The sequence below is a fragment of the Rhipicephalus microplus genome, chromosome 10 (assembly GCF_043290135.1).
Source record: "Rhipicephalus microplus isolate Deutch F79 chromosome 10, USDA_Rmic, whole genome shotgun sequence".
NCBI classification, from domain to species: Eukaryota; Metazoa; Arthropoda; class Arachnida; order Ixodida; family Ixodidae; genus Rhipicephalus; species Rhipicephalus microplus.
The window spans coordinates 59135165-59253376 of NC_134709.1; the positions used below are offsets into that span (position 1 = coordinate 59135165).

Here is a 118212-nt window from a genome sequence, read left to right on the forward strand (position 1 = left end):
TCGTAAAGACGCTCTCAAAAGAAGGTCGCTAAGATTGTCGTCTTCTTCACTCGCCTGCGCTGCGCCTCTCGAGCAAATCCACGTTCTTCGCTGTCATCGCTATCTCGCCACTAAATGCAGCTGTGCAGGGGGAATTACCTTCCCGCCAGAGTGAACGTCGTCTCGATGCTCAACAGGTAGAGATGCGGCCAGCGGGTGTTTCATCACTGAGAGTGGTAAAGTTTTATGCGGACCACGTGCACTGTCTCACGCAGATGCTGGCGACGTTTCGAACCGGAGGAGGCGTCGGGCACGACTTCGTACGTCACGTCGCTAAGACGGCACAAAACCTTGTAGGGTCCGAAGTATCGGCGTAGGAGTTTCTCTGAGAGGCCTCGCCGTCGTACAGGAAACCAAACCCAGACTCTATCTCCTGGTTGATAAATGTCGAGTCGATGGCGAAGGTTGTACCGTTGGGCGTCAAGTTGCTGCTGGTTCATTATTCTGACGCGGGCAAGCTGCCTTGCTTCCCCGGCGCACTCACTGAAGTCTGCGGCGTCTGTCTCTGAATCATTGCAATCGTAAGGCAGCATAGCGTCAAGCATTGTAGTAACTTCTCTGCCATGAATTAGTGCGAACGGCGCCATTTTTGTTGTTTCCTGACACGCCGTATTATACACGAATGTGATGTACGGCAATATTCGGTCCCTATTCTTGTTTTCCACGTCGACGTACATGCACAGCATGTCAGCGATTGTCCTGATGAGTCGTTCTGTAAGCCCATTTGTTTGTGGGTGGTTAGCTGTCGTCTAACTATGCGCTGTGCCACTGAGCATTAGCACAGTGCGCAAAAGCTCGGCTGTAAACGCCGTACCTTTGTCTGTTATGACGACAGCTGGAGGACCATGTCTGAGGACGATGTTCTCAATGAAGAACTGGGCCGCTTCAGCTGCAGTGCCACTCGCGATTGCCTTGGTCTCCACGTATCGGGTGAGGCAGTCCGTCGCCACTATAACCCATTTGTTGCCGCTGTCCGATGTTGGGAATGGGCCCAGCAGATCCATTCCGATTTCTGAAAATGAAGTTAATGGGCCCAGCAGATCCATTCCGATTTGTGAAAATGAAGTTTCGGGCACGGGCACAGGATGTAAAAGACCAGCGGGTTTGACAGGTGGTACTTTGCGCCACTGACAGTCAATGCATGTTCGGACGTAATGTTTCACCTGTGCTGCAATAATATTGCCAGTAATATTTTTCTTTGACGCGTGTCAGTGTTCTTGTGAAACCAAGTTGGCCTGCAGTGACTTCGTCATGACAAGCTTGTAAAATTTCGCTGCGCAGAGCTTCATGAACTACCAGCAGATAGCTGCTACCTGTTGATGAGAAATTCTTTTTGTACAGAATTCGGTCCCGTAAACAGAATGACGACAAGTTCTTCGCCAATCACTCTTGGTGCATTGGCGACTCGTCCGTTCAAGAATTCTATAAGCGAGTTGTGCTCCCGATCATCTTGTTGTTGCCGAGAAATGATAGCTGCATCAACAACTCCTTAAAAACCTGTGAATTCATCATCCTCTGTAGCCGGTGATTCAATCGGTGACTTTGACAAACAGTCGGCGTCTAAGTGTTGCCTTCCGGACTTGTAAACTACGGCCATGTCGTACTCTTGGAGCCGTAAGCTCCATCGTGCTAAACGTCCAGATGGGTATTTCATGTTGCTCAACCAACAAAGAAAGTGATGATCGCTTACGAATTGGAAAGCGCGGCCTGATAAGTACGGGCGGAACTTCACAACTGCCCAAACGACAGCCAGACGCTCCTTCTCTGTTGTTGAGTAGTTGGACTCGGTGCGTGTCAACGTTCTGCTTGCGTAGGCAACTACTCTCTCCACACCATCTTGGCATTGGACAAGAACAGCGCCTAGAATCTAGAATCACATTGGTGGTGTTTGTATGGATGGCTGTTGGTGCATTCTCGCTGTCGCTGTCGCTATCGCTGTCGCAGCTCGTTTAATATATATATATATATATATATATATATATATATATATATATATATATATATATATATATATATATATATATATATATATATATATATGTATATATATATATATATATATATATATATATATATATATATATATATATATATATATATATATATATATATATATATATATATATATATATATTAGTAATATAAAAAGTGTATCTGTGTGTTCCAAAAATGAGACCTTTTCGACCAAATTTAGTCTTTTTTTCTGCAATAATGTTAGTTTGTGTTAGTTTGTATATATATATATATATATATATATATAAATATATATACATAATAAACCTTTGCGTCGGTTTTCAGTGATTCACTGTTACGCAGACGATGGGCAGACGTTCTAAAATGCAGACGACAATCGCATGAAATCATCAATTGAAGAATTGAAGATACGTTTTAATTCGTGCTAGAATACCCTAATGCTGGTTCTTTATGATTCGAAGGAATTCCTTGACGTAAAGCTGACGCAGACGACAGTGTGTCGCAGCTGTTTTCAAAGAGTCTGTTTCACGCAGACGACGGGAAGACGTGGTGCGATGTGAGCGACAAGCCAGCGTAGTTTCAAGTTTCTGCCTGTGTTATCGTTAGGTGAGCGCTTTTGCAGGCCTTGGAATAAGTGAAAGTTTGCGCTTTGACCACTGATGCTATGGAAGACCGAGACTCTCGGCGCCCCGAAAGGCCACGGAAGGCACTTGATGAACCGAAGAAAAAGTACGCTCGCGTTTCCCCTGTAGATAGTTGCCGGATAATAGATAATCACAGGTGCGGAGGTGATTTAAAAGTGCTCTTCGAAACACTAAAAATCAATATAAAGACCTTGCGTTCTATTGCCGCTAGTGACCGTGACACAGCAAAAACACGTGTGGTTCGTCGGAAACTTGGACCAGACGTGATGGACGCCCTACAACGAATCGTACAGAAAAATCTATCCTTCGCGCTGGAACAAATAAAGAGGGCTCTTAAGGATGAGATGCCTTACATTGAAGTGGGCACGTCGACGATTAATCGGCTTCTCGATGGCCATGGTTATTCCGTGAAGCTGCTGACCCCGGGCCCAGTAGATGGAAATCGCGCCGACGTGCAACAGCTGCGGGGCCGATATGCCAAGTGGTTTCAGAGCGAGGGAACTACGCTAACACGATACTTCATCTACGATACCAACTTCAACGCATGGTGCTCGCGCAGTTTCGGAAGGGCGAAACGAGGTGCTTCAGCATGCCTTTTCTCTACTACTGCGAAGGGGGTGAATGTAAATGTTATAGCCTGCGTGTCAGCGTATGGCTTTCTCCATTTGACAATTGCGGACAAGGTCCACTGGACTCTCTTCAACGACTTTCTCGCAGAAGTGTCGAGTAAAGTTTCACAGCAGGAACCAGGAATACAGGCAGTGTTCCTGTTTGACAACGCACCAGCGCACCGCCGCGCCGAACAGGCTGTCCTCGCGGCAAGCACCACACAGTCAAGCGGCTACCGCCACGCAGCCCATTCGTCAATCCGATCAATGAGCTCTTCTCAAAGTTCAAGGCAGGTGTAAAGGGCTTCCTTAGCGAGCGGAGGGATCATCTCCTCACGACACCGGGATGGATCTCCAAGAAAAAACATCGCCGTGCTCTGCTGGTTGAGGCCGCGGGGCGCTCTATGCAGCACATCCAGCGTGTGGACTGCTCCGCTTATGATAGGCACAATTACACTTTTGTAGAACACAGCTCAGCAGCACAACTATGGGTGCGTGTTCATGAAAACTGCTTTGCCTGTATAATAATAAATTTTGTTTTTCGCGGACTTGCCCCGGTTCTCTTTCATCGCCCATTTCATAACCGATTTAATAAGCTCGACGTTACTAGAACAACAATTTTTTCTTGAGGTACGGTGGATGTTTTAACCAGGCATCATCTTTGCTTCGGCATTGCGAAAACATGTCAGGTAGGTCGTAACTATAGAGGCCGGCTCTATATGCACTAAAAACCAGGATTTAGGTGCCAGAAATAGGCGGCCAAAACACTGTTTTGGGCTCCCAAATTTGTGAATATAGGCACAATAAACTTTGACAAAACTCAAATTTTACAATAAAAAGGTGCGGGATCTGTCTCTACGACGCGAAAGCAAGAAAAATGCTTTAGATTATAATGGTACAAACGTGTAATGATTTAGCATAGAGATGCGTTTTTCCGCGGGGTTCGCAGAATACGGTCTCTCCATTTCTAGTTCAGCATGGTCAGTTAAGTGTGCGCCGTCGAATAAACATGCTTCTGGGTCTTTTTCTGTGGGGCATAGCTGAGAAGGGCTACACATGCGCAAATAGCCAGAGCACAAAGCGCCAGACGGTTTTTGTTTGCAGCGCTATAAATTGGTCTAACCACATAGGCTCAATTTTTCTTCCGTCTGTCATTACACAAATTTAAACGAAAAATGTTACACAAAAACACAAAAGGGTCGTTACACAAATTTAAGAGTTTTGAGAAGCGAAAAGGAAAGCATGCAGTGGGCGCTCAAGATCTCAATTACCCAGATTTGCAGTACTACGCGCGTCATAAAGAGGTGATAAGCCAAACTGAACACGGCTTGACCTTCATCTCATGAGCGTGCGCCCCAACATGGTGAAGGTGATAGAGTGGTCCTGCATATGTCAAAGTTGTACGTGACACTGCGAGAACTATTTGTGACAACGTGTGTAATTTGTGCAAACGGTTGCCTAAATAGAAGCATGAAGGTTCACAAAAATGTTAGAACACACAGACGAAATCTATTCGCCTTATTTATTTCATTTCGAGAGAGATGCGAGACTAAGGTGCCTCCATTTTGTTTGCCTTGGTTCTCTCGCAATTCTCGCATCGTGTCGGTGCCAGCATTCACAACGCTGGGCGTGGTTTTGGTGCATCGTCCCTAACAGAAGTTGCAGTGGTGTGACGCTGTGTATCGGGGTAAGGATACGTTATCCAAGCCAGCCTCTCCAAACGTGCACGCAGATAGGGATCTATCCCACAAAGACTCGCAGTTCAATAAAAAAAACAACGAGACGGCAGAACACCACTTGCGCGCACGGGCTGACATGGGCATCTCATGCGAGAGTAGTTTACACGCCCATGACGTGCTCATGCATGTCGTGTGATGCTCCAGGTCCGAGGGACTCTGATACCAATAGCGGGGAAGGAATCAGGCTTGCGAAGTCAACATAGAGTGAGTGGTGAAGGTTTCAAGCTCACCTCCTGAGATCATGTTTCGCAGCTTCTAATGATCAAATTTTAAAAAAAATGTAGTGATGCAAAGCTTTTCATTGGGCACGCAACATTTTCCACTAAGTAAAAATTCTCAGGTGACCTAGTGAAGGACCACATGTAATTGACAAATAAAACAAAAACTACATAGATATTGCTTCTATCTGCACTTTACTTCCCCTGATGACTCTCCAATGTTTCGCATTGATTCTTCATCTTCCTGCCGCTGCACAGAAGCACCCCTGCTCCCTTCGCATGCGAGCAGACGCTGGAGAGAGGCTGAGCAGACGACGCGACATGGATGGTATACATGTGTAGAGGCTAATCGACCTTCCTTTTGGCTAAAATGCCTTCTAGGCTTGACAGTTAAAAAACAACTTGTGAAATAAAGTGTAGTTTGCACCCCACAGTGTCCCGAAATCTGAAGTTTGCCGAGTAACATGAATACCGGGCTCCAGCGGTACTTGAAAGCGACATTTGAGGTTAAATAGCGTTTGTATAGGCATCGATATTGAAAACAGGCATTTACAGGCACTTATACGAATTGAGGCAGAAACGTCCGAAATAGTCATATATAGGCACTATAAAAGCAGTACAAAAGCTCTCCTTGCCCTCTAATTCGTGTTCATGTGTCAAAATGAAACAATAGGAACGCAAGAAACGAAACAGGCATTTGCATATAACCCCACCTCTATTCATAACAATGTATATCCGTAATCAAGCATAAGACGCACGGTCTGCCTGCTCCAAAACTCGCTACAAAAAGATTTGTCAACCACTCCTTCGGCTCAACTAATATTTCATCTGGTTATCCTGTGAAGCGAATCCGTTGTATTAGAGGGCAGTCCCCATACTTGAGATACATACTATTGTTATTTGCAAGTGACCATTTGCTGATGCGCCATGGACTGCTGTGCCTGACTTGTGCTTTTCTTTCTACATTTTACGCAACGCCGTTTCTTATACGTTAGTGTGCTTAGAATAAGCGTGCACGTTTGGTGTAGAATGCCTGTCCGTTCACAGCAGTGCGGCCTGGCTGCCGGCAATTTCAAGGTATACTTCGAAACACGAGAAGCAACAAAAAAGCCGCCTACATCTTCCCACATGACGAGCTGGAGTAAATGCGTCGCAGAGTGGTCAGGGTATCGGTTAAATGTTGCGTAATTGAGTATAGTTTCGAAAATGCTTAATTCTCACTTCACCTTTATTATATATATTTATTGAATGAAGCAGAAGCGTTGCCCTCTACGAGTGGTGGGACGCTGATGTTGGGTTGTACCCCACTGCTGCTTGAAGGCACTGTTGCTTCTATCGCATCTACTCGAGTCAAGAAAAGCGCAAAGTCAAGCGAAAGCCATGTAAATACGCCTTTGACTGAATTCAAAACGCGCGATCTGGCGCCTACATATACCAGTTAGCCGGTAAACGGTTGTGCAGCGCGAGCAGTCAGATGTTTACTAGCAGAAGCTGCCTGCAACGGTCCTCAAGTTATTGTTCTCTCAATGACGTTTCGTTTGATATTCATGAAGGCACATTAGATAGTGCTTGCGTGAGTGTTAGTCATGATGACGTCACGTAACTCACTAGTGATCAAGTCTGTTGGCCGGGTCATAAGTATGACGTTATTGCTCTCTCACAGATGTTCCGTTTGATATGCATGAAGACAGGTTAGAACAGCGCGTGCGTGTGTGATAGGCGTGATGACGTCACATGAGTCCCTAGTAATCACGTCGCTGGGCCTAGTGAGAGCATTCGAGTTGTTACTCCCTCAAAGACGTTTCGTTTGATATGCATGAAGGTAGGTTACAGAGTGCTTTCGCGGGTGTCAGGCGTGATGACGTCAGGCTAGTCACTGGTGATCGCGTCACTAGGCCGAGTGACAGCTTTCAGGTTATTACCTTCTCAAAGATGTTTTGTTTGATATGCATGAAGGCAGGTTACAGAGTGCTTGCGTGGGTGTCAGACGAGATGACGTCACGCAAGTCACTAGTGATCACGTCAGTAGGCCGGGTGACAGCGTTCGAGTTATTACTCTCTCAAAGACGTTTCGTGTGATATGCATGAAGACAGGTTTGTACACCGCGTGCGTGTGTGATAGGCGTGATCAGGTCACGTGAGTCACTAGTGGTGACGTCACTAGGCCCAATGGCAGCATTCAAGTTATTACCCTCTCAAAAACGTTATGTTTGATATGCATGAAGGCACATTAGAGAGTGCTTACGTGCGTCTTAGGCGAGATGACGTCACGCTAGTCACTAGTGATGGCATCACTGGGCCTAGTGACAGCGTTCAAGTTATTACCCTCTCAAAGACGGTTTGTTTGATTAGCATGAAGGCACATTCAAGAGTGCTTCCCTTAGATTTAGGCCAGATGACGTCACTAGAGTCACTAGTGAAGACGTCACTGAGACTAGTGATAGCGTTCAAGTTATTACTCTCTCATCAAGACGTTTCCTTCGATATATATGAAGTCAGGTTAGACCCTGCGTGCGTGGGTGTCCAGGCGCAATGACGTAACACGAGTCACAAGTGATGGCGTCACTAGGTCGATTAACAGCGTTCAAGTTATTACCCTCGCAACGACGTTTCGTTTGGTATACATGATGGCAGGTTAGACATTGCGTGCGTGGGTGATAGGCGTAATGACGTCACCTGAGTCACTAGTGATCAAGTCAGTTGGCCGAGTCATAGGTATCACGTTGTTTCTCTCTCAAAGAGGTTTTGTTAGTTATGCATGTCGGCAGGTGAGTAAATTACGTGCGCGGGTGATATGGGTGACGGCGTCTCCGGAGTCACTGGTGATCCGGTGGCTTGGCCAAGTTTCAGGTATCAAGCTCCTGCCCTTTCAAAGACATTTCATTTGATATTCATGATTGGAGGTTACAACAGTGCGTGCGTGGGTGATATGCGTGAGGACGGCACCTGAGTCTCTCGTGATGAGATCATTGGCCTGGTTAAAAAGTATCAAGTCATTACTGTGTGGATGCGGGCGGCGTTTCCTTTGATATACATGTCGAAGGTTTGAATGGTACTTACGCGTGTGATAGGCGTGATGTAGTCGCGCGAGTCACAGTGTTTCACTGGTGACTCATTCATGGTTTTCCCTCTTAAATTCACTCCAAAGCTATTCACTCTGCGCATTCTTGAAAATTCTGGGTCGTTTTGAAGTTACGATGTCATCAGGATTAAATTCACTGACGTCTGGATTAAATCGGCTGGTGGTTTGAATAAATTCAGTGGCACTTGGATTAAAATGAATGGCACCTGGACTAATTGAGTGGCGGCTAGATTAAGTTGACTCGCGCCTAGATTAATTTGGCTGGCGCTTGGGTTAAATTGAGTGGGAAAACCTGTAGTTCGCCGCCGATCACTGCCATTATCATTTGCCGTTCTCGAGTTCCATTCATGGGCCTCTGTGATGTATATCACCAATTAATCGCCCGAGCCAATAAAAAAATGACTTTGTGACGCCGGAAAACCCTCGGCACAGCCGAGCCGCTGGCGTCATCTTCAATATTCGACACCATGGACGACCCCACTGTAATGGCCACCCTTGAGACATAAACTCCTCGGCCACTACCGCAATCGTTCACACCAGCTATAGCCAGCGACCTTACGACGACACAACTAGACCAACTTCTTCGCTTGCTCGTTGATTTCTCTTCCTGTTTAGACTGCCAAGCAAGGGCGCTCGGCCGCTCAATGACTCTTTCGCATGCATACTATGGACACCGGAAGCCATGCGCCCATTCGACAGCGTCCTTACGGAATATCGGCGAGTAAGGGGCGCCTTATCGATGACCAGGTGAATGACATGCTTAAACGCGGTGTCATCCAACCTTCCAACAGTCCTTGGGCATCACCTGTCGTCTTTGTTAGGAAGTAAGATGGCACAATACAATTTTGCGTCGATTATCGGCGGCCTAACAAGATTACCTGAAAGGATGTGTACCCGTTGCCACGAATTGATGACGCACTCGACTGCTTGCAAAGAGCGGAGTTCCTTCTTCCTTGGATCTCCACTCTGGCTACTGGCAAATTATTGTGAGGAAGAAGATGGACACACGCGGAAGCGTATTGCCATCGGGTTTTTTGGTAGTTTTAATTTAAGCTACTTTTTCAGATTGGCTTCATTTTCAGTTTAGTTTCATTTAAGTATCCTGCCGCCCGGTTCTTGGCCCATCCCCGTTTGTGAGTAAGCGCCATCCATCAGAGGTCATCAGCATCAGCATCAGCATCAGCCTGGCTTGCTCGGCTGTTCGCTCCCAGACTACCCTTTGCCTGCTGCTGCTACCTCCATAAAGCCTTAGTAGCTATACTTTTCACATCTAGTGAGAGTGGCTTAGAAGACGAAAAAAGCCAAGAGTTGAAATTGTGCATCGGACATGAAATCCAAAGTTTGTGAGTTGGGATCCAATTAACGGAGAGGGTGATTTTTTCTCAAGAATATTTGTTCACTTTAGAGAGAATGATTACCACACCGCTAAAAATCAGAAATATTGTCCGCGGCGCCCTCTTTGACCAACTTTACCGCTTTCACTAGTTCCCGAGAGAATACATAGCAACAGAAGGTGACAAAAGCTCTCTTGAAATTCCTACGCGACACGGACTTCAACAAGCGGCTGTAAGAGCAATGTCACAAGCCGCGAAAGACAAGACTGGACTATGACTGAGTGTGAGTGCGTGTGCTACCGAATGTGCTGTGTTTATCTCTCTTCCCTCTCTGCTCTCTATCTTTCATCTCCCCCATGCCCCTTTCATGCGCAGGGTAGCAAACCGACTGCCTATAGGCTGGTTAACCTCCCTGCCACTCTTTTTCTCCTATTTTGCTTCCTTCTTTCAATACTTCTGTATGATATAGAGAACGAGCCACTTTCGACAATCCCAATACTTTCTTACATACATTTTTATGGCTTGTACATCACAGCCTATTAACAATTTCAATAACCTGCGAGTATGCATAGGTTCACAAGCGTCGTTTCAGCTCGAGGTATCCCCACGTTAGTCTGGGGAAGTGGGACCACTGTAATAGTTTATTGCCTTGAGGTATGTTGTTGTTTTTTATCGTGAAAATCATGGGTTGCGAGAATCGTGTATCGGTGCTGTCTGTCGGGCAAAGCAGGTGTCAGGTGACAACGAGACAATTGCCATCATATGCGTCGCTGAAAAGAAATCTCCAGAAAACAAGGCCGTTTTTCGCAAGTCGGTCTTTATGTTCGAATGACCGTTTAGCTCGAGATATAAAAGAGGATGTGAGAACAGTGCTTTCTGTGTAATTTCCATTGTCCTTGCCACGCCACAATCTGTAAGTACGCGGTGCGTGCGACACGCCCAGTGGACAACCGCTAGTTGATTTGTTTACAGATCGTCATTCTCAAATACACGTCTCAATAAACTCCTATTCTGGGGCACCCTAAAATAGAGATTCCCTCTAGTATGCACAATAGTGTAGACAATCTCTACTGTCGTGTTGATACGTGAGTTGTATGGACAAAAATGTTTTAGTCGTGCAGAAGACAAAGACGAGAGTATAATAAAGAATATGCATGGCCCACCTGGTCAGTCAGTGGAAAAAAATTCAAAGTTTAGCTATGGCGAGAACAATGTTCAAAACAGTGCACTTAGGATAGGAGAGACTATAGCTTTTGACGTTGCGATTTTCAGAATAAGAATGGTAGGCAGAAGTTTTATTCTTAGGACAGTTAGAAAAGACCTGTCTATATACTCGAATCTTGAAATAAGTGTTATATTTGTGAGGTTATCTATGGCATAGCAAGAGATAAAAAGTATGATAGCGTGGAAAAAAAAGTAATTTAAAAGCCAGGGCGAAACGTGCTCAATGGTTCTGATTACTGGCTTTCCTCAACAAAAAAAAAACATCACAAAACATGCATGTTTTGCCGCCTATACGGCTGGCATTGTCATTAAACACATTGCATCCGATGAAAGAGTGCATGTTACTCATTTCTTGCCATAAGCATCTGGCAGGGGCAAGTCATATTTTCCCAACTGTAGATGACGTCATAATTTTGCTGAGATTCTTCTTGGAGCAAAGATATTTCACTTTTGCTGCAACTGTACATTACCCATTAGGTGTCCCGATGAACAATCCTGTGTCTCTAATTGTGACAGATCCGTTAATTCAACACGTTAAGCTGCATTCCTGCCAATCTTCCCCTTCCCTGACAAAATGTACTGAAGTAGATGAGACTTTCGTCATTGTACAAAGGACTAATCTGCATGCGACGCACGCGGCTCTAAACAGTGTTCATCTTGTCATCCCAAATTCAGTTGTGAACTGGAGGATGGTAGTACTTTAGCCTTCCAAGATGTACTGGCACGTCGGAAAGATGCATTAGTGATAGCAGTACAACGCGCAATCTTGCGATGGCATCATTGTAAAGAGTTTCGACGTTCACCATCCTGCAGAACACTTGTGCGCCGTTTTGCGTACACTTCTGTCACGCTGCGAGGCGCTGTCGGCGACGCCGGTCCTGATGAAGCATAAAGAAATTGATGTTTCCACTGTTTTGAATAAGCGGAATAAGCGGTTTGTCAACGTTAAATGACACCTCAGGCAACGACCTTGTCAGGTAAGCAGTAAGCGCACATCTTATTTTGTGTGCATTCCGTATGTTCGCATTGAGCCTTGAGGCGTTTCGGCGATTGAACTGTGTTTAAACCCATGCCCGCTCTCACGAATGCGTTCCCGAAACCTAAATAACACACCTCTTCGGAATGAACGAAGTGGTGGGGTGTATAAGGGCGATTGCATGGGTTCTGATGCCGGTTACATCAGCCAGACGGCGGTGACATTGCACTCGTTTCAAGGAGCACTTAAGAGACCTTGCAAAAGCCACACGCGCAACGCGTGCTAGGAGAGAATTAGTTGACCACTCTGACAAAGAACGTGTTTCATTTCCATATATTGTGATGACATGAACCTTTCCAGAAATTGGCGCAAGCCCCCTACAGCGGCTGCAAAGCAGTATGGGACGGTGGAGCACCGGAGGAGTGTTGTCTGCTTGCGGAAGCATTGGCTCACCTCGTTTCCTGCCGCGCGGCAGCGTACGAACTCATCGTTGTGGCGATATCACGTGAAATAACCCTGCTTCAATCTGCACTCACAGAAGAGGCACCACAAATAGCATTATGGAACCAGAAACACTAGTATCCTTGACCTATTATAGACCCGGGAAAAATGCTCACGGCCGCCTCAGCATTGTTGGTACCGACCACCAGGGATACTAAGAAAATGGAACGCTCGCTGAACACGGTGACACGCTGAAGTGTCAGTGCCCTTTTTGGCACGTTTTAAAAGAACGCTTCCTGGGGGATTACATAATCAGCCATGACCACCTTGTTGACAACTAAAAAACAAAATGATATGCACGTGAGAGAGTTCGGTTGTGCTGCGTCTACTCACTAGGCTGTGTGTTCTGGCGCTACCATCTGACATCGTAAACTGCATTGCCGGGTGCCTATTCTTCATATAGAAGCACCGCCATCCAGCGGATATTCCAAGGACTGAACGAGAGGAGGCACACGCACACTTTCTTACGGCTTGCTCTTCGTGTATACTTCCCACCTTTAACCACCTCGAGTTCATGGTATAGTTAACGGTATTCATAGCACTGCGGCCCAACGCTCGCTAAACCTTTCTAAAACCAAAGAGGTTACGCGCAGCGAGTATAACGTAGCAACCCTTTTTTGTCAGGTAGTGCTCAATGGACATGCCAATGGCTGCTAAAGGGGAATGAGAGACAGGAGAATTCGGCTTTTAGTTAACGCGCACGCTGCGAATTTTTTATTGTTCAACAACGCAGAGAAAAAATCTCCCACCGGCTACACCTTGGAGGTCAAAATGTAAGACTGGTTACGCACAATTACTAGGACTATGAGGAACGAACGGGTGCTGCTATGAAGAGCTTCACCCCCAATATAACGTGAGGGCCGGCACCTGTTCGGCCTACTTCTCATCTAAGATGATTTCCTTTGGTATGAAGCAGCAGGCCATCCTACCGCTCTGGCGTAGCTCCTGGGTGTGTCCAAGTGCTTGGCATTCAGTGCATCTTAAATCCCTGCAGTCACATCGTATATGGCCCATGTGTTTGCAGCGAAGGCTCAGTGGTGCTCAACCTGGCGCAACAGTAAGTGCTCTACCGCTGTCCGGACAATACCTTATGCAGTATGTCGTCCAGTGATACTCCTTCTTTTAAAAACGGCTTCAAAAATTTTTCAGGAACCGAGCACCTCCAAGGCCTCCACTTTCCACCTGTCAATAGCCACTTCTTTGACATTACCGTATTCACTAGAAGTCCTGCGAATGCTATTGTTAGTAACATCCAAAGTTACCCATTCTAACTTCAGACGCACTTCTTGCCTGTTAAGGACAATAACTATGCACAGCCAGTCCTTGACAGCCAAGTGTCCAGCTTCCACAATCTTCTTCTTGGCCTTATCGGTGCACAGGTTGACAAGCTAGACATTTCACATCTGGTAGGCACCAATAACAGCCACATCCTTGATGACAGCCGCGTCTTGCAAGGACTTTAGAAAATCCTTGATACGATGCATACTTCCTATAATATAGCAGCACAGTTGCACAGAACGCTCACAGCATCAAGCAGAAGAATCCTGTAGCCCTTAGCTACGGTAAAAGACGCCGTACCAAGGCCGCAGGAGACCAATGTCGCCGCTATTAGGGAGTCAGATATCCTGCGTCTGCACGCGTCGGGGATCAAAGGCAACATGAGCGTCACTGAGCGCACGCTGTAGACATTGCTCACGGCAAGCTATTAAAGACGATAGTCTTTCTTGAGGACCTTCGACGCAAAAATTGTGATCTGTCTGTTTGTCCGCCATAACAATACCCCAAACAGCACCAAACCATACCCTTAACGGACAACCCCATCTACATCGCCCACCAATATTGCTCAAGTTTCAGCGTTCATGCTTGTGCGATTGTTAATTAAAAAAACAATTATCATGCATATTTGAGGCATTATTACAACACTTCTATATACTGTATGTGTGTCTTTATAGTAGAATAGGCACACATAAGTAATTCTAAGGACCGTAGCGTTTATCATGCAGCGCTGACAATGCAACGCTTGAACAAAAAGGCAAGTGTTTCCAACGCTTTGCTAAGAAGAAACGGTAGTGGCATCTACACGTCGCCTTGTGTTCTACACCTTATCGCCTCCTAGACAAGTGCGCACGCCGCGTGCTTTGTTTTTCAAGATAACTGCCAGATAGCGCTCATGTCTGACGTGCGCCATGTCTCGATGTGCTTGTTCGCCTCCGCTGCACGCATCGAGGCACTCTAATGCAGCGCTTCCAGAATACCATTCACCAATTTTCTTGCGAAGAACATCACATAAACATTTTGTTCACTCTCTGCAGACTTTTGACGACATTTGCTGTGTGACATGAAGATATGGGGCCATTTTTTTTTACACACCGCATAACGTATGGTAGTCCTCAGAGGTCCGCAACTACAGCGTGCTTCCATAATGAGTAACAAGATTTCTTGCAAGGCTCGCGGTGGGTCAAGCGTTAGGCGAGCTCTAAAGGTCGTCTCGTTTCGATGAGCGCCGCCTCCCGGAGCATGGTCTCTCCTGCGTGCGCTCTTAACAGGCACGCGATTCCAGAGAGCACGAAGGTCACTTCGCTCACTGCCATGTTCACATTTACAAAAGGAGCAGGCTGTTCACGCTAGAAGAGGTAAAAAGAAATCATAGCATATCCACGGAGTGAAATATAGATGTTTATTGTGGCGAAGCGTCCATGCGTCCGTCCGTCCGCTCCTATAACACTATAAAGTACGCATCGAAGGGATGCTTCGCCCCACTCATCGTCACTCACTCCATGAATATTCGTGAATTTTTTTTATTATAGTAGCACCATCTAGACTTTTTAACCGTCAACCGTGCGAAAACCACTAACGGCGTCCAGTGACAATACTTCTGAGGACGTTTACACACAACTTCATCTAGAGAGGAATTCTTTAAACTATATAAAAGTGGTTGCTACAACATATTAAGAGAGGAATGCTTAAAACTAACTAAAAGTGGTTGCTTCAACATATTGCGAGGTAACCACCCACACCCTGAGAGATTCGCCCCTAAGATTGTCAGAGTTGTTCGCACTTGTTCTTTCTGGTTGAGCAGCGCGCTCTAAGTTTCAATCTGTGGCAGTTTTTAGTCGGCGTTTGTTCAGCGTATTTTCATCACGTGCGTGCTTTCTGTTTGAGGTGCTCCTTGGAGCTGCTTGCCGTTCTCCACGTTATTTTGCACTTTGTTTGGGTAGCACTCATTCCTCCGCCTTTGTGGCGAAACAATGTACAATAAACGCTCAATGACCTCTGTGAAGACACGTTTCACTTTTGTGTTATGCAGATTCCCAGAAAAAGGTTTAAGCCAAGTTTTTTTCTTTCGCGCAAAAACTTTTAGCAGAATTCTACAATGTTTTTTTGTTTGCACAGTGGGTAAAGTTACGGCACCTATTCACTCCTACAACGCTCTCGTCTTGCCGAAAACACTTTGCTTTACTTACCTCATCAGTGGTGATTTTTCGCGAATAAAACCTCGTGACACACTCCGGATAACAAGCTGTTTATTCTTATTGGAACATCATTCACGGCTCGCACATATAGTAAAGCTTGTCATTCTGCTGGATCCGTTTTGCACATACTATCTTGCTGCCCGGGTCCAAATAATCACTAACGAAGGCCCGCCTGAATGTTGGTTCACCTGTAATTAATTTGAGGTTTGAAACTGCGTAAATAGAGAACGCGCTCCCTCTCTCTCTCTCACTCACTCACTCACTCACACACACACACACACACACACACACACACACACACACACACACACACACACACACACACACACACACAAGCTCACCCGCGGATGTCGAATAGAGCCACATTTTGGCGGAATTTACGCTATACCAACAAGCTTGCTTCATCCCACGCCCAAACAAAGAACACTCCGACTGTGTTGCGTTTGCAGAGCATTAGCACAATACTACGCGAACATTAATCAAAACCAATCCAGAAAACAAATTGGCAGATCTGACATACAGTGGGAATCGGTTATATATATAGCACAAATTAGGAAGGTTGATATGTCACTTTAAAAGGAGCACACCGTTACGAGGCGGATGTAAACTGTGCTGTGTGAGACACGCATGTCGTGATTATCATGTTTGAACGTGTCATTTACCTTTGTCGTCTATTCACGTCACGTGATACCAAAGTTGGTATATGTCTACCTAAGGGGACGGCCACGAGTCCATCATGAGCGTGACATGTAGTCATGACTTACATGACATGCATGTCATAATTACCACGTTAGGTTCTGTTTCTTGGGTTCGCCAGTTAGTGGTGTTATACCATGCAAGTTTTGCATTGTCAAGAGATAGGAACCTCCGAACGAGCAGTAAGACCATGAAATGTAAATCGCAATATTCATGACATACCTCTTACGGTTTTCATGTTACGACTGGTCACTTATGCTCGTCATGCACTCTTACTACGTCATACCAATTTTCCTACGGATACCATTATCGAAACGGGCAGGAGAGCTAAATGTCGTAGGCGGCTATAGATAGAATGAGTGAATGAGTTTAGGTAAGTGAAAAGTGCACGTGTTCGGTAGGAGTGTGAGGAGTATCGTTGTGTTTAGGCAAAATATCAGTGCGTTACGTGTGAGGAGTAGGACTCACTTTATTTTGTCGTCCAAGGTATTGAAAACTCGATCAAAAAGAGGAACAAGCAGTCATCAGCCGCTACAAACTTGTTAGCATTAAGCCTTTCGGCAAAAAACCCAAAAAGATCCTACTGAGCGTCCTTCAAGATGAATGTATTTCGCTTCGGGTAAAACTCGGATCAGACGCACCAAAATTTTCCTCGGGCAGAATTGCTGAGGCTTTCACTCGCCAAAACTTTCCTTCAACGAATCCTCTCGAACACAGATGGACGAAAATTTTCTGGGGCAGAGTTATTTCAGCTCAGGCATATAGAAACTTTCGTCGAGCAGATTCACTCGTGCTTATATTATACTTCATAAGTTTCCCTCAAACCGACTCACAGAGGATTTTGCGAGTTTCTGTCAACCGAATTTCCTCGAATTCACGCGGACAATTATTTTAATCCACCAGAATTGCTCTGGTTCAACTACTGCAAAACGTTTTCAGCTGCAGTCGCTCGCACTCATACTCCTGAAAGTTTTCCTCAGGTGAACTGACCTTGACTCAGACTAAGCGAAAATTTCATAAAGCAGTCTCACTCAGACTGTGTCTGGCGAGTCAACTCATGACTGACCTTGACAACCTGCATCGTGACCAGACTAGAAGGGCGGACAAGCGTTCAGGAGCTCTAGCACACTTTTCCAGTTCTACCATGTATGCGCTCACCCTGTCAGTATGCCTTGAAAAAAGAGAGAGAGAGAAAGAATATAAGAAATATTAGAAGGTAAGGAGATTACGCCCTGTTTGCAACCCTCCCCGTCGGGAGAGATAAGTAGAAGATTACAAGAGCGAGAGAGAAGGAGATACACTTGCAGATATTGTGCTTCAAGCCTATGCATCGGAAATCTTAGTAAAGGGACGACCATCCAGTCTGCTCATGGCACAGTAGAGAGTCTGAAAATCTTGCTCAAAGTTGGGACCGTGGCACAAGACTGCTACTATGGCCAGGTATTGTTACGTGGCAACGACATGGTCAAGTACAAGCGACAGTGCAGACAGTCATCTTCTGCAACTTCCTACTATGAGCCTTTTTGGGCATTCACCTTTATGCACTGATAATGTCAGCGAAACCCAGACAACACACACCCTGGTGGCAAACGTGCTGACCCGGCGCGTCTGTGGCCCCGCCGCGGTAATCTAGTGGCTAAGGTACTCGGCTGCTGACCCGCAGAGCGCGGGTTCGAATCCCGGCTGCGGCGGCTGCATTTCCGATGGAGGCGGAAATGTCGTAGGCCCGTGTGCTCAGATTTGGGTGCACGTTAAAGAACCCCAGGTGGTCTAAATTTCCGGAGCCCTCCACTACGGCGTCTATCATAATCATATAGTAATTTTGGGACGTTAAACCCCACATATCAATCAATCCGGCGCGTCTGTGGGGCCACATTAGAAGGCGGCAATAGCACTTGAGCCTTGATTAGCGAACAACGTCACGAGATAACAGAGGCGAAGAGTTTGTGGGATGATTAGGGACAGTTTTGTACGTAACGCCTGTTACTTTTCAATAAACGTGGTTATGGGCCCGTGAAGCGAGGAAGTAGCCTCTCTGAAGGGCCGAATCGTCGCGATAGAGACCAGATAATAACGTGAGAAACCACTGGGAATGTTTATTTGCTATGACGGTCAGCGTAAAGGTGCTTCTGTGTTTGTTGAGAAGCCATCAATCTGTGGCGGGCAAGCTGACGAGCGTGGTCAGCGCAAGCATTAACATCACGAGTGTATTCGGGGGGCGGCCCTGCCAAAGCCAGAAGGCATGTATTCAGTGGTAACGCTGGTTCACGTCCAAATAAAAGGTAAAACGGTGAGTACCCAGCAGTGTCGTGGCGGGAGGATTTGTACGCGAACGTGAGGTATGGTAATGTATGGTCCCAATCACGGTTATTGGTCCACACGTATTTCGAAAGCGTGCCTGCATGGGTTCGGTTTAAACGCTTTGTAAGCCTGTTCGTCGGAGGATGGTACGAGGTCGTTGAGCTTACGGTGAGTGGAGCACGAACGTAGAATATCGTCAATCACTTGAGTCAGCAGTTGGAATGGGGCACCGTGAACTTGAATAAGTTTTCGAAGCGAAAAATTGGCGACCTCTGTTGCACACCTGTTGGGTAAGGCTCGTGTGACTGCGTAGTGGGTGGCACGATCTGTACCAACGGCAATCCACTTGTTGCCCGAAGTATAAGTTGGAAAGGGCTCAGAATAAATGCTTTGGTAAGATGTCGATAGGCTCAAGGTCACCTGCAGAACGTCCCAGTGTTTTTTTGAGGCGCTGCCAAACTTCGAAGACGTTGAGTTAACGCCGTACAGAACGTCCGAAGCTAGGCCAGTAGAAGCGGTGGCGCACTTTGTCATACGTGCGACAATCGCGAAAGTGACCAGCGGTTGGTGCGTCATGAAGTTCGCGGAGGACAGTGGAGCGCCGGTGTTTGTGTTGAAATCCAATGTCACATCCAGATGAAGTTTTTATGCTCTGAGCAGAGCAATCGTAATCCAACGGCAGTTTGGAGCGCGAATTGTGTGTTCCAATGGCAGATTGATAGCGACCGCAGATCACGGATGGCTTTTTAGAGCAAGCGTTCTTGCTCCATCGAAATCGACCTATTTGACCGGAAGTTCAAGTGATGTATTCCGTGCGCCCGCTTTTCATCTAATCACCGATGGATGTCCGGAAAATGCTTTTCACTCCCTTGCACCCTCTTGTGCTCCCTCGCTATATTTCCGCTCACCGACAGCTCCTGTCGAGACGGGTGCGTTCCAATCGCAGATTTGGCTAGAGAAATCCCGCTCGGATCTGCGCGCTCCATTCGCAATCCGGCCCAGCGCTCGCGATCTGCCATTGAATTGAAACATTAGGTACGACACGCCGTATATCGGGACCAGTGGGTGACCGTTTATGCTAATATAAGGTGTTATCTTTAAGAGCAAACATGCGTAAAGAGGTTTTGCGCGGTGGATTGCATTCACTGTATTATTTGGCTTGGGTGCGGGTACCCACGCTGGTCGTCGTGAAGGTGAAATAGCTGACAAACGGATAATATGCCCTTGATGGAGGGCTACTCGTAGAGTTCCAGCCAGCCGCAAGGTAGCGTAACAAGCAGTCCGCTTCCTTGAGTGGTCTGTCGCTGTTGTACACTACCGTGTAGCTATACTCTTGCAGGTGGAGTGCCCAGAGAGGGAGACGACCTGTGGGATTTTTAAAAGAGGCAAGCCAACAAAGGGCATCATGGTCCTTTAGCACTGTGAAAGTTCGGCCGTATAAGTAAAGGCGAAATTTCGCAACTGTCCTCACCAGAGCGAGGCATTCACGCTCCGTGATGGAATAATTGTACCCCGAGGAAAACAGCAGTATTCTGTCATGAGCGATCACACGATTTTGCCCACAATGTCACTGGGCCAGGACAGCGTCGATTCCGTGACCAATGGCGTCAGTGCGAACTTCCGGTGGTGCTGAAAGGTCGAAGTGGGCCAGAACAGGGGAAGACGTGCGCTGTCTGACGAGCTTGGAGAAAGCTGGTGCTGGGGAAAAGCCCCAATTAAATGGGGTATCCTGTTTGAGCGGGTCAGTGAGTGGTCAAGCAAACTCGCCGATGCCTTTGATAACCCGCCAAAAGTAGGAGGCAGACGCCCACAAATCTGTGGACGGCCTTGGTGGTGTTGGCGCAAAGAAATCCTCCAGAGCTAAAATCTTTTCTGGGACACGCTGCATGGCAGAAACCTCTAGAATTTGCCCAAGGATCATATTGCAGTGTGGGCCGAACCAGCATTTGGACGAATTCACCTGAAGCCCGGAAGGTAGAACACGTCAAGAATAGCTGTCAGTCTCTCAAGTTCAGTTTCAAATGGGGGAAAAATACAATGATGTAGTCTAGACAACATTGACACGAACACCACTTAAATACTGTGAAGCAGAGAGTCCACCATTCGTGCCTGGGACGTTACAGAGGCCGAAAGGTATGACCTAGAACAGAAAGAAGCCATCAAGCGTTAAAAATACCATCTTCTCTCAGTCCATATGGTCCACAGCAATCTGCCCATGTTCGGAATGAAGATCGATGTAAGAGACTTACGCGGCACCATGCAGACAATCAAGGGCATCGTTAATATGCGGTGTAGGGTAGGCGTCTTTTCTTGTGATGTTAAGGTGCTGATAGTTCACACAAAAGTGCCACAATCCTTTCTTTTTAACGAACACTACCGGAGACACCCAGGGGCTGGTGACGGCTGTATAGTGCCCTTCACGAGCATCTTGTTTACTTCCTGCTAAATGACGCCCGCTCCGACGCAGACACCCTGCATTGGCGGTGGTGAACAGTGTCGACATCCCTAGTGTGTTGCATGCGACACTGGACAACGGACGTCTGGCCTAAAGGTCGATCACTGAAATCGAATATGCTCTGGTATGGCCCGAAAGCACTCCAGAGGGCTTCAACATGTTCAGGTGAAGGGTCTGTAGCGATCATGCCTAAAATTTTACCGGCTGCTACTATTTGTTTTCGATGGTGCGTGGTGCACAAAAACCCTGGAATTGAGAGCGAAAGCTTAGGCCTGTGAATCCAGCAGCGAACGCAGTTCGGCTACGGACATGCCTTATAGGAGCACTTGACTTCTGTGAAGCCGAAATCAGGGATGGGTAGCCAGTTTCAATTAGCTGTGATGCTGAGAACCGTAAAGGTAACAACAAAATGCTTGAGCAGCAAGTCACGAAGGGGTGCAGCGTAGTATTCGCCAACTGGCACGACTGGTAGCATAACACGTCGGCGAGCGTAGGTTTTCGGAGCTATATGAATAAAGTCTCTGCTGTTTACTTGCACGAAGTTTGGCATGAGGGGACACTGTGTTGTGGAAGGTCAAGGCAATTAATAAGCGCTGAATTGGTGGTTAGAAAACATAGTCCACGTATTATTTGGATAGTGAGGGCATGTGGCAAGAAAACTGAACAACACGATCTCCTGGTGACTCGCAACTGTGGGTTGTGCAGTACACATTCCTACGACAGTCCCTGTGCCTCCATCAGCGAATCGTACCACATTGGTTAAGGGTGGCATGAGGATATTTTTCATGCTGTGATGAAACTGTGCGTTCGTAACAGAAACGTGAGCGCCCGTGTCGAATAAAGGTTGGACAGGAAGGTCATCAACACGAACTTCAAGGGTGTTTCGGGATAGACGTAAGGGCAAAAGAATATTTTCAGGTAAGGTTGACCGTGCAGCTTCACCTAGAAGCTACAGATCAAAGTTTTGCGGGGACCTGCGGTGGTTAAAGGACGGCGAGTGCAAGCGGCCACGTGTTGGGGAACAAGACAGATGGCTTAAAGGTGTGGCGACGGGAAAGTGTGGCCACAGTCTTCAGGAGCGGTGAACGCTCAAGACTCAGTGCGGAACGGATAAAAGTTTAACATTGGGCACAAAAGAACGTTGTAGGTGAAATACGGGTTAAAAGGTCTGGAAAACTACTGGCTGCGGCAGTAACGAGCAATGCGGCCTGCACAACCGCATCGGAAGCAGATCGGCTTATCGTCTGCTGTACACCATTTGAATGGCTTTCTGGGACGAGGGTGGTATTTACGAAGGGGTTGACTCCCCAGAGCCATTGGAGGCATCATTATTGTTCATGACACAAACAGTGAAAAACAGACCCATATTAGCACACTCGTGGCTGGCGGCAGCCTGTATTAGGGAGACAGTGAGCACCGGTGTCTCGGTGAATGTGGTTTTGTTGGCAGCTGGGCGCATGGCCTCGAGTTCGCGTCGGACGATGCGCATCTCATCTTCAGGTGTGGATGACTGACCAGGGCTTCACCCGCTAGAGCACGTAGCAGCGGTGTTGGGGAGACGATGAACCTGTGACGGAACACGCCGATGCTTCGCTTGCTCGAGGCAGCTACAATCCTGAATTACGAGGACGATGCTGGTTACGTTCGTAAAGACGAGCAGGTTAAGCGCATCAATGGCGACCCCTTTTGAAATGTGCCAGATCTTGTCAGCCTTGCATATGTTGTGGTAGAACTTTTGGCACAAGACTAGCACGTCTTGAATATATGTCCAATAAAGTTCAGTTTACGTCTGAGTGCGTACGATCAATAGTTTCTGGACAGCAAACTGTTGCCCATATGGGTAGCAGAAAAGGTCGCGGAACTTCTCTACAAACATGTACCAGGTCGTAACCTCGCGTTCGTGCGTCTCATACCAGACACGAGGAGTTTTTTCGATGTAGAATATGACGTTTCCCAACATTACGGATAGGCCCCAGTCGTATTATTTTTAAAATGCTCATACATGCTAACCACTTATCGACTTTGATATCACTCTCTCCATAAAATGTACCAAATCACGGGCTGGCGTTATGGCGACGTACCGAGAGGTCATCGGAGATGTTTTTGACTTTGGTTGGCGAAGACTCGTATCCACCTGGCGCCATGGTATAGTAGATAGCAAGGTGCGTGCACTGTGGAGCTCCGTCGAAAAGAAAAATACACTGCAGCTCGACACGAAATGTTACGTGATAATAACACTGTCAGTCACAAGCCACAGTACAGCACAGTGAACGTCTTCAATTTCCTACTATAGACGCCTTTCAGGGTATGTTCCAATATAATGTCAGTAATATCCACGTAAATATATAACAGGCTGTTCACTGCTGATGCTGATAATGTATGTGTCTAAATATTGGCTCACGTAGTGCCTATCGTGTATTCCGCTGAACATGTGCTCTTATTAGTAAAAAAAACGAACACTTACCGTTCAATATGCGTTGAGCGGTGAAGCAATTCGCTCTTTCCTGAATCAATTGGTAGTGCCCATTCCACTGCGGCCAGTCTTTTGGCTCCACTTGCATGGTTTCAAAACATAAGGCACCAATTAGGCTATCACAAAGTTTTCATCGTTTGAGACAATATGTTGTTTGTAGAAAGTACTCACAGGACATCTCTGGAAGTTGCGCTAATAGCTTAGCACGATAAGCTTGTGGGTTGTGCACTGTGTTTTATTCGCTACAAAATTAGTTTTTACCCTAAATGAACACTAAAGGTAAAAACAATCTGCGTCAGAATACAACATAAATGCTTGAGAATGTCTAAAAGAGGCAATATTATCAACAACAGTGGAATAGACACGTTGAGCATAAATGTACGAAGTCAATGAGCCATGCATGAGTGGGACATTTAGGAATTATCCCGTCGACATCAAAAGTGTCAAGTACAGTTATTCATTAGTAATAAAACTATTCCTAATAAAAAAGAACCTGCTGTGGACTAGAAGACGTATTAACATGCTGCTTGTTCATTTGTTTGATTCACGGAAAGAATAACCGCTTGGCGCTGTCATGTGGCACGGCGCGAGTGGTTAAAACGTTCTGTTTTCACCGAAGTATGCTCCCATCATGCAGTCCTGTCTAAGTAGTAGTTTCGGTATCGCGCACTGCTTCATGTACTCTACGCACTCATGAAAGACAATTAATGTGAAAGTTCGACCATTTGCCGCGTGCATGTGACGTGGCCGGACTGCAGAAAGGTGTACGTCGCGTGAGCTGCGGGATAAAAATTAGGTGCTTGATTGTCTGGCGCGGGCCGCAGAATGGACTTCTATGCTTTTAGGGTTCTTCGAAATTTCCAGAGCCCTCCACTACGGCGTCTCTCATAATCACATGGTGGTTTTGGGACGTTAAACCCCACATATCAATCAATTATTGAAGTGGCTGAGCGGCGTGCCTCAGCGCCAGTGTGAAAAAAACAGCAAAAAAATCACACCATTCCCCCGCTTTAAGGGAAACGTGTGGTTGCGAAGCATCGGAAAGATGGTGAACGGCATCCACAGAAACTCGTCTACATCGTCAGGAAAGAAGGAAGGAAAATAGGGGTAAAAAAACGGCATGGAGGTTAACCAGCCTATAGGCAGCCGGTTCGCTACCCTGTGCATGAGATAGGGATGGGGGAGGTGAAAGATAGTGAGCAGAGAGGGAAGAGAGAAACAGAGCACATTCGGCAGCACATGCGCGCACACTCAGTCATAGTCCAGTCTTGTCTTTCGCGGTGTGTGACATAGCTATTACAGTCGCTTGTTCAAGTCCGTGTCGCATACGAATTTCAACAGAGCTTTCGTCGCCTTCTGTTGCATTGTCTTTTCTCGGGCACTTGACAGAATAGTGTCCAGAGACATTTGGCTGTTGTGCATGCGCGCAAAAGCAGACGCCACTGACTGTCTCTTGATTTCATACAACGCACAGTCACGCAGAATGTGGTGTAGCGTCTCTTCGCAATGACAGGCATCACAGAGAGCGTTGTCGGCCATTCCTATGACAAAAAAATAAGATTTTGTAAATGCCACTCCTAGCCATAAGCGAGGAAGAAGGGTGGCTTCTCTTCGGTCGAGTCCAGTGGGCATGCGGAGAGCCATCAAAGAGGACAGGTGGTGTTGACGATTCGTATCGATGCTTGGTGGGCACCATAGTAAAAACGTGATTTCACGCGCAAGTCGTCGAAAATTACTGGCAGCATCGGTCCGCGAAAGTGGTATGGCTTCTTCTCGTGTTCCTTCGAGGGCTGCCCGCGCGGCAGTATCGGCATGTTCGTTCCCTATGATGCCGCAGTGACTTGGCAGCCATTGAAGCGTCACATGATGCCCTTTCTCGTGTGAAGTGTGGAGAAGGCATCGAATTTCAAAAAGAAGCTGTTCGTATGGCCTGCGACGCAGTGCTGAGAGCACAGATTGTAGGGCATCCCTCGAGTCGCTGAAAATCGACCATTGTTGCGGTGGTTCCCGATTGACCACACAGAGTGCAGCGCGCAAAGCAGCTAGTTCCGCTGCTGTAGATGCCGTGGGGTGGTCAGTGTTAAAGCTGATGGTAACACCTCTTGCTGGGACAACTACTGCCCCTGACGAACACTGGCGGTTCGAGGAACCATCGGTGTATACATGTATGCTGTCTGAATATTTCTCGTGCAAAAGAAGAAGAGACAGTTGTTTCAGCACGGGCGACGAAAGCTCAGATTTCCTCCGAATCCCTGGTAAACTAAGATGCACTGTGGGTCGAATAAGTCACCAAGGTGGTATGGATGATTTAGATGCAGGAGTGAAGCCCAAGGGAAGTTTATCGTTGTATTTCACAATCATTTCGGCGAACGATGCTTGGCGCCTCTCTGAAGGCAACAGTGCAAGGTGATGACAAGGAGCACGTGGGAAGTGTCTGATGTGCGTTCTCAGGACTTCTATAACAATGTCAGTTTGTATCGGATAGTCACCATCAATCGCAATTGTGGCTTCCGTTAACGTACATCTATCAAATGGTGGTTTTGGAACGTTAAACCCCACAAATCAATCAATCAATCGTTGACGTACATCTGGGCAGACCGAGGCACACTCTCAGCGCTTGGGCTTGTACTGCCTGTAGAACACGAACATTGGTATTGCAGGTATTGCTAAGCATGGGCAAGCTATATCTGAGGAAACCGAGAAACACAGCTCTGTAGGGCTCCGTCATTGCGTCTACTGACATTCCCCACTTCTTTCCTGCCAGGAACTTGAACAAATGGGAAATAACGGTCAGGCGCTTCTTCATATAGGTCACATGCGGACTCCAACAGAGGTGCCTATCAATAATGATGCCCAGAAACCGGTGGGTTTCGGCGTGAGAAATCGGTCGCCCGCAGATTGAGATGACATAAGGGGTCATTGCTTTGCGAGTGAAGGCCACCAGCGCACATTTTTCTGTTGATTTGCTGAGACCTTGTTTTAACAAGTAGTTGGAAATCATAGTTGCTGCTTTTTGAAGCCGGCAACGTATCTGAGGACGTGTGACTGCCGAAGTCCAGACACAGATGTCATCTGCGTATATTGAGATTTTAATGGTGCTTGGCAAGTATTCAGCAAGGCCAATTAGTGCAAGATTGAATAGCGTCGGGCTAAGAACTCCGCCTTGAGGAACACCCCTGGAAGTATAGCGTCGCGTAGTTGGGCCATCTTCTGTTAACACAAAGAATGATCTTGCAGCCAGGTAACTCGAAATCCACCGAAATACTCGACCACCAAGGCCAACCACCGCAAAAGCACCCAAAATGGCTTCATGTAGTACATTATCATAAGCGCCTTGCACATCTAGAAACAAAGCTGCAGATAGTCGCTTACGGGATCTTTCGTGCTGAACGTACGAAACCAGATCAACGACATTGTCAATAGAAGAGTGGTCGCGTCGGAAACCAGCCATTGAATTCCGATAAATCTTGTAGTATTCAAGATACCACTCCAGGCGGCCTAGTATCATCCGTTCCATTATCTTCCCTACGCAGCTGGCCAGTGCTATTGGGCGATATGAGGTGAGTTCGAGTGGGGATTTGCCCTGCTTCAAGATGGGTAACAAGCGGCTTACTTTCCAGTCATCAGGAACATTGGCATCCTGCCACGTGATGTTGTAGAGGCTCAACAGTTCTCTCCTTGCACCTTCCCCAAGGTTGCACAAGGCTCGGTACGGAATACCATCTGGGCCTGGAGAAGTTGAACGCCTGCAAAGAGCTAGTTCCACCTCGAGCTCTTCCATTGAAAAAGGGAGATCCATGTGGTAGTCACGGGAACGGGGGACGTCACCTCTCACTGGAGAATCTGGACGAGAGGCTTGGTTGGCAATCTGCGCACAGAAATCTTCTGCGACATCGATGTCTTGCCTCCCTTGAAATAGCGCGAGCGCTTTGAATGGAAAGCGCTGTTCCGTAGGGTGACGCAGACCTTGCACCATTTTCCAAATGTGTGAGAGTGGCTTGCGAGGGTCTAGTGACTGGCAAAACGTTGTCCATCGTTCCGACGCTAATCTATCCACGCGACGCCGAATCTTTTTTTGCATCTTCCTGGCTGCCCTAAGATTGTGAATTGATTTCGTACGCCGATACCGACGCTCCGCCCGGCGTCGCCGTGCTCGGAGTCGCTCCAACTCTATATCAAAGTCGTTTCGTGTGGAAGATATCGTCACCGTGCGAGTGGCGTTTTGCATTGTTCTCTTAATTGTTTGCTCTAACCCAGATCGTAGGCCATCGCTACAAGCATCTTCCATGTCAGATTTGATGTTGGTCCATTGGACTGCTCGATTGGTCGGCCATGGACCATAAGTAAACAAGACTTTGATGTTAAGGTAGATTGGAATGTGATCACTTCCTCGTGTCTCAACATCTGGAAACCACTTGACATATTTGGTGAGGGAGTTGGAGACAAAGGCAAGGTCGAGGCAGCTGCCGTATGTCACCCCTCGAAGAAAAGTGGGGCTGCCGTCGTTCACGAGAGTAAGGCCATGGTTGTAGGCGATGTTTGCTAACCTGCGTCCTCTTGCATTTGTCCGCGTACTTCCCCAAGCGTGATTGTGCGCATTGAAATCACCTATGATGACCCATGGTGCAGGACACACTCTCAGAATATCCGCTAATCTCTTGGAATCGAGATTATTCGTCGGCGATATATAAACGCCTATAAGAGTAAACATGAGTTTGTTCTTTTTCACAGTGATGCAGACATACTGATTGTCATCGTGAGGTGCAATTGGTTGCACAACATACGTCAGTTCACGACGAACAAAGACGATGATTTTGCTGCACGCACCATTCGTTGAAGACATGACAGCATCGTACCCCAACAGTCTTATTGGTTTCGACAAATTGGGTTCACAAACGACGATGATTGGAAACACGTTGGTAAACACAAACTGACGAAAATCTGAAAGGCTTCATTTTAGTCCTCTGGCATTCCATTGGATAATGGATGCAGCCTTGACTTCTTTACGAAATGATGAGGTGTTAGTAGCCATCTTCCTAGTTAGGAAATTCAAGCACTGGGCTTAGGGCGTCCAATAGTCCAAGTGCGCTTCGAGCAGATGGTGTCTTCATGTCGACTAATATTGCTCGGATGACTTCTATGAGGGAACGGAGTACCGAGATCACTTGACGATCAGTTTTAGGCAAATCTTCCATGGCAGCAGACGGCTCTGGTGTGGCCACAACCTGCAGAGGTTCCTTGACAGAAGAGCGCGTCGGGAGCGTGGGCCATTCCTCTAGAGGCTTCTCTCTTTCTTTCGTACAAGTGGTGGGCCCTTTCGCGGCGCTACTGGATGGAACCACTCAAGAGTGGGAAGTAGCGTCTCGGGAACGTGCCTTCTTTGAAGACTTTCGATGATGCCGACGCCGACGCTGACGCCGGACTACTTCGGCTGCCTCCCTGTGTGTCGAGTTCTCTCGGCCCATTTGTCTGAGAACCGCGCGCCAACCACATCGGGGTCCCTTATTCTAGCACGAGCTGCCACCACCCTGCGCGCACGACGCTCAGCAGCTGGTTCATCCGTCTACCCTGTAAACGTGCGCCCCAAACCAGCACCTATTTTACTATAGAGCGCCATCTGGCGTACGGCACCACCGAAGAACACGTGATCGCAGTCGCACGGTCATCTCCCTCTTTTTCTTTTTCTGTACGTGTGACGTAAATCGTGTTTTCATAAAACTCACCTTTTAATATTATCTTTTCTACAAGTAACGCCCTACAGTGTCGGACCACTTGCATTATTCAGCGTGTATGCATTCGTTATGTAGTACAAGTAGCGCCCTCTATGGCCGGTTAGAGAACTAAGGAGAGGTGGTTACTACAAAGTATGATGGGGTAACATGCGTGAAACGTCCATGGCGGTTGTAGTGTTGGCTACAAAATTTTATAAACATTAGATATGTACCCCTACGACACTGACATCACGCCGGGTTAACGTCATTTGTAGTTAGGCGCCTAGCGTTGAAGTTCCTTTATGTAGCAGTATCGATGGTCACCATCTCTTCGAGCGCTTCCATATCACCTCCCCATTTTTAGTATTTCTAATATCCATGTTGTTGTTGGTACCGTTTCGCAACTGTAAACAACTGGTTATAAAAAATATACGGGGCTGCTTAACGTATGCCAGTACCATGTGTACATATCTTTAGCCACACTTTGGAACGTTTTGATCAATGAAAAATTGGTAGATCCCAAGGACAGTGGGAATCAATGACATGCGAAGCACGCGTGACGAAGGTTGAATCCTTACGCTAAAATCAGCACAACGTTATGAAGCGGACGTAAACTCCTAAACTATGTCGGTCATGAATTCCAAGTCATAATCATCATGATCGCACCTGGAATTTGTGCTCAGTCGTCCATTCACGTCATGTAGTACCAAATAAGGTATATGTGAAACTAGCGAAACGTCCGCAAGCGCACTATGAGCGTAGCATGTTGTCATATTTTACATGTCACGCATCTCATTATTATTATGTTTGACCAGTCATGTACCTTCATCATTCATTCACCTCCCGTTATACCAAGTTTGGTGTATCTCTAGGTAGCGAAACGGCCACGAATGCATCATTAGCATGACATGTAGTCATGTTCTTACATCACACGCGTGTCATAATTATCATATTTGCTCCAGTCATATACCTTTATTATTCATTCACGTCACGTAATATCTCATTTGGTGTATGTGAAGCTAGCGTAACAACCACGAGTGCATCATGAGTGTGGCAGTTAGTCATGTTCTTACATAACCCGCATGTCATGATTTCCACGCCAGGTCTTGTCACTTATGTTCGCCATGCAGTCATTTCATACCAAACCAGTTTTGCGATATGTCATGCGAACGAAACCACCGCACAAGCAGTGAGACCATGACTTATAAGTAATGGCATTTATGACATACAAACTTTAGTTTTCATTTTATGTCTTGTCACTTATGCTCATCGTACGTTCATGTTATGCCACACCAATTTTGCTATATATCCCATTATTCAAACGGCCAGGAGAGCTAAAAGTCGTAGGTGGCTGGCTAGATAGATAGATAGATAGATAGATAGATAGATAGATAGATAGATAGATAGATAGATAGATAGATAGATAGATAGATAGATAGATAGATAGATAGATAGATAGATAGATAGATAGATAGATAGATAGATAGATAGATAGATAGATAGATAGATAGATAGATAGATAGATAGATAGATAGATAGATAGATAGATAGATAGATAGATAGATAGATAGATAGATAGACGGGTGGGTGGACGGGCGGGTGAACGGACTGATGGACGGACGGACTGATGGACGGACGGATGGACGGACGGATGGAAGGACGGACGGTTGGACGGACGGACGGACGGATGGACGGACGGATGGATGGATGGATGGATGGATGGATGGATGGATGGATGGATGGATGGATGGATGGATGGATGGATGGATGGATGGATGGATGCGGTCAAACATGGCGAGATTTGCTATGACATGCTTCGCATTTAAAAATATTACAACTCATTCACCTTCCATCGAGATGCTTCGCATAACATCGATTGGCAAGGTAAATTGGGCCTGCTGAATTTAGTTTTTTTGCTGTGTTCAGCTTTCTCAGTCAATCTAGTAGCTGAAAACAGATCTTTATATAGCAAACAACTATTTTGCAATCAACGTAACAAACAAAAACAAAAAATACCACTAGGCACGGAAAAAAAAAAAAAACGACGGAAACATTCCCGTGTCTTAGTTTGTAGACTCACCGCCCCTCTTGATGAAATCAAAGGTTCCATTGGGATATAATCCGAAAATGATCAAATCTGAATTTCTCCTGTTAGAAAAGAAGAAAAAAACGCCAGTTATTTCTATTCTAAAAGTCCACTGGAAATCACGCTTTATTTGTCTTCAAGAAATTAGGCTTCAGAGAAAATTACAGTAGCGGACTTCAAATATGTAAATATTTCTGGATTATATGTAGTATGTTAGGTGTTCATATTTTTACATTAGGTGGTCAATGAATTGAGTGAAAATAAAACATGAATTTTGCTTTCGAGTTTTGTGAATGCACAAAACACCGGGCAAATTTCGCCTCGTAGAGATGTTTATTATGGGGGGAATTAATAGCCTCTAAAGTTGACCCAACGCCATATTCACTGCCTTTCGATTGTTTCAGCACTTTGAAATTTAGTTTTTTTAACTGGATTATTGCTACTTGAATAGACTCTGGCTGGGTTGGAGGAGAATAAAAAATTGATGCTTAGTCTCGCAGTTCCCTGCATTTGTCACATTTTAGCATTTTTGTCATGTTAATGGTATCCCGTCAAAGTCGTTTTAACGTGACGGCGTCAAAAAGGTTGTTTCACGAAAATTCCGGTGTCTGTGTCGATGGCGTCGGCAGCGGTGTCGTTATTGTGAGCGAAAAGTCAGCGGCGTACGAGAACAAAAAGCCGAGGTAGGAAAAGGAGAAGGAAAGAAAGGTGAGGAAGTTCAACCAGAAGCGCGTCCGGTTTGATATCCTACGCCAGGGGAACGGGATTAACGGATGAAAAGAGGGGGTTAAAAAGAAGCTAACATATAGGAAAAGCTACACGTGAACTAAACTGCTTCGGGTAAAAATACACTTTATTTTTACGGGAAGTATTTATTTATGGGCCGTCAGTCAGGAATCAGGATCACAGTGAGATGACTCTGCACAGAAAACACAGCACACAAGTCAACCCACACTCAGCCCCCCCCCCCCCCCCCAACAACGTTGTCGCTTTCGTCGATTTTGCGCCATTTCAGGAGTCCTGCCAGAGCGGTATTCCTTTGCCAGTGCCATTAACCCGGCCTATAAAGCATCATCTCGGTACCTGCTATGTCTGAAAGGGTGTTTCATGGTTATAGGTGTTCAGGCGTGATACATCCATTATGGTCAGTACTGGGTGCAGCAGTCTATGAATTGGCTGAGTTTGTAATCAGGGAACCCTTATTAAAGCCCCTAGATGTTGGAAAGTAGCGACGCTCCTTTATCCACGCCGGCACTCTCTCGGCGCGCCGGCAACCTCCTCTTTTTTCACCCCCTCTTTCGCGGAGCCCGCGCATCCCAAGCGCTGAATGGCTGCGGCGGGCGATACCGCCCAGTCAGATGACCCTGACGTCACGAAAAGCGCGCGCAAGCAAACTTCGCGCGCTTTTCGTCAATCACGCACGCCATGAACCCTCCAGGCGCCACGCCTAAAGCCCGCTCTGAACGTGTGTTTTTTTTTTTTTTTGCGTAGAATCGTGAGCTTCGTTTTTCGTGGCAATGCCTGGCTGTTGCGCGTATCAGTGCAGCAGCAGGTCAGAGAAAGGAGTAAGATTATTTTATATCCCCCGAGGAGATAGGAATAGGAATGCCGTGCGCAGAAAGCAGTGGATCCACAACATCGGGAGAAAGGACTTCGCCCCTTCTAAACACGTCGTTCTTTGCGAGGTTAGTGTTACCGATTTCGTTAAATCTCTAGATAAAGTCGTACGAAGATTTTAATGCTCTTTGCATCGCTGGACTCTCCGTTCAGTTTAATAGCGAGCACATAAAAATATGGATATAGCTGGGTCTGAATGAGTCGCTGAGCTTTTTTTGTAATTCTCTGTGCCCTGAGATAGTTTTCTTGTGTTTTAGCGCGTGCGTTAGTTTTCTTAATGTGTGTAATTTCCGCGTTTGATGAGGCAGCTAAGGCTTTCGTCTTAATAAGTCAATTAACAACCGCTCAATGATATCTTGGCAGCAACCGTAAAGTAAATAGCCATACGCACGGAAGCAAAGTTACATATCTGGTATATGTATGTATTATGCGTGTATGCTCATATAAAGAAAGAGCCACGTACGCGCGTTTCGTAATGGCTCTCTTCTGATAAACTTTACATCCTGAATTCTGTGAGGTAATTATAGCGTAACATAGTCTTAGAAGCTTCCATCTGAGCGGTGGGTTTTGCTTTTTTTCTAACAGACTGAGGTAAGTCCCAAAGTTAATGGAATGCAATATCTCGTCGTTTCATCGTGACGGAAGCCAGGCACGCACGGTGACTTCTATGCTTGCTTTTCGCCACCACAACATGAATTTTACAAAGCGACACTGCAGCACTTATCAAGTTCTCGTCTATACAATGTGCTGCCTACATTACATGCGCTTAATACACATCCGCGTTACAGACAGCCGAGGCGGCGACGGAGAGGTAAACCGCTAAGCCGCCAGCTGGTATGCTCATTTTTTCGAAGCGCTTCCGCTCGTATTTATCGAATCGTCTTAAAAAATATGTCTGCCATAATGTTCTGTGGGAAGCCTACTTTCGTCACGGCTCTTTCTTAAGGGACATATTCTCGTATAATGCTTCAAGGAGCCGAATAAACAAGCGCGCGCATTGAATCTAATGCGGCTGCAGCGAGCCAGTGGAGGGTTCAGCGTGCCGTGCGCACCGCGCCGGCCGGGAGAGGGGAGAAATCCGAGAAGAATTGAGGAGGAAAACGCGCGCGCGGAGGAGAGTGTCGCTACTTTCTAGATCTAGGGGCTTTAACCCTTATTGGTGAGAAGTACCACCTGGCGTTGTACTCGGTAGGCCCGACGTATCGTAGTAGGAGCTTTTCACTGAGGCCTGCATGGCGAAATGGGAGTACCAGTAAACCAAGAGAACCCGGAAAAATTCAGCATCCCTGTGTCGAGTATTATTCAGGCACTTTTGTGTAGTCTGGGAGAGTAAAAGTGGATTGCGGGCTACTCTGCGTGCGATGAGAGCTCAGGTATGAGCTCTCATCTTTGGGGTATGAAGTGACGTTCAGTCCAATGGAAGCAAGGTATCGGAAACTATCGGAAGATTACTGCCAAAAAAAAAAAAAAGAAATCACAGCATATTCACAGAGTGAATGATGATGAGTGGGGCGAAGCGTCCGTCAGTTCGTCAGCACTTCTGTCCATCCGTTCGTCCATGCGTCCGCGCGTCTGTCTGTGCGTCCATCCGTCCGTTCGGCTGTGCGTCCGACCATTCATCCACGCGTCCATTCGTCCATCCGTCTGCTTGTCTGTCTGTCCATCCGTGCATTCGTGCATCCGTCCATCTAGTGAACATTCCAAGTAACGCTATCTCGCATCTTTTCATCTCTCTCTCCTTCCCCTGTGGTACATATCCGTCTATCTCTTAAGGCACATACCCACTCTTTCGGGTATGGGCCACCGGTGGTTAGGCACAATGACAACGGGGGGCGCGCAAGCCACGACATTGGGAGCTTCGCCCCTAAAATAACACGGTAAATATCCGGCAGTTTCGTGGCGCGATGAGTTATAGTTAAAGGTGACGAAACGGAGGGTAATGTCCCAATTGGTGTGGTCTTTGGAAACACACATATAAAGCATATCTATTTGTGTGAGCACATTGGTACAAGGTTAGAAGTGCTCATGCTGTGAGGAGTAGCGCCAGGTGACAGTGGGTTGTCGATCACCCGATAGAGAAAGCAGTGACCACGGTCTGTCAGTATATGAAAAGGAGCGCCAAGCCGGCGAACATTTATAGGAGGAAATCAGCAACGTCAGTCACCCAGCTGTTCAGAAACGCTCGAGTGGTCGCGTACTCAGTGACATAACCTGTGGCTACCGTGAACAATTTATTTTCAGTTGTCGAAGTTGGAAAAAAAAGCAAGCAAGCCCAATCCCATTCTATAAAAGGGCTAGGCTCTCATTTTGATAGGCGGAATGTGATCGTCGGGGGGAGTCGTACGTTTCTTTCTTTGCTGGCAGACGTCTCACGCCGCAACGTAGCGGCGAAAGGAACAATAAAGACTTTTCCAGAAATACCGTCGTTGGACATAGTCGTCCATTCGGAACACACATAAACGTCCGGAAGCTGGAGTGTGGTGAAGCACTTGAAAGACGTCCTTGCACAGGTGATGTTGGATGACGAGTAAAAGTAGTGCGCCCTCAAGGTGTAAATTGCGTTTGTACAAAACATTGTCTTATTGTCTTGCAGCGAGAAAATGCTGAGGGAAGGCTCGGAATTGCCGCCTTAAATGCGGTCAATAATGAGGAGTACCGATAGGTCTCGCCGTTGTTAATCCACCCCGTACATAATATCAATGATGGCGAAAATGAGGGCGTAGGCTTCCAGCTGAGCAGAGACGGGTGGTTTAACAAGGGGGCGGAATAAACAGTCAGTATCGCCATGCAACTTTCCACATTTGTAAACCACCATTAATGTATACTCCTGCCGCTGTCGTGACCAGTGGTCGAGTCTTAAGTACGGTTACTCAGTGTTGACAGTCACAACAGTGCATGATTGTCTGTGAAAACTGTGAATATGTGTTTATGCACAAACGGACCAAGTTTAGCGATGGCTGAAACGGGAGCTAGACATTCCCGCGCGATAATAAAATATTTCTTTTTACGACTGTGACAGAAGGCAGCAGGCACATATTGTCCCGCAGCTTGTGATACTCTGTACCAATGCGAATATAGCTCAGGTACAGAGTGTCACAGAGTGTCAGTATAGCTGCAATGCCATAGCCACTTGCACCAGTGCAAAGCTCTGTTCGGCTGGCTGGGTCAAAATGGGTCAAATTTTGCTAGTGGCATAAGAGCGCAAATTATTGAGACAAAGCAATGTTCTTGGTTCGCACCCCAGTAAAAAATTGGCCCCGTATCTGCATGTTAATCTGCAAATGTCATCGAAAGACGATATTCTTGCGTGTGGAGAGAGTGAACAAAACATTTATTTGATGTTCTGCGCAAGAAATCGGTGAATGATATTCTGAAGGCGCTGCGTTAAAGTGCCTCGAGCGTGCAGCGGAGGTGAACGAGCGCATCGAGTCACGTCACACGTGAGACGTGAGCGCTATGTGGCAGTTTTCTTGAAAAACGAAGCGCGTGGCTCTGAGACGAGCGTGCGCGCCCGTCTCAGAGGTGATAAGGTGTTGAACGCAAGGCAGCAGGTAGGTGCCACCGCCGTGTCGTCTTAGCAAAGCGTTGGAAACACTCGCCTTTCGGGCAAGCGGTGCATAGTCAACGCAGCGTGATAATTGCTATGGTCTTTACAGTTGCTTATGTATGCTTTTGCAAGCGAAATACGCGCATATGGAATATATACGTGTTTTTATGGTGCCTCAGATATGCGCAATAATTGCTTTTTAATTGACAATCACACAAGTATGAACGCTGAAGTGTGAGTAACAATGGTGGGCGCTGCGGATAGGGTCGGCCGTTTAGGTTATCTGCTGGTGCCGTTCAGAGTACCTAGTACCGTTAAAAGCGTGTGTCTGCTCTTCCATAGTAGAGCACCTCATACTCTGAATCGTTGAAAACTTTTTCCAAACAAACATTTGGGCGTGCGAGGAAAACGCTTCTTCTCAGGTACGTCTTACTGCTCTCCCATAGTTGAGTACCAAGTACTAAACATCGTTAAACACTTTATAAACACAACAAATAAACAGACAGACAGACCAAACTTTTTGCGTCAAGGTCCTCAAGAAAGACTATCACCTTAAAAGCCACGTCTTTTATAAGATATCCGTGAGGTGTCGAGCTGTATCTGCGAATACGTTGACAAAGTGGCAGGAGTATGAGCAGTTCCTTAGAAACCTGCGGATCTCTTCAGGGGAATGTCGAACGGTGAAGTCAGTAAGAGTGGGTACTTTGCCGGGCTCGGGTGCGACTCTAGTAGACTCTACAAGGGGGCGAAATAGCTTAATTAGACGGTGCCCGAAAGTGCAGTTTTACGAATAGAGCAGGAGGTGATCTCGGCGCAAGACTTCACGAATTACTGACAGATGAGGGCCATGGCTCTGAAAGGTGGGCGAGAAACGATGACATCGTTCAGATAGCAAAGGCAGGTGGACCATTTAAAACCACGTAGAACAGAGTCCATCAGGCGCTCAAAAATCGCGGGAGCGTTGCACAACCCAAAAGGCTTGCCTTTAACATGGTACAGCCTTTCGGGTGTGATGAATCTCTCTTCTCCCGCTCGCGCTCGTGGTCATCTACAGAAATATTCCGGTATTCAAATCGAGGATCGGGCGATGATAAATATTTGGCACCATGGAGGCACTCGAATGGGTCTTTGACTCGAACTAGAGGATAGACGTCATCTTTTTTTGTCGAAAGTCTGCCCCTCGGCATGTTAATTTTTCAAAAACACACATTCAAATTTTGTTTATGTCTGGAGTCTAATAGAGAACAGTGGTGTGGTTCACGAAGCCAGTGATCAAAGTCGGGTGGTTGACCAGGCCTGAGACCTGTTGCACAGAGGTGACGGCGACGACTTATTTGTAGAACAGTGCCGGTCCACAGTGAGTGTGAGGCAGTAACATCTTGAATCGGGGCGTCACAAAACGGGCATGACTTGCCATACGGGCCTCGGTACTTTTGCGCCCAAATTGTGGTCACGGATTGGTTAAGCGCAACCACAACACGAAGCCTCCGCAACGTAACCTCCTCTCAGCGGGTTAAGCACCAGTGAGGTCTGATTCAAACAGAGGTATGAGAGCTCGTGTGGCACGTAGGAGGCTCTTTTTTTTTCTCGAAGCATCTGTCCTTGAGCGTCCTCAGGAAAATGCGGTATCTGGTATGGTGTAATTTGACGGTCGATTGCCAAATCAGCTTTTACAAGGTCCGGCAAAGCGGCCCGTAAGACCCACTTAACACGTATTCGCAAAGATGCAGATGAAGTAAGAACGTGAATAGTGCCGAGAGTGACATAGAGCGATACACTCGTCGCATATCGTGAATAGCTTGCGTCGAGTCCGTACGAATGATAAGCTGAGGCCATCTGCCTGGTTGTAGAAGAGGCAGCAGCGCTGCCAATTCATCACGTATGGCAGCCAGCTCAGCAAGGTGAGCCGGTGGTGCAGGATCCGCAAAATATGAGCAGGTCTGGCTAGCGCCTGGTATTAATGGACATACAAGAGCGGTATCAACGGTGGTGCCACTCACACTGGCATTCGTATGAGCGGCGACAATAGCGGCATCTAGGTTATCTGTACGAAGCAGGCGGGATACTTGGGCATTCGCCTGGCGTGGAACCGGGCTGTAAAGACGACCAAGGGTTTTGTTTTCAGTCAGTTGCATTTTGTTCCACAGGGCAACAGTGGGCATCTCTGAAGGTGTGTGGTGAACTTCTTTGCCCATGTACAGTGCCAATGCAGCAACCGAACACAACGTTGATGGCTTGAGGTTTCGCGCAGAGCGACAATGATGCACTATTTCATCAATTGCGTTTAGTTGGGACTCCTCTTGAAGTACTGTCAGTGGAGTGATGCGTGGCAGTCCAGTTATGGCGTGCATAACTTCTTTGTTGATCGCCTCTAGACGTGCCCACTCTGCCAGCCCGAGGTGACGAAACTGAGCGCGGTAAACGAGCCTTGGCTGCAATATCGCACGGACAAGCAGGCGACCATGTTGGAAGGAGAACTACTAGATTTCTTCGCTATTCTTCGTAAGAGGTGTGTTGATTATTTTTCACGTTCTGGGCTGGGACAAAGAAACGAGAAGGAGGAAGAGCGCGAGCGAGGGACACGGGGACGCTCAAGTGACAGCAGAGCGCTTCCGAACGCAGTTAAATAAACAAGTTTTTTTTGCCTTATACCTGAAAGACGGAGTTGAGTCAGATCGCAGTGTCTGGAACGCCATTGTCTAAACATTGGTGCCGAAGAACCGGGATTGAAAACCAGGACCCTACGGACGGCTACCAGTCAACTGCAGCGGCATGGAGCGACTGAAGTCGAAGCGGACGTCGCGGCGAGCACAGAACACGAGGATTATAAACGGGGCAAGTGAGCTCCTCACTAACGACTCTGCCTCCTATGACCAGCTCAACTCCATATATGAGAGGCTGAAGGCTAATAACGAAGAGCTTAAAAACCTGAACAACGAGATTGAGCCGCATATACCTGACGAGGAGTTCGAGGTCGAATATAACGCTGTCTTACAATACGAGGACATTGCTACGCGCATTCTCGCTGAGATTCTCAGCAAGAAATATCGCATGCTAAGGACATCGACCGGAACTCATGAAACAGTTGCCCAGACAGTCGTAGCACCATCAGACGGAACTGGAGTTAAATTGCCTAAACTGACAATAGCTCCTTTTTTTTGGAGACCTATGCAAGTGGACCGAATTTTGGGAACAATTTTACCAAACTGTTCATAGTAACAATTGCATCACTGCCACAGAGAAGTTCTATTACCTGCGACTGTATCTTAAAGGAGACGCTGCATCAGTAATTGCGGGCCTTCCGACGACAGAAACTTGCTACAGTGACGCCATCAAAATGCTACAGAAGCGATTTGGGGACAAGACGCACCTGGAGCAAGAATATTTTGCCAAGCTACGGATGTTAAGCCCTGTACGTTCAACGACTGACACCAAAGCGCTACGCAGCTTGTACGACCAAGTTCTCCTGAATATCCGAGGCTTAGAGACTTTGGGTGTGCACAAGTCGTCATTCTCGTCAATGCTCTGCGACATCCTACTGCATGCTCTTCCACGGGAGATAGTCGTGCAGTATCATCGATCATGCGCCGTCCAGTTGGCATATGACTCGAGAGCTGAAGCTACACCCGTGGGACTGGACCGTGTGCTCAACTTCCTGTATATCGAGTTGGAAAGCCTGGAGAAGAGTGATTTTAAGGATGCCAAAGGACGAGAACATGGAACACTCCCCGTGGCCAGTCAGTCTACGTACTCTCGGCGTGGAAAACCGACGTCATCTGTGCTTCACAGCAACTCGGTACGAGAAAAAAAGGACAACTGCGTATTCTGCTCGTCCAGCCATCACGGATCGGAAGCCTGCACAGCTGACTTGTCACTGACGCAGAAGAAGGAACTGCTTTCCAACGACAAAAGGTGTTTCCGCTGCACCACCAAAGGACATCGGGCACGGGACTGCAAAAAGAGGATTTCCTGCTCCAGATGCCAAGCTCGACACGCTACAAGCATGTGCGATCCCGATAGGTGTTCGCGGAAGTCAGACTATGCTAACAAGAACCACGAAAAAACTACGACAGTCTGCGCATCGCTTGGAAGAAGACCCGTCAAGGAAGACTCTACCACTTGCGTTTTTCTTCAGACTTTCAGAGCATGGGCCATCAATGACGACACCTGCCGCTACATACGAGGCGTTTTCGATGGTGGCAGTCAGAGGACTTTCGTAACTGAAGATCTGTCCAAGCACCTCAAGCTGAAAAGCGTGGGAGCAACTCGAATAGCCTTCAATACTTTAGCAAATACATCGGACCAAGAGGCTAAGAGGCGTCGCATAGTAGAACTACGACAGCGAAGCCAGTTTTCCGACGCGGAAATAGTCTTAACTGCAATAGAGATCCCAAGCATCTGCCAACACATCGCAGAGACTGCAATGGACGTAGCATTTGTTGCGTCTTTCAAGAAGCTGGGAAACGATGTTGCCGATGAGCTCCAACATCCATCTATCATAACTAAGAGTGGCATCGGCGTACTTATCGGGTCCGATCAGATGTGGAAAGTGTTGACCGGCGAAGTTTCACGGTGCGAAGGCAACGAATCATTGATCGCACTGAACTCCAAGCTTGGATGGACCTTCCAGGGAAGCACATCGCACTTGGTGTCCCACCCAACTACTTCACAAATGATAGTGTGCGTGCTAAAAGCCCAAGCTACTGATTCCGACGAGATATTGCGCTCCTTTTGGGAACTTGAAAACATAGGAATTACGGACACGATAAACAAGCCACCTGAAATGAGCAACACCATGAGGCATTTTGAGCAAACGATTAGTTTTATAAACGGAAGATATGAAGTTACCCTCCCTTGGAAGGATAATTTCGAGCTTGCAAACAACAGGCAAGTAGCCGTTACTCGACTGGACAAGCTTGTCAACCGTCTCAACTCCAGAAAAGGACTGCTCGAAACGTATGATCGTACCATAAGGGAGTACTTGAGGGCAGGACACGCCGAAGTAGTCAGTGACGTACCTGCAGAGGTGACGAAATTATATTACATGCCGCACAAGGAAGTCATGCGTGAACAAACACTGACGACGAAAATGAGAGTGGTGTTTGACGCTTTGTCACATGCCAAAGGATGCAAGTCCCTTAATGACTGCCTTCAAAAGGGTGACAACTTATACCAAGACCTCGTGCAAATTCTGCTACGCTTCAGAACGCACCCGGTGGCAGTTATCGCTGACATAGAAAAGGCATTCCTTCAGATTGCGATTCGGGAGGACGACAGAGACGCTTTCCGCTTTCTCTGGTTTGCAGAAGGAGATTTATCCAAGGACAAGCTGCAAGAGTGGAGGATGACACGAGTGCCTTTTGGAGCTACATGTAGTCCATTTTTGCTCACAGCTACTATTCTCTACCACGTGAAAAGAGCGCCGGCTGTCATGGCACAAACAACGCAAACTCTTGCCGAGTCATTTTACGTGGATGACTTAGTCACCTGTGCCGACAAGAAGAGGAAGCCGCTAAACTGTGCCGAGAAGCGCGCACAATAATGAAATCGGCCTGCATGACATTGCGAAAATGGACAACAAATTCAGCAAATTTGATGCGCACGCTTGAAAATCAAGTGGAATCTACTAGTCATGAGATGGTCGTTCTTCACGAAACGTCAGTCAAGGTCCTGGGTTTGGTTTGGAATCCTGCAAAGGATGAATTCAACTTTTCGGTTGAAAATCTACTCCGGTTTTTGACAGCACAGACGGGTACAAAACGGTTTGTCTTGCAGTCAGCATCAAGAATATTTGACCCGTTGGGATTTGTAGGACCATATACTATTGCCATACGAATATTGTTTCAGAAACTGTGGATACGAGGAATTGGCTGGGATGAAGTCCTACCCAATGACCTGCAAAAAGAATGGAATGATTGGGTCATCCAGCTGCCGCAACTGCAAGACGTCGTCATTCCTCGCTATCTGGGCGGTGGAGCAAGGAAGACCAATGTGCTTCAAGTACATGTTTTCTGCGATGCCAGTCCAGCGGCATACGGAACAGCGATATACGTCGTATCAAGTCTTGAGGAGCCGATACTGTTGATTGCGAAGTCCCGTGTAGCACCCATTAAGGAGACAACGCTGCCGCGATTGGAGCTGCTGGCTGCCTTCATCGGCTCAAGAATGTTGGCATACGTGAAAAGGGCTTTGAGGAATGTTCAAGTTGACTACACGATGTGGACAGATTCCGCCATTGTGTTGTCATGAATAAAAGGTGACGTAAAAAAGTGGAAACAGTTCATAGCCATCAGAGTCAATGAAATTAGGTGCACTACAGATCCATCAAAGTGGAGATACTGTCCTGGAACGGACAACCCGGCTGACCTACTCACACGTGGCGCGACGCTTGAAAGACTGCTGTGCAGCTCAAAATGGTGGCATGGTCCCGAGTGGCTAACTAAACCGATGTCTGAATGGCCCAAACAGTTCTGTGAACTAAACATAGCGGAAGCCACCCAAGGTGAAGTTACAACAGTCCACGTCGCACTAATGACACGCTTCTCAGTTCCGATAATTGATATTCAACGGTACAGCAGGCTTCAACAGCTACTCAGAGTCACTGCGTGGATTTTCAGATTTACTGACCGATGCAGAAAAAGAAGTAATCATACAGGACATCTCGTGGCAACAGAAATCCTGAACGCTGAACAGTATTGGATAAGATGTACACAAGAGCAAGGCTTTCTTGAAGAACTCACCACTTTGACCAACGGCCAACCAGTCGAGTCTACATCTCGAATCGCTGAACTACGCCCTTACATAGACAAAGACGGAATTCTTCGGGTTGGAGGCCGTTTATCCCTCATGCATTCCACACAAGATGTCAAGCACCCAATCAAAATGCCGTCAAGCCACCACTTTTCGACACTTTTGGCAAACAAAGCCCATCTTCAAGTCTTACATGGAGGAGTTAGAGATACACTTACGCAGCTTCGGGAACGCTACTGGATTTGTCGAGCTCGCTCTTTGGTAAAAAGAGTGCTGCATGGCTGCAATATATGCAAGCGTTTCAGTGCGGGCCCAGGAACTGCTGAGACTGCTCCGTTAACAAGTCATCGAGTGACACCAACGAACCCGTTCGAAGTTGTAGGAGTCGACTTCGCGGGCCCTCTGTATGCACGCACGGAGAAAGGGGACACGAAGTGCTACGTTGCACTTTTTACGTGCGCCGTATCTAGAGCCGTGCATCTCGAGCTTGTGTCGGAAATGACATCCGAGGCTTTCCTGCTGTGCCTACGACGATTTGCAGCTCGGAGAGGATTACCTAGGGTGATCTATTCTGACAACGCACGAAGATTTCACAAGACATCGGCAGACATAAAGCGGCTAAACCGAATGTTCTCTGAAGAGCACGTCGCTGGTCACCTCAGCACCAACGGCATTTCGTGGAAGTTTACAGCACCAAATGCTCCTTGGTCGGGTGGATGGTGGGAGCGCCTTGTACGATCAGTGAAGCTTCCGCTGCGAAAAATTATCGGCAAAGCTCGTCTGAACTACGAAGAAATATCGACAGTTCTGGCGGAGGTCGTAGCAGTCGTAAACTCTAGGCCTCTGACTTTCATCGAGACAGATGCAGGAGAACCTTGCACTTTGACGCCAGCCGAACTTCTCCTTGAACGAAGATTGACTTCCATACCGTATGCGACCGCTGACGAAGTCAACAGTAATTCCAAACGACCAGACGCCATACGCAAACACAACTACAGGAAGCTGCTGGTTGAAAGTTTTTGGAAGCGTTGGCAAAAAGAATACCTGTTGCAATTACGATCTGCACACTTTGCCGACACGCAATCAAATACAGCATTGAAGCAAGGGGACATCGTTCTCGTGCATGCGGACAACACGCCACGCCAGCTATGGAAGCTTGCAAGGGTCACAGAAGTGTACCGCAGTGCAGACGGTCTCATTCGTTCTTGCAAGATCAAGTTGCAAGGCGGTCACCTTGCGATCAGGCCGATACAAAGACTGTATCCACTTGAACTATGTGTTTAACTTTGCGAGGCCGGGAATGTTGATTATTTTTCACGTTCTGGGCTGGGACAAAAATACGAGAAAGAAGAAGAGCGCGAGCGAGGGACGCGGGGACGCTCAAGTGACAGCAGAGCGCTTCCGAACGCAGTTAAATAAACAAGTTTTTTTTGCCTTATACCCTAAAGACGGAGTTGAGTCTGATCGCAGTGTCTGGAACGCCATCGTCTACACAAGGTGTATTGTTTCTGACGCCTGCTGCTTGGCACTCTTGACCCAAGGTTCTGCAGATCCGGTGGCGTGAATTTTCAGGCCAAGTACTCGGAGATCTGAGGCTTCGAGTAGTGTCTGCTGATCCATAATTAACTGCAGAGGCCGGACTTCCAGTTTACGAAGTCCATACTTGTTCGCAATCGACGTAAACTTCGTTTTTTAGGAGATTTCGAGATCAATCAGGGTGCACCAGTTGTGGGTTATGTTGAGTGCCTCTTGCAATGATTGTTCTTGACAGCTGATTTCTGTGTGCACAGTCCAAACAGTGGTGTCGTCTGCATACATTATGTATTTTACATGGCGTATTACTGCCAGCTTCCATGCCAGTGGGAGAAGGCCCACGTTAAAAAGATCTCCATCTTCGTGATTCGATTGAGATGAAGATAATCCACGCAAAAGTACCAGCATTTGTCCTTTTTTTATCACCATAGGCAATGCCCAATGATTGTATGGATGCTGTATGATGTATTTCTTGAGTAATTTCTCCACCCCTTTTTCAATAACCTGGCATTCGGCATGCGCCTCACGGTAAGAGCGTTTGCAAAGAAGGCTGGCGTCAGCGGTGACGATACGCAGGGCTATGATGCATGTGAGGCCCAGTGGACAATCGTTGATGTTAAAATATCAATGTAAGAACATAGAGCACTGCGTAGCACTTCAACTTAGGAATGTAGGAGGTCACAAGACATCCATTTGTCCAAGAATGTCTTATTCCATGTGGCTACGACATGACCTACTCATGTCGTCAAAAAGCGTACGTAGTAAACCTACTGGCTGCCGTCCTTGCAACGAATCTCATTGCAAAGTCTGCCAGCATTTATCGCTAACAGCACCACATCTAACTTCAGCGTGAAAATAAATGGTGACTATAACTGCGGCACGCGTAATGTAGTTTACCTCCTGGAATGCTTGATCTGTGGAATGCAGTACTTAGGCGAAACCGAAACAGCCTTCCGATATCGGTTTAACAATCACAAGGCTCATATCTTTTCACTTCCTCACCTTCCAATATCAAAGCATGCTAACGCAATGGGCCACTCATTTGAAAACATTAGAGCCACGATTCTGGAGTCTGGCTTCCGAACGCATCAAGACAGAGAATTGCGCGAATAATTTCTCATCTTTAAGTTCTATACAATCGCAGTGGTTTAAATGAGAGTACGGGAAAACTCAGCGTCTTGCATCGGTGACTGCTGCAGATGTTATTGCTTGTACCAGCTGTAAGCCTTGTACACGTGTCGTGACTTGTGATTTGATTTCTTCTAAGTAGGTTGTGATACGGGGCCCCCATATATCATGTCTGATTGTTGTACTTGTTTTTATGATATTTGCACTCACGTGATTATTCCAAGCGAAACGTATGCGCTTATATTCTGTTGCACCACTGTTACATCTGTTATTCTGACGAAGGCCGGTCCCACGGCCGAAACGTAAAGAAACCTTTCTGTTTTTCGACGTGTGTCTTCTTTTTATTCATACTATTTACCGGCGTCCAAGAATTTATTCCCTGCTTTTATATATATATATATATATATATATATATATATATATATATATATATATATATATATATATATATATATATATATATCTTTTAACTTTTTTTCTACATTTAAAATACAATTCGGCCTAATAACTTCCCCTATACTTTCTTTGGCATTACTGTCAGATCTCCGTAATATTGTGTCAAGACACCTAGAACGAGCCCTTATATATACACTTCTTTCCCTTATTCATTAACGAGGGTCTCGTACTGGCAGACTTGGTGCCTAAGGTTGTATACGAGGAACTATTGGTCAGCTGCCAGCTCGTAATAAGTTCACGTGCTACGTAACGCCACACAGGCTCATAAAAAGTGTGCCACGCTCACCGCCATGGGTATACTGGTGTCGCTGACTGACACTCCCACGTTGAAATTCGCATATATACCCAATGAAGTGGCTTGGAGGATAGCCACCGTGGTAGCTCAGTGGTAGGGCATCGAACACGTTATTTGAAGTTCGAAGGTTGGGTTCCTGCCTGTGGCAAGTTATCTTTTCACCCACTTTTCTTTCTTCCTATTTACATTACAATTTGGTCTAATTTCTTTCCCTATACTTTTCTTGGCTTTACTGTCTATTAGATCTCTTTAATAATGTGTCAAAATATGTAAAATGAGTACCTAATTATACAATTATTTCCCTTAAATATATATATGTATATTTATATATATATATATATATATATATATATATATATATATATATATATATAGAGAGAGAGAGAGAGAGAGAGAGAGCCTGTGTACAAACGATGACGATGATGATGACACAGAGAGGCGATGAGGACAAGAGAAGCGGATGATAGTGATCATGATCATGCAGGTTGGAGGACGATGTAAATGACAAGCTCCCACATTAATCCCCCACTTGGAAGCGGAAAGTGGACATCCTGCTCAACGTAATTCAAAGTGACGAGGAACGTCACGTGAAAGGTTTCATGCGAGAATCGCGGACAGTCTCGGTGCTGGTGTAACGGCGGTTTGTTGGGGCGACAAGTGGTGTCACACGATAATTGACCGGCGAAGTCAGTTCCAAAAATTCGTACGGCCTGATGAAGCGTGGTTGGAATTTGTCACAGATACCAGGAGTGTGCATAGGCGTTAAAAGGAGCACCTCGTCACCAGGTCGGAAAGATAAAACATGATGGGATGCGTCAGAAATGATCTTTCGTTAGTGCTGTTTAACTTCAGTATTGATTCGAGCGTGAGGGCGAGACTGGACCAGGCGAGAAATGTATTCTTCGCTAGAAGACTGACATGAATTATCATGACATGAGACGTCGAGAATTGTAGTAGGGGGACGTCCGTACACGAGGTAAAACGGTGAGTAGCCAGTTTTTTGCTGAGCGGCGGTGTTGTAGGCGAAGGTGAGGAATGGTAGAAAAGAATCCCACTTTTTTGCGTCGGGTTGGACGTAAATGGCTGCCATGTCAGCAATGGTTCGATGAAATCTTTCTGTGAGACCGTTGGTCTGAGGGTGGTAGCTTGAAGCTGTCTTGTGAGTAGTTGCGGAAGCGCGCAGTACTTCATTTACCATTTGTAGAAGCAACACTTTGCCATGTGCACTAAGCAGTACACGAGGAGCCCCATGGTACAGGTTTATGGCGTGAAGAATAAAGTCAGCAGCTTTCGCAACTGAGCATGTAATGACAGAGGACGTCTCAGCGCAGCGTGTCAGGTGGTCCACAGCGGTCCCTACCTATCGTTTGCCAGCTGAGGTGACGGGGACAGGCCCGTAAAGGTCAATACCTACAACCTCGAATGGCACTGAAAGACACGGAATTGGCTGTAGCGGTCTAGCAGGTGCAGATGTCAGGAGTTTACGACACCGGCATGGGGAGCAGGAACCGACGTACCACGCTACGCTAGAAGAAAGGCCAGGCCAGTAATAACAACATCGAATGCATTCAAGAGTTTTTTTTTGAAAACCAAGATTGCCAGCAGTCAAGTCATCGTGAAAAGCTTCGAGCCCCTGAAGGTGAAGAGAGTGTGGCAGCACAGGAACCCAGCGCTGACCATCAGGTTGGTAAATGTGGCGGTAGAGATCCCCATTTTCCAGCCTAAAGTGCAGGAGTTGACGATTAAGTCGCGCGTTAGGTGGACGAGAAACTCCCCAAAGGAGGTCCATATTGCGTTTGCAGTATGAATCGGACTATTGGCGTGAGCTAAATGTTGGCCCGTTGACGAAAAACGGTTGTCCTATTGAGGCGAGCGTATGAACTACGGTAGATGTGGTGGTTGAGCTCTCGCCAACGCTGATATGGGGAGTAGGAAGCGGACAACGAGGTAAAGCATCGACGTTTTGATGTTTTCTGCTAGACTTTTAAAGAAAGTCAAAATCTTACTCCTGCAAGCGTAGTATCCACCAACCCAATCGTCCGGAGAAGTTATTCAGTGTAGACAGCCAGCATACGGCGTGGTGGTCCGTAACGATTGCGAAGTGACGGCCGTGGAGATAGGGATGGAACGACCGCACCGACCAAACTACAGCCAAACACTCTTGCTCAGCTATCGTGTAGCTGTTCTTGGCAATGTTGAGCACGCGGCTGACATATGCAACAACTTTCTTTGGGGAAGACTTGCCGCGTTGTAGAAGAACGGCTCCTATACCATGGCTGCAAGAATCGGTATGGAGAATAGTTGGTGCGGCTTCGTCAAAATGGCAAAAAAACAGGTTTAGATGTGAAGGCACCCTTTAAAAGGTCAAATGCTGTTTGACATTATTGAGACCAGAGAAATGGTACGTTGGAAGCAAGTAGCTGGTGTTATGAAGCAGCTATGGAGGCGAAGTTCTGAATAAGCCGGCGAAAATAGGAAGCGAGGCCAAGGAAACAGTGCACCTCCTTCGGTATTCCAGGACGCGAAAAGTGAAGGACCGCAGCAATCTTTTCAGGGTCCGGCCGAACTCAATCTTTGCTAACGGCGTGTACTAAGTGATAGATTTGCTATCGAAAAAGCATTTTTTAGTGTTTACTTGGAGACCGGTTCCAGGAAGGCACGTCAGAACTTGATCCAATCGCTCTAGGTGCTGAGGAAACGTTGACGACAAGATAACAATGTCGTCTAGGTAGCAAAGGCAAGTTTTCCATTTCAGGCCACGCAGCACGGTGTCTATCATGCACTCAAAAGTCGCGGGCATGTTGCAAAGTCCGAAGGGCATCTTGTTGAATTCGTATATCCTATCGGGGGTTTCGAACGCTGTTTTCTTCTTATCGCCTTCATGCATGGGAATCTGCCAGTATCCAGAACGCAAGTCGAGGCTTGAAAAGAATTCCGCGCCTTGTAGGGAGTCAAGGGCGACGTCAATTCGCTGCATGGGGTACATGTCCTTGCGTGTGCTCCTATTGAGCGCGCGCTAGTCCACGCAAAAATGCACAGAGCCATCCTTTTTACGAACCGAAACAACAAGAAACGACCAAGGGCTAGATGTTGAATGGATGACTCCTCGTTTAAGCATATCGGCAACGTTTTTTTCCGTAACTTTTCTCTCAACTAGAGATATGTTGTAGGATCCGCGGTGTACGTACAATAGATGTTCCAACTATTTTGATTCGATGTGCTGTAGTAGTAGTGCGGCCCAGGGTATACGAGCGAAAATCAAATGAATTTGAATGTTTATGTAACAATGCCAGCAGCTGCTGCGTCTGTGAGTTGTCGTCACTACTGATGGTGGTGGTAAAGGCGGAGGAAGAAGCATGCTCCGTGAGTGAAGGGTCTTTGAATGCGTTGGCCTGAAGTGGTGTGACAAATGCAGGCTTGTATTCGGCAACAAAGGCCACAGTGGTGCTCTGTGGCAGTAGGATCTTCTCCGGTGTAGAGTATGAGGCCGTGACGAGTGCAGAGTCATTGCGAAAACAAACTACACCGGACGGAAGAACTATGCATTCACGAACGCAAAGTCGGGATGGGGAGATTATTACATCGCCGTGGTAGATGTCGTTGGACGTAATGCTGACAATTTGCTCTTGTAGTGGTGGCAATTCGATATCTTTTGCAGCGACCTGACGAAGCGGCTTCTGATTGTCATCGTCAATCATGCAGTCGGTGTCAGTGAAGTGAACGACGCGTGGTCCACAGCAAATAGCCGTGGATGCAGATGATAGGAAATGCTGCTCTAAAATGAGTTGGTAAGGTCAGTGGGACAGGACAGCAAACTGGACTTGATGGTGGATGCCGTCAATGGAAGCACGTACAGGACAAAACGCGGATGGACGAATGATGTTCCCCTGTGCAGCAACTAACCTGGGACTATCGTAAGGCGTCATTACTTTCTTTAGATGCTCACACAGGTCAGCACGTATAACAGACAATGTTGCACCAATGTTCACCAAAGCATCGACACGCACACTTTCCACTTACACAGACACCATGTTACACGGGCCTGATGGAGGAATTTCAGTTCTAATTTCGAATGCAGTCTTTCCTCCACAAACTGCATTATTTAGTTTTCCGAATGACTACTAGAGGAGAATGAGGCGGGCCGAAGCGGAGAAGAGGAACGGCGGAAGAGCGAAGGCGAGCAGCGTCTCGTGTTTCGGCTGTTCCGCGGTGCAATTGATGCTGGTGATAGAGACCGGTGCGCAGGAGACTAATAACGCTGACCTTGATAAGAGGCCCCAGTGTACCAATCCTGTTTACGCACGTCGTAATGCCGACGCTACTCTTGCTGGTGCTTTCGGTAGGAACGAGATATCAATCAATCAATCAATCAATGAAGCTTTATTTTCATAAATAGATATATGCAATTACAGGGATTATTTGGACCGATAGCCTAAAGTGGCTAGTGGACGGTCCAATACAATGTGCAACATAAAAAAGTGTACAGGTCAGCTCTGAGGTAACAACATAAAAAAAACAATCATGTGATACAGATAACACAGTAATACATTTTTTCTTGCAGATATGCATACTTATTAGCTTGCAGCTAGTTTCTATACATAGGCACTTATTAAAAAAATACAATGAAAATCGAATCACACACACATGCTTACATGTCTTGACTCCACAGAAAAAATGATTTACATGCCATGCTGAAATTACGTGCCGTTTTAATCTCTAGGGGGACCGTGTTCCATATTTTTGTTCCACTAAACTGTATCAGTCTTTCTCCGTAAACATTAAAACATTTGGGCAGATTGAAATTACCATTCGAAGCATGTCGCGTATTGCGTTTAGGAATTGAAAAAAGATCAGCGATATGTGGCCGCGAAAGCCGCAGTAATAGCAGACAGGGCGGGACGAGCGCAAGGGCGGGGAGTTGAAGGCCTCAGGGGCACCTGGAGATAGCGCGGTCAGGTGGAACGAACAAGGGTCAGGTGGCATCAAAGGGAAGTTGACCGGAAGAGCGGCAGCAACCAACGCGTAGGATAGTTGCGGCAATGTCACGTGTACGTTGCTCGGAGGCACGGTAGCGACTTGAACGTAAGTTCATATGGGGCGAGAAACAGGTGGCTGTACAAGGTCAGGGCCAATTGAGGATGTAAGTTCGTCCTTGATGAGGTCACGCAAAGGAACTCCCGAAGACTATGTTGAACACGGTTAAGGAGGTGTGAAGCCCATAGAACGCAATTGCTCACGTAAAATGTCCCGGAGGAGGTCCCGCAGATGGTCACGAGATGTGGAGTGGTGGTCACCAATGTACGGTTGTAGACGAACAGAGTTCAGCGCATAAAGACGCTGGCATGTCACGACGACGTCAGCGATGGTAGCTGGATTTCGCGCAGAGAGGGCATTAAAGGCAACAAATCCAATGCCTTTCAAAATGTGGCGTACTTTTTCCGATTCCATCATAGATCAATTGGCACGCTGCCACATTCAAAGGACATCCTCAATGTAGGAAGTGTGATTCACCGGGATGTTGTCGGCGAGTATCGAGTGTACTCTTCACGACGGCGGAACGAATGGCCGGTGTCCAAAAAACAAGTCAGAGTCGGTGGTGGGCGGTCGCTCAGTGCGGTAAGTCAATGACGTCGTTTAAAGACCATGTCTTCGCGACTCCGGTTAGATAGTAAGGAACGTAACGCAGTTTGACGGCCTTGTCCCACCAATTGGCGATAATTATTCGGTCATAGTCATCAAGCCAGTCTTCTACGTCTTCTCCACGAAGACCAGCAAAAAGCAGAGGTTCACGCTGCTGTCCGCTTATAAAAACAGGAGGGGCGGCTTGCAGTGGTGCATGGCTGATGACATCAGTGCCGGCAGGCTCGTTCTGCGACATGCTGCCGGACAGTGGGCGCAAGCGGTGGCCTGAACGAAGCTCCTGGGGGTAGAGTGGGCTGCAAGAGGAGGGAGGACTGAAAATGCACCTCCACCACGTATGACGTTTTGGTTGCGACAGCATTTATTCGAGGGAAGAGCTCGCGAAATGAACGGGCTGAGCTTGTACCCAAATGACGACGACGATGATGATGACACACAGAGGCAATGAAGACGAGAAAAGCGGATTATGGTGATTATGATCATGCAGAGATGAGGACGATCTAAATAACAAACGCCCACTATATATATATTGTTATGGCGTTTATTAGCCGGCACACAGAGAGTATACACAATGGCGACAGTAACGTCCAAGCACGGATTCTCCGCGCGAGCGGCGTTCTTTGTAGGTAGACCCACTAGAAAGCACTTGAGAGTTCGACCCATTTCAGTGTTCAGCGGCTTCTCTACAAGTACCCCGGGGTCGAAGAGGGAGCCGCCTGGCGACCTAACAGCTTGTCACTACGAGCGGGTCATAGTAAGCCTTCAGGCGCTCCACGTTGACTGTGTCACGCCCATGCCGGCGCATGTCCGAAGATTGTTCAATTGGCTCGATAAGATAGTTGACTGGAGATGTGCGCTCGATCACATGGTAGGGACCTTCATATTTTGGGAGTAGTTTGGAAGAAAGGCCAGCTACAGAGGTCGGGATTTAGAGCCATACAAGGTAACCAGGAAGGAACGTGGGCTCAGAAGTGGCAGAGCCATCACAAATACTCTTCTGCCGCTCTTGCTCATGCGTCGTAAAAGTCTTCGCAAGCTCGCGACACTCTTCAGCAAGCCTGGCGGTCTCGGAAATCGATGTACACTCTGATTCATCCGGCGTGTACGGGAGTATCGTGTCGATGGTGTGTGACGGGTGCCTTCCGTACAGCAAGAAGAAAGGTGAAAAACTGGTTGTGCTCTGAGGGGCGGTGTTGTAGGCGTAGGTGACGAAGGGCAGTATAGTATCCCAATTCATGTGGTTGGCGGCGACGTACATCGACAGCATGTCGCCGAGGGTGTGGTTAAAGCGTTCGGTCAGACCATTCGTCTGGGGGTGGCAAGCAGTAGTTTTGCGGTGGAGAGAATGGCACTCAGTGAGAATGGCGTCGACGACTTCTGACAAGAAGACACGGCCTCGATCGCTGAGAAGCTCCTGGGGTGTACCGTGGCGCAGTATGAATTGATGCAGTAGAAAGAACGCAACATCACGCGCAGTAGCCGCAGGGAGAGCGGCGGTTTTGGCGTATCGCGTTAAATGATCTACGGCGACGATGGCCCACCGGTTGCCAGTGTACGTTAGAGGGAGTGGTCCATACAAATCGATACCTATGCGCCCAAACGGACGGTCAGGGCAAGGTAATGGTTGCAGACCGGCTCGTGACATGTGTGTGGACGGTTTGCGGCGTAGGCAAGCGAGACAGGAGCGAACGAACTGTTGGACGTAGCGGTACATCCCGCGCCAGAAATAGCGCTGTCTAATGCGATGGTAGATTTTGAATACCCCAGAGTGTGCGTTCTGGATCACAATGGAAGGATTCACATATCTCCGACCGCAGACTGCGGGGTATCACGAGTAGCCACTGCCGGCCATCGGCGTCGTAATTGCGTCGGTGTAGGAGGCCGTCACGAATGGCGAAATGGTGAGCTCGACGACGCAAGGCACGCGTGGATGGCGTTGCGGACGTATCAGAGAGCAAGTTGATCAGTCGGGCGATCCAATTATCCTTTCGCTGTTCGGTAGCGATGATGTCAACATCAATGGCAGAGACAGCAACCGAGGATACTGAGCAGAGCACGTCAGCTTCAGGCAGAGGGGAGCGCGAGAGGGTGTCAGCGTCAGCATGCTGGCGTCCATTGCGGTAGAGCACGCGGATGTCGTAGTCTTGTAAGCGAAGAGCCCAACGGGCGAGGCGGCCTGAGGGATGCTTCAATGATGACAGCCAGCATAGTACATGATGGTCGGTGACGACATCAAATGGGCGAACATACAAATAAGGTCGAAACTTTGTAAGGACCTAGACGATTGCAAGGCACTCTTTTTCCGTGAGGGTGTAGTTTGTCTCGGCTCTCGTGAGCGTACGACTTGCATATGCCACGACATAATCAGGGAACCCGGGTTTGCGCTGCGCCAGGACAGCGCCGAGGCCTACACCACTGGCGTCTGTGTGCACCTCCGTTGGGGCCGTAGGGTCGTAATGGCAGAGAATGGAAGGAGACGTCAACAAATGGTGGAGCTTCAAGAACGCGTCGTCGCACTCTGACGACCACGAATTGAGGGGCCTGTTACTTCCAAGGAGCTTCGTCAGCGGTGATATAATCGTGGTAAAGTTTCGTATGAAGCGTCGGACGTATGAGCACAGGCCCACGAAACTACGCAGTTCTTTGACGGACGCAGGTTTTGGGAATTCAGCCACGGCCCGAAGCTTGGCTGGGTCAGGAATAATGCCATCCTTGGACACGACGTACCCTAGGATGGTGAGTAGGCGGGTACAAAGCGGCACTTCTTCAGATTTAGTTGCAAGCCGGCATTGCTCACACGTGCGAAAACTTGTTTTAGACGTTGGAGATGCGTGAAGAAATCTGGAGTGAATACAACAACGTCATCGAGGTGACACAAGCACGTGTGCCATTTCAAGTTGCGCAGAACGGTGTCCATCATGCGCTAAAATGTCGCAGGAGCATTGCACAGACCAAACGGCATGACGTTGAATTCGTACAAGCAGTCGGGTGTGATGAAGGCAGTCTTCGGTCGAGCGTCATCAGCCAGGGGTACATGCCAGTACCCCGAGCGCAGATCGAGAGAAGAAAAAAATTGGGCTCCGTGAAGGCTGTCAATTGCGTCGTAGATGCGCGGCAGTGGGTAGACATCCTTGCGAGTGATGTTACTGAGCCGCTTGTAGTCCACACAAAACCGCACAGAACCATCTTTCTTCGCAACAAGAACAACAGGAGACACCCACGGACTGTCCGAGGGCCGAATGACGTCGCGTCGGAGCATATCGTCAACCTGCTCGTTCATTTCCCGGCGTTCAGCAGGTGACACGCGATATGAACGTTGCCGTAATGGTGGATGGGCACCAGTGTCGATACGATGCTTAACAGTGGACGCGCGACCGAGAGAACTTCGCCCGACATCGAAAAAAAACGGTATTCTTGCAACAGATCTAGAAGCTGGGAACGCTGTACTGAAATATGGTTGTCATCAATGTATGGGCTAAATACATCAGGAGATGATGGGTCAGAAGTAGAAACAGCACTGATGGTACGCGAATCAGGACAACGCGAGTCTTCGGGTACGTCCAGAACTTGTGCGTCGTCGACTGGTTCCACTCTGCCGAGACATCCCCTCGAACCAAGGTAACAGTGTACGGGGATGGGTTGGTCACGAAAATAGCGGTGTTGCCCTAGGTGATTTGCACGGTCGCGAAAGGTACTAGCAACCCTTTCCTTCTGGAAGCACGGTCGGATGGCGAAACGAGTGCAATTGTGTCGGAGAGACCGGTGCAGTAGACCGATACACCCATCGTCGAGCTTGGAGGCACTATAGTATCGTCTTTCACGAGAATCTTGCTCAGTGTCGAGGGACAGTCTTCTGGCGTCAAATGCGATAAGGGCGACAATTCAATTTCGGCGGCGGCGCAATGAATGACGGCGTTGTTTCGGGAGAGAAAATGCCATCCCAGGATGACATCATGAGAGCATGCAGGAATGATGATGAATTGGGCGACATACAGAACGTCCTGAACGACAACGCGAGCTGTGCAGCCTGCTGTAAGATCAATACGATGTGAGCTAGCGGTACGAAGGGACAACCCAGAAATTGGCATCGTCACTTTTCGAAGCAAGCGGCAAAGGTTTTCGTTCATAACTGATACCGCAGCTCCAGTGTTGATAAGAGCAGATGCATGAACACCGTCCACAAGCACGTCAATGACATTAGGTGGGCGGTTCTGAGGGCTTTCACAATGCGATAGCGTCGCAATCCTTGCCTCTGGGACTGCGATGACTAGTTTTCCCGCTCATGAGCAGCTGAACTTGGCCGCATGGGGGACAGAGACCGACGTCGTGGAGACGGTGACATTCGAGAAGACGGACCTGAGCGAGACGACAGTGGCACAGACGGCAGTTCGTCGTTATACGCACGGCTAAGGTGGCCAGCGACAGGAGAAGAAATGAGAGCTGGCTGTAGTCGAGAGCAATAACGGGCTACGTGACCGGCGTAACCGCAAGCAAAGCAGATGGGCCGGTTGTCGGGTGTGCGCCATCGGTTTGCCGGGGTGAGTCTCGCCCGAAACGGTGGCGGGAAAGGCTGCATGGTGGGCTGAAAATGAGGCTGAGGGGTTGCGCCAACATACGCAGCCGCCATACCCGCTGCAAAGAACGGAGGTCAGTGGTGCAGGCGCTTGAACGACTGGAGGCGGCCTGGCGACCACTTGGTCGTAACTTGGGGGCGCAAGGGCCGGAAGTTGTTGTAAATGGTACGCAGGCATGACCTCCGCTATTTCCTGCTCAATCACTCGGCGGATGGGTGCAAGAATGGTAGTTGCCGATTTTTGAACAGCCGGTGGGTGGGCAAAGGGAAGGAGAGAGAACTGGCGCATGATTTCCTCACGTATGAAGGACTTGAGGTCTGCCAGCAGCGCCACATGAACACATCTCGCCTCCAAGCCAGCAAATCCTGCATCTCGTGGTGTGGAGCGACGGGTCATCGAACGCTGCCGGCGGAGCTCCTCGTAGCCCTGGCACAGCGTGATGACCTCAGCTACTGTGCCTGGGTTTTTGGCAAGCAGCATCGTGAAGGCATCATCGTCAATGCCTTTCATGACGTTCCGGATCTTGTCTGATTCAGACATGCTGTTGTTGGATTTGTTGCACAAGTTCAGGACATCTGCAATGTAACTGGTGAATGATTCACCGGCCTGCTGAGCGCGCTCGCGTAAGCGCTGCTCGGCTTGCAGCTTACGAACGGCAGGGCGGCCAAAACGTTGGAGATGGCGGTCTTGAAATCAGACCAGGTTGTGAAATCGGACGCGTGGTTGGTGTACCACAAACTTGCAACGCCCGCAAGGTAGAACACCAAGTTTGTCAACTTGCCGTTTTCGTCCTATTTGTTGGGGATGCTCACGTGCTCGTAAATGGCGAGCCAGTCCCGGGGACACCGGGACAAAGGGGTGGCAAGGGATGAGGCGTTTGCTGAGAGGCGTCGTGGGGCATGGTAGATTTCAGGGTACGTGAGCGTAGTTCCAAGGGCATCGAAGGGGATCGTAGCACTCTCCACCAATTTGTTATGGCGTTTATTAGCCGGCACACAGCGAGTATACACAATGGAGACAGTAACGGCCAAGCACGGACTCTCCGCGCGAGCGGCATTCTTTGTGGGTAGACCCACTAGAAAGCACTTGAGAGTTCGACCCATTTCAGTGTTCGGCGGCTTCTCTACGATATATATATATATATATATATATATATATATATATGTATATATATATATATATATATATACATATATATATATATATATATATATATATATATATATATATATATATATATATATATATATATATGTGTACATATATATATATATATATATATATATATATATTGAGCATTATTTATGCGTCCCATCTTTTCATCTGTACATACTCATCATCACCAGTCAAGTTTAGGTTGTGGGGCACATACTCGAGTCAATAAAGGAGAGTCTTGAGTGTACTCGACGCCATCTTAGAAGTAATGGAGAGTGCAGCCCGGTTTCTGCGTCCTCTCGCGTTCTCAGACACCCCAGCGTCTTCTAGAACACATCTCTGGAGCTCCGTTCAGGCCGCCGCTTAAACGACCTGGGTCCGGTAATGTCGCAAGCCGCCCATTCCAGCGTGCCAGCTTCGCCATCGCTCCCACCACCAAGAAACCCTTCTCACCTGGTCACCAGCCCTCAAAAGGATCCTCCGCTGTTCGCTGGGCTTCCGGGTGAAGACGTTGAAGACTGGCTCGAGTAGTATGACCACGTGAGTGTTATCAACAACTGGAATGAGCCTGCGAAACTTACCCACGTTGCATTCTACTTGAGCGGCGTCGCAAAAACGTGGTTTTTCAACCATGCCACAGATTTTCCGACGTGGCCCGCTTTTACACGTCAGCTCCGCCAGATTCTTGCGAACCCGTCAGTGCGCTCGGATATCGCCAAAAAGAGGCTTGGTGCACGTGTTCAACGCCCTGGCGAGTCTTAGATTTCTTACATCGAAGATGTTCTCGCCCTTTGCCGCCGCATCGACAACCATATGGCGGAAAACGACCGTGTGTGCCACCTGCTAAAAGGAATCGCGACTGTCGCTTTTAATGCGCTTGTGGTGCAAAATCCCCAAACCGTTGCCGATGTTGTCACTACCTGTCAGCGCCTTGAGGAGCTTCAGACCACTCGGGTACAACCTGATATGTCTGATCTGAGCTCAAGTCATGATACAACAGGGCTGCGTGCATTGATCCGCTCTATCATCCGCGAGGAACTTCATGCACAGGCTTCACCTCGCCACCTCGATATCCGAACGACGCCACCGGCTACTAGTTTACACGACGTCGTGAGGGAGGAACTGACGTTGATGACTGGTACACCAGCTCCGAGTTCACATCCCATGCCCAGTTATGCTCACCTTGCTGCAACGACACCTACGCCCCACCAAAGCCTGGCCTCGATGACTGTCACTCCTGTCCCGAGCTCATATCCTGTGGCCATGCCAACGTATGCTGAGGTTGCTGCTAGGACACCTGCACCACAGCAAAGCCCAATGCAGCTACCAGCGCCCGAAGTGCATGGTTCGCTCAACTCACTGGCACCGCGACCATCTTTCTAGCCTTACAACGCCTGGCGCAGTTGGCGGCCGACTTGCTTCTATTGCGGCATCCGTGGTCACATTTCAACGTTTTGCCGACGCCGTCAGCAAGACGAACGACGAAGCTACGATAACCTTGAACGGGACGCCTTCTACGCCACTGGACCACCCTATCGTCAGCTGTACCTCAACAGCACACGTCGGTCGCCGTCTCCGCAGAACTTTGACCCAGTTGGCAGTTCCCGGTTCTCACGTCGTCGCTCACCTTCACCGATGCGGCGTTCCTCTTCTCCTCTCCGACCTTCTACTTAAATTCCCGACCGCCAACTGGAAAACTGAACAGTGCAGCTTCGGGAGGGAAAGCTGCATCTTTCGAACTGCGTCAAACTCCTCCGGACCGCCCATCTAATGTTTTATTGATGTATGTTGAAGGTATACAGACAGAGGCACTGGTGGACACAGGCGCATCACTTTCCGTAATTCGTGCAGACCTTTGTACCCGCTTGAAAAAAGTTAAGACGCCCTACGATGGTCCTCCCCTTCGTTGCGCAGATGGAGTCCCTATTCAGCCTTCAAGTGTTTGCACAGTCCACGTTTTCATAGATGGCATCCCTGCCGGAGTTACACAAGCTTCTGACGTCTGGAACGGATTTCACGAGGACAAACGAGTGCGAGTGTGCTTTCCAAGCCCTTGAGCGTGTTTTGACATCAGACCCCGTCCTGCGTCACTTCGATGAGAGTGCACCCACTTTCCTGCACACAGATGCCAGCGGCCACAGAATCGGTGCTGTCCTCCTCCAGTGCGACGACACTTCACGTGACAGAGTAGTTGCGTATGCCAGCCGCGCACTAACACCTGCGGAGCAGAACTACTCGATAACAGAGCAGGAATGTCTCGCTGTCGTTTGGGCCATCCAGAAATTTCGACCTTATCTGTATGGACGCCACTTCACTGTGGTTACCGATTTCCATGCCCTATGCTGGTTGTCCTCGCTGAAGAGTTTGTCTGGGCGCCTCGGTCGCTGGATACCGCGTTTGCAAGAGTACACTATTGACGTTGTGTACAGGTCTGGCAAACAGCATCAGGATGCTGACGCTCTCTCTCGCTGCCCTCTGCCACTATGTTCTCCAACCATGCATCCTCAATGCCCCTCAGGGGATCAAGCGGCTTCCTCTTCACTCACGTTATCACCCCTGGCAGTTGCTGGGTCACTACCTTTAGACAGCAGCGCCCAGTTTGCCATTTAAGAACGTGACGACCGCTACTGTAACTGCATCATCGGATACTTGAATGGCTCGCCTTCTCCACCTAATGCCAGACTACGTCGTCAGCTACGGCTGTTCAAGCTAGAGAATAATGTCCTGCAGCACTATACTTACAATGCGGATGGGCATCGGTGGGTGCCAGTACTTCCCCGTTCGCTGCGAAAACAAGTTCTCGAAGCATTGCACGACGACCCATCAGCTGGACCCTTAGGATTTAAAAAGACCTACAACCGCGTAAGAAGCCAATTCTTCTGGCCTGGTCTTTGTACCTTTGTGGCTAATTATGTCGCTTCTTGCGCACTTTGTCAACGCCGAAAACGACCAACTTCAGCTCCTGCTGGCTTATTACAACCCATTCCATGTCCCGACACACCTTTTGTCATTGTCGGAATAGACCTCGTCGGGCCACTTCCCGTAACGCCAGTGGGCCACCGCTGGATCGTCACAGCCGTCGAAAACCTCACACGATACGCGGAGACCGCTCCTCTACGTACTAGCTCTGCCTCAGACGTTGCCGCCTTTTTTTAGAAGCCATTGTGTTGCGTCATGGTGCACCTCGCGCGTTGTTGAGTGACCGAGGCAAGGCCTTCCTGTCAACAGTTCTCGACGAAACCCTAAAAACTTGTGGCACAGTTCATAAGACCACATCCGCTTACCACCCGCAGACAAATGGGCTGACAGAGCGATTCCACCGGACTCTAATCGACATGATATCCATGTACATCAGACCGAACCACGATAATTTGGGGCAAAATCTTGCCGTTCGTAACATTTGCACACAACACCGCTGTTCAACGAACGACCGGGTATTTACCTTTCTTCCTCGTCTATGGCCGTGTGCCGACATTCACTATTGACGCCTTTTTCTTCAATGTAATGACAAAAACGTCCACGACTACGCCAGAACATTTCGTCTCCAGGCTTGCTGAGGCATGGCAACGTGCTCAAGTCAACACGGAGGCCAGTCAACGGGACCGCAAGCAACGCTATGACAGCTTTCGTCGAGACGTCACCTTCTGTCCTGGAGATGAAGTACTGCTTTGGACATTTGTTCGTACACCCGGATTGTGTGAAAAGTTTCAGTCACGCTTTCTAGGACCTTACGGTGTTTGTGAACGAACATCTCCTATCAATTACCTTGTCACTCCCGTCGAGGGTTCCTCGGACCGTCGTTACTGTGCCTCGGAGATAGTCCACGTTTCACGTCTTAAACCCTTTGTGCGCCGTACCTTTCCCGCCTAAGTCGCGGCCGGGCCGGCTGCTCAAGTGCGCGGGGAAAGTAAGTGTGAGCAATATTTATAAGTCCCATCTTTTCATCTGTACATACTCATCATCACCAGTCAAGTTTAGGTTGTGGGGCACATACTCGAGTCAATAAAGGAGAGTCTTGAGTGTACTCGACGCCATCTTACAATATATATATATATATATTGTCACAGGTAATATATGAGCCATCAACTGTAGGGGTATCCCTTGAAAGTGAAGAAAAAAGAGGGCTTTTGCGTCCTGGTCTGAGGGCAAGCAAGACGTCGTTTCGTCGCTCTCTGTTATTACGTTCGTGGCACTGGTGGAGGTGCTGGGTAAATGCGCCTCGGCTGCAGATTTTCAGCCGACACACCGAGCTACTTGGAGACAGCTACAGCTCCCACGGCACGAAGCACTCGCCGCCTGCGAGGACTATCTCCCGAGTACGGTCCCCTCTTTCAAAACGAGATGGCAACTTCAACTAACAACCAGGCGAGTCAAACCAACGTCGCCTATTCTTTTCTCCCGCATGTTTTTCATGCGCCGCAAACACCACGCTCATTTCATGGAGACATTTATGAAGATGTTGACGACTGGCTTGACCACTTCAATCGAGTTGCCAACATCAACGAGTGGGATAAAGCTCGCAAGCTGCGGAGAGTTTACTTTGCGTTAGAAGACTCTGCCAAAACGTGGTACTAGAATCACAAGGGTTCTTTTGCGACGTGGCATGAGTTCAGCCGACAGTTTCGTGATGCGTACCGCAGCACTGAAAGGAAGAGAGAGCGGAGCAGGCTATCTCGTCTCGGAACCAACGACCCAACGAGAGAGTTTCAATGTTTGTCGAGGACATGCTTCGACTCTTCAAGCGTGCTGACCCTGCAATGTCCGAGGAAAGAAGGTGCGGCATTTAATGCGTGGGGTAAAAGAGCACCTCTTCGCCGGACTCGTGTGCAATCCACCGACGACTGTGGCAGAGTTCATAAATGAGGCAACCACAATGGAGCATACTCTCCAGTATAGGTCATTACAGTATGAACGCCACGACCTGACCCCTGCTGCATGCTTCATCGGGGCTAACAGCGAAAGGCATGCCCTCGCTGAGTTCATAAGAAGCGTCGTGCGGGACAAGCTGCGCCAACTCCAAGCAGCGGGACCCCAACCACCCGTAAGTGATCTCGCAGACTTAATCCGAAATGAGATCCGACACGTGGTCACCCCACTCGCGCCAACAAGGCCTGAGGCCCCTGTGCTGACCTACGTGGCGGCTCTGCGATCTCCTGCACCACATGGCCCTGATCCCACCATGGGGAGAGTGGACCAGACTAGCCATCAATTCCAGGGCACCTCTTCGACTCCGCAACCCGTTTCAAGGTTTCAGAGTGCACCAACTTATCGTCCGTCTGGATCGCGGCAGAACGCCACAAAGGCCAGCGTGTGGCGTACGTCCGATAACCGTCCACTCTGCTACCACTGTGGCGAAGCGGGTCACGTCTACCGTAACTGCCAGTACCGCCAACTTGGTCTCCGTGGCTTTCACCCAGATGCTCGGTGCCCGCGTTACGGTGAGTGTCCCCGCGACATCGAAGCGTACCTTACGGGCCAGCAAGCTCCTCGCCTTGGTCCACACCCCCAATCACGATCTCTATCACCTCGCCGCCCCACGTCACCTAGCATTCCCTCGTCATCCTATGCTCCTTTCAGAGGCCGGTCACCGAGTCCCCACAGGGGAAACTAGAAACCGCGGCTCCTGGGGGTGAAGCCGCGTCCCAACGAACTGTCAAAGAGCCTCCTTCGACGCAAAGACCCGAGGAAAGCCGTTCTGACTTTCCAGTCTTTTCCGAAAGTCACAAGACTGTTTCCGCCGACATCGCCGTACACGTCGATAATCACGTCGTCACTGCCCTTGTCGACACCGGCGCCGATTATTCGGTTCTGAGCAGCGCCCTAGCATCCCAACTGAGGAAGGTAACTACGCCTTGGCAAGGACCGCCGTTGCGCACGGCAGGGGCCACCTCGTCACGCCAACTGGAATGTGCACAGCCCGTGTTCGAGTCCGTGCTTCGATGTTCACAGGGTCTTTCCTCGTATTACCTGTGTGCTCCCGTCCACTCATCCTGGGGCTGGACTTTCTTCGCGAACACGGAGCAATTATTGACTTACGAGACTTGCAGGTGTCGTTCGAGGACCCGTTTCATCCTGATCCGGAAAACGCCCGCTCATCGAAGGCTGCCCTACGTGTATCCTCCGAATCTGTTACTCTGCCTCCCCGCAGCAGCCTTTTTATCAACGTTGATTGTGACCAAGACGTCCCCGATGCTGTAATTTCAGAAGGAAATTTGTCCCTACTTTTTGCACAACAAATCTGCGTTGCCCGAGGTATTGTTCAGCCCAGTAGAAAACAGGCTTGCCTATTAGTCACGAATTTCAGCGACGAGTATCGCCATCTTACCAAACACACTGCGATCGCATACCTTGAGGATATTGCCGACGTCCCTGGTCCCTCAACATTATCTGCTCTTTCGTCGTGCGACGATTCTGCCATGACATTTGCAAGCACTCTCGACGTAAACCAGGCTATACCGTCTGCACAACGGGAACGTCTTTTGAAGCTACTCGGCTCATTTCGGGACTGCTTCGCTATGACTTCGAAAGTTAACCAAACACCGCTTGCCAAGTATAGTATCATCACCGAGCCTACCGAAAGACTCATTCGACAGCATGCCTACAGAGTCTCGCAAAAAGAACAAGACGTTATACGCCAACAGGTCCAGCAGATGCTCAAGGACGATGTCATCCAGCCATTGACCAGTCCCTGGGCATCCCCTGTTGTGTTAGTAAAGAAACAAAATGGTACTCTCCGATTTTGCGTCGACTACCGAAAGTTGAATAAGATCACGAAGAAAGACGTGTATCCTTTACCACGAATTGACGACTCGCTGGACCACATTCGCAATGCTCGTTACTTTTCTTCCATGGATCTACGCAGCGGCTATTGGCAAATATCTGTTGATGAGCGCGACCGCGAAAAGACCGCCTTCATTACTCCTGACGGACTCTACGAGTTTAAGGTCCTTCCATTCGGCTTGTGCTCGGCACCAGCTACTTTTCAAAGAATGATGGACACGGTTCTTTCTGGGCTAAAATGGCAATCGTGTCTTGTCTACCTTGACGATGTGGTCGTCTTCTAGGACACGTTTGAGCAGAACGTCCAGCGCTTACAGGCAGTTCTTCAGGCGATTCGAACAGCTGGACTTTCTCTCAAACCTGAGAAATGCCACTTTGCATTCGAGGAACTGAAATTTCTTGGTCACGTCGTCAGCCACGCCGGTATACACCCAGACCCTGAGAAAACTAAAGCCGTTGCCGCATTTCCTGTCCCAACGAACAAGCGCGACCTCCGCCAATTTCTGGGACTCTGCGCATATTACAGACGCTTCGTCAAAGGCTTTTCTAAAATCGCTGAACCGCTAAATGAACTTACGAAAGACGGCGTACCATTTGTTTGGGGCCATGATCAGCATCACGCCTTTGACACGCTACGAAACCATCTCCAAGCCCCACCTGTACTCGGTCACTTTGACGACAACGCTGCCACAGAGCTACACACAGATGCCAGCAACGTCGGACTTGGAGCTGTACTGGTTCAATGGCAAAATGGCATAGACCGCGTGATTGCCTATGCAAGTCGAACACTATCATCTGCAGAGAAAAACTACTCTGCAACAGAAAAAGAATGCTTAGCCGTTGTTTGGGCTATAACAAAGTTTCGCCCTTATTTGTACGGTCGACCATTCAGGGTAGTCAGCGACCACCATTCTTTATGCTGGCTTGCCAACCTCAAAGACCCTTCCGGTCGTCTAGAACGCTGGAGCCTTCGGCTGCAAGAATTTGACGTTACAGTCATTCACAAGTCAGGACGCAAACACACTGATGCGGACTGTCTCTCACGTGCACCAATTGGAAGTACGAACGCGGACGTTGAAGAGGACGATACCTTCCTTTCCTCTGTGTCAGCAACCGACTTGGCTCAACAACAACGCAACGACATGGAGCTAAGCCCGCTGATTAACTACCTCGAACGCCGAAAACGCAGCCTTCCTCGAAACTTCGCACGTTCGCTGGCCTCGTTCTGCATCAGGGATGGAGTCCTCTATAAGAAAAATTTCGACCATACCCAGGCTACTTACCTACTGATTGCGCCGACCTCGCTTCGGGACGATATTTTAAATGCTTGTCACGACGAACCATTATCCGGACATCTTGGCTACACGCGCACATTGGAAAGAATTCGCCGCTCATACTACTGGCCCCGCCTCGCGAAGACAGTCAAGCAGTACGTCCGCACATGCCGCGACTGCCAACGCCGTAAGGCTCCACCTGTCCGACCAGCAGGACTACTACAGCCTATCGCCACGCCGAAGACACCATTCCATCAAATTGGCATTGACTTGCTCGGCTCATTTCCCACCTCTTCGTCTGGAAACCGGTGGATTGTGGTTGCCACCGATTATTTAACGCGTTACAGCGAAACAAGGGCCCTGCCCAAAGCTACCGCAGCCGAAATCGCACAGTTTTTTTGTCACCAGCATCGTACTTCGTCACGGAGCGTCAGCTGTGATAATTACTGACCGCGGTACAGCTTTCACCGCAGAGATGCTTCAAAAAGTGCTGAGACTAAGTGGTAGAGAACATCGGAAAACCACGGGTTATCACCCCCAAACAAATGGACTCACTGAACGGTTGAACAAGACAATTGCAGATATGCTGTCAATGTATGTGGCCGTTGATCACAAGAACTGGGATGATATACTCCCTTACGTAACTTTTGCTTACAATACAGCAGTCCAAGCGAGTACAGGTTTCACCCCATTTCGCTTAGTTCATGGTCGAGAGGTCACTACAATGTTCGACGCAATGCTCCTTCCCAACAACTTGAGCATGTTCAACATGGACGCTGCATTGTTCACTCAACGCGCCGAGGAGGCCCGTCAACTCGCCCGATGCCGTATTCAGGCTCGCCAAACTGCCGACGCACACCGCTACAACCTTACACACTGAGAGGGTACCTTCCAACCAGGCGATGAAGTTTGGGTGTGGACTCCCATCCGACAGCGTGGTCACTCTGAGAAGTTGCTTCGGCGCTACTTCGGCCCTTACAAAGTTCTGCGCCGACTCAGTAACGTTACGTATGAAGTTCTCCCTGAGGGCACCTCAAGACGTTCCCGTCGGTTTCCACAAAGTGATGTGGTGCACGTGTCAAGACTCAAGCCATATTTCTTGCGTCATCCATCGAACGTGGACTAACTTACCATGCAATGACTATTTTTTTTTTGCCACCTTGGTTTTTTTTATAGTCTTGTGCACTTACTCCTTTCTTTATTGAGTTCTTCTACGACGCCACCCCATTTTTTTCTCTTACGATGGAGTTGTTGGGTTCCATGGTAGCATCTTTTCTTTCGCATTTTTTTCTCAACGCTCATTACCAGCATCGAGCCGATGCTTTTCGAGGAGAGGGAGCAATGTCACAGGTAATGGGTATGAGCCATCAACTGTAGGTGGAATCCCTTGGAAGTGAAGAAAGAAGAGGGCTTTTGCGTCCTGGTCTGAGGGCAAGCAAGACGTCGTTTCGTCGCTCTCTGTTATTACGTTCGTGGCAATATATATATATATATATATATATATATATATATATATATATATATATATATATATATATATATATATATATATAAAGAAAGTGATGAAATAGCAGCCGCAGCATGCGAATGCGATACGAGAACGCAGGCAGCATTCGACGCAGCGCCGGCATATTTTGTTTTTTTCGGGCTGACGATAAACATGATGGAGGGGGAAGATGTTGACAAGTTTATCATCAGCCAGTCACCATGGGTGGCCGCCGTGGTGATGTTGTGGCTAAGGCGTTCGGCTGCTGACCCTTAGGCAACTTGACGAAATACCGGCCACGGTGGTCGCATTTTTGATGGATACGAAAGTGCTGGAAGCCCGTGTGCTTAGATATAGGTCACGTTAAAGCACTCTAGGTGGTCGAAATTTTCGGAGCCTTTCACTGCGGAGCCTCTCATGATCATGCAGTGTGTTTTGGGACCTCAAGGCCTTAATAAAATGTTATATTATTTTGCTACGTTTCTCCCACTGAAATTTCTGAAACATCTAAGAGATTTGTCACTTACTTCACATTTCGGACGTAAATGTCCTGACGGTAAAAATGCCAGAAATATCCATTATCCAGGTCACACTGCAGGCAGCCCATCCAGAAATAACTTTCGCATATTCCCTTGTCCAATGGATCAGTTGATGCCACCGAGAAAAAGTTTGGGTAGTTTGGCAACATCTGCGTACACGCACAAACAATTTGTATTGCACTGCTGTGTGTACGTGGGATTAGCCAGTCACGCGTAGAATTTATGTGCGTAGAAGTCTACTTTGAACATATAAAAACGGGATTTGTCCTCTTGGTTGAGCTGACGTGCGTTGGGCCGATATTAACGTAAACAGCCTACTCGACGCTGTAAAAAGCCTCGTACAGCAAAGTTGTACGCATGCGAGTGGTTCAGGGCTAATTATGAAACTCTCTCATTGTTCTGAATAAACGAATCGCTAATTTCTTTCAGGGTATTTTGTGCCAAAATTCATCCTCGTGATAATCATCACTATGAGTTCGTTTCATTAATTTACACCTGGGGATGTGACGTGCATGACTGGAATTACTACTACTGTTATGCTGCTACTACTACTACTACTACTACTACTACTACTACTACTACTACTACTACTACTACTACTACTACAGCTGCTGGTGCTATTTCGTTTGCTGGTGATACTTTTACTACTACCACTACTTCTACAACTATTTTTACTGCTGCTACTACTGCTGCTATCAATATACTGCGCTCTAAAAAAAAAGAGTATACCTAACTCTTTTCGAATGGTTCTGGCTTGTAACGTATACGATTCTCTTTAGAGAGGCAGTGCCACTCTATTGGTGAAACAGAGTCGGCGCGCTCCAGGACAGTCACCTGACCCTCTTAAGAAGAGTGAAAACACTCTTTTGCGAAGTATCACACTCTTAGGAAGTCAGACGACTCTTGCCGGTGACTCTCCTGTGTGGGTAAAGCGACTCTATGGTTACTTTAGCTACTCAATTGACCCATGCTCTACATTGCTCGACTACTGTTGGAAATAGTGAAGTATTTTTGAGCAACAACAATATTACTTACCGCTGTGCCCAGTAACTGCAAAAAAATAGTTCAGACATAGCATTGTTTTAATAACACTTGCCAAAATGAAGATTTTCAACAATGTAATACAATAAGCTTAATAAGATGGTCTGCGAAAACCAATAAGGTTGTTCTCATTTACATGTTTCCATAAGTATAGCCAAGCAAAATATGTGTGATGTACATAGTGCCAAGTAGCGCAAAAATAGGCTGCAGATATCAGAATAATGTTTCAATATTTATTCCTTATGTATATGAATAAATCAAATGGTCTTGACGCAGGAGGAATCGAACTTATGGCTTGGTACGTTGTCGCCCCTGTTCAGCCTGAGAAGTCATAAAAAAGAGAACCTGCTGTCCATCCGTGGTGGTCTAGTGGATAAGGTACTCGGCTGCATGCTCTCAAGTCGTGGTATTGAATCCCGGCAGCGCCCTTCATTGCACCACTCATTGTATGAGTGGTGCAATCGCTAACATAAAACCGCGTATAGCTCTGTTAACTCGTTGAGTGACAGTTTTGATTGGACATCTGCAACATACCCGCGAACGCATGCTACTGCTGGAAATGGCTGGCAGCCTACTTCTGCAGGGTAACTGCAGACGACCAGCTAGAGCTGTGCAATCACTCACCGTTAGCTGGTGCACGTTCTCCGTGACTGCAGCTCCACGCTTATTCCTTAATCCAAGCGTCACTTCGAGCAGGGAGCTATGCGTCACCACCACCGAAGATGCGTATATTCGTTCGAACTCAAAGCTACCAAGACATGCGGCCAGCGCAATTTGAAAGCAACAACGCATTAAATAGACGGAAGACACACAGAGAGAGAGAAGACAGAGGAAGCGCAGCTTAGGCACTGTCGGTGCACCGCGCCGGCGGCAACACGAGACAACAAGTCGCCTGGGTGAGAGAACACCTGCCACAACTAAAGCCACAACGACACTGAACAGCAAACGCGTGATATGTATGGCGTGTAAGGCAGCACCTTCGACACGGAAGGCAATCGAAACTCTCTTTGCGATGCTTCTGCGATTCCCTTGTATATGGCAACTCTCTTTCTCAGCGTCTACCTTTCAAAAAGGGTCAAGTGAGTACCCGAAGAGCATTAGCGTGTTAAAATTCTGTTTTCACTCTTCTTAATTAGAATGTGCTACTATTACTAGCACTGCTGCTACAACTACTGCTGCTACTGATACTACTGCTGCAGCAGCAGCTGCCGCCGCTGCTGCTGCTGCTGCTGCTGCTACTGCCTCTACTACTGCTGCTGCTACTGCTATTACCACTACTAGGATGATGACGATGGCGCAGAGCAGAATAGGAAAGCTTTGCTTTAAAAGAAAATTGTGGCAAGATGGCAAGTTGGGCCAGTTGTATTAGGTTAATAATTGAAAAGTTTGTTGAAGTGCACTAAGAACAGACGGACAGAAGAGGCTGACAAGAGCTGTTCTTGTCAGCCTCTTCTGTCCGTCTGTTTTTCTTTTTAGTGTGATTCAACAAAATTTTCAAATTTAGAAGAATAATTCAGCTTAGTAGTGTATTAGGATAAGTTAATTCTATGAGGGCTAGCCTTGACACGCGGGCACTCGAAAGTCTTTCAAGCACGTCGTATGCTTAACAGAAAGCTGGTTGTACTCGGGTATTAGGAGCGGCTAGATAGTCATCATCATCATCATCAGCCTGACTACGTCCATTGCAGGAAAAAGGCCTGTCCCATGTTCCGCCAGTCAACTCGGTCCTGAGCTTGCTGCTGCCAAATTATATCCGCAAACTTTTTAATATCATCCGCCCACATAACCTTTTGTCTCCTCCTAACCCAATTGCCTTCTCTTGAAATCCAGTTAGTTACCCTTAATGACCAGCGGTTATCCTGTCTACGTGCTACATGCCCGGCCCATGTCCATTTCCTCTTCTTGATTTCATCTATGATATCCTTAACACCGGTTTGTTCTCTAATCCTATCTGCTCTCTTCTTGTCTCTTAGGGTTATACCTACCATTTTTCTTTCCATTGCTCGCGGCGTCGTTTTCAATTTAAGCTGAACCCTCTTTGTAAGTCTCCAGGTTTCTGCTCCATAGCCAAGTATTGGCAAGACACAGCTGTTATATACCTTCCTCTTGAGGGATAGTGGCAATCTACCTGTCATAATTTGAAAGTACCTGCCAAATTAGCTCCACCCCATTCTTATTCTAGTTACTTCCATCTCCTGGACGAGATAGTACCTCCTGTCTATATAATGCCCTGTAGATTCAGAAATCATTTGGTTGGTGGTGTAGCAAATATTTACCCCAGGAAAGCAAAAATATCAGCGCGTAGTTCCAAATTTCGGACGTGCCAATGATGTTGCGAAAGTCGCCTTGTTGGAACATTTCACATTTCGCTGCTCTAAGTGAGTGAACCGTTTGTGCCACCACCGGAAAATTGTGGTGTTTTTTTTTCAACAGCGTTGTACCGGTGACTGTGAATGCTTCAACGCGATAGCGTTACAGAGCTCGTGTCGCAGAAATTTTGGTGTCGACGTCGTGAGCAAAAAACGGTCGTCTTTGCATGACCGAAATATCAAAAATACAAATAAAATAAATCATAAATTACGAGTATGAGTGGAAATCGAACCCGGGTCGTAAGCGGGTGTTCTACCACACAGCCACGCTTATGCTTGGGCCTGCAAAGTAACTTTCAAGCTTAACAATCGCACGCGTCCGGTGTACATGTTTCAGAATACAATACGGAATACTGCCGTAGTAATGACTGGGAGAAGCGTGCATTGTAATCGGGCTTCAGAACATGGAATTATCATTACTTCATATGTTGAAGCCAGTCACTCATTACAAAATGCACACACGCTATTGCACCCTCAAGGCCACGTACTGGGTGCATAGCAAGTTTGAAAAGATTTCATGCCCTCAGTGTTGGAAGTATACGCAATAGAAACAAAATTTAGCTATCGCGTTAAACTTTTGAAGGCGTAGCTTAAGGGTACCCCAATTTTGGTGCCATATATTATGAAATCAACACAGAATACTAATTTTTGGATAAATAGAGAAATTATTCAGCTACAACCTGAAGCGAAATGATTGAAAAAGTGGACTCATTTATCTCCCCCTACTGCTGACAAAAAGAACCTTTCACTCTTATGTGCGCAAGTAAAACACTGCATTGGGAATAACAAAGGACTGTTATTTCAGCGTCAAGTTATGGGCCACCGGAAAAATTCTATTTCGCACTGGGCACCTAAAAAGAAACAACTCATAAATTATCTCTAAATGGCTAGACCATGACGACATAGTCAGCAACCACATCAGCCTTTGACAGTTTTTTCTATTTTACAAATTATGAGTGCAGAATACCTTCCTTATCCCAGTATATAAAAGCGAGCCAAGTGATCACGTTTTCGTATCCGAGAAGGGAGTTTTTTTGTTTTTGCTAAACATCTACAACAAAAAATGCCCAGGTACAGCCGGCATAACCGATGCCTTCCTCGTCAGGTATGTTGAACAGTGCAGTAAGTACTTGTGCATAATGATTCATCTGTCACTATCTAAAGCAGAGATTTCTGTTGATTGGCAAAGCAGAAAAATTTAGCCGATTTCTAAAGCAGAAGATTCATCATTTGTTTCGTCTTACAGGTCCATATCATTGCTCTGTGTACGTTTTGAGGACCTCAAGCACATTGTGTTCAATCACATCTCGACGTATATCGAACATAACAATACCATCGATGAGAGGCAACACGGATTCAAAAAATGTTTTTCAACCTTGACGGCACTCGTGGGGCTAATTTATGACTTCTCAGCAATTGTTGATCAACAAAGCCAAATCAATGTTATTTGTTTTGACTTTTAAAGAGTCTTTGATCGCTTCTGGCACCCTAAACGTTTCTCAAAACTGATACCATTGTTGAATAATAAATTACTACTCACATAAATTAAAATATTTAGTAGTAACATGGTAACATAGATAATACATGTTACTACTCACACGGATAATACATGTTACTACTCACATAGTATCAGGATTGACGATATGGGCTCAGATCCGATACCTGTCAAGCAAGGCACTTCAGAATTGTCCCTGTTGAGACTCTTGTTGTTGTTGATAGTTATTATTGATATAGTTCACTATGTACCCGATAAAATTAAGCTCTATGCTGATGAGTGTATAACCTTTCACCACTTCCAGAATCGTTGCCATCAGGCTCTACTAAAATGTTTTATTCCCCTTCCCCGTCCCTATACAGAGTAGCATGCTAGCGATATATAGACGATGATGACGACGAAATCCTTTGTTTTCTAACCGAAAGTTTCTGTCTCTTTCTTTACTGAACAATGCTTTAGCACAAACTGCAGGGAAGTGTATGGATTCCCAAGTGAAAATAAGCGATACAAAATTAGTTGCGATGACTGTGAAACGTTAACGGCAGTAATTACACTATTCATATTGCATAGACGGGAAAATCTTTTGCCGTCGTAAACAGATGTAAATACCTTGGTGCTACAATAAAGTCGGATCTGAGTGTTAAAGAAAATATGGCGAAGGTTATAAAGAAATCACTGCGAGATTTTGGTTCTTGATGACAAAAGAAGTTTAAGGCAATGTACGCGCGAGGTTAAAATAATAGTATATAGAACATTATCCTGTTCTGTAAAAGAGTGCACAACAATACTTTAGGACTCGTATGCTCGAGGCAACAAAAGAAACTAGAATCCATGTAAAACAAAGCGGCTAGGTTTCTATATTGTTCGTATAGTTGGCGAACCTCAGTGAGTGACTTGTTAAAGCAGGCCTGGAATCTCTTCAAAACAGACACCGACGTGACCAATTAAAAATAATTCACCAGCTATTCAATGATAAACGTAGTATACATAAACCTCCATAGGAACTTTGCTAAGGCACGTTGCCGGGCTAGTTGGTTGGGATTCATCATTTTCACCGGTATAGCGCACCACGACAAGGACACACACAAAGGAGAGATGCACACACACACAGCGCTAACTTGCAACTCCATAGGAACCAGTGCATGTCCAACTGAAACAACCAGTTCCACCATGATAAAAACGTGAAGAAATACTCTTGCCACACTGAAACTTTAGTGGACTGTTTTCCCCCGAAGACATTTCGAGAGTGGATCCGCCTCCCAGCCAAAGTTGTGCAATTTCCCACTGCTTACTTTTACGATCATTATGGTTTGAACGCTGTCGATATGTTTCAAGCTTAATACTTAACTTGTTTATTTACAGCGGCCCCGCCACGGTGGTCTTGTGGCTAAGGTACTCAGCTGCTGACCCGCAGGTCGCGGGATCGAATCCCGGCTGCGGCGGCTGCATTTCCGATGGAGGCGGAAATGTTGTAGGCCCGTGTGCTCAGATTTGGGCGCATGTTAAAGAACCCCAGGTGGTCGAAATTTCCGGAGCCCTCCACTACGGCGTCTCTCTTATTCATATGGTGATTTTGGGACGTTAAACCCCACATATCAATTGTTTATTTAGAGCGCCGTTTTATTTTTTTATTTTTTTACGCGAGCAGTACTGTATTACCATTCTACAATCAGTTCGCACATACCAGACCTTGAAAGATTGCGTATGCGGTTTGTATTTGCTCTTTTCTCTTTCCTTTTTCTTGTGACGCGGTTGTTCTATCTTTATTTGTTCACTTCATTTTGTACTTTTTGCTCCAACTCCTGCTTACAGCATCAACTATAGGCTCACAGTACTGTAAAAATAGAGAAATAATTAAATAATATAAGGCCGCCTCCGCTTAAACGGAATATCATAATACGGCAGAAATTCAGACGGAGAGAGGGGCTTGAATCTATAGAGATTACTTCAAGTGGGACAAGGGACGCTAAAGCCAATGTGTTGATAAGTCGACTTGTTTTCTTGTTTTTGTGAAGGTTGATGCTCAGACCAAAGTAAGTCCACCTTTCGAAACGGCGCCCCATGTTAACTATAGTTTGTCGTGTCGCAAGAAAGTTTCATTCATTTAGATACCACGTACCGCGGTGATCATAGTTACGGTAAACACGCCAAGACCCGTTCAGCACCCAGTTGGCCTCAACCACTGTGTGGCGACTATGTGTGATAGTGGCAACACATTGACACGGCGGAATGGAAAATAGAATGTGAGGTAGCATCGCGACATAACTTTGTTCGAGCAAATGTTGACAGCTCATTGTAATGGTTTTCATGAAGAGATTAGTGTTGCCATTATATTTTCATCTGTTAGGAAACATGTCATTCGTAAGAAAAAACTGTGCGAGGAAGTTACTTTCAAACTCAGCAAATAGTGCACAGCGCCGGCGTCAAAGAGACACTGATTTGTATGGATGTACCTTTGAGTTGTCGGATTACTGGCAAACTGTGTGCGGGAAGTAAAATGTTCTTCAAGAAACAGTTTATGCAGCAGCAACGAAAGCTCTTATTTTTTGTCATTTTAAGCCAAGTTGATTTCTAAGACATCGAGTCAGAGGCCCTTAAACGAAAAAATGTCGCAGACATCTTAAGAGAGACCAAAGACCCATACAAGAACAGCAGGCATTCAAAAATATCAAGAACTTAACTCTACATGCATAGGCAATACTAAGAGCTTGTTTCTTTTAAGTGGACAAAACAAACACGCGTGTTGTGCATGGGTTACACAAGTCTTGTGTGCACATGCGCAAGAACAATTTTCATACAAAAAGAATAAATTAAAGAAACGTGATGAAATACAGATAGTTCCATTTCACAAATGCTGTATGTTGAGGAGCAGACTTCGCGCTTGTTTCTTGAACGTACGTTGAGCCAGTTCAAAATCAATACCAGTTAAAAATTTGTTCAATATAGTAGATATCTGATAATTCAGAAGGCATTCTCCGTAACGTATGCAAAAAGAAAAGTAACTGGTCTGGATTGATTTTGTAGAGTGTTTCGACATGAGCTGTCAACCGAATGCAAATGAAGTTTGTTTTCCTGAGTGTAAAGTATTAGTTTATATGTGTAAAGGTCACGTGCTTTAGTGAGATCATTGCTTGTAAAGAGTTCGTGAGCACCCAGTTTGCTAGGAAGCCCATGAAATGTTTCAAATATTACAAGAACTTTTTTTCTGTCACACCTCTAATTTCTTCAGGTTCTGCGCAGACGTTTCTGCCCATACTAGCGTGCAGTAGGATGACCAAGAATGGAAATGGGCGTAGTATGTAGCCTTTTTTAGCCATGAAGGTACAAGGTCGGATAGCTTATACATGCAGCCTACAATTTTGCCTAATTCAGGGACAAGAGTTGATAGATGTGTATTACATGACTTGTTTTTCTCGAATTATACTCCTAGAGGTTTTTGTGTTTGAACACACTCCACCACAGTACACTAGAAGGAGAATTTCAGTGTGATGCATGGCTTATTAGTAGGTGCAAATATAACATACTTTGTTTTACTTTATGTGAGTGAAAATCTGGAAAAATTTATTCTTCTGTATAAGCCATGGCAAGTATTGCAAAGAGTTATATTCAAAGAAAATTTATTATTGATGGCTAATTATTCACAGCTAACTATTAGCAGCTTGCTCCTTTTGCTGAGGGGTTGTAATAGTGGGGTCAACGTCCTGAAACAAAAATAACCTCAGATGTTTTGTTTGTAGTTTTACTTTACATAAAGCTGCCACGCGGCACCGGTGAAGATGAGTGTAATACGATAGGCTAAGGCTAAACGCCATATGCATCTTATACACATGTTGAAACTCGCTCTACCCAAGCGCCGACCGCGCTCGCTGCCCCCTGTTATTGCTTAGAGCGTCAAGGACACTTACCCTGAACATTTTTCCATTGGGAGTTGCTTCGGCTTTCTGCTCATAGGGGCAAAAAAAGAACATATTTTCACAAAAAGAACAATATATATATATATATATATATATATATATATATATATATATATATATATATATATATATATATATATATTGTATTATTGATTGCACTTCTGTAATGCAGCTAGCACACTTACTTTTTTTATTTCCCTCTCACACATGTGGCATCTTTGTTCGTAACTAGTGTTATTGTAGGTGAGCTGTCGAGAGAGACAAATAATGAAAGTTCCGAGTTGCAGAAAGCTTGGCTGTTAAAATTATCTCTCCACCTTAAGTAGTGTACTGAATAGACTTACGTATGTGAATGGTCTCTCGTGACAAAATCTGAACCAACGTTGTTTGCACTCCGCCTCATCGTGAGACCCCCTGCACCAGTTAGCCTTTTCAGCAACGCATGCCATAGTTTCTCGGGGAGACCCCACATTCCAGGGTGGATGGCTCTCCTGTAGGCGAAGAGGAAAATAAAAAAAAAACTCAAGTATCCGAACCAAGCACGGCTGCTATCTGTGAAATTCTCTCTGACCTGCTGCCACGGATCTAGATACTCACCTCGCGAGAAGAAATGGTTCCATCCGTATTTTCAGCGGATTGAGTTGGCCGCACGAGTACAAGCAAGCCAATAAGAAGGCCGGCCGCTTTTCCTGCCGCCATTCTACAGTCGATTCGCCAGTAAAGAAAGCAGGGTAAAGAGGTGAATGGCGTAGATGCACGTCAATAAAAAATTAACAATTTGGAACGTTCTCGGCGGTACAAGCGAAGGTAACCCGCATTTCCCGAAATACGCCAGCCTCTGGCCTGTACCTCTGGGTGCACGCAGCGCAGCGGCGAGATTTTTGACATTCGCAAATATAACAAAAAAGTCAAGGTCTGTACCAAAGCTGCGATTACTGAATTAATGACCTTTACAATGATTCTGCGAGACGCAATGGCGAAACATGCAAATGTATGCATTTCTTCTAATTGCGCCCTCACCCCGGATCTCACGTAATAAAATTCAAAAGCATATCTGGCAACTCCTAGTGAGCCAAATTTTTTTTAAGCCCGCAAGATGCGTGACACCTATAGAGTGGTCAGTTACCGGTTGCACGCAGCAGTATTAGATTAATTCATCATTCTGTAATACTCATACCAGGTAAATCCGTGCGTGATGCCAATTTTAGCATTGAATAGTTTTCCAGCACTACAGTGAAAATCTGCAGTGTTAGTTCCTGAGTACTGCATCCCGTAAAATAGCTAACATTGCTAATTAGGCTTTATTGCACTTTAGTACCTATGTCGCGTAGACCAAGGAAGATTGGGAGTCCACAGATGTTCGTGGTATTCAGGATTTCGAGCAAAGAACGTAAACTTCACCGGCACTTGGTAACATGGTTTTATGAACGTTGGTCACCCTATCGCATATAAAAAAAGAAGATAGAAGTAACATGAGCCTTGCGAACACCAACGCCTTCCATTCTTTGCAGGAGTGAGAGTCAGTTGACTAGCATCGACGCGAAAGCCAAAGTAGAACTAACTTTAGTTTTCGTCATACGTACCTCAGTATGCAAAGACCCGTAGAATTTCCCAAGTCAGTGAAATGGTGCCGTCTTTGTTGAACGAACGGAGCACGCTCACTCGACTCGCGCCGTGCGAAATTACGCCTTCTGGCATCCTGAATTTAAGTACGTTGTCACCAATCAGCGCACAAAGAAAAGGCAATGATTTTTTTTAGTGTCATTCCTTTATCAGGGCCACATATAACTATCCACATATTTACCCAACTCCATATATCATCTCTGGTTGTCGCGAGAAAGACTCATATTACGTCAAGTGATCTATTTTCCTCAATTAATGGCCGTGGTAGCTTACCTGACACGTTTAGCAGTGCCTCGTTCGTGGGGAAGCATGTGCAGTGCAGAATTTCCGGCATGCCTTTGTAGCGCACGACCGAGCAGTGAAATAAAAAAAAAGAACGCCAGACATGTGCGAAAGGTGCAGCGCAGTCACAGCGAAAGCTAGAAGAGCGGCCTTTCACAACCTTTTCTAAACACCCATGGGGTAACTGCTGCAAGCACAATTTCTGGGTATTCACTACGGCATTATGTATAATAATAATTTCCGGATAGTAGACCAGCATTCGCTTTGCTATTTGTCGTCATTATTTTGAGAAGCCTTGTACCCGCTAAAGAATTGCAGGGAATTTTGTGCCAATTGTTCATGAAGTGGCCGACGACGATGAAGATATATGCCTGAAGTGGGAATGCGCCACTGTATATAGGTGATGAAAAACAAGTTTTGTAATGCCTTGGAGCATTGGACGACCCACCCGCTACGCTATTCGCATTGTGTGACGCCTGGTCGTTCCTATGCTGTTTAAAACGCTTTATTATTTATATTAACGCGATTCCTTTCCCGACATCAAGCCTGCCTAAGGGCAAGTTCGTGAACAAGTCCCATGCATAACAGAATGTGAAGAACTCTCCATGTGAGGAACTCGCGCTGTATTAGCCCTTGAGTGTTTATGAGTAACGCTTTAGCGCTTATTGTCGCGATTTGATTGTACTTTTGTTCGCTTGATTTGTCTTTATTGCGCAAATACTTTATTAAATACCATGCAAAAAAAACCGGCGTGGCTCAGTGGTATTATACTGGGTGGGAACGCAACAGACCCGGGTTCGAGCCCCCCTGGGTTCTTAGCTTTTTTTTTTTTTTCCTTATTTGGCGATAGTGGTTACGGACAACTACGGTGCCACGTGTGACCCAAGTTTTGACCTCCTAAGAGTTTTCTCTGTAGAAAGTCTACGATGGCAATGAGCCCACGCAACATTTTTTTGTTTACTCTGTGTGCTACGGTAGGACTGCATGTGGTGTCACAAGTTGTAGGTGCGGCTTCGATGATTTTCGTAGTCGTGCACGTTTTCCAATGAGCTCATGAACTCCTGTTTTTCCAACGTATATGTGGAGTGCAAGCGAAGAGGCAGAGGGCGAAATAAGGAAACAAGACAGCAAGAAAAAAGTAAAACACTGAGAATAACCAGAGGCCCCTACTCGAGCCACAGAAAATGCAGTGAAATAAGAAGAGTGCGTGACGATACCACGAAGCTATGACGAGAAACCTGTATAAAACTATGTCGCGACATTTCCTACTAACCGCCACCGTGTGTTTTGCAGTCCTGTTTCTCAAAGAGACACATTCAACCAACGGTCTCACAGATGCTCGCGTTGAAGTCTCGGCAAGCAGGTGCTCCTAAGTGTTTAACGTGACAGTGTTAAAGATGTGTTATCACAGAAACTACGGCGTCCAAAGTACTCTGGGCATTCATAGTTTTCAGCACGAAATCGTCGTCGTGTCCGTGACCGAAAAACTGGGAAATATGTAAATGAAAAAAAGAGAGAGAAAAACGCTTAGTAGGGAGGCCAATGAGTGAACGTTCAAGGATCCCTCATTCCAGTAAGTGTCTGGTATGGATCACCTGCCAGGTTCGCACGAGGATTTAGCGCTTGACAAATAGGCTTGGCTTGGAGATCGCAGCCTCCCGCGCTTCACTGAGGAGGTTCGAGGGATGAGCTAATGCTCCCGCTTGTGTGGCTGGGATGCTGCTTTTGCATTGCAGTAGAAAATGCGCTAGGGTGTCTGCCAGATTACAGTGTGGGCAAATGCAGTCGAATCACGTCAGAGTGAGGTGATGCATTGAAACGCCGTGCATACATATATTTCTTTGAAGGCACTTGTAGACTACACTTTCGTCTGTCGATAGTTTGGAATGAGGGGGAGGGGTGAACCTGCGTTGAAGCCGGTGCTGTCGCAGCCATTTGTGGTAGATTAAGGGTACCAATTTGGTTTCTTCTGTTGGCGTTCTTGTGGGGGAAGTGTCTCACGTGGGAAAGCTCGGTTGATGCATTCGCGGGCCGTGGCTTGTGTCCAGATAATAGAGTTGCATGGTGGAGCAGTGTCGACGCGCTTCAGCGTCTTTATCGCTGTCGTGGAGATCCTTACTTTCAGGTAGTTGCGTGCCGATGTTTTTAAGTCGGTAAAGACCACTATGGTATCCTCGCTCGTTTTGGTGACCAGCGCTATAGCAGCCTTTTCAGGTGTATCCGCTCGTTTGCCTAGGAAAGTCACCGTCACCATTGCTGCCACCTTGTGGTCTGCGACACAAGTCGAGAAGGAACTACGCGACTGATACTTGGCAGCGTCCACGTATTTCCATTGGGAAATGTGGACGCTGCTGTGAGATGCTGTGAGATAACAAGGGTCGTTTTGGTGCCGTTGCTCTCCTCCGCCGCCAGCGCCGGTGTCGCAACTACTATTGTGCGAAACAAAATAAATAAATAAATATGCCGTAGACTCGATAGCATTCAAACCTTGGCTCCTGCGTGCCAGCCCTGCACTCTACCGCCTAGGCAGGTTTCATGTCGCGTAAGGAATCATATTATATGTGTACTAAACCGCTTTAGAGCAGCAAAGCAACAAGCAGGTGTCGCAGAAGGCGCATTGCGTAGGGAGTGGGTGTTTGAATGCTCCAATCTATTGCAAAAGCTTAATGTATGACTTTTCGTCTACCCTAGAATATTTCCAGATGCTAGCTGTATCATATGTGAAAACGAATACGTAGACTTGGAACATATCCATGAAAATGTCCACGCACTACACGGCTTTTTGATCATAAAAAATGGCCCCGTATCTGCATGTTACACCGCAAATGTCGCCGAAAAACGATAGTCTTGCGTCGGGAGAGAGTGATCAAAACGTTTATTTGGTGTTCTGCGCAAGAAAATTAGCGAATGGTATTCTGGAGGCGCTGCGTTTTAGTGCCTCGAGCGTGCAGCGGAGGCGAACGAGCGCATCAAGTCACGTCAAACGTGAGACATGAGCGCTATCTGGCAGTTATCCTGGAAAACAGGGCGCGTGCCGTGTGCGCCCGTTACTGAAGTGATTAACGTGTAGAACGCAAGGCGACGGCTAGGTGCCACCACCGTGTCGTCTTCGCAAAGCGTTGGAAACACATGCCGTTTCGTGCAAGCGTTGGATGGTCAGCGCAACGTGATAAAACGTTACGGTCCTTAGAATTATTTGTGTATGCATTTTCTAGTAACACTACACATATGTAATATTGACGTGTTTTTGTGGGGCCTCAGATAAGCGCAACAATTGATTTTTAATTGACAATCGCGCAAGTTTGAACACTGAACCTTGAGCAATATTGGTGGGTGCTGTGGATGGGGTCGGCTGTTTGGAGTATCGTTTGGTCACTTTAGTGCTGTTTCAGGTATCATTAAGGGTGGAAAAGGCAAATAGACAGGTCGTTTTGGGTGGCGAACGGACCACGGCTAACTAGCCGTAGTAGAGTACCGAGTACTGTAAATCGTTAACCACTTTCTCTTTACACACAAACAGGCAATTGTATAAACATACAGACCAAAATTTTCGGGTCGAAGGTTCCCAAGGAAGACTGTCGTCTTTAAAACTCGGACCTCCTTGACACGCGCTGGCGTGGTGCTTTCACTTGCCTGTGTCACCGAGCAGGCCTGAAAAGTGGCGGAAAGGCCAAACCTCATCGCGACTACCGGATGGCCATGCAAGTAATCTGCAGGTTGTGAATAAGGAAGGAAGGATGGATAGACAGACCTGGAAACTGTGGCATACACCCACGCTGCGGGATTGGCCAATAGCAGGGTAGTTCTGACGAAATATTGTTAATTTGTTAGCTCAGTTTTTTTCAAAATATTGAGAAAAAGGGCAAGAAATAAATATGAGAAATGAACAATTATGAATAACAGATATAGAAAATGAAGCAAGTGGTTTCAGCAACAACAATAAATAAATAAATGAAGGAAGCAATTTAGGAAAAAATAAAATTTGTAAGTAATAATATGTTCTGCGGTCTGAATTTTTTTGAATCTTTAATAAATTACTATAAGGCATCGGCAACTCAACTCCATCATTCTTCATCGTCGTCATCTACAGAATCGAAACAAATGCACATAACTATTTGCAGATGTGAAACAGGTATCCCAGTTTGCCAACAATAGGGAAGAACGGCACTGGAATGCGTTCCTAATACGCAAAAATGATGATGATTTATGGGGTATTGTGCAATTAGCAAGTGTGCTTCCAACAGTCACCTAATGAACGTACAACAAAGGTTCTAGGCCGACCATTATTTCAGCTTACGCTGTGACGGTACCGTTCGTTCCGCGCAAGCCCAGTGTTGTTGTTGTTGTTTTTTTGCCCGCAGATCGAGTATCATTTTTCTACACCATTTTCGTGACTAGAATACGTCACTTATGTCTCGAAAAGTTGCTTAAAGCATTTTAGTGTTGCAGTTTATTTCGTCATGGTGAGGAAACACGGCTCTATAGCACTTTGTTCATGGTGCTGGTATAGTGTACTTTAGGGCTCAGTTGGCCAGCTAGTTAAGGGTATCGAAAGCAGTGATAGATCTAGAGCTAGCATGGTATTTAATGGTTGGAGAAGAAATTGCATTCTGTATTTTTTTGTGCTAGTAGGGAATCGCGGTTTTGTGAAGCACTGCTTCCTGTTGTTTAAAACAAACCATTGAAGTCAACGTAAAATGAAACCAAGAAAATTGTAGGGACCACAAATTGTATAGTTTCACTGCAGTCCTTTAATAAACCTGAATTAAAAAGAATCAAAGTCGATGAAAATTTATTATTGCCGCAGATAATGCACACTTGTAGTCATGATTAAGATTGGGGAACACATTGTTGTGTCCTGGTGATGTAATGTAACACGTGATAATGTTACAAGTTCGAAGTCGATCGGTAAGCTCTCCCCCGTTACCTTAGGCGTCCAACCTACAGGAATGATACCATCGCTATAGAGGAATTAAGGAGGGTGGTTTCATGAAGCGCTTGTTTCTTTCATACGAGGCGAGCTTATGAAACTAACAAAAAACAAAGATAAGGATGGAATACTGTGGAATGTTTGTATGCTTTGATCAGAGTATAGTTATATGAACTTTAATGGAGAGTAGATTAAGTGGGTCGAAATTGACCTTGCAGAATGCAACGAATTGAAATTCACTGCTTTATGCAGAGCTAGGCATAGTACGATACAAGAGCCTCATGATGGCATCCTAGATATGCTTTCGATTACTGTGTTTCTGTATCGAGATGTATTTGCAAAACTAATTCATAACTCGGTAGTGAAATGGCTTTATTACGTATTGATTATATCCGGATACAATGCAGGATGTGGTTATCTTGTTAAATTTTTGTCCTAATTCAAGGAAAGGTGCTCTTGTGGCTGGCAACACAATGGTAATGGTGAGCGGTTTCCCGCACGCACAGAATGACCCATGGACTTGAAAGTCCTGATGCCTATGATGGCAGTATCGCGAAAGGATTGCTGTCATCTACGAAAGTATCTCGTTCTGAAGGGAAGTGTCGCATCCTTAGTTGTTTGTAGGGGGAAGGGGCAAGTTACTTGGCGACTTGATTTGATGCTGAACGGTGAGGTATAAATGATTGTCCATATGAAAAGGTGCTGCTGCTTCAATACATATGACGCAAAATCATTGTATAGAAAAAAAAGGCTCTACTCTTGGGGCACTATGCAGGATCGCCCGAGCATGACGCGAGCTTGGCGAAACTCGGGATCTTTCCGAGCACTGGCGACACTCTCTTTTGAATGAGCCAACAGTGTGAAAACGTCAAATACATCCCTCAGCGCGCTGCGTTGCATTGGTTACGAAGAAACCCGGCATCGCGTCAAGGATGGTCGACAAAATAATGCTTGATTGATTGATATGTGGGGTTTAACGTCCCAAAACCACCCTATGATTATGAGAGACGCCGCAGTGGAGGGCTCCGGTAAATTTCGACCACCTGGGGTTCTTTAACGTGCACCCAAATCTGAGCACACGGGCCTACAACATTTCCGCCTCCATCGGAAATGCAGCCGCCGCAGCCGGGATTCGAACTCGCGACCTGCGGGTCAGCAGCCGAGTACCTTAGCCACTAGACCACCGTGGCGGGGCGGTCGACAAAGTAGCGTGGTGTTTTGAAACCAGAGGCACCTTCTTTCATTTGTTTTTCGTTCCACAACAAAAGTGTCAGAAACTTTTGCTGATGATATAATTTGAATTGCCTGATTATTATGTGGGGTTTAACGTCCCAAAACAACCGTATGATTATGAGAGACACCGTAGTGGAGGGCTCTGGAAATTTCGACCACCTGGGGTTCTTTAACGTGCACCCAAATCTGAGCACACGGGCCTACGACATTTCCGCCTCCATCAGAAATGCAGCTGCCACAGCCGGGATTCAACCCCGCGACCTGCGGGTCAGCAGCGGAGTACCTAAGCCACTAGACCACCACGGCCGTGTTGATATTATTTAAAAGACAAGCTCTTTAAGTTCAGTTTGAAGTTCTGAATTTCTGCACTAAGTGTACTTTTGAACGATCAGCACGATGGCTCTGAGATTTCTTTCGGCCGAGGGCCCCACAACATGGCGACCGCAGCTTAACCTGAGGCAAGGTCAGCCTGTACAATCTATAGTGCATTGCTCGGCCGGTGCGCGCCCTTTTCGTTATCTTCGTTACCTGCTAGACACCGAGAACCTGCTGCCGGCAAGTATACCGCCCAGCTATTTGGCTGTGCAGTGTACCTGGCTTGTTAGGCCAGGGCATGTTAGGGCCAAGGTAATTTAACCAAGTCGTAGTAAGACCGAAGTAAATGCCCCACATCTTACTAAGACCATGGTAATCAAACCATGTAGAGCTAGAACCGTCCTCACTAAAGGACGCTAGTTGACGTACTAACCAAACTATGTTAATTAGTGCGATGTTAAAATAGGCACGCTAGCTAAACATGCTAACGAGACTTGGCTAGGGTGACAAATATTAAGTTCATACTAATAAGGATTACTGTAAATAGCTCTAGCATATGATGACTTTGCTCCCGAAATAATTATTGCCATTCTAACTGAAACAATGTCAATTACCCATCACTGTTTCACTATGCTCACTAAGCCCTAGGTAACTAATATGATCAAAATCAGAACAGCCAATGCAGCTTACACTTCGAAGCAGACCTAGCAGATGAGTCGATGTCCGAATTAGAAAGCGCTAAGAAGCTATGTTATCACTAGCTCCTCTATGGCGTTAGTCATGCACAAGTAATGCAAGCTGACCAAACTATTGTATATGCAAAGAAGCTGCTTCATAGCGTCCATTGCATCAAACGCTTCACAGTCACACCAGTACCATCACAGTCACGAGTTGAGCTGGGTCTTTCTCAGAATCACCAAGTTTGTATCCGAGTTCACGCGTCAATCAGTTTGATTGGCAGATGGCCATGGCGAAGAGCACGTCCACCTACTACTTTTGCTCTTGCCGAGTGGCATGATTCAGCTATCATCTTTTTTGGCGCAGACTATGAATACACGCTCGTACAAGTAGGTAGTACCATCACGTGGCTACTACGTGTCGCATTCGATTTCAGCGTTCTCACTACGTATCCACTCACAGCCGCGTTGCCGCCATGATGCGAGCGCCCCTGGTGGCAACCGGTTCCTATATATATATATATATATATATATATATATATATATATATATATATATATATATATATATATATATATATATATATATATATATATATATATATATATATATATATATATATATATATATATATATATATTCTAAATAAACCCTTACTGTATTCGAGAGTGGTTATTTCCATTAGCCAGGTCAGAGAGGACGTCATATGTACCCCGAAGAAGATCAGGTTCATGCTGCTGATGGTATCAAAGAACTTCCCTGAAAGAGAACGAACGCCCACGAGAATGCTGTTCGGAGGCGCGCGTTGGGTTCGCAAAAAAATAGCGTGGCAATCACGCTTATGGTCCTGCACTGCGGAAATGTTGACTGACGAGCGCCGCTGACGTGTACGTACGCGGCGCTTCTTTGATCGCCACCGCAAATGAGCAACATGTGTTTCTGACGCCACACGGGTTTTTGCAGCTACTGTTTTTATCAGCGCTGCTATCACGCGTTCTGCAATGTCTTGATGCCGTGGCCTCCCTAGAGCGAGGTCAGAACACACTCGTCTGCTTGAGAAGCTCGGCACGGGCTGCGTACCACCCTAGAATAAATATATGCCTTTTTAGTGCGCGAACGCACACTGCAGATTCGAACGACGTCCATGTCTTGCAAGCTTCATTAATGCGACAGCGTTAAAGAGATCGTTTCGCAGAAAACCCACCGCCAGCGTCATCCCCGTTGGTTGTGAGCGAAATACCGTCTGTGCGTTTGTGACCGAAAAATCAAGTTACCGAGATAGCCGCGGGAGGTCACTACTTGTCCAGGCGTGCGTGTGATCACACTGAAAAAGCCACGCATGCGAGGAAAAACATTGTCCTCGTAACTGCATGTAATCTGCAAATGTCGCCGAAAGACGATAGACTTGCCTGCGGAGAGCGTGAACAAAAGATTTATTTGATGTTCTGCGCAAGAAAATTGGTGAATGGTATTCTGGAGGCGCTGCGTTAGAGTGCCTCGAACGTGCAGCGGAGGTGAACGAGCGCATCAAGTCACATCATACATGAGACATGAGCGCTATCTGGCAGTTTTCTTGGAAAACGAAGCGGCGCGCGGCTCTGAGACCGGCGTGCGCCCGACTCAGAGGTGATAAGGTGTAGAACGCAAGGCGACGGGCAGGTGCCACCACCGTGTCGTCTTAGCGAAGGGTTGGAAACACTTGCCTTTTCGTGCAAGCGGTGCATGGTCAGCGCAGCGTGATAAGTGCTACAGCCCTTAAAACTACTTACGTATGCCTTTTCTAGTAAAAGACACATGCAGAATATACACGTGTTGTCATGGTGACACAGGCATGCGCAATAATTGCTTTTAAAGGCGAAGAATTTCTTAGAGAACTTCGACGACATTGAGCGTATCTATCTATCTACCTATCTATCTATCTATCTATCTATCTATCTATCTATCTATCTATCTATCTATCTATCTATCTATCTATCTATCTATCTATCTAACCGCCTACGACTTTTAGCTCTCCTGGCTGTTTCGATAGTGGTATCAATACCTAGCTTGGTATGGCGTAACACGACTGTATGAAGAACATATTTGACTAGTCATAACATGAAAATCTTGATATTTATGTCATGAATGTCGTAATTTACATTGAATGATCTTCAAGCTCTTGCAGTGGTTTCGTTCACATGGCATGTTGCGAAACTGTTATGGTATTTTATGATTGCATAGCAAACACAAGTGGCAGACCCCAACATGATAATTATGAGATGTGTGTCATGTAACAACATGACTGCATGCTACGCTCATGATGCACTCGCGGCCGTTTCGCTAGCTTCACATGTACCAAACTCGGTATTACGTGACGAGAACGGACGACATAGGTAAATGACACATCCGAACATGATCGTCCCGACATGCGTGTCATGTAACAACATGTATTCTTGCCACACTCTTGATGCGCTCGCTAGCTTCACATTTGCGAAATGTGGAATTGCGTGACGCCGAAGGATGACAAAGGTATGTGACTCGTGCAAACATGATAATCATGAGATGCGTGTCATGTGATAACAAGGCTACATTCCGCAGTCATGGCGTCAATACATTTTGACGTGACACGGTGCGCGTGCTCGCCGGCGTTCATTTCGTCGCGTCACGCCGGCGTTGCCATGCCAGGCGCTGGTCCTGGCATGTACTCGCAGGCACGCACGGCGCTGCGTTGCTTTGACGCATGCGCCTTTTTGCAGGTCCGGCGTCCCTCCATTACAAAAAGAGGCAGACGCAGTGCTGTCTGGATAATGCACCGGCGTGAAATGCAGCATGTCGCATTTCACGCCAGTTGCCGTCGGGCCGAGCCCACGGACGCTGGTCGCGCCTGGTGTTAGACTATAGAGTACTCGCGTTTTGCTAACGTAGCGTCGCTGTTCCCAGCGTGCGCGCGTCAACGCTACATTGGAGTTTATTGGGCCCTTCATGATGCGCTCGTTGCCATTTCGCTAGCTGCACATATACCAAATTTGGTGTAACGTGACGTCAATGGATGAAGAAATTTATGACTGGTGCAAACATGATAATCCCGACACGCGTGTCATGAAAGAACATGACAACATACTACGCTCATTGCATGCTCGTGGCTGTTTCGCTAGCTACACATATACTAAATTTGGTATCACGTGGCGTGAATAGATGACTAAGGTAATCAACACATCCAAACGTGATAATTATGACACGGAAGTAATGTACGGCATCATTTACCATCACCTCATAACGTTGTGCTGAATTTGAAGTGAAGTGTGAAGAAATCAAAATTTCTTATTCGTGCTTCGCATATCATCGATTCCCGGTGTACGTGGGATTTCCCCAATTTTTAATTGACCGTTGCACAAGTATGAATGCTAAACATTGAGCAACATTGGTGGGCGCTACGGATGGGGTCGGCCGTTTCAAGTACCCAGTGCCGTTAATAGTGGGCAAGCAGACAAATATACAGACAGACAGACAGACAGACAGACAGACAGACCAAAATTTTTGCGTCGAAGGTCCCCAAGAAAAACTATCGTCTTTAAAAATGCTCAAGGTCACGAGGCGCGGTAGTTTCTTTTCCCTGCCACCCTTCCCTGCTTAGCTTCCAGCGCTTTCGTCGGGACGAGAGAAGAGATAACGAAATTGCAGCACGTGACAAACCCTCGTAACTCCACTCGCATTGCACGGATTCTTAAAATTTTTCCGGCGTTTACTTCGTGAGGCAATATGCTCTTCTAGCAAATTCATTCTATGGTTACTTGAAAAAAGTGCTTCAGGGCCCCTTTAACGCATTTTGTTCGACAGGTGTCACGAAGAATACGAGCCCATTCGCCAATAATAGCGCACGCAGGTTCAATCTACTGTGTGCGTGTTAGTGTGCATGCGTGTGTATGTAGCAAAACTAATGATTGATTTGTGGTGTTTAACGTTCCAAAACCACCATATGATTATGAGAGACGCCGTAGTGGAGGGCTCCGGAAATTTCAACCACCTGGGGTTCTTTAACGTGCACCCAAATCTGAGCACACGGGCCTACAACATTTCCGCCTCCATCGGAAATGCAGCCGCCACAGCCGAGAATCGAACCCGCGACGTGCGGGTCAGCAGCCGAGTACCCTAGCCACTAGACCACCGTGGCGGGGCATGTAGCAAAACTAATGAATAAGTATGGACTTAGCGATTGAAGGCTGCACTAGAAGCCGGATTTCGCTATCGCCTTCAACTCCTAAAGGTAAAGGTTAAAGGTAACCCATTTTTTTTTCACATGATTCGCAGCACGATCCTGCGCCAAATAAATATCTTAGGAGAGCAGACGCATATCTGCAAGAAACAAAACAGTTTATACCATATAAAGAGAAGTGTATATTATCTCTGGGTATCTGGAAAAAGACAATACGTGACATTATGTGTGTTTTTTGTATGTTCATGGTGGATTTGGATTATCTGGCACGTGTACCAGTGCATACCCTGTCATGAAACACCTGCCGTTTTTCGTGCATGCTTTCAAAGCGTACCAGCAAGAAGGGAAATAAGAAGAATTTTAGGGTGATGGTTCACGCAACATTTTGCTTTTTTGTACGCTTGTACGACTACACCTGTTATCATAATAGTTGAAGCCGTGGTTGGTATGATTTTCGATAGTAGCACATGCTTCCTGAAGAGCACGGTTGACTTTTGAATTTCTTTTTTAATTTTTTCCCAGGGGGATTTAGGTCACGAAACCTCCGCATGATTAACGAAACAGGCCATACTGAAGGGCTGAGCAAACTTCCATCATCTGGTGTTTTTTAAAACTGTTATACTTGAAATATGTGTGTACTACAAGAGAAGACGAAAGAACACAAAAAATGACATAAATGACTTAATGATGATGAAGGAGCTTGCTCTGTGCATCCATCCATCCATCCATCCGTCCACCTGTCTGTCTGTCTGTCTGTCTGTCTGTCTGTCTGTCTGTCTGTCTGTCTGTCTGTCTGTCTGTCTGTCAGTCAGTCTGTCTGTCTGTCTGTCTGTCTGTCTGTCTGTCTGTCTGTCTGTCTGTCTGTCTGTCCACCCGTCCATCTAAGCGGTGGCACGCCATTCACGGCCCGCAATTCAAACCATCCAAGAGCACAACTGCGCCTCTAGCGGGATCAGCAAGAACTATCGTGACTACGACGGCCAGATGGATGGACAATGCTCGAGCATAAGAAGTAAACTCCTCAGAAGTTAGAAGAGAAAAGCATACGCCATCTCCCGCTAAAATGAACCATGTGTAGACGCGAAGAAGCGGGCGCCAACGCTCGCACTGGCGGCGGCGTTGCGCAGAAGAGAAGCATGGGGATGCGCATAGCGCGGAGTGATGAACCGGTGTTTCCTACTGGACTATAGCAATAACTCGTAATGGCCATTGGAAGACCGAAGGCTCCGATTGAACACCGAGGCCCGCAGTCCGCCTTTAGTTAACACGCACACTTCGAATTTTTATTGTTCAACAAAGCACATGAGAAATTTCTCAATGGCATTACCTTGTAGGCAAAGATACAGTGCCCATATATAAGAAGTGGCCAGTGAATGGTTGTGCAGTGCGTGCAGATGGTTTTGTTTTTCAATCAAAAAACTCGCTAACAGACGTTTTCTGCGTCCGCATTGCGAGGCGAGAGAGGGGGTGTGTAACAGAGTGAGAGGAACCGGAGACGCGCTTGCGCATCGCAAGTCTAAATGTCACTGGGAGTGATGCCTAGAGCAAAGAAGGGGGGAGCGAGCTTATGCTAGCAGACACTGCCTTCGTCAGCATTGCGATATTATAAAGGGAAGTGTCGTACAGAATGCAAAGGAAACAGGACGTGATGAGTGTTGGGGGTGGTCACACAACAGACCAGATTGAGCTTGATTATAATATCTTTCTTACGTGAAAAAGACAGGTAAACTAAACACAGAGAAGTTGTCGAAGGGAAATCTTCGCTTGACTGCCCACTACTTTAGAAAGACAAAGTGGGTGAAGTATTAGGACAACACTGTCTGACCATTAATGATCATAGAACTGTCTAAGAACTACCAATTCCTTGGAATCTTGGAACAGCTTATCAGCATTGTCAGCGAACAGTGCACACGCATCGCGCAGTCTGGTTTCTCAAATATGCCGCACCAACAGCCCCGCAGAGGTGCGTGTTTGCAGGCTGGTGCCCAGGAATTTTAAAGAGCCGAGCTCGCCCCGCCGCGGTGGGTGGTCTAGTGGCTAAGGTACTCGGCTGCTGACCCGCAAGCCGCGGGTTCGATTCCCGGCTGCGGCGGCTGCATTTCCGATGGAGGCGGAAATGTTGTAGGCCCGTGTACTCAGATTTGGGTGCACGTTAAAAAACCCCAGGTGGTCAAAATTTCCGGAGCCCTCCACTACGGCGTCTCTCATAATCAAATGGTGGTTTTGGGACGTTAAACCACACAAAAAATCAAAGAGCCGAGCTCTTATAGCTTAAGTGATTATTGAAAGATAGAAAAGAAAAGTGAGCACCGTAAATGTCTGCATCATGTGCGACACCTTAACAGTTACTCACGATGGATTGGGGAAAGGTGGGGCTAAAAGTGATGGAGAGGATTAAAAGGAATAGGGATGGAGATATGGACAGGGACAGAGAGAACCACATAACGAAGCAAGGAGAAGATAGGAAACATGTACACGGTCGCAGGAGTCCGAGGATGGGGCACCATTGAGCAAGAGCTTCACGGCGTCAGGAGATGGCGGAGGGCGAGCTGGTCGGCCAGAGCTGCGCTGTCGTCGGAGATCGCGGGGCACAACCGGTCGGCACGAAATACAGTGAGTGAGTTCCTCTAATAGTTTTTTGTTGTGTCAAGTAGTTGTGACAGGCACTAATAAAAGCGAAGCATTTCTTACTGAGCTTCGTCGACTTTGAGCGTATCTATCTATCTATTTATCTATCTATCTATCTATCTATCTATCTATCTATCTATCTATCTATCTATCTATCTATCTATCTATCTATCTATCTATATATCTATCTATCTATCTATCTATCTATCTGTCTGTCTGTCTGTCTATCTATCTATCTATCTATCTATCTAGCCGGCTACGACTTGTAGCTCTCCTGGCCGTTTCGTCAATGGTATCAATACCAAATTTGGTATGACATAACATGACTGTATGAGGAGCATAACTGACTAGACATAACATAACTATCAATACATGTATGTCATAAGTGTCATGATTTATAATTCATGGTCTTGCTGCTCTTGCGGTGGTATCGTTCCCATGACATGTTGCAATATTGGCATGATATGACATGACTGCAAGGCGAAGTCAAGTGATAGACTCTAACGGGGAAATTATGATATGCATGTCATGTAAGTCATGATACATTACTACGCGCCATGCTTATAGTACGCTCGCAGTCGTTTCGCTAGCTTCGCATATACCAAAGTTGGTGTTACGAGACGTCAGTGGATGACGAAGGTAGGTGACTGTTGCAAACATGATAATCATTAGATGCGTGTCATGTAACGACATGACTACCTACCACACTCATGATGCACTCGCGGCCATTTCGCTAGCTTTACATGTACCAAATTTGGAATTACGTGACGCGAATGGATGACATATGCAAACGACACGTCCAAACATGAGAATCATGACATGCGGGTCATGTTACAACAAGACTACATGCCACACTCATGATGCGCTCGTGGCCGTTTCGCTAGCTTCACATATGCGAAATATGATATTACGTCACGCGAATAGAGGGCGAAGGTATGGGACTGGTGTAAACATAATAATCACAAAATGTGAGCCAAATAAGCACAAGACTACGCGCCACACTCAAGACGCCAAAACACTTTGACCAGACCAGGTGCGCCTACACGCCGGCGTTCGTTTCGTCGCGTCAAGCTGGCGATGCCACGCTGGGCGCCGATCTGCCTGACATAAACTGGCAGGCGCAAGCCGTGGTGCGCCGCTTTGACGCATGCGCTTTTGAGCGCACCCGGCGTCCTTTCGTTAAGATGCTAATCAGACGCGATGCTGTCTAGGTAACGTCATCGTTGCGAAATGCAGCAAGTCGCATTTCGCACCGGTTTGCCGCTGGGCCTCACCAACAGACGCTGGTCGTGCCTAGTGTGAGATAATAGGGAGCTTCAGAACAACGCACCGCGAGCCCTTCCGGTGCGGTCGCTGCCACTGCGCATCGCGAGTCGGCGTTCGTGTTCGCGGCCTGCGCGCAGAAAATCCAAAATAGCGTGCGGCGATCGCGGCCCGCATGTGGCCCGCAAGCACTGGAATCAAGGCTGCGGTGTACCTATGATCGTACGCTGCGGTTTGCCGCAGGGCAAACGCTATACTTAAACTCATATGGCGCCCGCTGCGCTGGCAACGCCCGCAGCACTTGCAAGCGGTATTCTAAAACACCCTAACAGAGTGCTAGCGTTTTGCTAGCGTAGCATCGCTGCGCCCAGCGTGGGTGCGCGTCAACGTTACGTGCACTCGCCGCCGTTTAGCCAGCTTCCCGTATACCAAGTTTGGTATTACGGGGCGTGAATGGACGACAAAGGTATGTGACACGTCCAAAAATGATTACCATGATATTCGTATTATGCAAATCATTACTACATGCTACGCTCATTGCGTGTTCACGACCGTTTGCTAGCTGATCATATACCAAGTTCGGCATCAGGTGATGTGAATAGAGTACGAAGAGAAATGACACGTCAAAACGTTACAATCATGAGATGAAAGTCACGTATGACATCATTTGCCTCCCCCTCGTATTGTTGTGCTGATTTTAAAGAGACATATCAACCTTCCTCATTCGTGCTTCACATACCAGCGATTACCCCTGTATGTGGGATCTGCCAATTTTTTATGATCATGGTTTAGTGCGCACTCGCTTCGTCCTCTTCCGCCTATTATTGGCTCTGACAACACGTGAACCATTTGTCCTTTCTGAAATACCAGAATATCGATGGGGAGTCGCTTTCGCGATGAAACGTTGCGTGACATCTTGTAACAACTACCCACGGCACGAGATTTATGTCGCTTAACGTCTGGTAATAACTAGGGATATTACTGAAAATCTGTAACGTCCCGTAATAACTAACCACTTGACTGAGACAGCATGACGTCATGTAATAACTAGCCACGTGACAAAAAACAACGTAATTGCTCACCTGGCAAAAGTTCGTGCAAAAGCACACAATTAGTCACGTTACCGTTATAATGATGATTCACTCAACTACTCACGTGACTTAAATTACGTGACACTAAGTCACGCGACTAAAACCACACAACATCGCATAACAGCTGATCATGTAAATGAAACGTAATTTGAGCAGTCTCCTTCACGCGTACGATACTGCGTGGGAGAAGCGTGAAATCGCGCTGGTCGTCAAGACTCGTAACATAATAGCTTTTGGCTTTAACGCCCCCAAAACAACGATATGTTTATGAGAGTCGATGTCGATGAGGAACCCACAAACTTCGTCCACTTGGGGATTTTCATTGTGTACGTAAATATAGACACACGGGCTGCAGGCATGTCGCTTCCATAGAAAACACGAGCCACCAGTCGCGCACAATAACTATACTAAGCCACCAGGGAGGGAGGACATATGAATCGTACATTCGAGTGAGGGGTTTTATAGACTCAATCGTTACAAAGTGTTCGAACATAATTTAACATCATCGGCGAAAGCACAAACATGTGACCATCGGCGTACGCTGACGCGCTGCCTTTGGACGCGTACTGGGTACTACACTTTCATTCAAAAGATCGAATTATCTTGTGGCGGGAGCACCATATTGCCTCTACATGAGGCAGACCACGTTCAGCCTATATGATTCCCCTGATGCGCCGCGGGAAAATATTGTCGACACAAGAAAAATATCGTAATAGGAAAAAAACAACCTTGTTCTGTTTTTAGGCATCTTCGCTCTGGCCAATGATTTTTGGAAGTATTTTATTTAGATGTAACGTGTGACGTGTGCCAATTACTGTGCAATGAAACAGCAACTTAATCGATATTGTGACGAGGTTTTGTCGAAGACATCGGAAGGTCGGCGTGTTGAGTCGCAGTGTCACATTTTCGTGACGTTGAAGAAGGCGGAAGTAAACGCGTTAAAGGCTAAACTTTTTACTTTAGTGATCGAGTGCCACGCAATAGAAAACTGAAGCTAGCGAACCACACACTGTACAACGTATGTCACCCATCCACAACCAGACTGCCGTAAAATAACATCGGCTTTATTATTGTACGATCGAAGATTCCAGCATAATGAACGCTGCTCGCCTAAGGATGTTCAATTCATAATAGAATGAAATGAAACAATTGTGAAGGTTGGCTGACAATGTGGCGTGGTCTCCGTCGAGCGTGGTAAACAGCTCGTTCGGGTAAAACAACAAATATTTCTATTACGGTATCATCATACAAACGACGCCACATTTTTTACTTAGTTTCGCATCTCATGCGGGCAACCTTATCAGTTATGTTAAAAATATTATTCACGAGAAAATGTGGTTAACAGTATATTAAAACTTCCTCGCCGAAGCTAACTATGTTATGTTGGTTTTATAATCTTCTACGGCATGTGGAAAAAACACGTTTCCTGTATAAATGTCTTCCTGTGCTGATAAGAGTGATGGAACTAACATGCGAGTTTGTGGCGTCACATGTGCTTGTCGGTGGCCACAGTGTTATAAGTGTACAAAAACCACGACGTGGAGCTTGTTCTGAGAAGCAGACAGTTGTTTCAGGTGGCCGTGTCACACGTATGACGATCCGGAAGAGCAAATTTATTTTTCCATGACAGCTCTACCTGTGTTCAAATTGCGCAAAATGTATGCCTCTTGATACATGTGCCTTGTTAGGTTAAGTTAAACCTGACGATAGAAAAAGACTTTAAGGCTTTCTCAGCTGAACAAAGGAAGCCTTACATTCAGAACGTTTACACACACACGCACGCACGAACGGACACGGGAATGCATGCATTCAAACAAATTTAGATAACCATGAACTTGCAAGTTTTACCTATTTATAACATTTCAAGGGGCCAAAAGAAAATTTTGCATTTGAGAAGTGGTGACAAAAATGTGCAAATTCACAGATGAAAAATCGCTCTCCAGAGGTTATCATACTGGAGTAGTGCGCAGTACACGGAGGAAGCTAAGCGACTCTGATTTTCTGTAGTCTCGACGATATAAGTTGGAAGCTGTGAAGTGGAGCGCGCAGTTTGCTAGTACCCAGCTACTCCGTGATGGATGGGGACTAATGACGTTTAGTGGGCTTGATGACGCGACTGCGAACAGACGCGTGATTTTCATTCAAAATTCAACTGACCGAGAAGAACTATATAGATGTGGGATCTGAAGCAGATAAGATTAAGGGGGGGGGGGGGGGTTTATGCTTACTCACAACTGATTGGCGAGTAATCTAAAAGTTGAATCTCGCTGCTTTCTTTCTTACTGTGTCTAGTTATTTAGCACATTCACACCAGGGACATATATTTATTAGTGACCCTCACGAACCTACGTTCGTCAACATCCATTAGTTAGTCCGGAAGGTGACGTAGGTCGCGACTTCCTGCAGCACTATAAGCTGAATGAGCCTAGGATGTATTTTCGACCTGAACTTTTATAGCATTTCCTACTTTGGGAAAGCTTTTGATGTGAGACGATTTCAAGAAGCTTTTCCGTTAATATTCGCGAAGACTTGAGAAGTGCGGCCATGCTTTGTGATACCTATACAGGCCTCCACAAGCATCGTAAAGACTGTCCAGATTGTCTGTTCATCTTACACAATAAAGATAATCAACATGTAACTCTTATGAGTCAATTATATTCAGCCTCATAAAAAGAACCTCTATATGTATGTAGGGTGCTTACTGTGATTTATAATGTGGTCCTGCAAAGCCATATCTGATTAAGGCAACAAAGACCTTGCTAGTATTCTTGAAGAGATCAGACTTGCACCAACTTGTATCCATGAATAGAGATATAGCGACTGCGAGGAGCGTGACTTTTGGTGTCAGTGTTCTCCACTTTTCCCATTCTCTCTTCATCAGACAATCAAGCTCTCCCGTACATTTCTCCAGTCTTGTGTAGCATACCAGTTTTTCTAGGTTTCTTTGCATTCCTGCGTTTCCTGTCGCACCTGTGTCCATTAACCACCGTTTCTTCGACCTGTCTTTCAGTCTTGTTCAGTGTTTAAGCTGTAGCGCGTTCTCCTCCAAGCAACCGGTATTGATGGATCGCAAAAAATGGCAGCATCTCTAGGAGGTGAATGATAATGAGTGGGCGAAGCACAGATGATCATTCGGGTAGCCATGATTCCCCCGTGCATTGCTCACTGAAACATGCAAATGAGTGGAAACTCATGTGTACAGTATATACAATGATGATTTATTCATCGTCATTAGAATCACTTCTGTGAAGGCCTTTCGTGGGTGAGAACACCTTCACGGTCGGTACTCTTCATGGCATGGCTGGATCGGTTTTCTTTGTGGTACCCAACATCGGCTGCACCGTTATGGCAGAAAGAGAATGTGTGGTCTGGGACGTTCTCGTTCGTTATCAGCCACAGCACAAAGTACACGTAATACCGGCTTAAGATGTGCAGCTGGTAGCTCCCTTACCAGCATAATAATAAATAGTATATAATGTGAAGTTCACCGTCATCTTCATGACGTATAGTGTGTACCTGGCATGCGCTGTGTCATGATGGCAGAAGAGCATGTGTGGCCTGGAATGCACATGTTTATAATCGCCATCAGCGCTGTCATCATTGTCGAGGGACGATGTCGGACAAGGGTCAATCCTAAGGAGCTTCGTCGCTAAAGAAAAAAGAAAATTCTAGGCCTTCGCGGAAAGCGCAGCACAATAATAACGAAAGCTGGGAGAGTGCCATTTCTATAACCCTTTGAAAACTTTCTTTGGACACTACTACAAGCAAGCTTTCAAGGTGTCGACTACAATGTTTACACTCAGTGGCTGATGGCAATGAAACATTAGGAGTGAGCCTTTTGTAAGGGCTCGGAAACATTTATTGACGCATCGTAACGCACTTCATATGGTGTGACGAGTGGTTACGCAATTTGCAATCTGCGAAACCTGGGCGTTATTTTAACCTTATACTGTGCTACTAATTCCACGCCAAACAGGGCTGCGAGCATGTTTCAACCTTTTTTTTCTCCTGGAAATGTGTGATGTTTTTTTGTGTGTGTGTGTGAAATGTGGAACGGTGCAGAAGGAATGGTACGGTCCTGCCCCGTTGTTCTTGCGCTGCGTACCATTTTCGTAGCAATAGGTTCTCCATGATGTGGTGGAACTTGATTGAACTGTTGTGTGACCTTCGCCATCCATGGACTCGTGTCGGTGGAGGCGACATCCTTGCTTCTCCGTGTTGCGCGGCATCTCTCTTCTGTCCTAGCCTTCGCGGAAACGACTCTACCCTTTTGTTCATAGCCGCGTTGGCCAGCCCTCTAGCTGCTGAGCCGACCTTGCTACTTGACCTCGGACAGCCTCTTTCGCAGGCTGGCCTAGGTCTCTAATAGAAGAGAACGTGAGAATCGAGCGCCCCTTCCCTTTTGGTGCCTCGTTCCGCAGCCTATGCGAGTGCTGACCATGTGCGGCTTGAGCACCGGGGACATGGCCACCATGATTTAGCCACCAGTACTTCTTGTCTGGGGCGAGCCGTGCGTCTGTTTTCCTTGCATTGAGCCGCGTGCGTGAACTCGCCCAGACGACACCTCCCGTTTGCGTCACGCTAGCGCACGTCATGGGGCTCTGTCAATCATCATTGGTCGTCTCTAACAACTCCTCTTCCCATTGGCTTTTCATTCCAGGCAATGGCGCGCTTGGCAGATGCTCACACGCCTGCACTGGAGGAAGTCATGCTCTGCCTTTGCGGGTGACTTCCCGTTCGTGCGCTTGGGCAGTACCACTTTGTGTGGTAGCCATGGCACCGCAAGATAGTTTGCTCGGTCAGTTTTGCGGATTTCCCCTGCCCGCGCGCAAGCCCGTAATTGTCGCAATTTGCTATATCGTGTGTCAATAAACCCGTGTTTGTGGACGAGCTGTCTCGAGTGCCATCTCTGCGCCGTGTCGGAGAGTCGATGAACCCGGCCGTAGCGTCTTTGTGTGTGACGGCAGTGGAGAGCGCCACGTTCCTTCCCAGTCAATTCGTAGAATAGGCCCTTTGCAAACTTACCTCCACGAGCAGACACTCACACAAACACACACACACACACACACACACACACACACACACACACACACACACTGTGTGTAAATAGCTCGCTTGAACTCAGTTCGCAGAAAAGACTACACATGCCAGCGTTCTCGCGAAGACAGACCTTTTTAACTTGCGATAAATTCAGATTGATCAGTTACTTGGTGCTGTGTAAGAAACACTGAAGCCTTTAACGTATGAGCCACCTGAAGAATTTAGCAAGAACTGCTGAAGGTAGGATAGGATGGCAAGTGAATATTAGGCCCTTGAACTCAGCTTTACAGATTTGACAAATAAAGGGTACCTTGAAATGCCCAGGAACAACGCGAGTTTCACCCAAAAAGTTGAAGGGGGGCGAAGTAGTCGTTGCGAAAAAGTTTACGCGGTGGTATACGCGCACTCCGCAGTCTGCAATCCACGTACTGTACGCATTCCCGAATGTCATGGAAGGTATTCTAGATGCTTCACAAGAATATAACACGTATTTCGAGGAAAATAAAAGCTCGAAACACGCTCACAGCCGTGCTCAGCTTGCAAGTAGTGGCGTAGTAGAAGAGTAAAACCACACCCAGGCATCACACAATGCGGATTGTGTGAACAGTCGTCACACCACATGAATTGCGTTATGATGGGTTCGCGAAGTATTCGCGAAGGCTTCACGAAGACTTTGCATAAATATTCGTGAAGACTTCGCATATATTTATGGAAAGAATTCTTGAAATTGTCTCACTTAAAAAGCTTCACTAAATTTATCAAGGTACGCTATAAGGAAGAGGTGTAAAAGTTTAGTTTTAAAATGCGTAGTAGGCTCATTGAGCTTATAATGCTGCAGCAAGTCGCCGCCTACTTGTACTTCCGGACTAACGAATGCAAGTGGATATATTTCGCTTCATGAGAGTCACTTGTAAGCATATGTCACAGATGTGGCAGTGGTAAAACACTAGACACTCTAAGAAACAAAGGAGCCAGAGCCATCTTTCAGATTGCTCCAGTGTCAGTAAGCATAAACCCCACCTTAATTTTAACAGCTTCAGATCCCGTCTTTATATTGTTTTGGTTGGCCTGTTGAATGTTGAATTCATATCACTCATCTGTTCCTGCTCGCGTCATCAAGCCCACTAAACGTCATTTGTCCCCATCCACCACAGAGTAGCTGGGTACCAGCGAACTGCACACTCCACTCCAAATCTTTCAATTTTTATTGTCAAGACTACAAAAAACCTTAGTCGCGTAGCTTCCTCCGGAATTTCTCACTACTTCAGTAGGATAAACATCAGAATAGCTATATGTTTTCAGAAATTTAACATATTTTTATCACCTTTTCTCTTGCAAAACATCTTCTCTTGAGCCCTTGAAATTTCTTAAATTAGTAAATTCTAGTAGGTTCATAGTTATCTTCATTTATTTACATGTGTTTGTACCCGTGTCTGCGCGTACATGTGTGTCTGTAAACTTTTTTAATCTAAAGCTTCCTTTCATCATCTGGTGTAACTTAACCTAACAAGCCACATGAACTAATCAATTCCCGAGTTCTGAACACCCGCAGAGCTGTCATAGAAAATTAAATGTACGGTTCTGCATCGTCCTACGCGCAACAATGCCACCTGCAACAACTGTCTGCTTCTCACAACAAGCCCAGCATCGTGGCTTTCGTACACTTATAAAAACTGTGGCCGCCGACAAGCACATGTAACGCCACAAACTCGCATGTTAGTTCTATCACTGTTATCAGCACAGGAAGACATCTATACAAGAAGCGCGTTTATTTTTTCACACGCTGTAGACGATTATAAAACCAACGTAACATAATTAGGTTTGGTGAGAAGGTTTTATTAAACTGTAACCAAATTTTCTCATGAATATATTTTTAATATGACGCAATGAGGTTGTCTGCATGAAATGCGAACCTTATAAAATATGCGACATTGTTTGATCGATGATACTGTAGGAGAAATATTTGTTGTGTTTAGATTTCACCCGAAAGGGCTGTTTGCAACACTCGACAGAGATCACGCCACAGCGTCAGCTTATTAAGTACAGAACCATTAGAGACAGCAAAGACATTGAAGCACAATGGCGCACTATGAAGTGCACATGCAGTTTACCACAACAGCTGTCAGTTTCGCGAGCATGGGGAGTGTACGCTTGCGGCTTAAATGCAGCTCACCACTTTCAATTATAGACGACGGAATAAAAAGCATGAGATGCCCATAAGTTTACAAACACCAGCCAACACACACACACAATCACACAGGCACGCACACATCTATGTTAAAATATCTACAAGCGAAAACATTTATTTATTCCCTTGCAATGCTTCTAAGGCCTACTGCTGGTGTTTATAAAAAGGAGTGGTTATGAAAATGGGCTAGATGTGTGGATGCTTGATCACCCTTTTGAAGTGGATGCGGGAGAGGTACACGACAATTAGAAAATAGCAATGCGGATTTTGTGCTGTTTGACGATGAAAGTTCAAAGGCGCAGTGGTTCGCGCATTAGGCAGGTGCGCAGCTGTCCTGCGGCTGATGTGTTCTGAATGAAAGTATGGTTGTATTCATGGCGGCAGCACTAGATGGTGCGTTGTATGACTTTAAGCATAGAAAAGATGTGATGACACTTGAGGTAAAGCTAGAAAGATTAGGCCGAGATTAGAGTTCTGTTAGACCTAACTGGTCTGTGCAATCCGACAAAGTGAATCTTGCTCTTTCGTTCCACACATTTATCAGTGCTTCAAAGCTGTTACAGCGCGCACATCTATTCACGAGTGGATTTCATAAGCTAATAGTTCATCGAAATGTAATGGTGAATCTTGAACTCGACACAGGCGTTGAGCATCCTTTTCATGTATTATACAACCTAATTGATAAAGAGCGCCTAAAACATATATGGTCGAAATTAAAGTGTGCCATTGGAGTTGTGAACGAGTATTTCACAAACAGGCAGCCGTGTGAAGTTTTTTTTTTTTTGAAACGAGGCTGTACTAGCGAAGTTACATGCGTTTGATGATCAATGCCCGGTGACCACTAGTTTGGCTCTTTTCTTGGCTGCCCTCATTTCGTGGGCTGGTCTCCTCTCTCAACGTCCTTTGTCAACCTTACTGAGTGCCTCTCCGAAACTGACGTGATTGATGAATACGTCTCACGTACACGCTCTTAAGATCACCGTAATATCGTCAACTGCGCTCTTCTCGGCTGTCAGTTGTTGCCATGCTGACCCATGCTCGTACAAATTGTGCAGGTATGTACTCTGCAATGGTACGCTAGTGATTTGGACCTTGCGTCATGGGTCACAGTTAACAATGCGCTAACACGCGCACGTGGGCAACGTGATAGAGAACAGTATGAAGCGCGAGCAGCTGCTTGCAAACTAACTGGAAAAATTGATGTTCTCCTGCGACAGATCGCAGCATCATTTGTAAACATTATGAGACATGCTACACGTGAACATCGCGCACGTCACCGGTGAAGCCGGAAAAGCCCTGAGACGAGAAGTCATGTTTTCCTATTACTTGTGTAACGTCCGCCATGAGTACCACTGTCATGTGTGGCGTAGTGTTTTGTGACGGAGTTGTGAACATGACGCGTGTGTTCACTTGGAGTGTTTCAAAACATTGGAGGTGGTTTAGGGGCTCTTTGGTGGCGCTACTTCAGCGTTGTTGCTTCAGAAGTGCTTTTGATGTAAAGAAATTTCGGGATAACTCAACACAAGTGGTAGCAAAGTCTTGCGAAGTGGGGCCAGGTTTGGCGATAACTCAGTGGGCTTACCCGAGGAGGGCCAAAGCTCAACTTCCACAGCACCGTGAATCAATATGACAATCCCATTATAGCCTGGTATATGCATCTCTGTGTAAACTACTGTCATGCACTTGTTGAGTAGCACACTTTAGGAATTGGTCCTGAGATAGATCGGGTGAAGGCAACTAAAGTGTTACCAAGAAGGCTTGAAAATATGCTGAATTGGAAGCCCCCGCAATGCTTTGCCAGCAGTAGTGAAGCCAGGTTTCGACCTCCAAAGATCTCAGAAACATGCCACTATCTGGAGGTGGCCTTGGTTTGTTTTTCAAAGTGCTACGTTGTTTATAAATTGAAAGATAGTTGTTTCCAAAGAAACCATCTGCAGACACTAGTATCGTTGACTTAATCTCCAATAAAATTTGCCATAAATTACAGTTTTACAAAAAAACGACTAACACAAATACGTCCTTTGAGAACTATCTGACCCGAAAAAGTTGACACATTATATTTATGCACCTCCACTAAGCAAAGTGTTGAATGGTGTCGTGTGGACACGTTATAACAACGTCGCTAACAGAGACGTCATGATGACGTGTTAAATGAGACGTTATGACTAAGTGATGATTTTGTACATTGCTCGTGTCGATTCTGACCCCACCGCGATAGTGCGATGTCGTGTTTCGTGAGAAATTTGAAGTTTTTGCTGTAGTTCAGCTTAATGTGAATTTCGTGTGCAGCCTCGTGTTGGAGCATTGTCAAGTGTGCAAGAAGTTTCGCTTTCCGCAAAGTATCGACTCGCCACAAATCATGCTTTTTGAGAAGTAGCACAGCACCCTCTCTCATATTATTCAAAATAGTGGCTTTTTGGCCTAGTTAATTCAGCATCTTAGTAAAATTTAGCGCAAAAACAGGCACGAACAAATAACCAGATAAACACAGCACAAACTCTCAACGGACATCTCTTGTAAAACATTCACACATAAAGTGTGTCGAATATTCAAATCGTCAGAATACAAATGTGAACGAACAAGAATAGATGTAGTCGCAGGCACTCGGGAAATCTATTTCTATAGTATTCAGTGTTTTAGAGGTCCTCATTAGGCCTGTCTCGCTAGATCTGTTAATAAAAAATGGCTCATTATTCCTCGAAAACTCTTTTTTAATCTTGAAAGCCCTTATATCACTCACAGCAACGGCACAAAGCCACAAATTTTTATGTTGTAGCGACAGATTAGAAGAGCGTGTTTTTCTGAAAGAATTCTTCTGGCCTAATAGTATGTAATTTAAGCAAATCAACCATCTGCCTGACGTAGCACCCCCTCATGATAATAGCATACTATATAACACTCCCGCGCCGCAATCAAGCAATCATTCGCGATGCTTCTTAGTGCAGCCATGGTCCCGTTTCCTCAGCCCCATTTACAGTCTCACAAATTATGCTAAGGTTGCTTCCATAAAAAAAAGCTCAAGGCATTGCAACCTAGTGCCCACCTTGTACATGCTATGGATAGCCCATTTCCGCTGTGTTCATACGGTTCTTTCTTCGACCCTCTTTTTGAGCTAGATTCTTCCTAATTATCCGTCTTTCTATGCAGAAGCGGGGTATGCAGCTACGTGGCTGTTAGGTATTACGGGAACTTTCTTGTTATGGGTAGAATGGGCTCTTTGTTGATGCTGAACGTGTTTGGTCACCACTAAAGATTACGGCATATTACTTTGCAGTTGGCGGTTAGTATTAGGCCACACACTTTCTTTTTCCTTCACCACAGAGGACTTATCGGCTGTTCTGCGAGGTGCTGCTAAGGCTTCAGTCATCGTGACTATCGTTCTGCACTGCGTCGCCTTCCCACCGGTAAGCTAGATGTGGATGCCTGTCTACCACATATTTATCGGCTATCCGACGCGCCTAATGAGCGCCCCCCGCTTGTCCGGCTGCAAAGACCACAAATATCCTGGATGGTTGAGCTGCTACAGGTCTTTCTGGATGCTTTGGGACGAGTGCCTTCAGCCATACCTCCTCCTTTTCCAACAGAGGAACTACTCGCGTACAACCCCAGCCTGCAAAATAACTGACTCACATAATGATTTATTCACACTCGGCGACATGCTAACGGTGTAAACGACACGTGATCATGGTAACTGAGACCACGTACTTGCATTCATAACGTTCACACTAAACACCGTGACAAATGCTACCATAAATTTCTCACATTCTAACTCCTTCATAATAGTGCACTTAATAATAGTAATGGTGCACTTCAAGTTGTAAAAGACTATGCCTACTTAGGGCAGGTCATAATCGCGGAGCCGAACCACGAGATTGAAGTAACTAGAAGAATAATAATGGGGTGGAGCACATTTGGCAAGCACTCTCAAACTATGACAGGTAGGTTGCCACTATCCCTCAAAAGAAAGGTATATAACAACTGTATCTTGCAGGTACTTAGCTACGGAGCAGAAACCTGGAGATTTACAAAGAGGGTTCAGCTTAAATTGACGACGACGCGGCGAGAAATGGAAAGAAAAATGGTAGCTGTAACCTTAAGAGACAAGAAGAGAGCAGAGTGGATTAGGGAACAAACGGGGGTAAAGGATATCATAGTTGAAACCAAGAAGAGGAAAGGGACATGGGCCGGGCATGTAGCGCGTAGACAGGATAACCGCTGGTCATTAAGGGTAACTAACTGGATTCACAGAGAAGGCAAGTGAGTCATGGGGGGACAGAAGGTTAGGTGGGCAGATGAGATTAAGAAGTTTGTGGGTATAAATTGGCAGCAGCAAGCACAGGAGCGGATTAACTGGCGGAACGTGGGAGAGGCCTTTGTCCTGCAGTGGATGTAATCAGGCTGATGATGATGATGACGATGACGATGATGATGATGATGATGACGACGATGATGATGATGATGAGTGCAAACTTTCGCACACCATCGACACTCTCCTTTCATCTCATCTTGACGCTTCTAAATGCCTCTTTGCGTCCGAAGCTGTCTAACGAGCGGAAGATTGCCACCAACTTGCACACCCTTTTATGTCACAAAAGCGACCGCGCCACTAGATAATTACCATCTATATAGTGTAGAAGGCCGAGCCGTTCTCTAGACTCCCTTGTATGGCTGGTTGTCCCTTATCTCACTGTTAGGTTTTCCTCAAATTTCTTCCCGAAATACAAGTGCCCTTACCTAGTTTCGGAAGGAAATCTCCCCAGTTAATTATCCTATTGAGCCAGTTTAACAATTCGACGACATTTGCCGCCATGGACGTTACTCCGTTGAAGTAGCCCGTCTCAAGCAACACCTTATCCCTATGCCGCCAAAATCTTTTTCCGGCAAGATTGCTCTTCATCAGTGGGGGAGATTTGAGAAGAAGGCGTGCCTCCACTCAGCATCATCGCCAACATTTGGGTGTTGGGCTCTCTCGGCTCACTTTCCAGGCGCTTTTGGTTGCTTGCGTTATTCTGGACGGTGCGCTATACTGACTCGTCATGTTGTATTCATAATATCAACGCTGAAATACACAGCCATAAACCTCTCCTCTGCTTGTTTTCTCAGTTTAGTGTCTTACCGTGAGCCACAGTTTGTTTGTTCGTAGTTTGTAGGCCATTTGAGTGGTAGGCTGCACGCAATAAGAAGAGGCTCTAGAAGTATCACGAAAATCATAAAGAGAAAAATACCACCTCTCCAATCTGTTTCATTGTGATAGCAATTATATGGACACTCTCGGCTGCTTTTTTTTTTTTCGTCGGCGTCTGTGTGGGCACCGGTAACCATCGTTTCGTACCAACTATGAAATTGAACTTGAAATTTTATTTTCGAACAAATACATGTTAGGAGGAGGACAAGTAAAAGCTGTGACAATGGCTTCAGTAGCCTGACCCCCTAGTACACAGGGTAGCATTGAAGACGTGCGGCTAAAAACAACCAAAATAAATGTGTTTCGTAATGTGGATTAAAAACAATGAAAGATCACAAGGCAGGAATAAAGCATGTTGTCAACAGGTCGCATCATTATATAAACACTAATTGCTATTGTTTTATCGATACGCTAGGTATGTAAATGTTATGTTCCCTAATTAAGCAGTTTAGAAATGTAGGCAGTTGAAGCTTTCACATTTCAATTCCATATCTTGTTCTACGTTTTGATATGTGCCACACATCAGGTTAACGTACAATATATATTGAAACTTTCACATTTCAATTCCATATCTGGGTCTACATTTTGATATGTACCACACTTCAAGTTGACGTACAAGGTAAGCAGGAAAATGTTTCTCCAACATACACTATAGCTATTCTACCAATGATATTATTTTTCAATAAACCGAATTTATATAAACGACTTAGTTTGTAATCATATATTGATATAACCTGAATAATGCAGTGTTTTATAAACAATTCTGCTGTGTGGCCGCGATTCGGTACTTCACAGGCAAGACGCAGAGCTTTCCTTTCCAAAATGGTAAGTTGTGTGATGTTTACTGTTGTCGTTGTGGACCATACAAGACACACATAATTCAATAAACAAAAAATAACGACTTATATACAAGCATGTTTACAGGAACAGGAAAGTAGTAGCAATGATGGCGCATAATAACGATTATATGAGATAGTGTAGTAATAACATAGTTTGCATGATCATCCAATGTCATGTTTAGTGAAAAATACACTCCTAATGTTTTAAAACTGTGACCACCTCAATTTTTGTGTTATTTAACGAAATAATGGGAAACTGAAATTGTGTGTTGCGGGGCGAAATAAAAGAGGTTTTGTTTTATTTATATTCATTTCTAAGGAGTTTTTTTGTGCCCATAAGTTAATTTGAGACAGTGTGTTATTAGCTCAACTACCTAGATAGCTGCTACATCTGCTTAAAAAAGACGAAGTCGTATCGTCAGCGTATATAATGTAAAGGGCTGATTCATCAGTACGAACTATCTCATTAACGTAAAGTATAAAGAGAAACAGTCCCAAGATGATTCCCGGTGGGATGCCTGTTTTAATTATTTTGTTGCGGAATGATTGCCTTGAATTGCGACGTATTGAGTGTGGTGTTGCAAGTATGAAGTGAGAAATTTGTGTGCAATGCCTCCTATACCATAATGATCCAAGTTTTGTAGAATAATTTTATGAATAATGAGGTCGAATGCATTTGATAAATCAAGACAAAGACTGAGTACCGCATTTGGGGATTAAAATTCTTTATAATGTATTCTTTTTGTGCCAGTAGCGCGAGCTCAGTAGATTTATTGCGCCACAATATATATATATATATATATATATATATATATATATATATATATATATATATATATATATATATATATATATATATATATATATATATATATATATATATATATATATATATATATATATATATATATATATATGTGCTGGGTATCGATCCCAGTACCTCTCGCAGCCCGCTATACCCCCTGGAGCTTCGTTCAGGCCGCCGCTTGCGCCCACAGTCAGGCAGCATGTCCCAGACCGAGCCTGCCGGCACTCATGTCATCAACCACGCACCGCCGCAAGCTGCCCCTCCTTTTTACATACACGGACATCAGCGGCAACCCCCGCTCTTCGCTGGTCTTCGGGGAGAAGACGTAGAAGACTGGCTTGATGACTACGACCGCGTAAGTGCCGCTAATAGGTGGGACGAGGCCGCCAAACTGCGTTACGTGCCTTTTTATCTGGTCGGAGTCGCGAAGACATGGTATTTTAACCACGTCGTTGACTTACCCGACTGGGCTACCTTCCAGCAGCAGCTGCAGCACGTCTTTGAGACACCAGACATTCGATCGGCCGTCGCGAAGAGGACACTCGATACTTGCCGACAACATCCCGGTGAATCGTATACTTCATACATCGAGGATGTATTCGCACTCTGCTGGCGTGTCAATAAATGCATGCCGGAATCGGACAAAGTGCGCCACATATTGAAAGGCATTGGGCCTGTTGCCTTTAATGCCCTCGCTGTGCAGAACCCTGCTACCATCGCTGATGTCGTGGCGACATGCCAGCGCCTTGATGCGCTAGACTCCGTCCGCCTTCAACCAGACATCGGCGACCACCACTCCACGTCAGATGGCCATCTCCGTGACCTCATCCGGGACATTATACGCGAAGAATTGCGGTCCATGGGCTTCACACCTCCTACACCGTGACCTACACAGCCTTCGGGAGTGTCCTAACGTGACATCATCAGGGAGGAACTTACATCCCTGACTGGCTCTGCGCCTGTACAGCCACCTGCTTTTCACCCTTTAGTCACGTACCCTCAAGTTGCTGCCGTGCCTCCCAGCGACGCCCACGCGACATTGCCACGTCCATCCTACGCGTCAGTTGCTGCCGCTACCCCTGTGAACTACCATTCCGTGCCCCTGATCCTTGGGCCCACCTGACCGCGCTATCTCCAGGTGCCCCGAATGCCTTCTATTCCCCACCGTTGCGCTCGTCTCGCCCTGTATGCTACTACTGTGGCTATCGCGGCCACATATCTCGTTTCTGCCGAAAGCGCCAGCAAGATGAGCGTCGGAACGATGTGCGTGAACGGGATTTGTACACCGGGGCGTCTTATCAAGGTCGGCGTTATTCGTCTCCCCCGCACTGGTCTCCATCTCCTCCTGCATCGACTGCACCACGAAACAGCCGAAACACGAGACGCCGCTCGCCTTCGCCCTTCCGCCGTTCCGCTTCTCCACTTCGGCCCGCCTCATTCACCTCTGATATTCATTCGGAAAACTAAGTGATGCGGTTTGTGGAGGAAAAACTGCATTCGGAATTAGAACTGAAATTCCTCCATTAGGCCCGTGTAACATGGTTTCTGTGGAAGTGGAAGGAGTGCGAGTCGATGCTTTAGTGGACACAGGTGCGACATTTTCTGTGATAAGTGCTGATTTGTGTGAACATTTAAGGAAAGTAATGACGCCTTACGATGGTCCTACGTTAGTTGCTGCCCAGGGGAATATCATTCGCCCTTCCACGCTTTGTACTGTGCGTGTTTTCATCGACGGCATCCGCCATCATGTCCAGTTTGCTGTCCTGTCCCGCTGCTCTCACTAACTAATTTTAGGGTGGGATTTTCGATTATCTGCTTCCGCGGCGATTTGTTGTGGACAACGCGTCGTTCACCTCGCTGACACCGACCACATGCTTGACGACAATAATCAGAAGCCACTTCGTCTGGTCGCTGCGAAAGACATCGAACTCCCGCCACTACAAGAAAAGGTTCGCAAAGGTATAGTTCTTCCGTCCGGTGTCGTTCGTTTTTGCAATGGCTCGGCACTTGTCACCGCTGTCAACTCTACACCGGAGAAGATCTTACTGCCACAGGGCACTACTGTGGCCCGTGTTGCTGACTTCGAGCCCGTACTCGTCACGCCACTTCAGGCCATCGCATCCAAAGAACCTTGCCTCGGTGAGCATGTTTCTTCCTCCGCTTTTACCACCACTATCAGCAGCGAATTGACATATTCACAGAGGCAGCAGCTGCTCGCATTGTTACAGAAACATGCAAATTCTTTCGATATGTGCTCGTCTAAGCTCGGCTGCATCAATACTACAGCACATCGAATTCAAACTGTTGGGACATCTATTGTACATCGCCGACCCTACCGCGTGTCTCTAACTGAAAGAAAAATTATAGAAGAAAACGTTGCGGACATGCTTAAACGGGAAGTCATCCGTCCCTCATCGAGCCCTTGGTCGTCTCCTATTGTTTTGGTCCATAAAAAGGATGGCTCTGTGCGGTTTTGCGTGGACTACCGGGCGCTCAATAAGATCACACGCAAGGATGTGTACCCTATGCCGCGCATTGACGACGCTCTTGACTCCCTACAAGGCGCGGAATTCTTTTCAAGCATCGACTTGCGTTCTGGGTACTGGCAGACCCCCATGCATGAAGACGATAAGGAGAAAACGGCATTCGCAACCCCCGACGGGCTATATGAATTCAACGTGATGCCTTTGGGGCTCTGCAACGCACCCGCGACTTTTGAGCGCATGATAGATACCGTGCTGCGCGGCCTGAAATAGAAAAGTTGCCTTTGCTACCTGGACGACATTATTATCTTTTCGTCAACGTTTCCCGAGCACCTAGAACGATTGGATCAAGTTTTGACGTGCCTTGCCGGCGCCGGGCTTCAAATAAACACGAAGAAACGCTCTTTCGCTAGCAAATCTATCAAGGTCTTAGGACACGTCGTTAGAAAGATGGCATCTGGCCCGACCCTGACAAGATTTCTGCAGTCCTTCACTTTCCGCGCCCCGAAAAACCAAAGGAGCTTCGCAGTTTTCTTGGCCTCGCCTCCTATTTTTCGCCGGTTTATCCAAAACTTCGCTTCTATTGCTGCTCCATTACACCAACTACTTGCTTCCAACGTCCCCTTTCTGTGGTCTCAAGAATGTCAAACAGCATTCGACCTGTTGAAGCGGGCACTCACGTCTGAACCTCTGCTCTGCCACTTTGACGAAGCCGCACCAACTATCCTCCATACCGACGCTAGCGGCCTTGGTATAGGAGCCGTTCTTCTACAACGCGACAAGTCTTCCCTAGAGAAAGTTGTTGCATATGCCAGTCGCGTATACACCGCTGCTGAAAAGAACTACACTATAACTGAGCAAGAGTGCTTGGCTGTGGTTTGGTCGGTCCAGAAGTTCCGTCCCTATCTCCACGGCCGTCACTTCACAATCGTTATGGACCACCTTTCGGGAGTTTCTCATCCACCAAACGCGCGACTCTGTCGCCAACTCCTGCACTTTAAGCTGGACAATGGGGTTCTCTACCGCCACGTCTACCACCCTGACGGTCAGCGCTGGGTTCCTGTACTGCCACGCTCTCTTCGACTAAAGGTGCTCGAAGCCTTCCACGGCGACTTGACCGCTGGTAATCTTGGTTTTAAAAAAAACTCTTGACCGCATTCGATGTCGTTATTACTGGCCTGGCCTTTCTTCTAGTGTAGCTCGGTACGTCGGTTCCTGCTACCCATGCCAGCGTCGTAAACTCCCCACGTCGGCCCCTGTTGGACCTCTACAGCCACTTCCGTGCCCTTCAATGCCGTTCGAGGTTGTAGGTGTTGACCTTTACGGGCCTCTCCCCGTCACATCTGCTGGCAAACGATGGATAGTGACTGCCGTGGACCACCTGACACGCTACGCTGAGACTTTCTCTGTTATTACAGGCTCAGCTGTGGAAGTTGCAGACTTTATTCTTCACGCAATAATACTGCGTCATGGGGCTCCTCGTGTACTACTTAATGACCACGGCAAAGTGTTCCTGTCACAAGTTGTAAATGAAGTACTGCGCGCTTCTGGAACTACTCACAAGACAGCTTCAAGCTACCACCCTCAGACAAATGGTCTCACAGAAAGATTTCACCGAACCCTTGCAGACATGATAGCCGTTTACGTCCAACCCGACCACAAAAACTGGAATACTCTTTTACCATTTCTGACATTCGCTTACAACACACGCCGTTCAGCGAACAACTTGCTACTCACCGTTTCACCTCGTGTACGGACGCACCCCGACTACCTTTCTCAACGTCTCCTTCTTTAGCAGCCATGGGAATTCATGTCAGTCTTCTAGCGAAGAATACATTTCCCGCCTGGCCCAGTCTCGCCATCAGGCTCGCATCAATACTGAAGCGAGACAGCACGAGCGGAAGATCATCTATGACGAATCCTACCGCGTTGTGTCTTTCCAACCTGGTGACGAGGTGCTGCTTTTGACACCTATTCGCACTCCTGGTCTCTGTGACAAATTCTAACCACGCTTCATCGGGCCATACATTGTTTTAGAACAGACTTCGCCGGTTAATTATTGTGTGACACCACTCGTCGCCCCAACAGACCGCCGCTACCGCAGCACAGAGATTGTCCACGTTTGTCGCATGAAACCTTTCAAGCGACGTTCCCCGTCACTTTGACCCACGGCGGCCAGGGTGTCCGCTTCCAAGTGGGGGGAATTAGTGTGGGCATTTGTAACTTACATCGTCCTCATCCCTGCATAATCACAATCACCATCATCCGCTTGTCTCTTTGCCCTCATTGCCACTCTGGGTCATCATCATCGTCATGGTCTGTGTGCTGGCTCTGCCCGTTCGTTTTGCGAGGTCTTTCCTCAAATAAACGCTGTCGCAGCCAAGACTACCAAGACTTCATAATATATATATATATATATATATATTCATTTATTTATGCAAACTGAAAACTAATTCTGAAAGAGATGCTGGCGTTAGCGACTTGCTTGCCGCAAATGCGAAGCAAAAAATGAGATCGCAACAAATTCGAATGTCAGGTGAGGAATGGCAAGCAACTCGAAAGGTTCTCTGCGTTGATCACGCACAAATGACGCACGAAATACACTCACAGGTACAGATGAACGCGAATAACGGTCTCAGTTGTTAGCTTGCTGTGTTCAAAAAGCGCGCTCTTTTCATAAACAGAGAATGTGCAGCGAGTGCAGTGAACTTTGTGTGGCCGGTAGGTACAATAGAATCCTCCTGGAAAAAGCCCAAGGCGTACGGCTCTCCCCACCGCGAGATAAGCGTGCGCACGCACGAGCATGTACCCTCCCCCCTCTTCGTGAGGGTAAAATACGCGTGGGAGAGGAGCGTGCGTCACCACATCGTGACGATCTCACAACGCATGCGTTCATAGTGCCATAGCGCCATATTTTTTTCAACGTCGAAGGACGTTGAAAAAAAACATAAAATATATATATATATATATATATATATATATATATATATATATATATATATATATATATATATATATATATATATATTTATATATTTATATATACACACTCGTCGCGACACTCGTCGCTCGGCTTATAGATGGCGCTGACTGTCACTCCTACTTCTGAATTCACATATAAACCAAAAAAAAAGTGGATGGAGGGAAAGCCGCTGTGATAGCTCAGTAGTTAGAGCATCGAACGCGTTATTCGAAGGTCGTAGGTTCGATTCCTGCTCACAGCTGGTTATTTTTTCATCCACTTTTCTTTCTTCTTTCTTCTTATTTACATTCCATTGGTTCTAATAACTTCCCCTGTACATTCCTTGGCATTACTGTCTGTGAGATCTCATTAATATTGTGTTAAAACACGGAAAAACGAGCCCTTAGGTATACACTTCTTTCCCTTATTTCATTGAACGAGGGTCTCGTACTGGCAGACTTGGTGTGTTTAGGTTGTATAAGAGGGACAATTAATCAGCTTCCCGCTCATAATAAGTTCACGTGCTCCATGACGCCAAACATGCGAATAAGAGTGTTTTCACAATCGTCGCTCGGCTTATAGATGGCGCTGACTGTCACTCCTACTTCTGAATTCACATATAAACCCCAAAAAAAAAGTGGATGGAGGGAAGGCCGTTGTGATAGCTCAGTGGTTAGAGCATCGAACGCGTTATTCGAAGGTCATTGGTTCGATTCCTGCTCATGGCTGGTATTTTTTCATTCACTTTTCTTTCTTCTTTCTTCTTATTTACATTCCATTGGTTCTAATAACTTCCCCTGTACATTCCTTTGCATTACTGTCTGTGAGATCTCATTAATATTGTGTTAAAACACGGAAAAACGAGCCCTTTGGTATACACTTCTTTCCCTTATATATATATATATATATATATATATATATATATATATATATATATATATATATATATATATATATATATATATATATATATATTAATCTGACGTTATGATGAATTGGTGACGTGTGTTTATTCTATTCTGTCTTCTTCCTTCTCTGCTTCTACCAACCATCGCTTCATACCTCACATGATTCCCCCTCCCCCCGAAAGATGGCACCGTTTATAACCTACAAAAAATTGAAGAAGCCAATAAACAGACAATGTCCAAATTCGCAGTATCATGTCCCGACGGAGTTCCACAGTCTCTTTAAATCTTCAAGCCCGAGGGAGCAGTCCGGTGAACTCTATAACAACTCTGGTGGGCGAGGCTGACTGTTGCGTTCCGGACAGAGCGGGATACACGTGGATACTGACAGTACTGCTAGAACTCCTGTTCGGGCTGACCAAGGTTGGAACGCCTTGTTGCATCGGCAGCTGGGATGTCGTCGGGGTTGTATTTTTCGCCTTGAATGGTGCAATCCTGATGCTTCTTGCTTGCGTACTTCTCGACAGACTGTGATGGAATGTCTGAGTGCTTGCGGTTTGCAAGCAGGGCTTCCGCGTCTTTCTCGGCGCTTTCTGTGGTGTTGCAGTCGGCGCAATAGCAGGCGCTGGGAGCGTTTCTGGCGACTTTTCTTTGTCCGAAAGTGTCTGACGTCTTGTTGGTTTGGAGATCCTATTTTTCGATGTTCTTCAACTGGTGAGCGCGCTTCTATTGAATTTGGCGTTCGCCGATGCCCTCTTTGCAGTTTCGCTTGTTGTTTTCTGAGTTTTTGAACTTCGTTTTGCTTGATTTGCTGGTGCTACTCAGGAGATGGCTGTAGTGGCGCCCCTTCTGGAATCGGCCATTCATTTCCTTCGAGGTTTAACGTGTCCTGTAGATAGCTGATGCATGGTGAGCTAGTGCCTTGCTTATCGGGCATAGTTGGTAATGTGCCAACATTATGCTCTTCGAAGACTTCGGTAAGGTGTTCCAGTATGGACGCTTCGGACAGACAGCTGCGTGCGAGGTTTGGTGCATGTATTACTTTTACATTTTTTCGGTTCTTGGAGCTGTAAGCACTGTATGGGGATACCACAGGTGACGTGGCATTACTAGGTTTTAACTGCAGATTTTGGCAAGTCTGTGGTGTCGCAGAAACGACATGAAGCTGTTCAGGGGCATCTTCGCAGTTCACTGCGAGTGGTTCTTGCACCTGGTAGCTTGCGACGTTTGATGCGTCTGAGCCTTCTGCTTTGCTTCGACTGTCCAGTGTGTGTGCACCACACGGTGATGAATAAACATGTCTGGAAAGAGCATGGCTTGACAGGGTATTTTCGTGAAGCGTTAGGTCGTCTACCGAGGTCGCGGCGTCCTTATGAGGCGACTGGTGAGCGATAGGAGCGCTTGAAAAACCGCGTGACGAAAACACAGTTGGTGGACCACGTATGCGAGACGAAGAGTGAAGGGCAACAGGTGGTTGAGCAACGTCTCGTGTCATATGCTAAAGCGATGACTTCGGAAATGCTGACTTTCGCGCAGAAGGGAGGCGCACTTGACGGTTAGGTTTTTCCCAATATACGCATCGCCTTCTGTAAGTAAACTCATGTGCCACTTCGTCTTGAGGCAGTTGTCGATTCGCGCTGGTCTTTCGAATGGTTGAGGACTGCTTAAGAAATCGACGATAGTGTGCGGTTGTCTCTAGATGGTTGGCATTGAGCAGGTCTTGGTCATAGTTGTTAAAACGGGTAATCATCTCCTCTTTGATTTTTTGCCATGATTCATCATTTTCAAAGATGTGGGTGAGGTAAAACTTAAATGCCTCACCTGAGATGTAGTCAGTGAAGTTTGTGATCATCTCCCGTTCCGACCAGGATGCAGCGGCGGCGTGGAGCTCGAAAAGGTTGAACCATTCTTGTACGGATCCGTCGTCCGCTGATCCAGTGTACTTTGGGATGTCGAGGTCGTCTGATGGTGCTGTCATGATGCTGGTCTTGTTGTAGTGTTGGAATGTACTTTCGTGGTCCACGATCGGTCACGGCGTCTTGCTGAGACGTTCGGAGATGATAGCCGGTTGATGGAGTGGCCGCCAGGTCTTCATGCTGTCGACTCGTGTGATGCTATGATGAATTGGTGACGTGGCCTGGCTCATACGCCATGTTTATTCTATTCTGTCTTCTTCCTTCTCTGCTTCTACCAACCATCGCTGCGTACCTCATATATATATATATATATATATATATATATATATATATATATATATATGTATATATATATATTTGTATATATATATATATATATATATATATATATATATATATATATATATATATATATATATATATATATATATATATATATATATATATAAGGGAAACAAGTGTATGTATACTTAAGGGCTCGTTTTTCGTGTTTACACAATATTAATGAGATCTAACAGACAATAA

At 46.6% G+C, this 118212-nt stretch overlaps 1 protein-coding gene across 2 annotated transcripts; it reads right to left on the reverse strand.

The window, feature by feature from the left end:
- Nucleotides 1-15846: 15846 nt before the first annotated feature.
- On the reverse strand, nt 15847-78824 carry LOC119181672 (uncharacterized). 2 transcript variants are annotated; one of them, XM_037432916.2, is made up of 10 exons: nt 78711-78824; nt 77725-77827; nt 77472-77618; nt 77313-77375; nt 77119-77154; nt 69344-69358; nt 68297-68457; nt 31529-31596; nt 23729-23818; nt 15847-16000 (listed from the first exon to the last, which is right to left on the reverse strand). In XM_037432916.2, exons 2-10 carry the CDS (start codon nt 77824-77826, stop codon nt 15885-15887), a joined length of 798 nt encoding a protein of 265 aa, XP_037288813.2. In that variant the 5' UTR covers nt 77827; nt 78711-78824; the 3' UTR covers nt 15847-15884. The 2 variants fall into 2 exon arrangements, with proteins under 2 accessions (XP_037288813.2, XP_075730891.1); XM_075874776.1 differs by lacking the exon at nt 69344-69358.
- Between the last annotated feature and the right edge of the window lie 39388 nt (nt 78825-118212).

Coding starts and splice junctions, on each gene's coding strand:
- LOC119181672 (XM_037432916.2), bottom strand. CDS start 77,826: ATGGCGGCAGGAAAAGCGGCCGGCCTTCTTATTGGCTTGCTTGTACTC. Junction 77,376..77,471: donor ACGAGAGACCATTCACATAC/GTAAGTCTATTC, acceptor CTCTCTCGACAG/CTCACCTACAATAACACTAG. Junction 23,819..31,528: donor TGATTTCATCAAGAGGGGCG/GTGAGTCTACAA, acceptor AAACCATGCAAG/TGGAGCCAAAAGACTGGCCG.